The sequence below is a fragment of the Canis aureus genome, chromosome 10 (assembly GCF_053574225.1).
Source record: "Canis aureus isolate CA01 chromosome 10, VMU_Caureus_v.1.0, whole genome shotgun sequence".
NCBI classification, from domain to species: domain Eukaryota; kingdom Metazoa; phylum Chordata; class Mammalia; order Carnivora; family Canidae; genus Canis; species Canis aureus.
The window spans coordinates 6830004-6942451 of NC_135620.1; the positions used below are offsets into that span (position 1 = coordinate 6830004).

At 41.1% G+C, this 112448-nt stretch overlaps 1 protein-coding gene, 1 long non-coding RNA gene and 1 pseudogene across 2 annotated transcripts; all 3 read left to right on the forward strand.

Annotated features, from left to right (window-relative positions):
- Positions 1-8207: 8207 nt before the first annotated feature.
- On the forward strand, positions 8208-10272 carry LOC144321575 (uncharacterized). The gene is made up of 3 exons (XR_013387175.1): positions 8208-8452; positions 9412-9596; positions 9863-10272. It is a non-coding gene; the product is annotated as an uncharacterized LOC144321575 (long non-coding RNA).
- An 18381-nt stretch (positions 10273-28653) lies between these two features.
- Positions 28654-95482, forward strand: LVRN (laeverin). Its single transcript, XM_077911278.1, has 20 exons — positions 28654-29556; positions 47577-47719; positions 49608-49747; positions 53434-53560; positions 60387-60541; positions 62024-62137; positions 67652-67795; positions 68518-68583; positions 68692-68757; positions 69007-69179; positions 70931-71007; positions 71367-71506; positions 73797-73852; positions 76402-76555; positions 78034-78128; positions 79996-80103; positions 81052-81219; positions 81437-81574; positions 89387-89462; positions 93871-95482. The coding sequence occupies exons 1-20, from the start codon at positions 28859-28861 to the stop codon at positions 94009-94011; spliced, it is 2979 nt and encodes a 992-aa protein (XP_077767404.1). The 5' UTR covers positions 28654-28858; the 3' UTR covers positions 94012-95482.
- Positions 91404-91568, forward strand: LOC144322861 (U2 spliceosomal RNA; annotated as a pseudogene).
- Positions 95483-112448: the final 16966 nt, after the last annotated feature.

The window sequence follows — 112448 nt, forward strand, 5'->3', positions numbered from 1 at the left end:
AAAAACAATAAAAAACCTATGTACCATCTTGGGAGATGGTAAGTGCTTTTAGAAAAAGAAAAATGATAGAGCAGGTTAAGGGGGATTAGGAATATTATATAGTTGCTGTTTTAAAAAGGTGGTCAGGGTAGAAATTGGTTTTTAAACAAAAAAAAATCTTGGTGGAAATGATTATCTGGTCTATTTTTATCTATAATACTTCTGACACAAAACGTGTCCTCACACCAATCAGGTCTCCAATCCTCAGGACACCAACTGGGTGTTCTCCAATTCTGTTCAATTCTGACACTGACTGCCCAGAGTTAGCACAGACCCCACAGATTAAGGACTCAGCTCCAGCCTCAGTGAGACGGCCCTGTTTCAGGAAACACTAAGAGTCCTGGGCCTTCTGTACCTCTGACGGCCAGCTATCAATCAGAGTTTCCCATAATCCCCTCCTCAGGTTTGATTATTTGCTAGAATGGCTCGCAAAACTCAGGGAAAACAGGTTATTTGCTATTACCAGCTTATTATAAAGGATACAAATGAACAGCCAGGTACCTGTGGAAGGGGTCTGAGCAGAGGAGCTTCTGTCTTTGTGGAGTTGGGGTACACCACCCTCTTGGCATGTGGATGTATTCACCAACCCGGAAGCTCTCCCAACCCCATCATTTAGGGGTTATTATGGAGGTTCCACTAGGTAGGCATAATTGGTTAAATCATTGGCCATTAGTGATTAACTCAGTCTCTAGTCCCTCTCCCCTCCCCAGAGGTTGAGGGATGGTATTGAAAGTCCAACCCTCTAATCACATGGTTGGTTCCTCTGGCAACCAGCTTCCATGTCAATGCTATGGGAAGGTAGGGCCCAGCCGCTAGTCATTCATTAACATATGAAAGATACTCTTATCATTGCAGAGGGTTCAAGAGTTTTAGGAGCTTTATGCCAGGAACCAGGGACAAAGACCAGATATATATTTATCATAGGATATCAGGGGCAAGGATGGAATAAGTTAGTTGAAAGGAACAGGCAGTGCAAAGGCCCTGAGGTAGAAGCAAGTCTGTCACATTAGAGGAATGGCAAGGTTAGTACAGCAGCAAGAGAGTAATTGAGGAAGACACAGGAAAAGGAAAGGTTACAGGGCTGAGAGGAGGACTTTGTGGATGATGGGAAGCTTCTACTGAGTACAGAAGGGCATTGTTACAAAGTGTGAGCCAGAGTGATAGGACCCAACTTTGAATTTCAAAGAATCACTCTGGCACTTGAGGGAGTAGATTGTAGGGAGCAGCATCAAAGAGAGGAGATGAATTAGGAGGCTATTCCAGTAGAGAGAGACGGTAACTTGCACCAGGGTGGCAGAGATGGTAACTTGGACCAGGGTGGCAGCAATAAAGGTGGTGAAAAGTAATTGAATTCTGGATGTATTTTCAAAGTAGAGTCAGCAGGATTTCCTAATAAAATTGATGTCCGGTGGATGAAAGAGAGGTGTCAAAGTTTGTGGGCTGTGCAGGAAGGAAGAAAGTGCCATGTGTCAAGATGAGAGGTAAATCTGGAGTTCAGCTGTGTGTGTTGTCTTCCTCTTTTCCTTCCTGTGGCTTGCCCTTGCCCTCTGCTGGGTGCAGTTCAGTTCTTCCAAAGAACATCAGTTCGGCACCTGTATGTGTAGAGATGGAATGGGAGCAGTAACAAGTGAGCAAAAATATGTGTGCAGAGTTGAACTGTTCCGTATGTGTTCAATCAAGCACCCCCTGTTTTGATTCCCACATGTTGCTTCCTTCCATGAAAATAGATACCTCCAAGTCCTCAGCCTTCCTGCAGTTCTGTGGAAGTGGATTCCCTTGTTTCTCATTGCTATTCACCTCTGCAGACATCTGGGCTTTAACTGCTTCAGGTTTTTGGAGTGTTCCAAAAATTTTTGAAATTTCTTAGTCATCCTTGCTGGCTCTCATCTTTGAGTGTGTGTGGGGGAGGCCACGGGGCGCGGGGGTGGGGTGGGGAACGTGCATGTGCGCTCCTGCATGCACTTGCACGTGTGTTTAGAGAACAAGTGGGTATAATGCTTGTGATCAGTCTGTGATGTTGAACTGGAAATGTGCATTAGGGGGAAAAACCCACCCTTTTAAAAAAAGTCTACATGATTTCGTATCATCTCATTTTCTCCCTAATCTCACCTTGGTATTGTAATGATCTCCATTAGTAATGCGGTGATACATTACTTGCAAGAGATCTCACAACCCATTGAGACTCCACGGTTCAAAACTCTGGCTTTCGGCCATGGTAACGGACTGGAGAAACTATCACTTCCAGGACCTCTGGCATTCTTGGGCAAGGTCTCTCAGGGAGAGGCCAAGCTCTGGTTTGGAGTTTGAAAATAAAGCATGGCAAAGTTAAGAAAGGGGTAATCATATTAAGTTCTGAGACTGCATTATCCAGAACAGATAACGTAAAACAACATTTCCAGTATATTCCATTCCGGCAAAAGGAAACCACGCCATACTCCTGTGGTTTGGGTTATAAATAATGAATTATGAAAAACTGAAAATGTCTTCCTGTTTTTGGTTCCCACAACCCTTATTCTTCATGGATTAAATTGTTATAAGAGACCATCTGTATAGGTGCTCCTGGGTTTTCTGTTTATCTAATTAGAATCCAGTACTTGACATCTTGGATCAGTTGGTACAAACATCCCGCTCTGTTCCATCCACAAAACATTTATTCTGAGCACCTTTGAAGATGGCCTGTTCCACCCCAGTCTGCCAAAGGGAATAACATCCGTAGTTCTGCCAGAACTATTTAATCTTCCAAAGGGCACAGTCATAACTTCATCTGATAGTGAACTTCATTTTTTCAGGAAAAAGTTAACAAGTGTACTTTAATATTTTTTCGGTGGAAGAGAAGGTTAGAATATGACCTTATAGCCAAGTAAAAGCCATGAGTTGGTCCATATATGTGAGTGAGCAATGGTCTTATGGGTTGTTTAAATTCCATTTGCATTTCATAATCATTTGATAGTGACGCTTGCTTATTGAGAATATGTTTATACATCTGGTTTCAATACCAACAAGAAGAAAATTTGCTCTCTTTTTCATATTATGGTTTTTTTCCTCAAACATCTAGTGGTCCTTGGCCAGCTTGCTACCTGATGGTTTTCACTGTCAGGTGACATGGGGGCTGAGCTGTCCTTTTTGAGGATGGGGTCTCCCAAAATCCATCTCTGGAGATCTGTTTTCTGTGTCATTCAGTTTGTCTAGAGAAAAACCCTTCAGAGACGCCTGGGTGGCTCAGTGGTTGCGCGTCTGCCTTTGGCTCAGGTTGTGATCCTGGAGTGCCGGGATTGAGTCTCACATCAGGGTCCCCGCATGGAGCCTGCTTCTCCCTCTACCTGTGTCTCTGCCTCTCTCTCTGTGTCTCTCATGAATAAATAAAAATAAAAATCTAAAAAAGAAAAAGAAAAACCCTCAGTCTCCTTCCTGCCAGACATAAATGTGCCCAACTGATGGAGTAGCCTGAAAGGAAAAAAAAAAACTCAGTTCACTGCCTACTCTTTCCAGTAAATTTGCAGCCTAAGATTGACATGGGGAAGAGGGGGTGATGGGTAAGGCAAAGCAGGAAAGCAGGATGGAGGAGATGTCAGTTCCTCTTTGTGAGTTCCCTTAGAAGGACCTGTCAACCAATTTCACCAGGTTGAATCTTCAGCTTTTCTCCTACTACCTAATTCTTCCAGAGAGAATCAATTCATTTAGCATCTACACTCTTTAAATAGCTAGAGTTCGTATAAAGGAAGTATATAACTAATAATATTTGTTATTGGCCAGGCATCATTTTAACGCTTTTATACCCTGGAGGAAAGGCCATGTGAACATCTTGATCTTGGCCTTCCAGCCCCCAGACCTGTGAGAAATAAATTTCTGTTGTTTAAGCCACCAGATTGGTGGTATTTTGTTGTAGCAGCTTGAGATGATTTAGACCCAAGCCTGATGTCAACTGAGCTAGAAAACCATAGTCTGAGGATCAAAACTCCATCCATTCTAATTTCAACTCGTGCTGTCTTTACTGTGCAAGATGGCCTCTGTGATATATAAATGAAGCATTAGAGCTTCAATAAGTAAATGTACAAAGGATTTCAAAAAAGCTCAGTTCTAAAAGAATCCAATGAGTATAAGAAAAAAACAAACAACTTCAGCTTAGTAATGTTGAGCATGAAACATTAAAATAGTAGTGGCAGAGCAGGGCAGGGAGATAAATAAATAAATAAATAAATAAATAAATAAATAAATAAATAAAAAAGTAGCAGTGGAAAAAAAAAAAAGATGGACTTCTCTCCTTTTCCGTTAAAGATTTTTTTTTAAAAAGGAATGGTGATAATGCTTTAAAAGATGCAATTTGGTGGCCCTGTAAATAAGCCCAAGCAGGCTAATATTAGGTGTTTCCCAAGGCTCTTTTACAGGTTATTGTCTGCAGAGGTCTGCTCTGATTGGCTTATATCCATACCAGGTGTTAAATATTTTGAATTCCAACCCCAGCTGGAAAATGATTTAGTGATATTTACTTAGAAACATACAAATGATCACATTGTAGTCCTCTGTAATTCTACTATCATTCCCCAGGAAGTAAAATAATTTTGGAACTAGAGTTTTATCCCATGTAACACTCTTTAAGCTTTAATTGTAATAGCAAACATTTAGAAATAATGTAAATGTGCAATAGTAACATAATGATTAAGTGAACAAACAAATCTGTTATACTGATATTAAACATAAAATAATCCTTGTGAAAATAGGTAGCAAAATATGAGGAAATGCTCAGGATATGATTTGAATGAAAAAAAAGGGGCCCTATATCTTGTATATACTATGATTATGTTCATAGTTGGGTTTTTTTTTTAATGGATGGATAGGAACATAGTTGGAAGGAAATGTCACAAAATGTTTATAGTGATTTATATTTGTATGATAGACATTTTTTCCGGTTTTGTTTTCTAATTTTAATAACATAGAAAAAAGTTATAAAAGAAAAATAGGCTATCTTTAAATCAGTTCTTCCCATACCTCTTTACAGAATCCAAAATGACAAGTAAACAGCATTTCCAGCAAACTCTGCATGCGTAATTATTTTTTAAAAGGATTTTATTTATCTATTTGAGGGAGGCGGAGAGGAGAGAGGGTGCATGCACAAGTGGGGAGAGGAATGGAGGGGGAGAGAGAGAGGGACAAGCTGACTGTGCTGAGCATAGAGCCTGACCTGAGGCCAATTCTGGAATCCTGAGATCATGACCTGAGCTGAAACCAAGAGTCAGACACTCAACCGATTGAGCCCCCAGCTGGCACTCTGCATGCTTAATTATTGAAGGAAATAGTTCATTTTATTCTTCTTGAAATATATCGTGAAGATACAAAAATAGTTCTATTGCTCTCTACACATATGGGAGGAAGAACCCATTAGTGGTTTCTTCAAAATCTTAGTGTCTCAAAGCACAGTGAGTGGAATACAGCACCCCCTTGTGAGGCACAGAACAGGACATTGATTTTCTACCAGTTAGTTGGTTTGTGATTATCACATCAGCAAATAATTCCGTTGGTGGATTATTTCCTCACTTTGGAATACGTGATGTGAGGATATGTGTCTAATGACACTGAGTTGTGTGTAGGCAGGACATGGCCCCACAGCACCAGTTATAGGAATCCTGATTCTGAAGAGCAGTGACTCATTTTGACAGGACTATGGCCCTCAACATCTGCTCCAGTGAAAAATGGCTTTCTGCTTCTGGCTCTTCAGAAGCAGGGCTTCTTGGGCTGGAAGGACCCAGGGAAAAGTAGTAAAGCAGGGATTCCAGAAGAGACTAGACTCCTGGCTTGAAACAGCCAGGTTTTGTTAATTTTGTTTTAGGTTTTCTTTTTCCATTCTGCTTTTATTTTCTTCTCATATCAAGGACTTACCTGTTGTTTGTTTCAATATCTTAAGAACTTATTCCACAATATTAGAGGGATGGATATTCTATCAAAGCATCTGCCTGTGGATTCAGTTTGTGATTTAGTTTTCTCTCTCCAGAGAGAGAAGTGCCAGAACATTAACCTAGTCATGCGGGTAGCCCCTCTGGAAGGATAGGGTGACATTTGGGAATCAAGCAGGGTGGACTCCTATATATTTGAGGTATAGCTCCTTGGAGTCCCTGGCTGTGCTGGACCCAGTGCTCCTGGAGTCTGTGTGGTGCATTTGGAGGTGCCTTGTATGGGAACTAAAAGGCTGACCTCTAAAAATTGTCACTTGGGGTCCCCAGCATGGAGCCTGGTTGAGCTCCTCTACTCTCAAAGAACCAGAGTGACCCATGCAAGGATTTGGGTAAATTAGACGTTGCTGGAGAATGGAGAGCAATACATGAGGACCAATTTTTAGCAGCAACCCCATAGGACAACAAAAAACAACACCACTGGTAGAGTTGATTAGATTGTTGATTAGTTGATTAGATTCTGTTCTCTCTCCACTTTATTTATTCTGTTCTCTCTCCACTTTATTTTTTTAAATTTTAATTTATTTATTCATGAGAACACAGAGATAGGCAGAGACTGAAGCAGGCCCCACGCAGGGAGTCCGACTGGGACTCGATCCCAGGTCTCCAGAATCACGACCTGGGCCGAAGGCTGCGCTAAACCGCTACACCACCCGGGCTGCCCTCTCTCTGCACTTTAAAGTGTGTTTTCCTCACCTACCTTCCAGCATCGTGAGCTTTCAGAAGACACTGACTGGAGATATGGCCATTTGAAAGAGTTTTAAAAATAAAGTGCCCTTCGATTGGATAAATTCCAGAAGAGTTCCTGCATTCTTCAGCAGTGGGGGCCCATGTGAGAGCTCCAGGTAGAAGAGTGCTTGATTTCATGGAGCTGAGAGATTTCTTGCTGTTCAAACTGGGGGAAACCATGTCTATCTTGCCCCTGGAGGATTTGTGGTGGTTTATACAGGTCACTCACTCCCCTCCACCTACTCATGTCCCTTTGTGATCTCTGTCTTGCTTCTGCCTTGTTTGCCTTAATTTTTCTATGCGTATTCTTGATTGCTTATTCTTTACTGTTAAAATGTTTTTAAAATGTTCTCTTTGTATTCTTTTTTTTTTTTTTAAGATTTGTTTATTTATTCGTGAGAGACACACACAGAGAGAGAGGCAGAGCCACAGGCAGAGGGAGAAGCAGGATCCCTGCAGGAAGTCCGACGTGGGACTCCATCCTGGGACCCGGGATCACCCCCTGAGCCGAAGGCAAACACTCAATTGCTGAGCCACCCAGGCGTCCCTATTCTTGTATTCTTACATCTATTTTTACTTCCATCTTGTTAATGATCATTTTAAACGTTTATTTTGTGATTTTCATTCTTTACTTTGTAAACTCTTTTTACTTGTAAAACTTTCTGTTGTCAGGAACTTTATCATTTGTATATATATTCTAAGTTTCCATTATTCTTGACTTAAACGGACAGGATTCTTTTCTTTGATTATAACTCTATCTTATGTCCTTTTTCTTTTAAACTTATTTTTATTCTGAATTTTTGATCAATTCTTAAACGTTTTCCTCCTGTTAACTTTTAGATATTTTCTCTTGTTCTTTGTCCTTTATATGTTGTTTGACTTCATGAGTCGCTTTTCTGGAATGCGGATGGAAGCTTGACCACACAGAAACTGCATGGAGATCAGAGCCAACCCTGCAACCACCCTTCTGAGTTCCATTTACCCTTTTATCTCCTCTAAGGAGAGTTCTTCTGTAAACCTTACTCCTGATAACTCCAGCTGTATGGGTCTATAACATGTTTGTAAATGAGGGGGATTAACTCACTAGGAGTTGTGGAGGTAGTTATTAGAACATGATGTCTCTAGGAACAAAATATACCAGCAGCCAGTAAAGTTGCCTCGTAACATTTATTACAATGAAATAAAAAAATAAAAATAAAAAAAAAAACAAGAAACAAAAAGCAAGAATGGAAGAGCAGGAGGCTGAGGTTGGTCATCCCATTAAAAAGTCATAATCCAGGACGCCTGGGTGGCTCAGTGGTTGAGCATCTGTCTTTGGCTCACGGCGTGATCTTGGGGTCCTGGGATCGAGTCCCACATCGGGCTCCCTGCATGAAGCCTGCTTCCCCCCTGCCTGTGCCTCTGCCTCTCTCTGTGTGTCTCATGAATAAATAAATAAATAAATCTTAAAAAAAAAAAAAAAGTCATGATCCCTTTTTGTGTTTCCAGGTTCCAGCCAAGTTTTCAGATCTGGAACTCAAGCACTGAAGAAGTGAAAGGTCCCTAAGAGGAAATACTTCAACACCACAGGCTGAGATGCTATTGCTAGTGTTTCCACAAAGTAATCTGTAAGCATTTGCTTGGGTGATTTCAAACTGCAGAAAGGAGAGTGACCAAGTATGTTGAAGAGTGTTGGACACAGGATCTGAGCAGACATGATGCACAGAATGTCACCAAAATGTCATCATGGACCTTTCCTTGTAAGACTTGGGGCATTTGAGGCCAGGGGATAAGTAGAGTCCTGGCTAAAGTCTGGATCACAGTCCCTGATTGTACAATGGGAATCAATATGCTTGGTAGTTGGAGTAACCCCAGTACCAAGTTCCTTGCCTGTGAAGTAAAACATCATAGAAGGGAAAGCCAAATGGAAACCTCTGAATCCAGAATTTCTTTCCCTAGTTAGACAGTTAATCAAAAACAATACTGGACCCCAGGAGGATGCCAGAGATCAATGCCTACATTAAAAATCTAAAAGAGGCAGGGATGGTGGTTCCTATCCTATTTCCCTTTAATTCCAGTCTGGCTTCTGCAGAAACCAGAGAAATCCCAGAGAACGGCTTAGAGACTATTGAGGATTTGACCCATGTAGCCCCAGTTGCATTTGTGAATGACTGGTTATTTCGACTGGGCCGGCGGTCCATTCTTACGAGGATAGATGACCTATGTGAGATGTGGGTTTGCCTTTACTGCCCACAGAGCTTCAGCCAGCATCATTACATGGAGGCTTTTAAAATGCTTGATCCATAGACATGGGATCCCACACAGCATAGCATCAGACTTGGGGACCCACTTCACAGTGACAAAGTTGTAGCAGAAGACCTCTGATTATGGGGTTCACTGGTTGTAGCACATAGCACAACATCTGGAGGCAGCTGACCTTTAGAATGCTGGAAAGGCCTACTACAGGCATCTTAATTGCCAGGTTGAAGGAATAGTAAGAGAGGATGGGGTGTTGTCTTTTAGAAGACAGTGTGTTTATTAAATCAGATACCACTAATGTGCTACTCCCTCTCCATTTGCAAGGGTACCAGAGGTAGACATGAACGGCTCTGCCTACTATCCCTTCCAGTCACTCACAGGGAAATGTCTTTCTCCTCTCACCCACTTTGGGTTCAGTGTGGTTAGAAGTCCTGGTGCCCTAAGGATCTGCTCTCTCTAGGGGACACAGCAACGAGGCCACGGAATTATGAGTTATGGCTGCCATGGGGCACTTTGGACTTCTGTGCTCACGGACAAGCAGGCAAATAGAGGAGCAAGCATTTTGGTCTCACTCACTGATCCTGGTCAGCAGGAAGAGTAGGACTGCCCTTACACGATGGCGGTGATGATGGGATCCACCTTCAGGTACTTCCTTGCCCTGCTGTACCTGGGAGCAGACGAGTGCACCAATCCTAAACTGAGGAACGTGCGACTCTGAAGTGACCGGGTGGGCTCCTGTATGAGTGAAGGTGTGGGTCATACCCTCAGAGAAGCCACTAGGTCTGCTCAGGGGGAAGGGGATTTAGAACAGAGTGGAGGAGGGGGAGATGACCACCAGTTGTGCCCTGAGATGGATTAGCTGTTATTGGGGTCATAGTCCCTGCCACTAACCTCCCTTTTCTGAGTTTCAGGAAGAGGAGCCCATGTAAAACGACAGGGAAGCTGCTCCCCAAGCCTGTGTAGAGAAGGAGATCTGCACAGAAGGAGGCACCTCGCTGACCTTCAGGGCATATACGTGAAGGAAGGCCCAAGCTGCTGTACTTACCAGCCATCACTACATCCGGCCATGCCTTCTCTGGGCTGACCCTCGCTGAGCAAGGGAGGGAGACGAAGAGCTCTCTGGTGGCAGTCTCTGGACTCAAGGATTCCCCAGCAGCTTCATCAACCCTGCCAAAGACTTCAGGGCACTCTAGGAAGATCCCACCAAGCCTCTCTCTCTCTCTCCTTACTTGAGGTTAGGTCTACACTGACATCTGATGACGCTCCATTCTTCCCTGGCCTTCTGCGTATTTCCTTCCTCCTGGGCATTTCCCTTTATAAAGTCCTTGCATGTTTAGTCTCATCTTGGTGCTTGGCATCTGTTTCGGGGAACACCCAGACTTACAGTGGGCTGTGACTTTGTTCTGCCGGACAGTTAGCTCATCGTGAATCAGCTGGGTGCTTCTGAGGCATGTCTGGAGGCTTCGGGTAGGCCAGATCTAACACAGCTTCTCCCCAAGGCTTAATTCAGCCTGAAAGCTAAGGGGTTTCCCTTTGGAGTTTTTTGACACAATGCCCCAAAGTTCACCAAGGACTCTCCAGTTTGGCTGGTCGGAACACAGGTATCTCCCCACCTTTCATGAGCTCTGGAATTGTTCATCTTTGAGCCTCCTGATTGTTCTTTGCCTGGCTTTGTGGCATTTTATTCTATGAATGTACAGCTAAGAATGCAACAGTTGGCTCAAGGGACCCCTGTGCAAGTTTCTCTTGCAGAGCTCCCTCCTATCTGAGACTCTGGTCGTGCGAAGTACCTCAGTCTCCCTGAATTCTAGTCTAGAAAACGCTTATATATAGGAAGGCTGCATAATCACAGGCAATACTTCATTTGTGTCCCTTCTCTTGGGGAGGAATCACAATCTTGTACTGACTGGTTGCAGTTCAATATCTCGAAAGAGTTGCTTCATAATGCAGCCCAGTTTTCTAATTGATTATCGGCAGCAGCGGCGGGAGGGTGGGGGTGATGGGTGCTGGTTCCCGCCAGAGGGCAAGTCTGGTTCCGGTTGCTTCAGCATGGCTGGAAGTGGAGTCCCAGCACCAGCACCACCTTCCACCATAGCAGGTGGAGCTTCCATGCTGGCTTATGCTTCAGAAGATGCTGTGTTTCAGAATAATTTATTTGAAGTCTTCAAGTCCCCTCTGCCCCTGGTGCCAGAGACCAGTTGGGGCCACCTGCACCATCTGTTGGGGTGTCCTCCATCCAGGCTAGACCCTGGTTCCCATTTCTCTCCTTCTTGGTGCTCTCTAACCTGCACCCTGCACATGGGTTTGACCAGAAGTCCTGAGGAACTCCGACACAGAAGTGATGGCTTGATGAGTACATTGCTTCCTGTGCACCATGTGCTGCTCCTTTTGCAAGATGTTGTGACATGGGGCTGCAAGGAAGGGCTGACATGCTGAATTTGGATGGCTCTCCCTCATGTGGGGCACAGCGTCAGTTCCATTTTCTGGTCTATCACTGTCCTACCACCACTGACCCTTGGCCTTTATCCGTGTATGTGGGCCCATGCACCATCTCTCATGTTCATATTCCAACTGGTCCAAGACACCAAAAGGGGCATGTCCTGCATTCTTTGTGCCTCTGTCATTGGGCATCCAGGGCAATCTCCTCACCACCCCTCAACAGACTCTGGGCCATGTGTCAAGTAGTCTTCCAATGGTGGCCGGCACCTGTTTTCTCTGAGAACTTTTGAGACCATTGCTCTATAATGCCAGTGAACACTTTTATTAGTATGTTTAGGAGGTAGAAGTGTGGGTCACACATATCCATTGCATTATTTCTATAATCAAGAGCTTTTTGCTTCCTTCTACTGCAGCGGTGGTTCTCAGCATGGGGACCAATTGGGGACTTTAAAAAATACCAATGCTTGGGTCCCACCTCAGATTAGTTATGAAAATATTTCTGGACATTGGGGGCCTCAGCATCATTATTTTGAAAATTTTGAAAGGATTTTAATGTGCAGCCAGGGTTGAAACTGCTGCTCCAATTCTGGCACATCCGGCTCACTGGCCATAGGCTACTGCTGAGTTTAGGAGCCAATTAATTCCAATTCCAGATCTTTGAGCTAACATTAAATATAGAATCTTTAATGAGAGCACCAATATCAATAAATGTGACCTGATTCCATCTTACATTTGGTGTAACACCCTTAGAATCTATTCCTGTATATGCTCCCCAGGCTTCTACTGGTACAAAACAGAAAAATCCTAGGTAGGCTGTCTCCCTAGAGAAGGAATAGAGCAATAGAGCACTTCTTTGGGCCATTTTAGGATCTCATTTGAAACCTGGAGGCAATTCTCACTGGGTGGGTAAAGTCTGGAGAATAAATATCCCTCTAGAGGCAACTGCCCCAGAGAAGGCAGAGAAGTATTTCTGCAAGAAGAGTAAGAGAATGGAGGGCTGCTTCCACTGGTAAAGAAAGATCAGAGGGAACAGATGGTTTGAAATCCTCAGCATTGTCTTTCTCTGTCCAAATATCCCCATCCACAGTCTCAGCAATCCACTCCTTTCCAAACAGTGCCCATACCTTAGTTTTATAGACCCGTGGGACTGCACATTTAACTGATGTTGCTACTCTGGTCTTAATCCAAACTATGTTGGTCTTGCAGCTAGATGAGATAAGGGACTTCTTTAAGAGAACCAGAGAAGTTTTCTGATTGTCCACTTATACTGTGAAATAGGAATTTAAAGCCTTGGATTTATCTTTTGCTTTTCGGCTCTCTCCAGGGCTGTAGGAAGAAGCCATAATAATCCATAACCCTCGTAATCACCACTGGCACCTTAAGAGCTAAATCCTACAGCCACTCCATCTCTCAGTGCCTTACTTTCCATCTGTAATCCATCCTATGCTGCCGTTGGTGAAAATCTGAGTAAGCACTGTCCCAGAAAGGAGGATATTCATGTGCCCTTCAAATATGTGAGCTTCCCAATCTCATAGTCACATTTTGAGAGTCTATTTGCTGAGACATATATTCTGGATAAAATTATCGTATCCGGTCCCAACAGAAAACACGTTGTACAATCCATGATTTAACTAGAGAAAATTTAACAAAGTGGCTGTTTCTGGAAGTATGAACATGATTAAGAAAAGCAAAAAGGAATCATCACACACCCAGCACACCCAGGGACTAGTGACAGTGAGAAGTCATTACCACACTTGGACCCAAAGGGGCAAGAGGCAATGAATGGCTCCACCAGTCCCAGAGAGAGCTGGCCTATGCAAGAGAACCACTCCACAGGAGCTGTGGCCACAGACAAGCTCAGGCCCTATCAGAATTAATAGTGCTGAGATCTAGAAGGAGCCAAGGAGAGAAAGTGCCTCAACCCTTCTTTGCCTTTTGATCTCTTGATGATACCTCCCATTGGTCAAATTGACTTCTGGACTCAGAAGTCAATAGAGGATGGCTGATGCAATTCTCAGAGATCAGCCTCCTAGAGCAGATAACAAGCAAAGATTGATTTAGGTGATGGAGAATTGAGAATAATTTGCCCAAGATAACAATCTCTGTCCAAAAAGCTGCTACAGGAGCAAAACAGACCATTATGAAATCCCTGCTGATGTTAGCCTTTGCTACCTATGAATTTATCTTTGGCCACTGATGGGACGCTCCCAGGATCTGGGAATTTTTTTTAAATGTTTTCTTATACTCTATCTTGTTTTGATAATGTCAGTCCATGGGAAAGCTCCATAGTGAGGTAGTAATAGAACCAGGAAGGAAAATGAAATTATCCAATTCTTAGCTGACTCTTGAGTCCTCTGTCTTAATTCCAGAACATTCTATGTTTTGCTTTTGTATAGTGATCCTGATTTATAATGCTGAAGCTTCACTTGATGCTTGCCAAGAGTCTTCTGGCCTCTGAGCAGGCTAAGTGAGATGCCAATTATAGGGCCGTGTTCAGTAAAACTCCTGCCTTCTCAAGGCAGAAGAAATGGGGTGGGGTGCTAATTCTAGAGAGAACACTGGAGAATTAATTGAAGATGTGGTTGGCAAATCTGAGTCTCATTTTTGGTTGCACATCATTGCTTTCCTTTGGCTCATAAGCTGTGAGACAAATGATAACCACACTGAGAGTGATTTCCATGCATCCCTAGATAAAAATAATGTTTGGCACTACGCAACATTTTTTTTTTCCTGAAGTTTAGCTCTGTGGTAGCTTCCTCTTTGGAAGTTTTTTATGTAAATCCAGCTGCAAGAATGACTGTACTAAACTGTTTCCCCCCCCCCAAGTTTCACAAAGACTGCTAATTGTCTTCCTATATCTGTTCGTTCCTTCCTCCTTTTATAACAGAAATCCTTCTATAGAATTTTAGAGACAAATCTAGTTTTTTTTAGTGCTAGATAAACCATAGGATTTCCTCATTGTTGGAATGTGAACAAAAAAGACACATGCAACACATCTGTATGCTAGAAGAGAACATTTGCCCTCCACTTTCCGTCTCTTTGCTTCATGGGGCCAGGCTGCAGATGTGGTGCTGGCGAGCCAGTGCTGAGCACGCAAAGACCACCCGCTTGGGGAATGGATGACATCATGGAAGAGAGCCACCTGCCCATCTTGGATCCCACACTTACCTCTGGACTACCCTGTGAAAAAGTAAACTTCTATTTTGCTGGAGCCCATGCTTTTTTGGAGACTTCTGTTATAGCAACTTATAGCTAACCCTTAGCTAACACGCATGGCTCACTGGGAAGTAACACGTATGACAACTGGCCATTTTGTGCAAATGTGTTCAAGAAGTTCTCCTGTAATCTCTAACTTCATGTCTAAATAAACAGGGGCCCATGCACAATATTTTGTTGAAAAGCATGTTTACTTGATTTTATGTAATTAAATGGGTAGCTGGAAAAAAAGAAAGAAACGAGCCTAATTTTTGATATATGTTTTGTTCAGTTGATGGGTTTTCTTCTTCATGTGTTTTTCTTCCTCTCCATTTCTTTTTCTTACTGACGGTTTTCCATACTTATAATTCCCACGCCAGACTGTGTGCAAGACACTACAGAGAAAAACACATTCATGTCTTCACCCTTCTCTTCTTTACAGTTTGCTCTCAATTATTGTATGTGAACTGCCAAAGGCAGGCAGCATGTTTTCTAATTTAGAAAAGAGGGTTGATTTACACACAGTTGATCTTTATTTTAAACACATTAACTTAGTGAATGTAATGAAAATATATGCCATATGACGGAGTAGTAGAAATTAAATCCTTGGGAACTAATTGTTTGAATCCTATCATTCATTCACCAAATGTTTATTGAACACATTATGCCATGAGGGGGCCATGCTGAGTGTTTCATTAACACTCAGTCCAAGGTTTCTGTGACCAATGCCTTTCATGTAGGGAAGGGAAGAGAACTATTTGCACGGCTGTCTCCTATAATTTTTATTTATTTATTTATTTATTTATTTATTTATTTATTTATTTATTTATGATAGTCACAGAGAGAGAGAGAGAGAGACAGAGACACAGGCAGAGGGAGAAGCAGGCTCCATGCACCGGGAGCCCGACGTGGGATTCGATCCCGGGTCTCCGGGATCGCGCCCTGGGCCAAAGGCAGGCGCCAAACCGCTGCACCACCCAGGGATCCCGGCTGTCTCCTATAAAACTGTAAGTGTTGGGGTAGAGGCTTCTGTAAGACAGCATCTCAAGAGAGTGCCTGATGCACCGTCTCCCTGTTTGTCACTAAGATGCCCAATCAACTAAAACTCCATTGTCCTCTGCTTAGATCAGACGCAGTGATGCTGCTGGTAGTGGGGGCAGAGAGTAGAGCCTGTTTCAGGCTCATGGGATACAGCCCGGAATGAGAGTCATTCTCACCATCCACAAGTGTGTGAGACTTTTTTTTTTTTAATTTTTTTATTATTATTTATTTATGATAGGCACACAGTGAGAGAGAGAGGCAGAGACACAGGCAGAGAGAGAAGCAGGCTCCATGCACCGGGAGCCCGACGTGGGATTCGATCCCGGGTCTCCAGAATCGCGCCCTGGGCCAAAGGCAGGCGCTAAACCGCTGCGCCACCCAGGGATCCCGAGACTTTTTTTTAAGACTTTATTTATTCATTTGACAGAGAGAGAGAGAACACAAGCAGGGGTAGAGGGAGAGGGAGAAGCAGGCTCCTCGCTGAGCAGGAAGCCTGATGCAGGACTCAATCCCAGGACCCTGGGACCATGACCTGAGCCCAAGGCAGACACTCAACCACCAAGCCACCCAGGCACCCCAACAGGACTTTTTTCTATCCTGTGTTAGTGTGCATCTTCCAAGAAGCAACCTCCAAGATGGGATTTGATGTGGAAAGGATCTGCTGGGAGAAATCACTGAGAGGCAAAGGACAGTGAGCCAGGGGAGTTGGGTCAGGCTTCAGGCTTTCTACACTGGAGGAAAGGAAGAGGAGGGCAGGGCAAGAAGAGTCTCAGACTCTTCAGGGTTAAGACCTTCTTGCAGATCAAAGGTAAGTTTTTCTGCCAGAGGTGCCCAGACCTTCACAGGACCTTCATTAACATCCCTGCCATGCCCCATCATTCATTGGTCCAGAGGAACCCAGGTAGGCGTGGCCTCAGGGTGACACAGGTCGGGGGAGGGGAGGGGAGACCCACAGCAGCCACTGGAGCTGTCTCCATCTAGCAGGAGATCTGAATGATTCATTTTCAGGATCACCGCCCATAAATCAGGCAAAACCGTAAACCTGAGGACAACAGATAGTCGATATTGACTCACTTTAAAAGTTTGTAGACACATACAAGCGGGACTTACTAAGTGACAGCAAAAGTAGTCTAGAACTGATTCCCCAACCAGGCTCTATTAAGAAAATGCTACAAAAAAAAAAAAAAAAGAAAAAAGAAAAGAAAAGAAAAAGAAAAAGAAAGAAAAGAAAAGAAAATGCTACAATTGGGAATTCTCAAAGAAAATATTTGAAAGGAAATTTCTCTCTTCCTGGAAGGCCACTATTCTCTCTACAGCTATCTCTATCCTGCCTTAATATCAGGAAAGCTGTTCGTGACATATATATCTGACAAAGGACTCGTGTCTAAAAAATATCTGGTTAAGAAGAAAAAGATGGAGGACCAGCAGAAAAATGTGTAAACCTGTGTGAATAAGCACTTCATAAATGAGGAAATCCAAAGACCTAATGATTATGTGAAAAAGTCCCTAGCTTCATTGTAAATCAAAGAAGCGCAAATTAAAGCCACACACATACCAAAATAGCTACAATTTACAAGACTGATAATATTGAGAATTAGTCAAGTCATGGAACAGCAGGAACTCTTACACACAGCTGTTAAGAGAGTAAACTGGTACCACTAGTAGCTTTGCATCATACACTTTAGTCTAAGGTACACACATATTCTATGTTTAATAATTTCATTCCTAGATATATATTCAGCAAAAATGTATGCCAGAAGACATATATACAAGAGTGTTTATGGTATCATTTTTCATAACACTCACACATTAGAAATAACTCAAATACCTACCAATAATGGAATGGATAAATCATGGAATATGTATTTAATGGAATATTTATAAATCGGTAAGAATAAATCAAAAGTTAAATGCAGCATCATGTATAAATCTTAGAAACATAATGCTGAACTTAAAAAGCCAGACATTAAAGAATAAATATTAAGGTTCTTTTCTACATAAAGTCCAAAAATATTAAAAGCTAATATATAAAGATTAGGGATGTATGTATAGGTGGCAAGATAACAAAGAAGACAAAGGCAGTGAATGTCATAAAACTGGAGGACAGTGGTTTTGGAGGGAAGAGGAGTACTATCAAGAGGGAATTGTAGCAAGGTTTCAGGATGGGGAGGGCGGTACTGGGAATAATTTTTTCTTTTTTTCTTATTTCTTCTAGTCTTTTATTCCAACACAATATTTTTTTTTCCAAAAAGATCATATTTTTTTCCCTAGCAGATCAACTGTTAAATTTCCAAATTGGACTAAAATACCCAGAGAATGCTGATAACTTTTAACCTAATATTATCTGTATGTTCCTGGATTTTTTTTTTGAAAATTTATTATTTATTTGAGAGAGAGAGAGAGAGAGAGCAGAAGGAGAGGGAGAGAATCACAAGCTGATTCCTCACGGAGCACAGAGCCTGTGGTGGGGCTCCATTCCAGGTCTCTGAGATCACTATCTGAGCTGAAATCAAGAGTTGGACACTTAATTGACTGAGCCACCCAGGTATGCCTGCATATTCCTGGATTTTAATAAGTGATAGATCTTGATCACTACTAATAAGAAAATGTTACTATTATGCTGAGGCTTACGGTGTATTTTTTTTTTATTATGGTGAGATATATACATGTAAATACTCTATCATTTTAACCATTTCTAAGTATTTAAGTCAATGATGTTAAATACATTGGCACTGTTGTGTAATCATACCACTATCTATGCCTAAAGCTTTTTCAGCATTTCTAACAAAACCTTTTTTACCCATTTTCCCTTTCCCCCTCACCCCAGTCCCTGGTAATCTCTAACCTACCTCTGTCCCTCTCTGTCCCTGTGTGTTGGCCTCTTCTAGGTACTTCATAGAAGCTCATACTGTCACACAGTCCTTACCTTTCTAGGTCAGCTGATTTCACTAAGCATGTTTTCAAATTTCATCCATGTTGTAGCATATGCCAAAATTTCAATCCTTTTTGTGGCTGAATAATATTTCATTTTACAAATATACTACATTTGGTTTATATAGTCATCTGTTGATAGACATTTGGCTTGTTTCTACCTTTTGGCTGTTATGAGAAATGTTGCTGTGAACATTGGTATACAAATGTCGTTTTGATTCCCTGTTTCATTATGGATATATACGTAGGAGTGGGATTCACTAAGTTCTATGTTTAATCTTTTGAGAAACCGCCTGTTTTCCACAGAAGCTGCATCATTTCCACCAGCAATGCTGGTGAAGGTTCTGGTTTTTCCACATTCTTGCCAACACTTGTTTAAAAAATTATAGCCATCCTAGTAAGTATGAAATGGTATCTCATTGTGGTTTTAATTTGCATTCTCTAATGAGTAATGATATTAGGCATCTTTTTTGTGCTTATTTGACCATTTCTCTGTCTTCTTTGGAGAAATGTCTATTCAAGTCATTTCCCCAGTTTTGAATTGGGTTATTTGTTTTTTGTTGTAGGAGCTCTTTTCATAAATAAAATAACGTAAATACATATTAATCTTATATCATATCAATATTTCATTAATTATTAATAAGTATAATGTATTATTACTATCTTACATGTTAATATTATTATATAGAAACATGCTTTATTAATATTATTATAAATAATTATATTTTCATAACAAATTATCAAAATAATATAATTATTAATGTGTAAATATATATGAGGGATATTGATATATTATCAGATATATAACTTACAAGTATTTTTTTTAAAGACACATTTATTCAGTGTCATGATCAGATTATTACATTTAGCAATCAATAGCATGGGTGCAAAAAAAAAATCTACATTAAAACCCTTTGTTGGGAAAAAAAAACAAAAACAAAAAAACCCTTTGCTGGAATGCTTTCCACTTTCCACAGAACAGAAACTAAAATAACCTGTTATACAATTAGTCACAAATACAGTCCTTGAGTTTTTTGCCCATACACATGAGTATTGTCTAAAACTTGTCTTCTGTGTAGCAGCTAGGCCCTTGCCACCACTGTGCGTGGCTGAGCTCACAAATCTATTGTAACCTGTAGCTTCCCTGTCACTTCTCTGGCTCTCCTCTCCTGTTAAGCTTTGTTTCCTGGCAGTAATTAAAGCCTTCTGCCACTGCCATAGCTGCTGCTGCTGCTGGAACCGCCATAGCCACCCTTGGGTTTGTGGTTTGGCAAAGTATTGGCCTCCACCACCATAGGGTCCAGAGCTTCTGCCTCCAAAATTTCCTCCTTTCATGGGTCCAAAATTTGAGGATTGATTGTTGTAATAGCCAAAATCGTTACAGCTTCCGCCACCTCCAGAGTTGCTTCCATCATTACCAAATCCGTTACAGCCATCCGCACTGCCACTGTATCCACCACCGCCTCGACTGCCACCGAAGCCACCTTGACCACTGAAGTTCCCTCCGTGACCAAAGTTGACATTCCCACCAAAACCACCTCTACGACCACCACCAAAGTTTCCAGAACCACTTCGGCCTCTTTGGCTGGATGAAGCACTAGCCATCTTTTGCTTCGATAGGGCTTTCCTTACTTCACAGTTGTGGCCATTCACAGTATGGTATTTGTTTTGTTTTGTTTTAAAGATTTATTTATTTATTCATTCAGAGAGAGCGAAAGAGAGGCAGAGACACAGGCAGAGGGAGAAGCAGGATCCATGCAGGAAGCCCCACGTGGGACTTGATCCAGGGTCTCTAGGATCACACCCCGGGCTGCCGCTGCGCCACCGGGGCTGCCCCAGTATGGTATTTTTGAATGACAATCTTGTCATCAAATGTCACAAAAGCAAAACCTCTCTTTTTGCCACTGCCTCAGTCAGTCATGATCTCAATCACTTCAATTTTCCCATACGGTTCAAAATAATCTCTTAGATGATGTTCTTCAGCGTCTTTTTTAATGCCACCAACAAAAATCTTTTTCACAGTTAAGTGGGCACCAGGTCTTTGAGAATCTTCTCTTGAGACAGCTCTCTTAGGTTCCAGAACTCTTCCATCCACCTTGTGTGGCCTTGCGTTCATGGCTGCATCCACCTCCTCCACTGAGGCATACTGACAAACCCAAAGCCTCTGGAGAGCTTGGTATTTGGATCTCTCCTTGCCACACAGTCCATAAGCATTCCCCATTGCTCAAAATGGCTCCTCAGACTCTCATCAGTTGTTTCAAAGCTCAAACCTCCGATGAAGAGCTTCCGCAGCTGCTCAGGCTCTTTGGGAGACTCTGACTTAGACATGATGGTGGTGGGAGGGGAGACTTTAACGATGCTTACTTGGCGGCGTCCAGGGGCAGAAAGGCAAATATTCTCATTATATAAGTTGTCTTTTGCTTTCTTGATAGTATTCTTCTTTGGTGCAGAAAAGTACTTAATTTTGATAATGTCCAACTTATGTTTCTTTGGTCATCTGTGTTTTTTTAAAAAAAGATTTATTTATTTATGATAGAGAGAGAGAGAGAGAGAGAGAGGCAAAGACACAGGAGGAGGGAGAAGCAGTCTCCATGCCAGGAGCCCGACGTGGGATTCGATCCCTGGTCTCCAGGATCGCGCCCTGGGCCAAAGGCAGGCGCTAAACCGCTGCGCCACCCAGGGATCCCCGGTCATCTGTGTTTTTGATGTCACATCCGTGAAATAATCATGAAATCCCAGTCATAAATACTTTCTCCAGGGTTTTCTTCTACAAGTTTTATGTTTTTAGCTTTTACAATCCACTTAGAGTTTATGTTTGTATATGGTATAAAGTAAGGTTCTGATGTCATTCTTTTGTACATGGGTATCCAGTTTTCCCAGACCATTTGTTGAAAAGACTGTCCTTTCCCCATTGAATAGTCTTGGCACTCTTGTCAAAAATCAAGTGACTATATATGGGCTTTCTATTTCATTAATTGGTCTATATATTTATTCCTATGCCAGTACCACACTGTTTTAATTTAGCGTTGTAGTAAGTTTTGAAGTCTAGAAGTGTGTGCCCATCAACTTTCTCAAGGTTATGTTGACTATTTGGGGCCATTCACAAATTCATATGAATTTTAAAAGTGGCTTTTCTATTTCTGTGGAATAGGCTGTTGGTATTTTTGACAGGGATTGTGTCAAATCTTATGTCACTTTGAGTGACATTGACATCTTAACCATGTTAAGTCTTCCTAATCATGAACATAGAATGTCTTCCCATTTATTTAGCTTTTCTTTAATTCCTTTCAGCAATGTTTCATAGTTTTCATCATACAAGTCTTTCACTTCTTTGGTTAGATTTATTGCTAAGTATTCATTCTTCTAGATGCTATTGAAAATGGGACTGCTTTACTAATTTCCTTTTCAGATTGTTCATTGCTGGCATATAGAAACAGAAGTGATTTTTGCGTGTTGATCTCGTATCCTACAACTTTGCTGAGTTCATTTTTTAGCTCTAGTACCTTTCATGTGAATTCTTTGGGATTTTTTACATATAGGATCATGTCTTCTGCAAATAGAGATAATTTTATTTATTTTTTTTCCAATTTAGGTTATTTTTATTTCTTTTTCTTGTATAATAGCTCTGGCTAGAACTTGCAGTACAATGTTAAATAGCAGCAATAAAAGCAAACATCCTGATCTCAGGGGGGAAAGCAGTGAGTCTTTCATGGTTGAATACATAACTATTCTTTATCATATTGTAACTTTCCTTCTATTCCTAGTGTTCTGAGAGGTTTTATCAATAAAAGTTTTTATAAATAAAAGGTTGCATTCTGTCAAGTGCCTTTTTCTGTATAAATTGTATCAATTGAGATGATCATGTCATTTTTTCCCCTCTTGTTCCATTAATGAGATCATGACCTGAGCTGAAGCCAAGAGTTATCACTTAACCAACTATGCCACACAGACACCACCCACCCTTCCATTCTTGGGATAAATTCCACCTAGTTATGATGAATAATCCTTTTAATACTCTGTTGGATTTTATTTGCTTATATTTTCTTGAGGATTTTGCATATCTTTTTCATAAAGATATTGGTTTTTAATTTTCTTTTCTTATGATGTCTTTATCTGGCTTCTTAATCAGAGTAATGCTGTTATAAAGTGTTTATTCCTCTTCAAATTTTTTGAAGAGCTAAGTAAGATTAATTTTAACTCTTTAAATATTCGTAGAACTCTGGTGAAGCTGTATCATCCAGGACTTTTGCTTTGTGGGGAACTTTTAAATATATATTCAATTTCTTGTTACAGTCTGTTGAGATTTTCTATCTCTTCTTAGGTCAGTTTAAGTAATTTGTGTGTTTCAGAAAATTTGTCCATTTCTCTGGGTTAACTAATTTGTTGGAATATAATTGCTTACATTTTCTGTTATATTCCTTTTCAATTCTGTAAAGCTGATAATAATGTCCCCACTTTCATTTCTGATTTTATTTATTTGCACCTTCTTTCTTTTTTTCTTTGTCAGTGTGACTAATGATTTGTCAATTTTGTTGATCTCCAAGGACTGAATTTGCCTCCATTGATTTTCTGTACTATTTTTCTGTTCTCTGTTTTCTTAATCTGGCTGGCTATTGACAGTAGGATTATAATGTGTCTTGGTATGGATTTCTTTCAGTTTATCCTACTTGCAATTTGTTGAGCTTGTTAGATTTGTAGATTTGTATCTTGCAAAAACTTGGGAGAATTTTTGGCCATTATTTCTTCAAGTAATTTCTCCGCCCTCTTCTCTTGCTTCTCTTCTTCTGGAATTTCTACAATCTGTATATTGGTCTGCTTGATGGTGTCCAACAGTACTCTTAAGCCCTGTTCATTTTTCTTCATTCTGAGTAGACTGAATAATCTTATTTAGCCTACCTTTAATTTCATTAATTATTTCTCCTTCTTGATAAAAACTGGTGTCAAGTCCCTTTATTGATTTTTAAATTTCAGTTAATATACTTTCAACTTCAGAATTCCTATTTGATTATTTTTTAGAACTTAATCTTTTTATTAATATTTTGTATTTGATGAGATATTATTCCCATACCTTCCCTTAGCTCTTTAGACATGGTTTCCTTTGGTTCACTTAATATATTTAAAATAGCTGATTTAAGGTCTCTGTCTAGTAAGCCAATGTTTGAAAGTTCTCAGGGACATTTTCTACTGATGATTTTTCTCTGTGTATGGGTATATGTTTTTGTTTCTTTGCATGTCTCATAATTTTTGTTGCTGTTGTTGTTGTTGGAAACATGATATTTTAAATAATGTGACAAGTCTAAGATCTCTTGCCCCTTTGGGGTTTGTTGTTGCTGATTGTTGTCACTTGTTTGCTTAGAGATTTTTCTGAACTAATTCAGTAAAGTCTGTATTTTTTTTGGTGGCCACTTTTGTCTTTGCTCAGTTAACTTAGTGGCCACCTAATGGTGAGACATAGATTCCCCTGAACATCTGAATCTCCCAGTTTTTGCCAAGGGGCTCTGTGTGGGTGTTGAGATATCCCTTCAACACTCAAACAGGCAGTTGACAACCCAGTCTAGGCTTGATGCCAGCTTGAGCAGTGCCTCACGATAAGCTAGATATGCTTTAGGGCTTTCTTGGGTTTCTTCCACTTAGTACAGCCTTTAGTCTTGTGCATAGCCCATAGAATGCATATGGCCTTTTAGATTTTCAAGAATAGACTGGAGCTTTTCAAAGCCCCTTCTAGGTTATCTAACTCCTGAGCTTTTCCTTTTAAACTTTTTGATGAACTTAGTGTTTGCCTCAATTGTTTGCCCACCTCAGGAGGTTGTAATATTAAACAATCGTCTACGTTATTTTCAACCAGTGCCCCTTATGAAAGGCTGTTCACACAGGCTGAACTGTGAAGTTAAGTCAAATAAAGATGGTCCTGACACGGGAGTCTTCCAGGGAACCACCGAGTAGTTCAAATAATGACAATTCTCTGAGAATGAGGCTTTTAAGAGACTTTGTGTTGCTTCCAGTGGCTGCCAGGCTACTGATCTGCACCATAATAACAGGCGGTTGATTTTCAAGGCTTCTGCAAAGCTGAGACAAAGGAAATGAAAATAAAGCAAGTTAAAATGTTATACAGCTCAGGTTGTTATTTTTTTTTAACTGAGATTTGGTTGTTTATTTTATTTGAACAAACACTCCCTTGGATCACTCCAAGATTTTGGTTATTTTCTGGAGTTTGAAATGGCTAATTCTGGCAAATTTTTCAGTGTTCACATTGCTTTCGTGGAGGAGAGAATTTTCAATGCTCCTTATTCTGCCTTAGTTCTGGATATTTATTTTGACTCTTGATCAATTTATGATGTGCTGACTCAGGTCTGAAATTCTCACTGGAGACTCCTAGGGTTGATTTCTTTACTAATAGCTTGAAACTAGATTTATGGGTCTGACAAACCTGGCTTGATTATTTAAAGGGGTTCTCTAAGAGCTTCTCCTTTGAGTTCTCTATAAACAAGATTCCTCTCACAGGCATTGTTGGTTTGAGCTGGTGACACAGCATGACCCATATTTACACAAATAAGGGCCCTTAGGGAGCTGGCACAGGGGATGTCTCTCTGACCTCCCAATTCTTGCCTATATTCTCTTTCTCATGCTACACCATATTCTTTGCCTTTAAATAAAAGCCTATGTGAAGATACTCTGTGGAGTCTGGTGAATCCTTTAAAATAAGCAAACTAAGAAAATTTTTGCAATGGTATATCCATACAATGTAGCTATAGAAAAGAATGTGAAAGATATCTGTGGACTGATATGGAAAGATACACAGAAAATACTGTTAAATGAAAATACAAGGTGCTGAAGTGCCTTTTTTTTTAAGTGCTTTTTTTAAAAAAAAGATTTTATTTATTTGAGAGAGAGACAGACAGAGCATGGGTGAGGGGAGGGGCAGAGAGAGAGGGAGAAGAGACTTCCCGCTAAGCCCCATGACCCTGGGATCATGACCTGAGCCACAGGCAGACACTTAACAGACTGAGTCACTGAGCTACCACCAGAAGTTCATTTTAGTACACTATTTTTTTACATAAGAAAGGGGGAGAAATACAAGAGTATATAATTGTATTTGCTCACTTTACATCAGGAAACACAGAAAGGATACCAAAAGAAGCTATTAAAAATTATTAACTATGAAGGCAGTGGAAACCAGGTGTCTCAAGGTAAATTCCATACTGTCTTGATTATTGAGCCTTATGAATATATCACCCATTCAAAAAAATTAAATTTCCAAAGTAAATGAAGAGAAAAGGAAAAGAAAAATTAAGTCATATGACCCAAGAGGAATAATAAAGTATTACTGAGGTTCATGGTAAGTACCAAGATATAAAGATGGAAGAATAATAGACATGCCAAAACATAAGCATGAACAAAAAAGTAAGTAGGTACAAAGATACAAAGGCAAAGTTCCACTTGAGTATCATATAAAAGCCTTGGATTATTGTTTTGGTTCAGGATTTCCAATCTGCAGCAATGATGATATTCTGGGCAAGATATTTCTTTGTTGTAGGGGGCTGTCCTGTGTGCTGTAGGAAGTTCAGCAGTATCTCTAGCCTTTATTCACTAGATACCAGTAGCATCCCCCCTCACACACAAAATTGTGACAACCAAAAGACTTCATACATTGGCAAATGTCCAGGGGAGGCGAGTCACCAAAAGCACCTCCAGCTGAGAATCACTGCTTTCGCTAGTCTGAATCATAAGTGGGTTTTCTGAGTATCTCATTAAGAAATTTAAAAAAAAATTTTTTAGTGAATGTTTTCCTAGCAACTGATCTAGTTCCCAGAACTCATCTTTCAATGAAATGTCAAAAATTTCATATAATAGTATTTTCCAGTTCTTTTTAAATTAACATATGCCTGACTCAGCTAGTGTTTTATTTAGCAACTGTTGAGTGACATTAGTGCTTTATCAGAAATATTTTCCCTTTTTAAAATTTTTTTTTTTATTTATTTATGATAGTCACACACACAGAGAGAGAGAGAGAGAGAGAGAGGCAGAGACACAGGCAGAGGGAGAAGCAGGCTCCATGCACCGGGAGCCCAACATGGGATTTGATCCTGGGTCTCTAGGATCCCGCCCTGGACCAAAGGCAGGCGCTAAACCACTGTGCCACCCAGGGATCCCCAATATTTTCCCTTTAAATAAGATATTTAAATCACTGAATCATTTGGTGCTATTTTATTACTTTGAATCTTTTTGTGTGGTAGTCAATTGCTATTTGTCTAATGATATAGATAAATGGAATCAAACACTTGTGTCTGCTTACACACTTTTCAGTAGAGTTTCTTATATAAATGAAGGAAGGGAGACACCTCTAATGTGAATTTGTGTGTGTTTTTCTAATTATTCATTCATGAAAGACACAGAGAGAGGCAGAGACATAGGCAGAGGGAGAAGCAGCTCCATACAGGGAGCCTGATGTGGGACTCAATCCCAGGACTCCAGGATCACGCCCTGGGCCAAAGGCAGACAGACACTCAACCACTGAGCCACCCAGGCATCCCTCTAATGTGAATTTGAAGTGACTCTGTTACTGACTCCTTTTCTTTCTTTAACCTTTCCTGGGGAGTCTGGAATCCTTCAAGCAATTGACCAGTGGGCAGTAAGGACAAGAATTAATTAGCTTTGCATCTGTGATAACCCCCATCTCAAGATAACCTGAACTCAGAAACCCCCCCCTTCCCCGCTAGCTCACAGTTCTGGCAGCCTGACTTGCAGTAGGAGAAACAGAAGGAGCTTTTTCTCCCTCAGCTCTACCCAGGATCTTCTGGGAGTGATGCTGGTGGCCATAATTATTTTTAAACATGATCGTTCCATTCCTGAAGAAAAATCAAACCTGTAATCAGGACCGGCCCATAGATTACAGCATAACCATACGCCTGAGCTTGGTGTCAAGTCTCCTTCCTCCTTCCTGTCCTGCTCCGGAGGTTTATTCTTAATGTGATTCATTTTAGTTGGAGGAGCAGGGAAGGTCACACTTCCCAGGAGAATGAATCACCTTGGTTTACCCCCTCTCTGAACTCAGGTGGAAGGCTTTCCTCATTGGATGGGATCTACAGTTCCGGAGGAAAGCGAAGACCGTTTTCGGGCCCAGACGGAAACAGTTCTCTTCGTTCTGAAAATCTAAAGATGGGATACGCTCAAAGGAGTCTTGGGCCAGCTGCCGAATCTTGCAGTCCTCTCTCCTGTTGCCCAGCGCCTGCTAAGTGCTTGCAACGGCGCTCCCGGCGCGGGCGAGTGCGTGCGTGCGGAGTCGCAGCTCGGCTCCCGGGCGTGGCAGCTCTCCCTGGAGCACCCGCTAAATAACAAACAGATGCCCTAAATGCCAAAGACCTCACCGACGAGGGCACCACCTGGGAAACGAGTCCCGGCCTGGCAGCCTCTGTGAGCCAAGGCTAGCGCACGACTGTTGCACGAAAGGAGCGGGATTTGAAAGCCGATCGTCCCCTTTCCCCCTTTCCCGGGGACGTCCCCTAGGCCCCCAGAGCGAGCCTCAGGGGAAGTCTCCCCGCCTTCCCGCCGGCCACTCCTCCAGGCCTGCTTCCCAAGCGTGGGGAAAGGCTCGGAGGTTCCTGGCCTTGTTTCCACTTTGCACTCGCCGCCTGGGCTGCGAGAGTCCCCGGCTCATTCCGGAGGCGAATTTAGGGCCAGCGATTTGGCTCGGGGAGTTAGTTCTGAGTTGTGGCCGTCCCTCACAGGGTGATTTCAGAGTGCGTCTCCGACAGTCCAGGTGGTCAAGCCCCTCACCCCACCCCCAGCACTCGCAGCCCGGGCCAGTGGCCAGCAGGTGTGCTGGCCGCAGACCTCCTGCGTTCCGGGAGCGCAGTGCGCTCTGCACTTGTCTCTTTTCCGACCACACGTGAAACCGCGCCAGGGCGCATCCGGCAAGTCTCACGAACCCAAACATCCCCGTCGGAGGTGTCCAAGTTCGAGTCTGGCCCGACCGCCCCCTTCCCGTTCCCACTTGGAAGCCTCCTCTACGAGGGCTTTCCCTTTGGACCCAAAGGGGCGCGCGCTGCGGTGCGCGGGATCCGCCTCTTCCCCAGGCCCCGGCGGGGCGGGGATGGGTAGGCAGGGACCTGGATCTGATTAGCTGGGAGGGGAAGCCGTGGTCCCAAGCGCTCGCTCCTGTCTCCCGAGCTCCTCGAGGCAAGGAGGAGACAGGGAGGAGGGACGGCACAGAGGAAGAGCGGGGGTCCCATCACTCGCACCCCGGTCGAGGCTTGCCGCCGTCTGCCGGCGGCGCTCGGCTCGCGCTCGCCGGGGGCCCAGCCATGGGGCCCCCTTCCAGCTCCGGCTTCTACGTGAGCCGCGCGGTGGCCCTGCTGCTGGCGGGGCTGGCGGCCGCGCTCCTGCTGGCGCTGCTGGTGCTCGCCGCCCTGTACGGCCGCTGCGCGCGCCTCCCGCCGTCGGAGCTCCGCCACCGCGGGCGCCCGGACGCCGCGCCCTCCCCGACCCGCTCGCCGGGGCAGCCTCTGGCCACCGGGCAGACCCGCCCCAGTCGTGAGCCCGCGGGGACGGCCGCCCCGGGCACCTGGCGACCCCCGGGGCCCTGGGACCAGCTGCGCCTGCCGCCCTGGCTCGTGCCGCTGCACTACGAGCTGGAGCTGTGGCCCCGGCTGCGGCCAAACGAGTCCTGGGCTTCGACGTTGACCTTCACCGGCCGCGTGAACATCACGGTGCGCTGCACGGTGGCCACCGCGCGGCTGCTGCTGCACAGCCTCTTCCTGGACTGTGAGCGGGCGGAGGTGCGGGGTCCTCTCCCCTCCGGCGCGGAAGACCGCACGGTGGGCCGCGTGCCCGTGGACGACGTGTGGTTCGCCTCCGACATGCAGTACATGGTGCTGGAGCTCGGCGGGACCCTGCAGCCCGGCAGCCGCTATGAGCTGCAGCTCAGCTTCTCTAGCCTGGTGTACCAGGACCTCAGGGAGGGACTCTTCTTCAACGTCTACACGGACCAGGGCGAGCGCAGGTAAGGGCAGGCCGGCCGGGCCCCCGCTCTGGCTGAGAGTCCAGCCGCCTACCTGCGTCCAGGTGCGCGTCTCCTGCCCTTCCCCCAAAGCCCCCGTCACCCGCGACGCCCTCCTGTAGACGCAAAGGAGGGCGCCTCCTTCCTCCCTTCCCTTCAGAACCCCTGCTTGTGATCAAGGCGACAGACCGTCCGTGGTCCGTCCTCTGGCCACTTTTTAGCGCTGTCCCTGCCCATCCTCCAGTTTGTTGCTACCCTAGAAGTTCACCGCCGTCCCCAGAAAGCCCCCCTGCCCCGCCCCACCTTTGCCCTAATCCAAGGTTGCTTCACCAGCGGGAGCAATCCCTGGCTTGGTCCGCGGACCGGCAGGAGCGGTACGTCTGGGAATTCCTTGGAAATGCAAATTCCCCGCCCTGGACCAAAGGATCAGAACCTGAGTTTTAACAAGATCAGAGGGGGATTTCTGGGTGTTAAAGTTGGAAAGAAGCCCCGGGCTGTCGCACTCTTGCGCCCCCGCAGTTCCCTGCGTTCCCTCCGGAGCGTGCCCCAGCGCTCAGCTGGCTGCTCCGTCTCTTTCCTCGGCCCTAGCGCTCCGGAGCAGCTGTTCTTGCAACAAATAGACTCACGTCGGTGCTGTTCTCATATATATTTTTTTCTCCTTGCTGAAGTTCTCCAACACTTAAGGATCCCCTTTAACTCATCCCCTCCCATCCCCTGCCTGGAGTCTGGTTTTGGGGTGACCCGCAGCTTTCCCGACCCCTCCCCTCTGATACTAAGCAACTGCCCTGCCTAGTATCACCAGCCGGAGCTTTTGGGATTTCTTTCGCTGGGAAAAAAGTAAAAATTTAAAAAAACTAAATATAAATATAATAATAATAATAATAATAATAATAATAATAATAATAATAAATAGCGGTGAAAAGAAACCTCCCCCTCTGAGTTTGCAAGCTTACGTAGCATACATGTGTTCTCTTTACACTCATTTGGGATAATGTTTTCCACACGGAGTGTTTCCAGCTCAGGAACTGCCTTTTTCCACGCTCTGTGACCATGTTACTGACCCACCTCAGGCGAGCGCCAGGGAAATACTTTATGTGAAAGATACCAAAAAGGTCTTTCTTCAAACTGGCGCTCTTTTTTGCATACACTGGTGGAGCATTTGCGGTTTACACAATTGGGTGTACTTTGCCTTTTATTATTAGAGACAATGTTCTCAAATGCAAAGAAACCTACTAAATTACCCTCCCACCCACACACACACACACTAAATCATCTCTGGCATTATTTTCAAAACTTCAAGGCTTTTAAAATAAGTTTAATAAGCTGCCTTAGTGGATGTGTAATCTGTAACTTTTGTTTAAGGACTATATGCTCATTTTTTTTTCCTTTCAAAAATGCATCAATGCTTGAAAATATAGTTTTGAAAATTTTCTCATCAAGGTGATGTGTTACCAGACTGGAGGGCACTGGGAACGTTTTGCAATTACTGTGCGTGTGGTTTAGAGTGCAAGATTTTTCAGGAGGGGAAAAAAAAGGACACTGAATGCACATGGGGCGGTAGTTTCTGCTGTGGGTCAGTACATCTTCGACTGCTAACCCATCTCTTCCCTTTTAATGAGGCCGTAGCCTGGATAAACTGCCCTAGCAAATATGGGAAATGAAATTCCCTTTCCATTTTTCTGTTGTGTTGCCAACTCCAGTGGTAACTAGAAACCATATTTTGAGAACATTAAAATTCAAACAAGCAGAAATCCTAATAAAGTCCCACAGATGTTCAGAGGCCAATGTAGTGTTCCAGACTTAGGACGTCTTTGCAGGAGCTGTTGCTTTGAAAGTGCTCTTCTGGGTCTTTGCTTGGGAAACCACAAGAGAAAGAAACCTCCCATTGAGCCTGACGCCAAGGTCACCAAGAATGTGGACAAAATGACAAGTGTGGTGAAGCTGATTTTGAAAGCCCGACCAGGCCTGAGTTTGAGCTGTGTGACTTGAGTCAGGCCCTGCATGTCTCTGAGTTGATTCCTTCATTCAAGGCATAGACACAAGTGTCAACCTTTAGAGTGTTGTGAGAATTGATGAGAAATTAATGCACAAGCTGTGCAGTGGTCACTATCTCATTAGCTTGGTGTGTAATTGTCAGGAGCAGCCTCTTGCTATTGAAACACTGCACCTGCCACGTTCCTGGAAGATGTGAGCCTCAGGAGGAGATTCGCACCTGGGGAGAAGCTGCCTACAGATTTCACATTTTTCTTGCCCTGTCTCTGATGCCAGCGGCCAGCAGTTGGAACAGGTTTACCTCTCTTCTTTGGTGACCCCTTATCATGGTCTGGACAGGCTGAAGTTTTTAAATAATTTTACTCAACACTAAGGAAAAGAAGAAGAAGAAGAAGAAGAAGAAGAAGGAGGAGGAGGAGGAGGAGGAGGAGGAGGAGGAGGAGAAGGAGAAGAGGAAGAAGAAGAAGGAGGAGGAGGAGAAGAAACTCATTCTAGAAAATACAAAAAGCATCCCTATCTCACACTTTTAAGGCTTTACAATTTTCTAGCTTCAGAGGTTGCTGGGGATGCTTCCTGTCTGTTCTCTGCCTTTCTCCACTTGGCTGGTACCATCACACTTCTGCCCTTCTGCCATATAGGAGACATTTACTGGATGCTTTAGATTGTGCTGCTGTATGTCAGTGTCTGCTTCTCTCATTCCATGTGTAGAAAATTGAGGGCAAAATCCAAATGTTAATGTTCCTCAAAACAGTGTTTCGCAGACTTCATTCTCTGGCACATCAACCTGGAAGGTTTTGCCATATTCACATGCCTCTGGCTGTATTTTTTGCTAAAAAATATCGCTCAATTTAAACAAAAATATTAAGTAGGTTTGTTAAAAAGCGACTCTACATCATAAATGGGAAACCATTTGGAGCCCTGATGAGAGCTGAGAGTCATGGTGCTGTACGGTCCAATACAATGGAAAAACGATGTTCCTAAGTTCCCCTGTTAACGATGGTCTGCTGAAGGATCCGAAGGCTCTGAATCTAGGGCTACTGTCTCTTTGTTAAAAAGAGTAATTAGAATTAGATGTTGAAGATAAATAACACCAAACCAAGATTTGCTCTTGACTTTACCAGAATGATTAATAGAATTGGAAAAAAGACTATCTCATATGTGAGTCAGATCTACGTAATAGGGTGTCCAAGAGCTACCTCAAATCCCTCTCCCTCTATACTTGGGGAAATCCTGAATTAGAGTAGTGGTTCACAAATCTTTAATGTATATGAGAATCACCAGAGGAATTTATCAAAGTCTTGGGGGCACACCCTCAAAAATTGCAGATCAGTCCACTCGTGTTCATGGTAACATTAGTCATAATAGTCACAAGGTGGAAGCAATGCATGCTCACTGATGGATGAATGGATAAACAAAATGTGGTTTATACATACAAGGGAATATTATTCAGCCTTAAAAAGGAAGGATGTGTTCTGGGGCACCTCGGTGGCTCAGTCGGTTAAGTGGCCAGCTCTTAATCTCCACTCAGGTCTTGATCTCAGGGTTTTGAGTTTGAGCCCTACCTAGATTGGGCTCCCTGCTGGGCATTGAGCCTATCTAAAAAAAAAAAAATAAGAAGATTCTGACACATGCTACAACATAGATGAACTCTGAGGAGACTGTATTTAACTACCACATAGAGTAGTCAGATTCAAAAATAGAAAGTACAGTGTTGGTTGTTAGGAACTGGGGGAGTGGGAAGTCACTGATAAATGGGGACATTTTGTTGTTTCCAGTTTTCGTCTATTACAAATAAAGCTTCTGAGAGCAATTGTGTATGAGTGTTTGGTTGAACATGAGTTTTCACTTTTCTGGAATAAATGCCCAGGAGAGTAAGTGGTGGGTCATACAGTTGTTTCATGTTCTGTTTTTAAGAAACTGCTAACTTAAAAAAAAAAAAAAAAAAAAGACAAGAAAAGAAAATGCTAACTTGTTTCCCAAAGCATCTGTACTATTTTACATTCCCACCAACACTGTATCAATGATAGTTTCTCTGCATCTCAGGCACCATTTGCTTTTACCACTGTTTTCTTTTTTAGCTGTCATGATGAGCATATAGTGATATCTCTTTGTGCTCTTCCTTTGCATTTTTCTGATCTATAGTCAGACATGTTATCCATTGTGCCACTGGCCCTCACTTAATTTGCATTTTTCTATTGGCTAATGATGTTCAGCATCTTCTTATGCTTATTTGGCATCTGTATATCACCCTTGTTGAAATGTCTTCTCATGTCTTTTGCCCATTTTCCAATTGAATTGTTCTTTTTGCCATTGAGTCCTGAGAGTTCATGATATATTCCAGATTGGAGTTTATTGAGACATATGGTTTACAAATAGGTTCTCCTAGTTTGTAGCTTGTTTTTTCATGCTTTTAATAAGGTCTTTCAGGGAGCGAAAATTTTGAATTTTAATAAAGTCCAATTTATCAATTATTTATTTAATTTTATTTTTTCCAATTTATCACATTTTTAAAATATTTTATTTATTTATTTGAGAGAAAGAGAGCACAAGCAGAGGAAGGGGCAGAGGGAGAGGGAGAAGCAGACTCCCTGCTGAGCAAGGAGGTCAATGTGGGACTCAAACCCAGGACTCTGGGATTCTGACCTGAGCTGAAGGCAGATGCTTAACCGACTTAGCCACCCAGGCACCCCAATTTCAATTTTTTAAATAGGCCATGCTTTTGGTATCATGTCTTGGAATTCTTTCTTAAAAAGACTATTTTAGAGTAGTTTTATGTTTAAAACCAAATTAGAGGGTGGTACAGAGATTTTCCAAATAGCCCCTGCACCTGCACATGTATGGCATCACCCATTATGGACATTGCTCACCAGAATGATACATTTTTTAAAATAGATTTTATTTATCTATTCATGAGAGACACAGAGACAGGTAGAGACACAGGCAGAGGGAGGAGCAGGCTCCCTGTGGGGAGCCTGATGTAGGACTCGATCTCAAGACCCCAGGATCACACCATGAGCCAAAGGCAGATGCTCAACCACTGAGCCACCCAGCACCTTGATACATGTTTTTAACCAAAGATGAACCTATATTGACACATCATGATTCCTCAAAGCCCATAGTTTACCTTAGGGCTCGCTCTTGGTGTTGTACATTCTACGTGTTTGGACAAATGTATAATGAGATACATCTATCATTCTACTATCATACAGAGTATTTTAACTGACCTAAAAATCCTGTTATTTGCCTATTCATCCCTGCCCCAGTCATTGATCTTCTTGTCTCTATAGTTTTGCCTTTTCTAGAATATCTTATATTTGGAATCCTACTATAGGTACATAGCCTTTTCAGATCTGGCTTCTTTAACTTGGTAATATGCATTTAAGATTCCTTCATGTCTTCTTATGTCTTGATCATTTCTTTTCAGCACTAAGTAATATTTCTTTGTCTGGGTGTACCCTAGTTTACTTATCTATTTTATTTTATTTTATTTATTTATTTTTTACTTATCTATTTACCTACTGAAAAACATCTTAGTTGCTTCCAAGTTTTGGCAATTATGAAAAAAGGTCTTCTAAATTCTTTGTGCAGATTCTGCGTAGACATAAACTTGTGTAGACATAAACTTTTACTTCTTAGATAAAAGAAGAGCCTAATTGCTGAGTCATATGGTAAGAATATGCTTAGTTTTATAAGAAACCACGAAACTGTCTTTCAAAGTGGCTATACTATTTTGTATTCCCACCAACAATGTATGAGAGTGCCTGTTGCTCCACATCCTCACTAGCATTTGGTGTTGTCAGTGTTCTGGACTTTGGCCATTCTAATAGGTGTTCGGTGGTATCTTATTGTTGTTGTTGTTTTTTCCTTATTGTTGTTTTAATTTGCATTTCCCTGAAGACATATGATGTGGAGCACTTTTTAATATCTGTATAATTGAATATATAGTATAATATACATAATATGTATTATATGTTAATATAATATTTATTATATATTATATATCATATAATACAGTATATATTATACATGTAAATATAATACCTGTATAATTGCCATCTGTATAATTTCTTTGGTGAGTTGTCTGTTGAGGTTTTGGCCTATCTTTCAGTTGAATTGCTTGTTTTCTTATTGCTGAGTTTTAAAAGTTCTTTGTATATTTTGGATATCAGATATGTCTTTTGCAAATATTTTCTCCCGGTCTGTGGCTTGTCTTCTCATTGTCTTTATACTATTTTTTACAGAGCAGAAGTTTTCAGGGTTTTTTGTTTGTTGGTTTCTTTTTTACATTTCTTTAAATTTAAATTCGATTTGCCAACATATAGTATAACACCCAGTGCTCATCCCATCAAGTGCCCTCCTCAGTACCTGTCACCCAGTTACCCCATCCCTCCACCCACCTTCCCTTCTGCAACCTTTTATTTCCCAGAGTTAGGAGTTAGGAGTCTCTTCCGTTTTTTGTTTTTGTTTTTAAAGATTTTATTTATTTATTCATGAGAGACATGGAGAGAGAGGCAGAGACACAGGCAGAGGGAGAAGCAGGCTTCCCACAGGGAGCCTGATGCGGAACTCAATTCCAGGACCCTGAGATCACGTCCTGAGCCCAAGGCAGACACTCAACCACTGAGCCACCCAGGCATCCCAGAGGTTTTCAGTTTTAAAGAAGTCCACTTTATCAATTATTTCTGTCACGGATCATGCCTTTAGTGTAGTGTCTAAAAAGGTATCACCATACTCAAGGTCATTGAAGTTTTCTCCTATGTTTTCCTGTAGGAATTTTTTTTTAATTTTTATTTATTTATGATAGTCACACAGAGAGAGAGAGAGAGAGGCAGAGACACAGGCAGAGGGAGAAGCAGGCTCCATGCACCGGGAGCCTGACATGGGATTCGATCCCGGGTCTCCAGGATCGCGCCCTGGGCCAAAGGCAGGCGCCAAACCGCTCCGCCACCCAGGGATCCCTCCTGTAGGAATTTTATATTTTTGAGTTTTATATTTTAAAGTGACCTATTGTGAGTTTATTTGACCCATTATAAGTTACATTTTGTGAAGGGTATAAGGTTGGTGTCTAGGTTCAATTTTTTTTCATGTGGATGTCTAGTAGTTCCAGCAATGTTTGTTGAAGAGACTATCACTACTCCATTGCATTGCCTTTTCTCCTCTGTCAAAATTCAGTTGACTGTATTTATATGGGTCTCTTTCTGGAATCTCTGTTCTGTTCCATTGATCCATTTGTCTATTCTTCACCAATATCACACTCTTTTGATTACCATAGTTTTACAGGAAGTCTTGAAGGCAAGTAGTATCAATCTTCCAAGTTTGTTCTTCTCTTTCAATATTGTGTAGGGTATTCTGGGTCTAGTTGTCTCTCCATATATAAACTTTTGCTTCTCCATATAAACTGGTTTGTTGATATCCACAAACTTAACTTGCTGGGATTTTTATTGGGATTGCATTGAATTTACAGACCAAGTTGGAAAGAACTGACATCTTGATAACATGACTCTACCTGTCCACAAACATGGAATATATCTCCATTTATTTAGTTGTCTTTAAAATTTCATTCATCAAAGCTGTCTACTTTTCTTCATATATATCTTGTACACATTTTGTTAGATCTATACTTAAGTATTTCATTTTGGGGGATGCTAATATAAATGGTATTGTGTTTTTAATTTCAAATTTCACTTGTTAATTGTTGGCATGTAGGAAAACAATTGACTTTTCTATATTAGTCTTGTATAAATAAAACTTACTATAATTGTTTATTAGTTCCAGGAGTTTTTTGGTCAATTCTTTTGAATTTTCTACATAGACCATCATGTCATCTTGACTAAAGAGTGTTTTGTTTCTTTCTTCCCAATCTATACATCTTTTATTTCCTTCTCTTGACATACTACATTAGTAAGGACTTCCAGCATAATGTTAAAGAGGAATGGTGAGAGGGAACCTTCTTGCCTTGTATCTGACCTTAGTGGGAAAGTTTTCAGTTCTCATCATTAAGTATGAAGTTTAGCTGTAGATTTTTCATAATCTTTTTCAGGATAGAGAAGCTTCCCTCTATTCCTATTTTACTGAGAATTTTTATCATGAATGAATATTGGATTTTGGCAAATGCTTTTTCTGCATCTATTGATAAGATCATGTGATTTTTCTTATTTAGATGTGATGGATTACACTAATTAGTTTTCAGATGTTGAACCAGTCTTGTATATCTGAGATAAGCCCCACTTGCTTGTGGAGTACATTTCTTTTTATACATTGTTGAATTTGATGTGCTAATATTTTGTTGAGAATTTTTGCATCTGTGTTCATGAGGGATATTGGTCTATAGTTTTCTTGTTTTTGTAATGTCTTTGTCAGGTTTTGGTTTTGGGGTAATGCTGTCCTCACAGAATGTGTCAGGGATTATTTCCCCGCCTTTATCCTCTGAAAGAGATGGTAGAGAATTGGTATCTTTTGTTCCTTAAGTGTTTGGTAGAATTTACCAGTGAATCCACCTAGGTCTTGTGCTTTCCATTTTGGAAGGTTATTAACTATTGATTCAATTTTTAAAATAGAGGGTTATTCAGGTTGTGTCTTCTGGGTGTTCTGACAGATTATGTCTTTTAAGCAATTAGTGCATTTTATCTAGATTATCAAATTTGTGAACATAGACTAGTTCATAGTACTCCTTATTATCTTTTTAATGTTCATGGAATCTATACTGATGAATCCTCTTTCATTTCTGATCTTAGTTTTGATATGTTGAATTAATATTTATCATGTGCATTATTGTTTTCTATTTATTACCATTGTTCTTTGTTCCTATTTTTGTCTTCTCCTTTTATGCCTTTCTCACTATGTTCTGCCAATCTGTGAATATAGAACGTATGTACATTTATTTAGATCTTTGATTTGTTTCATCAGCATTTTGTTGTTTTTACCATACAAGTCCTATACTCTACCAATAGATAGAGTGCTTTGGATTTCCTGGTCCAAGGTCAAGTTGGGAAATTCAAACCAAATCTAACCCATTAGCATTTAATTTTATTTGAGCAATTGTAAATGGTTTTGTATTTTTAATTTTAATTTTCATGTATTTGTTGCTACTATCTAGAAATACTGAATTTTATATGTTTATCTTGTAACCCATGACTTGCTCATCTCACTTACTAGATCTAGGAATTTTTTTGTAGATTCCTTGGACTATTATAAACAAAGCTTCTATAAATATTCATGTATAAGTCTGTGTATTAATTCTTTGTATGAATTCATTTCTCTTAAGTAAACAACTAGAGGAGTGGGATGGTTAGAAAATCTAGAAAGTAAGTGTTTAATTTCCTAAGAAATTATAAAATTGTTTTCCAAATATTTTGAGGATTTGATATTTTCATCGATATTATTGGAGAATTCTAGTTGTTTATTCTCAGCAACATTTGGTATTACTGCTAGGCTTTTTCATTTTAACCATTCTAATAGACGATTCTCATTGCAGTTTTAATTCATATTTTCCTAATGACTAATATTGTGCATCATTTCCTATACTTACTTGCCATCCATGCATCTTAGTGAAGCATCTGTTAAAACTCTTTTGCCCATTTTTGTTGTTTGTTCATTTTCTTATTGTTGAATTTTCTACGTAAGTGATCATACTGTTTCAGATAAAGACAGTTTTACTTTGTTACTTTAGGTGCCTTTTCTTTCTTTTCTTTGCTTTACATCCATGTCTACACCCTCTATTACAGTGTTGGATAAAAGTGGTTAAGTACAGATATCCTTGTTTGTTCCTTAAAGTGAAAGCTTTCAGTCTTGCACTGTTAATTATGATTTTTTTCCTGTCGTTTTTCTTCTTCTTCTTCTTCTTCCTCTTCTTCCTCTTCCTCCCTCCTTTTTCTCTTCTTCCTCCCCAACTCCTCCTTTTCCTCCTTCTCCACCCTTTTGTAGATTGAGGAAGTTACCTTCTGATTTCTAATTTTCTGAGAATTTTTATCAGATTGGATGCCAGATTTTACCAAATGCTTTTTCTGCATCTATTGAGATGATCGTGTGGTTTTTCTTTTTTAGTCTATTACTATGGTCAATTACATTGATTGATTTTCTAATGATAAATTAACATTGTATTTGGAAGATAAATCCCACTTGATGTATTATCCTTTTTTGTGTTTGTTGCATTTGATATACTAAAATTTTGTTTTTAACTTTTGTATTCATGTTCATGGGTTTTCTTTTTCTTTGTCTTGTTTTGGTATCAGAGTAACACTGGCTTCAAATGATAAATTTAGAAGTTTTTATTTTTTTAAGTTTTTGGAAAAATGTATATGGAATTGGCATTAATTCTTCCTTAAATTCTTGGTTGACTTTCACTAATGAAGCGATGTGGGGCTGGAGGTTTTTTTTTTTTTTTTTTGTGAGATGTTTTTTAACTATAATTAAATTTCTTTAATGAATAAAGGGCTATTTTGGTTATCTATTTCTTCATGAGCAAGTTTTAGTAGTTTTGGTCTTTCAAGGAATTTGCCCATTTAATCCAAGTTGTCAGATTTAAGTATAATTAGTGTTTTTCAAAATATTTCTTTATTATTATTTTAATATCTATAGAAACTGTAGTGATATCACCTCTCTCATTCCTGACATTGATCATTTGTATCTTCTCTCTTTTGAGAGCTTAAGCCCTGGTTTTTATATCATCTCTGCCACTTACTATCTAGCCAGTTGCATATACTCTAGAGTCTTCAGGTTTTTTTAAGTTAAAAGGGTGAGGTTCTCCAAAATATCTTCCATTTTTGATAGACAATAAGTGTGATCAGTCTACCTTGAGATTTGCCTACATTATTAATCTTCTTGTAGAACCAATTTTTGGTTTCTGATCTTCTCTATTGTTTTTCACTTCAATGCTTTATGTATTATTCTTTATTATTTCCTTTCTTTTTTTTCTACTTTCTTTTTTGAAGATGTATTTATTTATTTTAGAGAGAGAGTACATGCAGGATGGGGAGGGGCAGAGAGAGAGGGAGAGAAAGAATGACAAGCAGATTTCATTGCTGAGTGCAGAGCACAGTGATCTCACAACCCTGAGATCATGACTTAAGCCAAAATCAAGAGTCAGATGCTAAACCAACAGCCACCCAGGTGCATCTTTTTCTTTTTCTATTTTCTCCAGGCAGGCACAAGGTGATTGATTTAAGATATTTTTTTCTTCTCTAACATAAGTGCTTAGTGGTATAAACTTTCAAATAATGTCATATTGTTTTTAAATTTTTCATTCAGTTCAACATACTTCACAATTTCCTTTTTGACTTCTTCTTTGACTTATAGGTTATTTAGAACTTCGCTATTTGATTTCCAAATATTTGGGCATTTCTCATTTTTTTATTGAATGCCTCATATTTCAAAGTTTATGTTGCTGAATGCTATATTTTGTTACATTGCTTTAATGAACGCTGGTCTTCTCTGGGTAGGTACATAAGCTATTTGGTGACCTTCTCGATTCTTGTTTGATCTCCCATGGCTTGTGTTTAAGTTCCTTGAGAGAGGATCAAAAGTTGCCTTTACTCTAGGGCTACATTAGCCCATTGCTCAGGCATTACCTTCCTGGTGTCTTTTAAAAATTCCATTTATTCTGGAGATTCCTTTTTCTTTCTTTCTTTCTTTTTTCTTTTTCTTTTTTTTTTTTTTTTTAAGATTTTATTTATTTATTCATGAGAGACACAGAGAGAGACAAAGAGAGGTAGAGACACAGGCAGAGGGAGAAGCAGGCTCTATGCAGGGAGCCTGACGCAGGCCTCAATCCTCCGTCTCTAGGATCACGCCCTGGGCAGAAGGCGGCACTAAACCACTGAGCCACCCAGGCTGCCCTCTTCTGGAGATTTCTATACTTTGGCTTGGGGGAATTTGAACAACTCCCAGCACTGTGTGAGCTCTAGGAATTGTTCAGCTCTCCTTTCCGTGGTAGCTGTTCTTTCCTTCCCCCACAGCATTTCTTTGCTTGACCTCCTAAAGTGCAGATTAATATTTGAACAAAGACTCAGCAGCAGGGGCAGGGTTGGGGAGGGGAGTGGATTCTATGCAGATTTCTGGATTTCTACCCTGCAGATTTTAGCTATCTAGATCTCCCTGGGCATCAGTCATAGTCTCCTCAACTCACTGAGACCACTGAACTCAGTTTCTGTTCCCTCCACCTGAGCTACAGTTGAGAAATTGCTTCCAGGTAAACAGGGTGCTTGTAGAGTTCACCTCATTTGTTCTCTTCTCTTGGGAATCACAGCCCTGTGCTTCCTGTTATCTAATGTCTGGAGACAGCTGTTCCATATATTTTATAAGGGTTTTTAGTTGTTTCCAACAGAAGGCTAATGCTAGCCTATGTTACTCCATCAGGGTAGAAAATAGAAGTCATCTCTAGATTTGGAAATGTTATTAATTATAAAGTTAATCCTCAGTCTTCTTCATGATATCTTAGTTGGCTTATGGTTTTTATTACATTATATTCCACAAAGCACATAAAAAGACCCCAGGAAAGGTAGCTGGAAAGGACCACAGGCTGGAGCGCTGAAGCCCTGGTTCTGGTACTACCTCGGTCACTTACCTGTTTTCTAACCAGTTGTATAAATTCCCAGGGCATTAGCTTTCACCTCTATAAATTAAGATGGTGGGACTCTCCATTTTTCTTCTACTTTTGAAAGTCAATGAAAGAATGTATAATCCCATTCTTGTTCACAGTGTCCTTTAGGAATATGTCCTGCTTTTCTGATCATGCCATGTCCTTTATAAAATATAAGACAGAAAAGGGAGGTCTTCAGAGAAATGAGAATAGGATAATCAAAGGATGAGGGTGGCTAGTGTGAAATGGCTGGAAAAAATTAGGATCTTTGTCTGAGACAAATTAAGGGGAGATCAGTATGCTCAAAATCAATCGCTGTGTGCAGGTGTAGTAAGAGTGAACAGAGAATTGCAAAGGACTTCCTTCCATTTGCTGTTTATGCTAGGAATTCTGGCACAATCCTCAGAGTATGACACACAAGAGAGAAATTTGAGCAATATTAGGAAAGAATTTAGAAATATCAAAACAAAGTCCGTGACCTCAAATGCCAAGTACATGATGTCATTGGTGTCACAGAGAAAACAGGCCATTTCATTATCCTATAGGGGTGTCAAACCCATATGTTTCATGTGGCTGAGCCATCTTCTCTAGGGGGTGGTCTTGCTCATCAAAGATTTCGATCCCGTATCTTTTGAAAACAAGTGTACTAGCCTATTGAAAAAGCACACCTCATAGTTGAGTAAAAGTGCAACTGCATTTCTTCCACTGTCCTTCCACAATTTAGTTTCTGAGATCATCTTTCCTGCTCCTGCATAAATACTCTAGCAGCCCATAATTTACTGCTCATTCTTAGGTGACAGATGATCTATGTCCACTAAGTCACAAACACTGTCCTGATGCAAAAATTAGAGAATCCAGTCCTGTGTCATGCTAAAAGCCTTGAACTTAATTGCTGTTAAATCTCCCTAGTTCTTCCTGCAAGCTCACTTCCCCAAGCTGGGTGAGCTTCAGGTTAGCAGCCTGCAGCAAGGGAAAGGACAGTGGTGCTTCCATTTGTCCACCTCATGGTTCTAGTCAACATCCCCCTTCCACCTTGAGAGCTGCTATCACACCCCCACCAGGTCCGGCGGGGCTAGGGGAGACAGGGAGAGGTGCCACGTAGGGCAGCTCTTGCCTAAGCCACTGCTCTTGCCATTTTTCCCTTGAGATGTCATTTTCTCACTGCTTCTCTTTCTCTTACAATTTCCTTGACCCTGCAAGCCTGCTTCCTCTATGTCTCTGTTCCAATGGTTGTTAGTGACTCCTTCTTCAGCCCCCGGACATGCAGTAGACCATCTGCAGCTTCCTGCAGGTGGCCCTCTTGGACAGAACCCAAATCAGTCCCCATATGGCTCACTATGTGCCTCGGGGCCCACAGCTCGTCCAAGGAACACTCGTACATCCCTGACCTAGGGCTGCTGTGGGTCCCAAGGCTGTAGCACTCTTCCTCTGATACTGCTCTGAAGCCATCAGCTCTCCTGCCTTTCAGATTCCTACCTGGTAGGAATTAGACTCCCACCAGTGTCAATTGCAGCTTCCTCAACAGGAAGCTGGGTACCAGCCTCTAAGTCTCTCAGTCTCAGGATAATACTTCTGCTCTCAGACGGATCTTCACCCCTCTGGCTCACCCTGGTCAGGGGTTGCCCTCCTTCCAGCACCCCTGAGATCAGGGAGCTTCGCTAAACTACACCACTCCCCTCTGAGATATCCCTCTTCTCATCTCCATTCCCTGACCTTCCTTCCATATATCATTTTTTTTAAAGATTTTATTTATTTGAGAGAAAGAGAGAGAGAGAGAGAAAGGGTGAGCACAAGCAGAGGGGGAAGGGAGAGAGGGAAAGGAAGAAGCAGACTCCCTGCTGATCAGGAAGCCAGACACTAAAGGGGGGAAAGGGGTGGATCCTAGTACCCTGGGATCATGACCTGAGCTGAAGGCAGACGCTTAACCAACTGAGCCACTCAGGCGCCCCTATTCATATATCTCTTGTTGGAGCTGAAAAGTCTGCAGGTTCTTGAGGCCATCTACTTCGAAAATCTTCATAACATGGTTTGGCACCTTTCTCTGAAATTGTACATCTATTGTGTTTTGTTGCTTGGTGGAAACTTCAGTTTTAAGATCCTATTACACAAGTAATAAACAAACATGATTCATAGACCAAGCCTTGAACCACAGACCAGTGGTGTAACATCCATTTTTACTAAACATTTTGATTTCTGAGTGTGTCATGTAAAAACAACTTGAGGGGACAACTTTCAGGTCTTACTTAACCCTTGGCCAGTTGTGTTATTCAGCACTTGTTAGCAAGAGCTGTAGGCATACGGAGTTCATACAGTAATTCGGGATGCAATAACTTAGTGAGGGGATATTTTTTATGTGGCAGGAGATGGATCCCCAAGGACATCACATGGCCTTGGCCCCTCAGGCCTCTTCTGGCACAAAAATGTGGCAAGTCTATGATCATCTGGCTGTACAAGAGGGCAGGAAAGTGGCTTTGCAATACTGAGCCACTACGAGACATATTCTCCCAAATTAACTCCCTCACCAGCTGACTGCTCTAAACCCAGACTTCACAGGCACCATAATAGTATGTTTCAGTGAGGTTTGAGGGGAGGAGAGGGTTCTATTTTCTGAGGTCAGAATAGCCTTACAGGGTTGCTTGAGTCCAAAGCCGAGAGAGAAGGGAAATAAGTACCAGCCTTCAGTTCCCAGATGTGGCATAACCAGATCGTGTGTGCTGCTGGCTGGCCCTGACCTTGGTAGTTAAGACTGTGAGCCAGGAAGGCTGTGTGTTATAGAGATTTTTCCCTTTTTGTTTGTTTGTATAAAACCAGGGAGGGAAATAGTTGAGTAAAATCCAAGAGTTTCTTTTATTTCACTTCTCTAGGGGCCTGAATCATGGCCTGGGAAGGCACTTGCTTGATATTTGGTTTGTTAAAGTGGTGACTCTGAGCTGGTGTCTCTGAGCCTTTTTGAAACTGTAGCCACCACCCCACTTCTTTTTAATTTAAAATCAATTAGTTAACACATAGCGTGTTCTTCATTTCAGAGGTAGAGTAGCCCCTTTTGATGAGCATAAAACTTTCCCACTTCCCTGAAAAGTCTGATTTTCTCTCCTTCTCACCTTGCAGTGTCCTTGAGATTCATATGCTTTGTGAAGTCGTGGCAGTGGAGATGTTCCCAACTTTACTTTCAATAGTTTCTATGACAGACACGATAGCGATGGGGTGGCTTTCCAAATATGTAAGCATGTTTTATAAGACTGGATGTGCTTTTTCACTCTGCGTTATACTCTTTCATGCTAATATATTACCATTTGTACAGCATGTCCTACAATTTCAGAGGTCTCACGGACCTCGTGGAGGCCAAGCATGAGCTTCCGAAGGGCTGTTTCTCCTAATCCTAGACAATTCAGTCTAGGTGGCCCCTTTTTCCATTCTGTTGGATGTCTTTATCCCTTTTAGAATTAGTTTTGGATGTTTAAGAGGACTTGGAAATCATCTGGTCCCATCCCTGTATTTTATAGGAATGGATATCCAGAGAGTTTCAGGAAACCTTCCCCAGTGACATCACTGTGTTAACACAGCAGATCCTGAGCAAAAACACAGGTCGTGAATTCCCTGCTCAGTATTCTTTCCAATGTATTGTCAATTATTTGACTCCTCTCTATTTTATCACCGTTCTTTTAAAGACAGAAACCAATACTATAAAACAAATGCCAGTGCAACAGATATTGTAAAAATACTTCGTATTCTCTTAAATATATTAAATCAAGCTGCCTTTATTTTATAGTACCTCCAAAGCTGAGAAAATACTTACTCAACTGCCACGAACCCATGTTTTTGCCAAATATTATAAATGGTATTGAAGAGAAAAGATGTAACCCCTAACTCCTGGTAGTTTGAACTTTATTAGGAAGACAAATGTGGTTTGTATGCAGCGTGTGGTCAACTGTGATCTCTGAGACATGTCTAAATGCATCCGTAATTGGTGATGTTCCAACCCTCAACCCCTACCCTGGAACTTACCCCTCCTTGAATTCTTCTACAGTTCATCCCTATGAAGAGCAATCTGCAGGAGTTAAAGGAATATAGGAAAATTCAAAGGTTGTTTATTGATAAATTTGGTTACTAATAATGGGAAAGTTCAAGTAGCAATAAAAGGTTGATTAAGTGCCATTACTCTCTGAGTGAGGAATCTGAGGCTCAGCAAGAACATGTGACCTGGTTAGGATTGCTCAGTTAGCAGGAGATGGAGCACAGTCTTGCAGCCAAGGTGGCTGAGGTCAGAGTTCATGAGCTGCCTTCCAGTCCGTGCATCTGAGAGCAAAGTTAAGTGGGAAGAAGCATATAGGGCAAAACCGGCCTGTTGAGAATGACAGTTTTGTCACAGCAAGGTTATGAACACATCAGGTTGGCTTTTGAGCATGCGGATGGCTGTGTGTGGATTTTCGTGAGAGTGGGGATCCTACCATGATGGAGGAGGAATCCCAGGGGTGGGATCCCAGAGGTGGGTGATGGTAATGGAGGGGCCATACTCCCTCATATCCTGTTCACTTCCCCGGCTATTTATCTAAGAGCTGGGCCTGAACCAAGAGTAAATGCATCAGGGATGCTAGGTCTCAGGACTTTAGGGGAACAAAAAGAATTAGCATCCACAATTGTCATCCTAAAACAGGGTCCCAGGTCTCCAACTCTTAATGAGACCACAGGTTTATTTTGAAAAGAAAGTTGTTAGCTAGGACTCACTTCCTGTCAGATTTAGGCTGTGTTTACAGAGGATAAACCTGATAATCTCCTTGTTTGCCCAGGGCACTCTTGTCTCTAAACTTTTCCCCATAAATCACCAGTGCACCATGGGATAATGTCACTTTTTGTATTTTTCCATGGAGATGGAGGGAGAAGCAATAGCGATTTGATAAATCTACCCATGTGTAAATAAAAGTTGTTCGGTTTATTTGGCATGAACCTAGATGGTTTACCACCACCCGCCAAGTGTGTAGAATAAAACTTTTTCTAAGTTTTCAACCAGGAAGAAGAGGGAACATGTGAGAAAAAGCCATTATTCAGCAGACATTGCTTGCAGTTCAGTGGAGGATGAAAGAAATAATCCATTCCCCAAAAAGTAATCCTAGTTCAAAAAATACTTGGTTCACAAAAGCCTGTTATTGCATATTTGCTATATTTGTTCCTCTTTTGTTTGCAGAAGGTTTTAAAGGCATATGATGTAATGAAGTAAATAGTATTTTGTGGTCAAAAATTAAATGGGTCTTTTGTATTTAAGGTCTTACAAGAATCCCAAGGTGTGGTGAGAATTGGAATGTGTGTGTTTTAACTGGAAGGGCAGTGAGAGAGATGAGGGGAAGTACTCTAGCTCCTTCCTGAATGTAATTATAAGCCATCATCTCAATATTTTTTTTTGTTTCCACCAATTTGAAATAAAAATAAATCGATTTTTTTCCCCAAAAATGTATTGCAGGGCCCTGTTAGCATCTCAGATGGAACCAACATTTGCCAGAAGTGTTTTTCCTTGTTTTGATGAGCCAGCTCTAAAGGCAACTTTTAATATTACAATTATTCATCATCCAAGCTATGTGGCCCTTTCTAATATGCCAAAACTAGGTAAGTAATATTTCCTGTCAACATATATATGTGTATATTAATTATACGCATGTGCGCATATGCGTATATATTTAGCTCTGTGATAGCTTTGATATTAATAGCTTTTCTAGGCAATGAGTTGGCAATATATTTTAATTAGAGAGAACAGTCACATGGGGTCTGTATCAGCACCAGCATCTCGGAGATGGCAAATCCTGATTCTTTTTGCATTGGAAGCCGGGGACATCACGTTGTTCTTATCCCTTGGCAGCCTGTCTGTCCACTAGTTTGGCCTTCACTATTGATCATTAGTGATAACAAACTAGCAGACCTAGTCTGGATCTGGTGGACAGATGTGTTTCATTTGGTTCACATGATTTTTTTTTCCCTTTTGATTGAGCTTACAAAAATCCAGAGATTTCTCATAAAAATCACGATTTTTATTTCCTTGTAAACTTAGAAGATCTAACAACACGGGGCATGCAGCTCCTTCGTGACTGCAGTAGTTACAGTCATTATAGGGTGCCCCCTGCAGACATCTCCCCACCCACCCACCCCACCACCTGGGTCTGCTGTGGTCCCCACCACTCCCTGTTAATATATGCCAGTCCAATTCACGTCAAATACCTAGCCTTCGGCTTTAAAGACCTAGCCTGCCTCCCCTGAAGACTTCACTAAAACCTGACAGTGGCTAAATTGCACTTCCTTGACCTACTATGGGCCTGGGAGGCTCTAGATGAGGTTGTGAGAGGTGGACTGGTCCAGGAAACAGTAGCAGGAGATGGAAAAGAGAAGATGTGGGTTGTGGGCCTCAGAGTGCCCATGGATTTGACCCTCCATCAGTTATTATTCAAGATACTGATTCCAAGCAAAGATGCTGTCCTTAGATCTTCCTAATGCTGTTTGTTTGTTTTTAACTGAAGTATAGCTGACATTCAAGATTATGTTAGTTTCAGATGTACGTCATAGTGATTCGACAATTATGTAACATCACATAGTGCTCACCGTGATAAGTGTGGTCACCATCTGTCACCATATGAAGTTAAGTTAAATCTTTTTTAAAAAAAGATTTTATTTATTATTTGAGAGAGAAAGAGCACAAATGGGGGGTTGAGTAGGGAAAGGGCAGAGGGAGAATGAGAAGCAGGCTCCCCACTGAGCAGGGAGCTGGCTGTGGGACTCAATCCCAGGACCCTGGGATCATGACCTGAGCTGAAGACAGATGCTTAACTGACTGAGCCACCCAGGCGCCCCCCAAATTAAGACTCTTAATGACAGTCTTCTCTATGCCATACATGCTATCCCCATGGCATTGATTTTTTTTTTTAAGATTATTTATTTAGAGAGAGAGAGCACGCTCGCAGAGAGAGGGACAGGGTGGGGGCAGAGAGAGAATCTCAAGCAGGCTCCCTGCTGAGCACAGAGCCCAAGGTGGGGCTGGATCCCACAACCCTGAGATCATGACCTGAGCTTCAACCAAGAGTCAGACACTCAATGGACTGAGGTACCTAGGCGCCCCTGCATGGCATTGATTTTATAACGAGAAGTTTGCAGCTGTTAATCTCTTTCACATCTCTTGCCCACCCTCCTGGCCCCCTCCCCACTGGCAACTACCATTTTATTCTCTGCATTTATGCATCTGTTTCCAGTTTCTTTCTTTATTTGTTTTGTTCATGTGTTTTGCCTTTTCGATTTCACCCATCAGTGAAATCATATGGTAGCCATCTTTCTCTGACTTATTTCATTTAATGTGGTTTTGATAAGTTGGAGATAGAGAAATCCAAACTGGGAAATTCTAGGGGCTGGCTGGGAGGAAGTAGCTGGGTGACAGTTGCCCTGACACGTCACTTTAAAGGTAGCTATTCCTGCTTTGGTTTACAGTGATTTGGACTAACACCAATTTCTGTAGGTCAGTCTACCAAGAGAGATGTGAATGGAAGCATGTGGACCATTACCACCTTTTCCACCACACCCCCCATGCCAACTTACTTAGTGGCGTTTGCCATATGCGACTATGATCATGTCGACAGAACCGAAAGGGGCAAGCAGGTGAGTGAGGAAGACTGTCCAGAGCCTCTGTATGAGCTGCAGATGCATCATCCATTCTTGCCACATCCAGGGCTTAGGCCTATGGATCCCATCGTCACCTCCTGGTGGCCCCTTTGACTTTTCCAAGCCCGTTGACCCTCTCAGTGTGGCTTTGCAGATGGGACACCACCATTCTACCCACAGCTCTGTGGAGGGGCTTCTGTGGCAAGGCTGCACCCAATGCGGACTTGGAGCACCTCTTCATGGGCTCTTGCCACCTTTCAGGTGATGAGGGAAGAGGAAAAGCTCCCACACTAGTGCCTCAGAGCTCAGGTGTGCCTGTTGTTTAGTCCACGATGTGAACACAGCCTTGAAGCGAGGGTGACAGTCGACGTGTCCAGTGCCCGGTACAGCCCACCAGCATGGACACCAGCTAGGAGCCACCACGGTGACAGAAGTCGTGCCTATGGGCCGTGCCTTGCCCCATCCAGAAGCAGTGCTGGTGGCCTCCTGAACTCTGAGGCACGCGGCACTCCTACCAGACTTGGCCGAAGTAGGCGCTCGGGCCTGCCCAGGCACCTCGTCTTCACCCAGTTATGCCCTCATTCTGAGGAAAATATCGGGGAGACTGTGGCAATCCTTTACATGCTGGTTCACTCCCTTGCCTGGAGTGTGGAGGGAGGGAAGGCCCCTCCTATAGGCCACATTCTTTTTCGCCACGTCGACTTCACAGGGCTGAGGAAGATCAGACCCCTACTGCCGGCCGAGACTCTCTCCTGGGCCCAACATCTTCCAGGCTTGTACCATTGACTTGTGGGGATTGGGGGGCTGTGGAGGAGCCAAGTCTGTCACCAGGGTGGGGGGATCACTCAGAGCCACTCTTCTGAAGGCTGAATTAATAGTACTGTGTTCCATGCAAACCACAGCTTATCTTCCTCAGCTGTTGGCTCCAGCCCGGAGAATCAGGGGCAGATCCTTGACATTGAGAGCTAGAACACAGGCCAAGAGAAACATTCACGGCATCTCCTGAGAAATCTCCTTGGGCATGATTCGGAAGCACATGCTTGGGGCCTGGCTTGAAAGAGTGGGCCCTGGAGCTAATGAGTGACTCGAGGTGGGGTGTCAGCACCCACAGCTCAACTGGCTTGCCGCTCTTAGCACTGCTGTACAGCAGACATGTCTTATAAAAAGGGTCACGTCTGTTTCTTTGTGAAAGATGGCCCTGAAAAGAAAACTACCTGCCATAGAAACAAAGAGGAAATGGAACATGCCTAAGAAAGTGACATTCTCAGCCAGCAAATTGAAATTTGGGATGAGCTTATCAGTGGAATGCTGCATTTGGCTCTGGCTTTGCTCTACAAAGGGAAGGAATCCACCATATATTTTATGGGGGAACCAGAATGTGCTCTTGGAAGAGCATCCAGGTTACACAAACAATTGCTTGTTAAGTAAGAGATAAAAATTTAGTGAAATTGAAAATGCAGTTAATCCTTGACTTGAGGATAAACATGGACACATGAAACTAAGGTTGGAAATAACATCTTTTGCCTAGAACTTTGCACACACAGGCATGTATAAAGATATTCTTCTCTTAGGTATTGAGGTCCACTGTGTGCCAGGAAGATCACAAGAACACACTGGTGGCCTAGTTGAATTTTTTAAAAAAGGAGCATGCTGGTGGGCTAGGTGTGGTTTTGGAGGAACTTAATGACTGCACCTCCAAAGTGTTCCCAGCTGCCCTGCTGGGGGCTCCCTGCTCCCTCCCACACAGCTTGAAATCTCCATCACTGGCCTCCACTTTGGCTTATAGAATGATAGTTTATAGGAGGAGCTTTTGAAACTCCAAGTTGAACATTCAAAGTTTCAGTTATTTTCCAAAATGTTACAGTGAAAATTCATCAGTCTTGAATACTAGAATAGTGTTCTTTCCCACTCAGTGGTGCTGGCTTCGAGTGTAGCAATCTTCGCATTGCCTTCTGGAGTCAGACCCAGATGTGGGGAGGGTTAGTGTAGTGCAGAGGCAGAGCTGAATCCCCCCAGCATGGGGGAGGCTGAAAAGAGTGAGGTCAGAGGCCTCAAGAACAGGTGGTTGCATTCTGTGAGAGGAGAGCATTCCAAAGACCTCGTGTAATTCCACATCCCCATAATTCAAGACAAAGTTTCCCCACAGAAATAAAAGCAAAGCAAGGTGAATGTGTTCTTGGAGGGCACCAATCTGCAACTACCATTGGTCTGCATTTCTAGCATTTTCTCTAATGTTTTATAGGGAACTCTTTCTCCAATCAACTTGATTCACATCAGAATAATTACCTTAATTGCCTCATTTCCTAACTTTTGTTCAGGGCTCTTGAGTTTCATGCATGTTCTTTGTCATTAACACTAGCAACCCCATTAAAAAGTGCTCTGATGGCATTGTTGTGGGATATAAAATGATTTCATATTAAAATAAGAACTAATGAAAACAAGAGCAAATTAGCTGCTAGAATCACAGAAATAAATTCCCAAGGCCTCAAGTAATAGCTTGGTTACATGAAACTAACAAACCGTGGCAGGGGTTTCTTTATACTTACTAAAGCGGAAGTGTCATAAACAGAGGATGTAATTCACTTGTTCAAAATCATAAGGCTATTGATGAACTTTTTTAAATTCAGGAATTAACCTTATTTCAAATTTTGAAAACAAGATCGCACTATTAATGAACTTAGCATCAATAAACATTGAGAAACCGTCTTCAATTTGCATAATTCGGACACAGGTACAATGTACCATACTGTGTAACATCTGCTAACGGCACAATTCTGTTTTGGAACATTGGAAATATGTCCTAAAAAGGGAAGCAAAGGTCTGCGATGCCCTTTTACTCTAAGACAGTCTATGTTTTCTTTGGGGGTAGATACTACTCCAAGGATTATTCCTTTTTTTTTTTTTTTTTTTTTTTTTTTAATTTTTATTTATTTATGATAGTCACAGAGAGAGAAAGAGAGGCAGAGACACAGGCAGAGAGAAGCAGGCTCCATGCACCGGGAGCCCGACGTGGGATTCGATCCCGGGTCTCCAGGATCGCGCCCTAGGCCAAAGGCAGGCGCCAAACCACTGCGCCACCCAGGGATCCCTCCAAGGATTATTCCTAAATTCCAAAAGTTACCTGCATTACTGTAAAACATTGAAATAACAACCCTCCCAGAGAATCACTGCTCATATCTTAGCAAATAGCCTCTGGACTTTCTCCAGGGCATGTACACATTTAGAATTGACCCTTGAACAATGCGGATTGGAACCAAGCGGGTCCACTTACACACGGATTTACACACGGAGTTTCGTAAATGTATTTTTCTCTTCCTACAATTTTCTTAATGACATCTTCTTTTCTCTAGCTTACTTTACTGTGAGAAACAGTATATAATACACACACAAAATATGTGTTAAGTAAAAGTTCACGTGATCAGTAAGGCTTCTGGCCAATAGCAGGCTCTTAGCAGTTAAGTTTTTGGGTAGCTGAAAGTTATCTGTGGGTTTTTGATTGCATGAGGTCAGCACCCCTAACCCCAATGTGTTCAGGGTCACCTGTCGACATTTTATCTGGTAGTAGCTTCTTCTGAAAAGCTGAGACTTTGACTCTAGAGTTTCAGGGAACTGGAGCAAGCAGGCTGCTTGTCCCCGAAGTCGCTACAGCTTTTCCTAATCACCACTTATTTGTTTTGATTTAGATACGCATCTGGGCCCGGAAAGACGCCATCACAAATGGAAATGCAGATTTCGCTTTGAACATCACAGGTCCCATCTTCTCTTTTCTGGAAGATTTATTTAATATCAGTTACCCTCTTCCTAAAACAGGTAAACCGTCTTCCCTTCCAATGCAATTGGTTTCCTATTCTGCAGGCCCTGGGTTAAGGTCAAAGGCTACATAGCCGAGCCTCCAGGGACCCACTGTCACCATGTAGCTGCTATTTGGAGGCGGGGGTGGGCTGCCAGCCTTATGTCCTATACCTTCCTGAACACAGAAGAGGCCTGTCTGCTATTTCTCTGTACAATGCTGTGTGCCCAGCAGGTGTTCTCAGGATTTAGGTTCCTCCTGGGTGTTTGTTGCCAGCCTCACATCCTCCAGACTCTGCTTCCTCTCTTATGTTCTGTTCTTTCCCCTCCCATGTGTCTGATGCAATATTCTGGATCCTTTCAGTGGGCCTATGTGAGTGAGTTACTCCAGTTCCCGTGAATGAGGGTTTTTTTATGGTGGTGGTCTTTTGTGAGGTGGGGTTTGTTGGGGTTTTGTTTGGTTGGTGTTTTTGGACATGGGGTCCTATCTGTCAACTTTTGTTGTATAAAATAGGAATCACATGTGAACACCACGTGATCCTTGAGGAAATAGGTAAACGTTTTATTGATTATAGATCTGTATAGTACATCCTTGAAATTGTGTGAGCCACTTAGCTCAGGAAGTTGTCCATTGTTCTATGTTGAGAGTATCATGTAAACATTTTTTGTTCCTCTGACATGTCATGTGACATCTTGGATAAAGTAAAATAGGCTCTGTCTATACTGGCAGATGGTAAAGAAGGGAGGAAGTATGTCTGGGAACTCAGCCCAGTGAGCCAGGGGTGGGGTGGGGAGTGGGTGGGAGGCTCTGCAGCTCAAGCCCAGGGGCTCGAGGAATGGAGAGTGAACTGGTGTTGGCCCATTCAGGGATCCTGGAAGTGATACCTGTCATTTTGGGAGTTGAAGGCATCTGGGGCTGGAAGCTTCTGGGCTGGAGGATCTCAAGATGACACTTGTCTCAGCAAGAAAAGTTCTATTTGTCTTTATTTAGATAAGGAACAGTCCAGAGTCACCCTCCACTCCATGGTCTGTAAAGCACCTCCTCCATCCAATTAGTTTCCTCCTTACCATCTCCATCCCCTCCCCCCGCCCCAGCCCCCCAAGTTTACACCACCACTACTTCCACCTCAGCAGCCCTTATTCGGTTATGCTCCCTTCCCTCTTGACCCCCTCAGTTCCATCTTCTGACTGAGATTGCGGAGGATCTTTTCATAGTGAAATTCAAGGACCCTATTACTGTCCTCTTTACAGCCTCTCGATGGGTTCCCATCGCCCTGAGGATAAAGTCCAAACTCTGCACCCTGTCTTTATCACAGTGCATGTCTGGCCAAACTCTCCGGGCTTTTGTCAGTTCTTCTGAGCTAGAAGGATGCTCTGGCACCCCTTCTGTCCCCTCTTCCACCTTCCTCTTCTCCCCAGGCTCTTGCACATGCACTTTGCACATCCTGCAATGACATCTATCCAACTGATTAATTCATGTATTTCTCAACTCAGGGCCCCCTCCTCTAGGAAGCTTTCCCTGACTCTCTTTTTCTCATGTTCCCATGGCATCCTATGTACCCTTCCATTTGAGCTCTTGACCTAACCAGATCTTGAGTGTCCCCCCCGCCCATTAAATCAGGAGTAACTTGGATTCAGGATCTGGCTTCTCTTTTTCTTTGTACCTTCAGAGCCTATTGATAGTGCTTTTTTCAGAATGGTAAATGGTAAAGTTGTTTTTTGGGTTTTTTGTTTTGTTTTTAGTGAAGGGAATTAAAGACCTAGTCCAGTAATTCCATATAAATTCTGACTAGGTTGTCAGCTTCTGGAAATCAGGGTTATATTTGGCACATTCTCATATCGTTCATAGCATCTCAACCAAGGTGACACGCAGGTGGCACTCAATCAAAATTGTATTTTGACAGATGACTAAAATAAGGAGATTTTCTGTTACTGGATCTATAAGAGAAAGATGAATACATGTTTCCTTGTTATTTTAACTCTTGGTTGAGCCTTAAAAAATACAAAACAAAGTGAGACACAGATCCCTTCCCTACCGGCCTTTCCCGCCTAAGCCATCCTCTTCTTCTCAGGGAGTCAAGTGAAAAGCCATTTTGCTTATTTCTTTCATGTGTTATTCTTTCAGGTTTGTTTGTTTGTTTGTTTGGTCGTCACTTGCTCAATGAGTTCTAAGCCCAAGAATCTAAACCATGTTCATGTAAGAGCATTTTTTTTTCTGGGGTTGCTATCCTTTTAATTGACTGTTTAAAGTCAAAAGTGCCCTCTGCCTCTACCTGCCCCTCATACTCTCTCTCTCAAATAAATAAATAAAATCTTTTAAAAAAAAAATGAAGTGGGCCTTTAAGACTTGCAGACTTTTATTTTTATTTTTTTTTAAGATTTATTTATTTGAGAGAGAGAGCATGCATACCTGAAAGACAGGGGGAGGGGCAGAGGGAGAGGGAGAGAATCTCAAGCAGGCTCCCCACAAAGCAGATAGGTTGATTCAGGGCTCCATCTCACCACTCTGAGATAATGACCTGAGCTGAAATCAAGAGTTGATGCTTGACTGACTGAGCCACCCAGGTGCCCCTGCAGACTTTTAAAAATGGCAACTTCTCTTTTTAAGTTTTAATTTTACTCTTAACTTTAAAACAATAGTATCCTAACTATATATATTATACATCCCACCACCACCACCCCCTCTGCATGATTTGAATTTTTGTAGCAATGAAAGGCAAATACAATATAAACCATAAAGCAGTACTGGTTACTTATTACTTTTCCTGATGCCTTTTTTTTTTTTTTTTTTGAGAGAGAGAGAGAGTGTGTGTGAGCAGAGGGAAGGGACAGAGGGAGAGAATCTCAAACAGACTACATGCTGAGCGTGGAGCTGAACACGGGGCTCAATCTCAGAACCCTGAGATCATGACCTGAGCCAAAATCAAGAGTCTGGTGCTTAACCAACTAACTGAGGCACCCAGGTGCCCCTCATGGTGCCTTTTGAATGCAAGAGAAGTAGGTGGCTGGGGCTCTGTTCAAGTAGCTGAGCTGGGGTGGTAGCTTCAGTATGTATAAACAAAAGCAACTAATCACCAAACAAGAGATAATGGACTGGCTAAGTAAAAGTCTTAAGAGAAAGATGATTAAGAAGTGGTAATGGGAGTAGCCTAAATATATAAAGAATACCTACAGGGATCCCTGGGTGGCGCAGCGGTTTGGCGCCTGCCTTTGGCCCAGGGCGCGATCCTGGAGACCCGGGATCGAATCCCACGTCGGGCTCCCGGTGCATGGAGCCTGCTTCTCTCTCTGCCTGTGTCTCTGCCTCTCTCTCTCTCTCTCTGTGTGTGACTATCATAAATAAAATAAAAAAAAAAATTTAAAAAGAATACCTACAAATAAATAAGAACAGTACAGAAGAAAAAACAAGGAAAAGAAGATACATGAATAGATGTTTTACAGAAAAAGGAACTCATGTGGCTAATAAACTTATGCAGAGATACTTAACCTCATTAGTAATCTAAGTAATGAATGTCCAAGGCCATGGTGAGGCCCCATTTTATACCTATTCACTCGTTAAAAAGTAGGCATCTAACAAATGCCAAATGTTAAAAAGTGGCCATTTTGAAGGGAGTTATCAATTGTCACAACAGCTTTGAAACATATTTATTATCTTGCAATGTTGATCATTAGAATACCTTAAAACCTAGTGATTCCATTTCTAAATATATCTCCCAGAGGAATCTGAGCACATATGTATGTACCAGAAGACGTGTGCAAGAATCTTCATAGCTACACTTTTTATAGTATAGCCACATACTGAAAGAAAGCAAAATGGTCACTCTTAGGAGAATGGAATAGGTAAATTATAGATCATTCACACAATGAAAAAACTCAATAGCAATGAAAATGAAACATTTTCTCTTAAAGTTTAAAAATAAAACCCCCTAAACTTGAGGATAGTGATTTAGCTGCTGGAAGAAGACATGAAAGTATGAGTTGAGAAGGATCCCAAAGAGAGATTAAGTCAGCTGTTAAACTTCAGCATGTGTTGGAATCATCCTGAAGGCTTATTAAAACGCAGACACTGTTTCAGTAGGTCTGTGGTTGGTCCCAGAATTCTCGTGTCTAGTAAGTTCCCAGGTGATGCCGGTGCTGCTGGTCTGGAAATCACAGTTTGAGTTAGTTATTAGCAATATTCTCCATATTCTCAATATTTTCAATATTGGCATACAATCAAATGTGGGCCGCTGCCTTTTTCTGTATGGCCCTCGAGCGAAGAGTGGTTTTTACACTTTTAAATGGTTGAAAAAACAAGAGTATTTTATGAAACATGGAAATCAGATGAAATTCATGTCTAAAGGTCCATAAATAAAGTTTTACTGGAACACAGCCTGCTCATTTGCCCCCATAACAGTGTCTAGGGATGCTTTTGCTTTGTGATGCCAGAGTCAAATCTGCGATGGAAAACATACAGCCCACGAAACTGAAAATATTTACTGTCTGGCTCTTCAAAGAGAGGGTTTTCCAACCCTTGTTCTAAAAAGAGAGAGGCAGATTCATGGGTGTTTATATCATTATTTTAAAATAATGAGTTAATCATTAAAATAAAATAAAACAGAGTCCTGTGTGAACAAGTGATGAAAGTTTATCAAGAAACAAGAATTTGCTTACTTTCAATTCTGTGCATCTGGAGGTAAAAAAAAATTTTTTTTCAATTGTTTAAATTGTCTTTAAAACAATTGTTTTAAAATTGTTATCAGGAGTTAGTAAAGTATGGCTTCTTCGACTTGGTAAGATTGGACCACAAGGATCCGTGGACATTTGGACATTGAATAGAGGATTTCTGGGGCACCAAACAGCTGGAGCCAAGAACAGCTTAGCAGTAGTAGAGGACAAAGGGGATTGGTTTGAGTGGAGCAGATCAGTCTGTCTAAGGAAAGTGGGTGGGTGGGAGGGCGGGAAAGGTGCAGGTGGAGGAAAAGGTTGTAGTGCAAGTCAACATAACATACGGAGCACAGCACACTCATTAGGCAAACGTAGCATACATTATAAAAATGGCATTTCTTCTATTAGCAAAAGAAAGTAAACATTTTTTCTTGTTCTTCTAGGTTTATTTGGGGGCGGGGGTAGAGGGGCAGGGATAGGGAGAAGGAGAGAGAATCCCAAGCTGACTCCCCACTGAACACAGAGCAGGGCTGTTAAACGCAGGGCTGACGCAGGGCTCTGTCTCAGTACCCCAAGATCACTACCTGAGCCAAGGCCGATAGTCCAGACGCTATAAAAAAAACATTAATTGTTTGTGATATATGCTGCAGATATTTTTCCCAGCTTGTGATTTCCCTTTCAAATTTGTTTGTGATGAACTAAATTTGTCTTTTGGCGAACTAATGTATTTCCTTTTAACTAGACTATTTTTTTTAAGATTTTATTTATTTATTCATGAGAGACACAAAGAGAGAGGCAGAAACATAGGCAGAGGGAGAAGCAGGCTCCCTGCGGGGAGCCCAAAGTGTCACTCGATCCCAGGACTCTGGGATCACATCCTGAGCTGAAGGCAGACACTCAACCACTGAGCCACCAGGCGTCCCTAAACTATATTTTCAGAGGACTTGTAGGCTTAAGAAAAATTACATGGAAAGTATAGGGAGTTCCCATTTATCTCCTCTCCCTTCCCTTTCCCCCCATACAGTTTCTCCTCCTGTATCTTGCATTCGAGTGGCACATTTGTTACAATGGATGAACCAATATCAATACAATATTGTTTAATAAAGCCCTTAGTTTACATTAGGTTTCTCTCTTGGTACTATACATTCTCTGAGTTTTGACAAATGTATAATGATATGTGTCTAAAATTGCAGTGTCCTACAGAGTAATCTCCTGTGCTCCAACTATTTATTCCTCACTTTCTCCCTAGAGTCCTGATAACCACCAAGCTTTTTGCTGTCTCTCTGGTTTTACCTTTTCCAGATAAATGTTTCATAGTTGGAATTATACCGTGTGCTGTTTTTCCCCATTGGTTTCTTTTCACTTAGCAATCTGCATTTAAACTTCTTTCTTGTCCTCTCATAGTGGGAGAGCTCATTTCTTTTTATTGCTGAATGATACTCTCTTGTATGGATTTATTCACACTACAGTTTGTTTATCCATTCCCCCATTGAAAGACGCCTTGCTTGCTCCCCATTTTTCACACTTACAAAGTCTCACACTTAAAGGTTTATAGCTATAAACCTCCTTATACCAGTTTTTGTGTGGACTTAAAGTTTTCAACTCATTTGGGTGAATAACCTCAATTGCTCAGTTGCTAAACTGTACGATCAGCCTTTATAAGAAACGGCCAAGCTGTCTTCCAGTGTGGTGGTACCATTTTGCATTCCCACCAGCAACGAATGAGAGTTCCTGATGCTCCATATCTTCTCTAGCATTTGGTAGTGTGCTTTGGATTTAAACCATCCTAATAGGTATATAGTGGTATCTCACTCTTTTAATTTGCAATTTTCTAATGACATCTTATGTAGAGCATCTTTTCCTTATGCGTATTTTCCATTTGCTTATCTTACGCAGTGAAGTGTCTCTTTAGATTGATTGTTTGCCAGTTTTGTAAAGTTTAGTTTTCTAATGTCAAGTTTTAAGATTTCTCTGTACAGATCCTTTATCAAAAGTATTTGATTTTCAGATAAGATAATCAGAACAATTTATTTTCTGGCTTCTGTCTTTGCTATTAATCTTCTCTCCCTTCAAATTATAAATATTCACTTGTATTTTCTTTTAGTAATTTTATGATTTCATTTTGCAATACTTATATCTGGAAATCTCAAACTTTTTGGAAGAGATGATTTCATTTTTCCCTCCATTTAAATCCACTTAGATATAATTGCCTTGCCTACTTTTGACAACAGTGCCATGGAAAATTGGGGACTATTGATATTTGATGAGTCATTATTGTTGATGCAACCAAATGATCAAGTAACAGACAAAAAGGCTGTGATCTCCTTCATTCTCTCCCACGAGATTGGACATCAGGCATGTGGTAAAATGTTCTTTCTTATTTTACGTGAAGACATTCTCTAGCTGCTCTACCAAGGATAGCAAAAAACAGCAAAACAAAACCAGAAGAAAAACAAACAAAAAAAAAACCCAAAACAAAAACCAACCCTCTAATGGTATACCACATTTAAAAAAAATTATTCAAAAAGTAGGACAGTGAAGGAAGGATCTATATAATCAGAGCTTGTGGGGATTTGAACTATTGGTGATGGATCATAGCGATGAGAACTTACAGGCCATTCAGAGGTCAGGTATTTACATACAAAAGTAAACTTTGCTCCATAGAGTCCTTTTCAGGGAAAGTAAGCCAACCAGAGCTATGATTATTCATTTTCATTCCATCTTAAAATAAAGGATATTCAAAAAGGCACTGAAAGATATCCACATTTCATCAGTAGATTGTTATAAACTTTGTTTTTGCTTTGTTTGAAGAGAGGTTAAAGGAATATTGGCAAGTGGTTAATATGTCAGTGAGATGAGCAGTGATCTCAAGCTGCATACCCAAAAGCAGTGTGAACAAGGATTTATTTCATTAGATCTATGTTTTCACAATGTGATTTGTAGAAGCTTAGTTATGTGTTTGATGGAGGTTCCCACATCTGCTTTTTTGACATTGACTCCATTCATACAAATTTGTCAAGAAAGAAATGATCTAAACTATGAAATTGTTATCTTCTTGTTATGTGGATCCACAAGAGGTAATGGGCCAGAGTTTTTTACTGGGACAGAATTAACACCTCGTTGCACAGTCAACGCAAACTTTGACAAGTTTTGATCAGTCACTCAAAATACCATTTATTATGATCACCCAAGCAACACATTGTTTTGGAAGACCGGCTGCTAGCTATTAGTACATGACAGCTGTTGTAATAATTTGATTAAATACTAGGGTACAGATTTGTTGGTTTTAGAAATAATTGTGTTTTTCCTTCCTGATTCCATTCATTCTCCATGTGACACTTTGTTTCTGTTAAGCTCGAAAAGAATTCTAGCAGAACATGAGTGACTTGTACTTAGCACAGATCAAAACATGTTCTTGAAACATAACAACTGCTTACAGCAAAATTCTGATGTAGTCTATTTAGAGTATAAGATGCTGTAATTAGTAGGTGGTAAGTGAGCATTCTGGACCTCTGCTTTATTTAAATTAACTGTTGGGAAAGTGGGTAGTTTGAGAAATGCTACTCTAGATCACTTTGCCTTTGAAAATGACAATTTTAAAACAAAAGTTGATTTCAGTCATTGGATGTGACATAATTATTTCAAAGAAATACAGGACTGCTGTCTCTTCATGTTAAAGCACCAACCTGCTTTTTGAAGTCCTATTTTCAAGTTTTGTTTTTGAGGGCAAAAATAGTTTAGTTATGTCTCCGACCTTACGTTTATTTAACATGCAATTACAATAAATGTTCCTTAAATTAAATTTAAGTGAGCTCTATTTTCTCCCATCTCCAAAAGTGGTTTGGAAATTTGGTTACCATGAATTGGTGGAACGATATCTGGCTCAAAGAGGGCTTTGCATCTTATTTTGAATTTGGAGTAATTAACTACTTCAATCCTGAATTCCCAAGAGTAAGTATGTCTGTGAAATTTACTTGTAATGTTTTGCTCCTACTTGTAAAAGTAATGTAGGTCATTGTTTCCTATGTGTAAAATACAGAAAATATAAGGAATATTAAATAATCTGTAATACCAGAGATGATTAGTGTTACCTGTTTTATGTGTTTTCTTTTTCCAGGCTTTTACTCATTATAAATATTCATAAAAATGGGAATTACTTTTTTATACAGAAACGTGTAATACCTTCCGTACTTCATATTTTATCAAGAGCATTTCTGCAAATCCTTAAATCACTTTTGAAAAGATTTTTCAGGGTTTACCTAATATTTTATTATATCATCTTATAAGGTATATGCATACTATCTTTCCCTAGATTTTAGGTCATTTTCACTTATTCCTACCTAGACTAAATTTTAAAGGCACTGTAATTAGTAGTCTATGACTTCAATTATAAGGAATATGCTATATTATATATTATAAAATGTTATATATATCAGATGTGTAACTAATATATATATTATAGCTGATAACTATTTTGCTATTTTGAATAAATAGTAATATGAAAATATGAATTCGTAAATATGCAAATCTGATTATTTCAACTATAAGTTCTATTTCTGGTCATTTATGTAGATTAATTTAGGTAGTTCTTTCAGGATGGCATGATAAAATGGAATTGATTTTGACTTAGATGTTTAAACGTTGAGATGTAATATTCTCTGACGCGTACCTCACTTCCTTTATAGCAAGCCCAAAGTCCTTGCTTCTTCTCTGTCCCTGACTCCCTGCACCTTTCTGATGCTCAGAGTTGCTCATCCTGCTGCTCTTGGCTAGTCTGTCTCTCATCCCACCTCCCACTGTTTCCAAGCTTGGTTCTTCACTTCTTTCCCTAGCCTCATTCAGTAAATATTTGTAACAATTTTTTTTTTTTTAATTCATGAGAGAAAAAGAGAGAGAGGCAGAGACACAGGCAGAGGGAGAAGCAGGCTTCCTGCGGGGAGCCTGATGTGGGACTTGATCCCAGAACTCCAGGGTCATGACCTGAGCCAAAAACAGGCTCAACCGCTGAGCCACCCAGGTGTCCCAGTAAATCTATATTTGAAACACTGATTGTTCTCTACTGGCCAGGTCTTTATTACAGGCTAAATGTACTCACTTTAAAGTATATTATAAGATGATATTTTTCCTATTATATTGGCAATAAATTTTCCCTTTATAATAAAAGGATGGAGATGGTAGATAGATGATACTTGGTTTTTGTTGACTATTTGGCAGAATTCAGAGTTGGCAAACTTAACTTGGCCCCACAGACACTTTATTTAAAAATCCCTTTATTTTTTACTCCTTTTTTTTTTTTCTAACATGTTCGTGAAATCAGTTTGTGGGAAGCACTGATGTAGCAGCCTCCTAATACACCGTTCCATGCCACTCACCCTGTGCTTTGCAGAATTCCTAGAAATCACCCACCATCCCACAGTCCAGCCACTCTGTGGTGCCTCTGCTCCCCCTCCCCTGGGTTGGGCATCATTACATAGATAAGGAGACTGAAGTACTGGATGATTAGGTGACTTGCCAAAGTCATTTGCATGATGGCGACAGAACTGTGATTACCTAGTTGTTCCAGATCTAGTCTGATGACGAAGGTAATGATGATAATAACAGCAATAATACTGCACTTCCTATTCATGGAGCACTTAGGACGCAAGTAGCAGGTATTGTGTTTTGTACACACATCATCTAACTCAATTCTCAAAACAATCATATGAGTGTAGTTGTCACTCTATTTTCTAGTTGAGGAAACAGACATAGGAGCATTAAGAAAGTTGTTCAAGTTCTCACAGCTACTATATGTCAGAGATGAGATTCAGTTCAAGGTGTCTCTAACTCCACACCCATGCCTTCACCCAACTGAGCTCTGTGAAAGCACATAGGAGTGTTCCTCTCCCCTGAGATCTAATGCGGGTGTGTGTGTGAGTTCATTATATGACTCTTTTCATTTTTATAAAATTTATATAGAGAGAGTAAACCTTAATTTTCTTCAAAAGTCCTTTCCATATACTCTATAGCTATAAAATTGTTTAAATCTCTCTTTTATAAGATAGAACCTATGCATGGTTCATGTCATCTATAAATGCTTATGAAAGCTTTTGGTTGTATCCCAGATTAACTCTGCTTGGATTCAATAAGAAAAGAAGTTCCATTTCCCATGAAACAATTAGATTCATCCTTATTTTCTTAATCAAATGGAATAGATCATTAACATCAATCAGTTACCTCATGCAACTGAAATCGGCTAAGGTATTATATCTGGGAAAATTTGATGAAGATATATTACTAGTGTTTGTGAAGCAAAGATGATACGATTAACCTCTTTTGGTACCATTTAGCTATTTCTTTTTTCTTTTTTCTTTTTTTTAGCTATTTCTTTTAATCATTGGTTTCTTAATCACTCCTTTCTGAATCTACATTTCTTAGTGTCTGTGATGCTGAGTGAATATAACCCTTGGCAAAAGAGCATCAGATCCTGGTGTTGAGGAAATTGCCATTAGCTTTGTCTTTTAAAAGCCTGAAGCCAGCCTTACTTCAGTGATCTCTGAGAGATCAAGAACTTTGGCTTCCTTTTAATCTGGTCATTAAATTGGCACTGGGGAAGAGAATCACAGAACCATATGCAGGAACAGATTTTCATTTTTTTTTCTTTCTTGCTCTAATTTCAGCTGAAAGTCATTAAAACATGTTATGAATGGGTCATGGTCACAGATTCAGAAAACGTCAGTGACCAGTGGTTTCTTTGTCTCTGAAGCCCAGGTCTGACACAGCCTGGCCTAAAGAAGCATCAGATTTGGTGGAGAGAAAGGCACATAGGAGCCATGCAGCCAGTCTGATCTCACTCTGTTTTTATACTCATTGTCAGTGGAACACCTCTGAGCTTTAGTTTCTCATTTGTAAAGTAAGTTTCTTGTAGACATTCAACAAATTCTTATCCTTTAGGTAACATCATGACAACTACTACTTACCAAGCGCTCGTGTGCTTATGGAGTATTGTATACATTATCTGATTCAGTACTTAACTCTAAAGAAATAATAATGCTGTTGATGATGATAAGTAATTTCAAATGGCTAACTCTCATTGAACATGTGCTTTTTTGCCAGGCACTGTGCTAAGCACTTTCTGTAAATTCATTTAGTCCTGAAAATAATCCAATAAGGACAATGTTGTTTTCCTCCATTTCTAGATGGAGAAACCAAATTTCAGAGAGATAAAGTTGATTGCCTTTTATAGCCACACAAGTCCAAAGAGGTTAAGGTAGGATTCACACCCAGGCAGCTCAGACTCCAAGCCTGGGCTTTTAACCACATGTAAATTTATTATAATAAATACTGCTATATTTCTTAGGGTAACAATAAATTTAATAGGAATAGGTCTTTTTCTCTAGAATCTTGCAGTTTGCAGAAAGAGAGTGATGATAGGTATACAGCCTCACCTTCTCCTATCACTGTACGCAGTGCCTAGATAACGATTTTTTTTAAAGGCAAACCTTACTTTTTGTGTAAATGTTTCCCTCCAGCAGGACTGGAACAGACTGGGACAAAACTCACTGTATGGGAGGCCCAGAGGAGAAGGACCTTGGGGATGTTGAGGAAGAGGTGTCTACCCCTTTCATCACAGTTAACTTGTGTGATTATAGTGATACCAAGAAGATAATATAACATCTTACACCAATCAGAAAAAGACAGACAATCCATTCTGAGGAGTAGAGGGGAATTTACAAAATATGGAGAAGGCTATATATAAAGGTGCTCATTAAAATATTGTTTAAAACAGTAAAAATCTGGAAGCAATTCAAATGCCAAACTAATAGGGAAATGATGAAGTCATTTATGGTTCATTGACTCAGTGGCCCATTCTGCAACTATGCATTTATTTATTTTAATGTTTTGCTTTTGCAGAAGTGTTATCTGTTATACTTTGAAAAGAAGGAAGTCATATGTGATCTGACCACACTGTGATCATCACTATTAAGTTTTGGCTTATTTCCTTCCAGTTTGTGTAGTATAGAATTCAGCAGCCATTGTTAGAGATATTTATGAAGATGAGATAACAGAATTTTTAAATGAATGTCATAATAAGTAAGTAAGCAAGATAAAAGTTTTTACATCTATGTGAGTAAATAAACACATAGGGAAAGAGATTGTAAAAAACAGTACTAATTCTAATGGTGACTATCTTGGAGTGTAGGATTATGGGTACTTTTTATTTCCTCTGTTTTCCATGTTGCTTTTTTGGGACACATGGGTCAACTGTGAGACGCTCTCAAGAATACTCAAGTGTTAAACTAATAAAACCTATAGTTAATGAATAAGATCAGACTTAAACAAATGTCCCCTCCATTCCTAGCTACTCAAAGTGGGATTATCATGCTAGTGACATGAGCATCACCATGTAATTGATTAGAAATACAGACCCCAACCCAGACCAGCTGAATTCACATATGAATTGATCAAATCCCCAGGGGATCCTTATTCACATTAAAGTTTGAGAAATACTGCTCTAAATGACAGGCTGTCTCATTTCTGAAGGAGCAGAGTTTGAGAGTAGCCTCATCAATGGTGTTAATAAATTGAAAAATAATATGCTAATAGGAGATGGGTGGTTGGAACACTGGCCAATGGAAGAGGGGAGAATTTGAAAGAGTCAACTTGGGGACCCCAGAGATAGCTGCTAGGGAGTTGAGGCTCCTTGTGGATTATAAAGGGGGTTCACTCAGCTCTACAGGGCAGAAGCCAACTCTCTCTGCTGCTTCTTTACCACTGCCCTTTTTTTGGCTTTGCCGTGCTACCCACCCCTCTGGCTGTACATTGGCTTTCCTTCTATCTTTCCTCCAAAAAAGAAATGACTCTTGTCATGTGTCTGAAAGAGGTCTAATTTTTTGGAGAGTTCTGTACTTATTAGAATAGAATACTTTGCCTGCTCATAATGCATGATCTATAAACTGTAGTATCCAGCCTGTGGATTTATTTCAATAAATATTTACAAATATTTACATATTTAAATTAATATTTACAAATTACGACATCATCATCAAATTTGTAAATCTGGCACGTTGCGGTTTGTAAACGTTTGTTTAAGAGAGACCGATCCATTTTAGACGGTTACTGATAAAATTTCCAATAAATTTCTAGAGGATGCAAACCACCTAGGGATGCTATTTCCTAGAGGATCCTGTCTGTGATCAGGGATCTCCTTTGGGGAAGTGTAGATAGCTCTCTTGGAAACATTCTGACTTTTGTAATGGGTTTTTTTAAAAATTGAAATAAGAAGGGTATTAAATGGGAAGAAAAATATATTAGAGTTTTGTTTTTCAAGAATCCTGACTTATTTGGCATATGTCAGCTCATAGAGCGCATCTGAATGATTTTTTCCCCTCGTTAGTGTCAGTTTTTGAAAGGTGTTTTTGACAGTATTTGAATTTTGTGTTTCTGTGACACCTAAGAAGTTAATGTTGCTCAATCTTTTCCTTTTAGAATGAGATCTTTTTTTCTAACATTTTACATAATGTCCTCAGTGAAGATCACGCCCTGGTGTCTAGAGCTGTGTCCTTGAAGGTGGAAAATTTCACAGAAACCAGTGAAATAAATGAGCTCTTTGACTTATTTACTTACAACAAGGTAAAATCAGTCACATATTTCCTTTTGTTTTGCACTCTTGCAGTAAGGTACATAAAATAGATTATAAGAATGATAGGCTAATATGATGATACTGTGCAACTTTTGATACAAATAACCATAATTTTATTCAGCAGATGGATTTCAGAACATGTGGTTAAATCAATTCTCATCTAACCAATATTAGGTGCTCAGTACCATCCATCATTATAAAAACACTGAAAAAACTTGCTACTTTTAAGGTGAACCCTTCTGTTTGGTGGAAATTTATTCTTACCCTGTAAATATCTCAGCTTAAAATATATTGTGTATCTTGAATTTTTTTTTAAAGATTTTATTAATTTATTCATGAGATCCACAGAAAGAGAGAGAGGCAGAGACACAGGCAGAGGGAGAAGCAGGCTCCATGCAGGGAGCCCGATGTGGGACTCGATCCCGACTCGATCCTGAGACTCCAGGATCACACCCTGGGCCAAAGGCAGCACTAAACCACTGAGCCACCCGGGCTGCCCTTGAATTCTTTATATGTAGTACATTTGTTCATCTTTTACCTATTTGTTAGTGACGGTCTACCATTTTATCGGCATATTTGGGGATAACCCAAGCATTCAACTGAAGTATGCAATACAATTGGGAGAAAAGCCTAGAATATTGCTTATCAAAATGGGATGTGTCAATATTTATATATTGAATTTGTTCAGACAATGGACTGTTTCTTGTCCTAGGGAGCATCTTTGGCCCGAATGCTTTCCAGCTTCCTGAATGAGAATTTATTTATCAGTGCACTCAAGGTAAGTTTATAAAATTGTCACCTGGGAGGCAGAAAACATAAATTGATTGGAAATGTTATTTATTTTGACCTTAACTTCTCCACTCTTTTTAATGTCTCTATTTTTTAGTCATATTTGAAGACATTTTCTTACTCAAATGCTGAGCAAGATGATCTATGGAGACATTTTCAAATGGTAATAGTCCTACTTCCTGACATGCATGTTCAATGAATGAATGAGTGAGTAAATGAATGAATGAACTAAGGACTCATTCACATAGAGAGTTAAGCAGAATTCTGAATTTGGCCCAGAATATCACCCACTGAGGATTACTGTATAAATGAAGAATAGAATAGCTAGCAATGTAGTTTCCTTTGGGAGATTGCTACCTGAAGAGATTTTGATGGTAAATATCTGCTCTTGTGATGATTTTTTTTTAAACAGGTCATAGATGATCAGAATAAAATTCTTTTGCCAGCAACAGTAAAAAGCATAATGGACAGCTGGACACACCAGAGTGGTTTTCCAGTCATTACCTTAAATGTGTCCACTGGCGTCATCAAACAGGAGCCATTTTATCTTGGGAAAGTTAAAAACGAGACTCTCCTAACCCACAAGTAGGTACATTTGCTCCTCTGTCTTCACCTTCCTTGGGGTTAAGTTCCCATCAGATGGAAAGCAGCCTGCTGGTGAGGAAGCATAACACACAGCTGGGTACACGCTCTTCTGCAGAGGGGCTCTGGCACAGGCAACTTCATATCTGTGCAGGGTGTTCCTGGGGTGCTGGGTTGAGACAGAGCCCCTGATGTCTTGAGCGAGGCCAGAGACTTGCATTGAGGGATCCAAGGCAGTACCCCTGCCCTTGGCATTTAGGATGACACCAGCAACCAAAGACTTAGGGGTCATACACTCTCTGTCCTTCAGACAGAATTAATGAATTACTCAGGATTCTGGGTGAGAGGCAGCAAAACAGAACCATACAAGGCCTCATGTTAGGTAAGAGACAAAGAGACTTGACTGCTGCCAAGTCGTCTTTATTTCCCTAGAAATGGAACTTAGTGGTCTCTGTGTCCTTGACGAATAGTTTTGCCCATGTCCACATGTGCACGTAGGTGTGTATTTATAGCCGTGCTTATGAGAATTCTGGCCTTCACCTGGGTTTGAATATCAACCGCACTGGGGCACCTGGGTGGCTCAGTGGTTGAGCATCTGCCTTTGGCTCAGGGGGTGATCCCAGCTCCCCACAGGGAGTCTGCTTTTCCCTCTGCCTATGCCGCTGCCTCTCTCTGTGTCTCTCATGAGTGAATGAATGAATGAATGAATGAAACAAACCAGGAGAATGGAAGGTCCCTTCTCTCACTCTGCTATTCCATGATTTTTTTTAAGTTTTTATTTTAATTCCAGTTAGTTAACGCCCAGTGCTATATTAGTTTCAAGTGTACAGTGTTGTGATTCAACACGCCCATACATCCTCTGGTGCTCATCAAGATTCCATGACTTTTGAGAAGATGTGTGCCTTAACTATTGGATAAACATGACCCTCATTCATAGTCTTTGAGAAACCAGATTTGTGAGCCAATTTGAGCCATATTCCAAGTCCTGTCCAAACTCCAAGGCCTGTGACTCTTGAGATGACTAATGTCCTCTTGCAGTCATCTGCTTCCTCCAGGTCACGTCCACCAATGTGGGAAGAATGTCAGCATTCAGTAAATATGAATAATCTGGCTGATGTGTGCTGAACACTTTTCAGATGAGGAGAAAGCTTGAGGCAGAAAAGCATTTTGAAATGTTTGTCAAGCTTTTTCTTCTGAAATTACTCTTTGACTCTCTTGGCGCAGATGGAGTTGGGTCTGTCTGCAGCATTTGAACAACGCCTGAGTGAGGCCAAGAGGCTATAATTTAATACAAACAGGCCTTGAGAGTTTCAGATACAAAAAAAGAAAGAAAGAAAGAAAGAAAGAAAGAAAGAAAGAAAGAAAGAAAGAAAGAAAGAAAAATTCATATACAAGATTGTCTTACTAACTGCCTTAAGTTAATAAGAAAATGTAAAGAAGACAAACTAAAAAGAAAGTGAACAAAAGGCTAAAGTAAAACTGACTTATAACACTAAAGTGAGCCTGCTCAGTGGGGAGTCTACTCCATCTGACCCTGCCCCCCTCGTGCTCACACTCTCTCTCTCACTCACTCTTTCTCTCAAATAAATAAGTTATTTAAAAACAACAACAAAATGAATAATCCTAGGAGCAAACCCTTATCTATTGACCAAAGAATTTGAGTCCTCTCTTTGTATCATCTCAGTTAACATTGGCTCAGAATTTATAGATTGTGTCTGCAAATTAACTGAATGTTTGTTTTTTTTCCTGATAAGTGACACATGGATTATACCTATTCTCTGGATAAAAAATGGAACTGCACAGTCTCTGGTCTGGCTAGATAAAAGCAGCAGTAAGTAACAAGTTTTAGAAATATCTTCACATGTATGCACAAGTATATATTACACACATATAGAAAGGCAGAGAATAAGATGTGAAAGCATATAGCTTTTGAAAAGCTGTCTCGCATCAAACTAAAATCTTACATCATTCTTATCTAACATAGAACTTTAGAGAAAAGTTTCAAATCAAAAGCTATTATATGTGAAAAAATACAATTATATGGTTAGGTCAGTATATATTTTAGAATTCCTTTACTTTTTGTTGTATTTATTGAGTTTTCTTGTTTAGAATTAAGAGGATATAGTATAAACATGTACTGGAATGTTTTTTAGATGTACCAGTTCACACTTTTCCCATGTACCTTTGTAGAAATATTCCCTGAAATGAAAGTTTCAGCTTCGGATCATGACTGGGTGATTCTAAATTTAAATGTGACTGGATATTACAGGGTTAACTATGATCAATTAGGTTGGAAGAAGCTAAATCAACAGCTTGAAAAAGATCCTAAGGTAAGGTTACTTTTTTTAATCTACTATTAAATACAATTAATAGCGCAGTCTTGAGTCAAGCTTTCATAAACCCCTCTGGTGAGAAGAGACTCTGTTCTCACTGCCACCTCTCAAATCAAGCCATATTGTATTTTTTCCCCTCATTCTTAGAAAGGGGAGATTTAGGTTCAATGTACTGTGCTTTGAACATTAATAACATTTTTCTTCAACACTTTTACCTCTCTAGGTAAAAATCAGAATACACTTTCCTCTTAACCATTAATCTTGTGATCTCAGACAAGTTGCTTAAATGTTCCATTTCCATCTCTTCACCTTAAATGGGAATAATAGAGCTTTTTTACTTATGAGGATGATAGACAATGTGGGTAAACATGTGTTTAAAATTCCTAAGCCCTTAATGGATACACAGTCTATGCCAGAAAAGTGTTAATTTTTTAAAACTTATATTCTTACTCTCCCTCAGAGACTTTAGTTCACAAAGTAGCAATAGAATCTATTATCACTTTATCACTGAAGATAAGTCATTATGCCATATATGAATCTTAAAATGTTGGCTAGCTCTAGTCAGTCAGATTTTGATTGGTTGAATTAAACTCAGTCTCCATTGGTGGAGATGGATGCTGGCATAGGAGTCTATAGAGTTGGCTCTGCTGCGAAACCGTGGTCAGTTAGTTCACTGGGACACCATTCTTCAAGCTAGAGAACTGAGCTAAAAGATATCTTTAGTGTCTATGTCTTCGAAAGTTCTCTGAAATACACAGTGGCCTCTCTAGCAGAAGACGATATTCAGTGTTACCGGTCCAGAGGGGGGCTTCTGTGTCCAATCGACTTGTGTTCATCATTTACCAGATGTGTAACTTTGGGCTTCTTATCTGGCCAATCATTCCTCAGTTTTCCCATCTGTATAATGGTGTTTTAATAGACCAATGTTACATAAAGGATTGTGGAGATTGGGTAAGGTGGTATATGGATCATATTTAACAGAGGCCGGACACAATTCAGGCCTTCAGAACATAGTCAGTAATTTAAAAAAAATTATCATTAGGCTTTTGAATAAGGCTACAAAATGCACACATAATAAGATTTTATTTTCAAATCTTTTTCAGAGTAGCTAGACTCTTTTTTTAAAAAAAGATTTTATTTATTTATTCATGAAAGACACAGAAAGAGAGGCAGACACAGGCAAATGAAGAGGCAGGCTACCTGTGAGGAGTCCAATGTGGGCCTCGATCCAAGACCCCGGGTTCATGCCCTGAGTTAAAGGGAGACAGACGCTCAACCACTGAGCCACCCAGGGGCCCCCAGAGTAGCACCACTCTTCTTGCTTTCTAAGGGTGCTGTAAGCTGTGGAGCAAGGTCATACCCTTCTAGCAATGATTTTTTGAAACTATTGTAGACTGACTTATTGAAAAACTGTGGTCAGTTACTTCTACTTTATAATTGGGGAGCAAATAAAACACCATGTCTATTATTAATATTAATTTATAAAATAGTGTTATTACTGTCAGAAGGGAAATGAGGCCGAGTAAAGATCGAAGTGTGGCTTGCTGAGAAGTTCAAGGTGATGTGAAGAGCAATTTTCTGGGACCAAACCAATGAAAATGCGTGAGGATAGGAGGCTTTGGGCCCCCTGTGGACACTCCAGCTGGGACAGTCCAGTGACCTGGCAGTGGCAAGTGGTCAAGACGAAGCCTAAACAGTTAACCCCTGCCTTTCTGGGATTCTGGAATCCAGGATGCTCTGTTGGTGGCATTGTGTCAAATTAGTAAGATCTTGAGATGACAGACACCACTCAGGATACTTCAGTATTACCAAAATAGTGCTAAGTAATATGTACACAAGGCTTTGTACGTAAGGCTGCCTATGCCAGAAGTTCTCCTGACAACAATTTGGACAGCATAAGACAATTTAACATACACTTTCTGTTTTGGATAGCCTTTTAAACGTGGCTTCCCTTTCTTTTTTCTTTTCTTTTTCTTTTTTTTTTTCTTTCTTTTTTTTTTTTTTTTTTTGCCATGCCGTTTTTCAGGGAGTATTTTGGCAAAACTCTCTGCCAGATGAAAGCCTTATGATTGATGTCCAGAGGGATCACTTATCAAAAACAGATGTCTAATAAATAAATCATGGGGACTATCCTTAGTGATTACTGTTTCTCTGCACAAGAGACAATTCACATGAAAGTGCTTCGTAAGCAACACTGATCTTGAAATGCTGTTATTATTTTGAAAATTATCCTATTGCTAAGAAATGTTCTCATCTTTTCCTGCACAAATTTGGATCTAATTTGCAGGGCATTCCTGTTATCCACAGGCTGCAGCTGATTGATGATGCCTTTTCCTTGTCTAAGTGAGTATATTTTCTTCACTGCTGGCTTTAGAGTGTACCTTGAGAACTTAGTAAAATATTACAGCCTTAATCACTATGAAATGAAATTGCTCCTTCAGTATATTTAGGGCCCAACTTACTAGGATTAGCATTGAGTTCTGAGGGTACCAAGGAATTTTGTAATGTGAAAGTTGCTGGGATGTGTATCAGCGTGAATGTGCTTTGAGGGCATTGGGCTAAGTGAAGTAAGCCAGTCACAAAAAGACAAAATACTATGTGATTCCTCTTATATGAGTTCCTCAGAATAGTCCGAATCCTAGAGATGGAAAAGGAAAGGGTGATGGCTGGGGAGTGGGGGGCGGGGGCGAGGCAGGGGATGAGAAGTTAGTGCTCCATGGGGAGAGAGTTTCAGTTTTATAATATGAAAATGTGATTCAACATTTTAAAAGGAATTCCTTAAAGGGGGAGTTTTTAAAGGATGCAGTACAGAAGATGTACATGGTAAAAGGTCATAGTGTTTAAATATTCTTGGGATTATCACAAAGGTATTAGAATTGTTACTTTTGAAATTTCTATCAAGTTATTAAACAGGTAAAAATACAAGTTATTTGGGCTTGTGTATGTAAAGGCTGTTAAATATTAAAATGGATAAATTTAGGAAGATTATAGATGCATTTGTATTTTTCTATGATATTGTAAGTTAAGGAAATAGCTGGCATATAAAAAAAATAGAATTACTAGAAATAGACTATCAGTTGAGATTTTGAAGTGGTTTTTGTTACCTGAGGGTAAGGGCTATAGGTATAATTTTAATGAGATATGGCCTATATTTTAGTATACTACAGAATTCTAGATTTTATTTCTATTACATTTATTCAATATAAGCTGTGCTAAGTATTTATCCAGGTAAATTAATATGTGTTCAGAATTTAAATTTTCAGACAATAAAAGTAAGGAGTATACATAATAAATTATCCAGCATGTTCTGTCTTTCTTTGGCCTGTCCCTATTTCTTGAATGAATGTGTTTATTTTTTTCTTCATTTCTTTACCACTTTCCCTCTGTGACCTACAGCATGTTTCCTTGCTCTCTGACCTGCTGCAACCCTCTCTAGGACCACCATGACTTTGGGACTGTTGAACCACATCCTCCGAGAAACCTCTCTTGGCTTCTAGAGGGTCCCGAGACACAAAACTGGTTTTCCTCTTGTGTCTGACTTTTCTGCCTGCTGCTACAAGCATCCTTCAGACCTACCATTGTTATGTTATTTTTTTCTCTATTTCCTTTGGATGCCTTATGCATTCTGATGGTTTCAGGGATCATTTTATTATGTGCACGTACAGGGCCCAGCAGATATAAGCTAATCAATAAAGCTTTGTGAAAGGATATGTTCATGACTTTTCTAAATATACATCTCCATCTGTTCCCTCCTGCCTTCTGATTATCCTGTGGCCATTTAAACTCAAGACCTGACACAGTGGACTTTATTTCTGTCTCTGAGTTGCCCCCGCTATCAATTTCTCTCTGTCAGAGTGCCATGATGCTTCCCATCACCCACACTTGAAACATCAGAGGTATCCTTGACTCCTCTCTCTCTCTCTTTCCATCTGTCATTTAGTCAACCTGTCTTACCTCTTCCTTCTTGAAGATGTCTTTTGGATTCTCACCTTATTTACCACCTTCTCTGCTTGCATGTTAAGCCAGGCCCATTATCTGTTACTTAGCCTGTTGTCTGAGCATCCAGCCTTCTGTTCCTTTAAATTCCATCTTGTCTTCTTCAGCAGTTGTGATAACATTTTTCAGCATCAGCTTCACGATGTCACCCCAGTTGTTTAAATACCTTCCCACTATGTGTAAACTTTTCATCCTGACATTCAGAGCTCTCTACAGTTTTGATCCACCTTATCTACCAGCCTCCACCTCTCAGCCACACACTAAAGGACTCCTGTGCCTTGGTTGCTTGGTCTGTTCATCACACCAGTTCCCTCTTTATCCTCTTTGTCATAAGTGGGCTTCCTCTTTCTCCCTATCCATTTCCATCTTACCCAGCCTTCATTGCCCTTCTCAAGCTCCTCCTCTAGGAGGCCTTCCCTAACTTTTCCATCACACGCATGTGTTTTCCTTGATACTTTCACTGTCTTCATTGCCTTTTCTTGGACTCATTAGCAGCTCATAAGGCCCAGCTCTTGAGCCTCAAAGAATAAGCTCCCCAATGGTAGGCAAGAGTTGTGTCCTATAAACTAGTTTGTAATATTCTATTTTGTAGAAGTTACTAGAAATTCTATTTTGTAGAATTTGTAATATTCAATTTTGTAATATTGGATGAGCAGTCCAACATTTGGCCTGGATTTTCCTATAGTCTCCAAAAATCTGGGTGCTTGAAGGTATATCAAACTGTAGTGTCAGCATTGCTTGGCTCCCATCTTATCAAGGAAATGGGACCTGTAGCTTCCTTATTAAACATATCTTATTGAAGTGAGGCATCAAAGCATGGAACAAATATGGAAAGTGTCCAAATTATTTAGCAAGTGGAGGTATTTTGAGTCTGTATTTTTTTTTGAACCAAACAGAAACAATTATATTGAGATTGAAACAGCACTTGATTTAACCAAGTACCTTGCTGAAGAAGATGAAATCATAGTGTGGTATGCAGTCTTGGTGAACCTGGTAACCAAGGATCTTGTTTTTGATGTGAACAGCTATGATATGTACCCATTATTAAAGGTAATTTCCTTCTTTGTTATGTGGTTTTAAAAAGTCCTCTCTTCCTCATTCCATATCTTTCCAGCATCTGTGAAACACATCTTTCCCCAAGTAATAGTCTACTAGCCATATATATATATATATATATATATATATATATATATATATGGATATATATTCATTTTCTTAGAAATTGCTGGTTATTCTTAGAAGAAAATACTTTAGTCATAGACCTGGTCTAGGAGGTAAGTATGAGAGAAGTTTAGAAAGGTCTTTATTCTTGATGAAGTGACAATGTGCCCTAAGAACCCAGAAGTGGATGGAAATGGTATACTTTTTCTCTTATAGCAATTACTCTTCTAAAAGATTGGTAGTCAAACAGAAAGACTTTTAACAACCCTATATTCATCAATGAAATACTCTGATCTACAGGACCAATGCTTAACCAGAGAGGGATACTCCAGAAAAAGTCAAAGTTTTGAAGCTGCTTTTGATGCTGGCAAGTGAGAGGGGGAACCTGGAATTCATAGGGCAGTGACATACCATCATAACTGAAACAACACAAAAGGAGAAAACTTCCATTATGAGATCTTAAGCAGCGATCAGAAGAAAGATGGCCCAGGGAAAACCAAAGTAGCAGTTAGGGAGTAACCCTTTGGAGAGTTAGGGACCAGAAACAAACCAGAAAGTGTGCCAGATGATAATTCCAAGTGAGCTTCTGGGGCAGTTTGAGGACGAGATCACAAATACCTTAAGGGTCTAGACTGTCCTCTGATGTCCAGAGTGCTGGCGGAAATGTCCTTGAGCATGGAGATGGTGACCCATAAAATACGGCACTTAACTGTGGATGGAGGTGGCTTATTGATAATCTCTGACACCTGATTCTGGGTAAAAGAAGTAAAAACTCAGATTTGTTTTTAAAGAATGTCAAGGAATAACATCTACTTTGTGCTTAGGGGTGTATTGCAAATGGATAACTTTTATAACCTTATTACTCACCAGCTGAGTGCTCAATTGAAGAAAATTTATTTAGATCCACGGCTTACAATTGTCCAAAGCATAAATCAGCTGTCCTTATTTTCTTGGAGGTGTAGATATGAAGCATAGAACTGTTAAGGTAGAAAGTTTAATAGTGTTAAAATTTTACATTTCTTTCTCTATTTTGAAGACACCTGAAAATGTGCCAAGTGATGTTAAATAGTAGTAAGTGCTAAGATTTATCAAGTTCCTATGTGCCAGGGAGCACATTCATATACCTAATATTGTTTCGTCCTCACAAAACTGCACTGGTATTCTTGGCAACTCCATTTTATCAATGAAGAAACTAAACGTAGAGAGGCTACAGAATAAACCAGTTGCATGGTTAGTAACAGATAAAGACAACTTCTCGGGAAGTATCTGTCACTCTTCTATTCATGTCGTTTCAGAGAAAGGAAAAGACAATGCAAATTCAGTGTTGTGAGCCAAAACTAACAGTAGGTATCCCTTGTTGTTTATAGAAGTATCTATTAAAGAGACTTATTTCAATATGGAATATGTATTCAACTGTGATTCGTGAAAACATGGCAACATTACAAGATGACTATTTAGCCCTGTAAGTATTTTTTAATTTTTCTATACTGAATATATATATTCAACTTATACTCAATTCAATTTACAATTGAATAAAATGATTCAATGGTTGATAGATGGAGCTCCAGACTCATATTAATAAGATCTTGATACCTATGATTTAATGGGAGATTTTGTATGTTACTTGAGAACAGTAGCCTTAGGATTGGTGAAATTACATGTATCCTAGTAGAAAATACTAGTTTGGGATCTTAATTTACCTGCAAAATACATGCATGTACCCACAGGAATTTATAGCTCTATACTCAGAAATCTTAGGCCACTGGTTGAGATTGTGTGTATACTGAGCAAAACTAGCCTGTACCAATGAATTGAAGGCAGAGGAAGGCCACAAGAGAAAAAAGTCCTTTCTGTATGTTATTGATGACAGCAATTCTACCATTCATTCTACAAATATGATGCGAGAAATTGCCTGAAATATTTTAGTCATTTGTGCATGAGCATGAGTAAGTATTGCAAATGACAGGGAGCTTCTAGATTTACAGAGGGAATTTGTTATCTACAGTGGTACAGAGATTGTGTTTATAGCTCTAGTCAACATGAAGCTGAAATCAATGAGACCAAGAAGAAACACAAAATATATAAAATGTAATTATTGTCTCTCAAGAGTATCCTTCTAGGAGGGGAGACATTTCTATGCCAGAGCATGTGACTAGAAGGATATAGGGTTGACTAGACCAGTAGACGGAAGACAATGAGGACTAGCTGGGATAGTAAGTGGGCAAATGAGTTGGGTGCATGAACAGAAAGGCAAAATTGTGCTCACTGAGGCAGCACAGGTGTTAGCCAGCCATATCCTTGGCTCTCCTAAATTGGACTGAAATGATCTGCTCTATATAGCATCCCAAGGCCAGTTGTCTTCAGAGTAACCTTGGGGAGTTAGCAGTACTTACATAGAACTCCATCTTGCTGCATCCAATTTGCGATGAGTAGGGAGAGGGAAGGAGTGTGTAAATGAATACTCAGAACTATCTTTCAGAGGTCCTCCACCCTTGGACATTCTACTTCACTTTATTGGAAGGTCAGGCCTGGCTGGGTTGCAGTTGGAGGGTAGAGCAACTGCAATATGGCTTTTGCATTTCCTGGAAACTCATGGCCAGTTTGATTCCTTTACCTCTGAATCCAAGTCTGAGAGAGTAGGGAGCATAGAGAAACATGCCTCCCAGCATTGCTTCTCTGGATTTATTATTGTTCTCTGTATTCTTTTGAACTTGTAGTGAATGATAATTGGGTATCCCTGCTCAGCTATCAAAACAAAACAAAACAAAAATCTCTGTTCTTTTTCTGGACATGGACATAATAACCAAGCAGAGTAGAGGAAGAAACAGAAGTTCAAGCAAGGGAAACACGTCATGGAAAGAGAGAAATAAACAATCCCCTCTCCTTTCCATGTACAGAGAAAGAACTTCATTTTTAAATGTAGTAGATCAAATACTCTCAAGTCTTTTTTCTTTCTATCCATAAGGCAATTATTGTAAAAGGGAGGAAAAATAAATTGATAACAGATGTGGAGTGTGTGTACTCCCGTGTGTGTTTGAGGGAGATGAGGGATGGCAGGAATTTATTTCTGACTTTCAAAAAATACCAGGCTTAAACGAGTTTATTTGGTGTCTGAGAGCATCTCAGCAAATATTTCCCTGAGCCTTAAATAAGTTTGCCATCCACAAAAGCTATTTAAAAAAAAAAAAAAAACCTGATGTTATTGGAAGGATATTTTAAAATACCCATCTTGTCATGAAACACATAGGCTCAGAGGCAGGAAGAAAATAAATGTAGCAAACATAGCAAAAAAAAAAAAAAAAATGTTTTTCTTTGCGCTTTCCTTTAAGAGTAGCCCTGGAAAAACTTTTTGAAACTGCGTGCTGGTTGGGCCTTGAAGACTGTCTTCAGTTGTCAAGAGAGCTCTTCAAAAACTGGGCAAACCATCCAGAGAATGAGTAAGACTCGTATTGGATTGCCCTTATTTCTGTCCTCTTTCAACACCAATAATTTCTCTACCTTTTTGATGTTCTCATTCAGGGATGGATTGTTTTGTTTTCACTTGGGTAGTCTGTCTCTCCTATTTTTTTTTTCAAGTAAACTTTTATTCTCTTTCTTTCTTTCTTTCTTTCTTTCTTTCTTTCTTTCTTTCTTTCTTCTTTCTTTCTTTCTTTCTTTCTTTCTTTCTTTCTTTCTTTCTTTCTTTCTGTTTTTGCTTTGTCTACTGTAGGTCTGTGAATGACAATAGATTCAATTTATGTAGTGAGTTGTCACCCAGGACTGCTAATTGCCCCTAACAAGCACTTCTGCATACCTTGGGTCTTATTTCAGTTGTTCTTTGATGGTTCGTTATTGTGATTTATATGTAAGTGTGTCCAACAAGCTCATTCTCTGTGAGTTTGCATTCCCACTGAGCGCTGAGACCAAGACTGTCTTTCTGGTTTTATTGTGTTACCTCTAATGCATCGCCTCAGATGGACTCTTAAGAAATGTGATCATAAGACATGAAATGAAGGTTACCTGGCTGGCTTAGTGGATAGAGCATCTGACCCATGATCTCTCAGAGTCATGAGTTTGAGCCTCATGTTGGGTGTGGAGATTACTTCAAAAAAATGATATGAGCTCAAGCTGAATTATTAGCATACATTGATTGAACTATTATAATTTCCTTATTTCTTAAAATTCTTTAGTTTCTAAACTAATCTGATGTTCTTTTCTCGTGACATTAATAATATCACGAAATAGTGACAGTTTCCACAAGTGACTTTCTCCATCCCCACTTCTGATCTTTATATCTGAGACCTCAGCATTTTTTTCTGGGTAGCATCCTTCTAAAAATATAATGACCTAAATAAACATGTAACTTAACTACTATGAGAAATATCATTGCATGTTCTACCTTACAGAATACCTTCTCCGATTAAAAGTGTGATTTTATGTTATGGCATTGCCTTGGGAAGTGATGAAGAATGGGACTTTTTGTTAAATATGTACGCTAATAAAACAAAGGAAGAAGAAAGGATTCAACTTGCTTATGCAATGAGTTGCAGTAAAAACCCATGGATACTTAACAGGTGATTATGGTCAACCTATTTTCAAAATCCTGGCAGAGGAATACAATTAATAAACCAAAGGGAGAAAAATAGAACATGTGCTGATATAGCAACTAAAATAATATCCATTTATGCACTATTGATTTAGCACCACGTGGGATTTTAAGTCTACTTGTTGAAATTCACTTTCTACTGGATGATGTTTGTGTATTTATTTTCTGCAAATGCATTTTTGCAGATACATGGAGTACGCCATTACTGCATCTCCTTTCACTTTTAATGAAACAAATATAATTGAAGTTGTGGCAGCATCTGAAGTTGGCCGGTACATTGCAAAGGACTTTTTAGTCAACAATTGGCAAGCTGTGAGTAAAAGGTAAGAAGGAAATATGAGACCTTTCTTTCAGACAGGTCATTGGTTTGGTGCTAGAAGCTCAACCTTAGTCTCATTGGGGTCACAAAAGTCCTTTGCATTGACCAGAAAAGTGTTTCTTTTTCTTGCATTTAGTCTCATTTGTGGAAGAGAAAGTGAGCCATAGCCTCACTTTTGGCTTCCTGTACGAAAATGAATTTGCCTGGGATACTCACCTACCTCAGTTTCTCCAGTAAAGTCTTTTGCCTGAGATACAGAATAGAGCAAGTCATGTTTTTCTGGTATGAGTGTATACCAGCCATTCATTTATTTTGTGAAGTAGATCACTCTATTTCAAAAGACAGCAGTGTTCATCACTATATCCGCCTGGGTGTTGTTCATGTGTTATTTGTCAGATCCTCTTCACATATACGAGTTCTATATTCTTGAACTTTTCTTATTTCTCACCTTTCTTTTTTAAATATTTTATTTATTTATTCATGAGAGACACACAGAGAGAGGCAGAGACACAGGCAGAGGGAGAATCGGGCTCCTTGTAGGAAGGCCGATGCAGAACTCCATCCCAGACCTGGGATCACGCGTGAGCCAAAGGCAGACAGACGCTCAACCACTGAGCCACCCAGGTGTCCCTCATATTTCTCACCTTTTAAGATTAAATCTGTTTGCTTGAGAGCCCCCTGTTGGGTAAAATATACATTCACATGAAAAAATCAGACAGTATGTCCTTGATGGCTGGTCTTTCCAGAGCATTACTTAATCATATATTCCTGAAAGCCTAGAATAATATGTCCTACAAGTACTCACAAATGCTAGAGTTAGCAGATAGATACACAGTATCTGCTATGAGGTCTCACCACTTGTAAAGTTGGAAGATACCTTTTGTAAATAAGTTATCCTTTTGGAACAGCAAGTACATTTAGAATATAAATGTTAAAGAATGTGAATATGTGGGGTGCCTGGGTGGCTCAGTCCATTAAGCATCCTGCTCTTGGCTTCAGGTCATGGTTTCAGGGTCATGAGATGGAGCCCCATTGGGTTCTGCACTGAACGTGGAGCCTGCTTAAGATTCTCTCTCCCTCTCCTTCTCTCTCTATGCACCAACACCCTCACCCCAGTCTCAAAAACAAAACAAATATGGCTCTCTCTCTCTCTCTCTCTTTTTTTAGATTTTATTTATTTATTTGACAGAGAGAAGAGCACAAGCAGGTAGAATGGCAGAAGGTGAGGCAGAGGGAGAAGCAGGCTCCTCACTAAGTAGGGAGCCTGATACGGAGCCTGATCCCAGGACCTTGGGATCATGACCTCAGCCGAAGGCAGATGCTTAACCAACTGAGCCACCTAGGTGCTCCTGAATATGGCTCTTTCTGGGAACAAAATCTTAGAATGTTTTTCTTTTGTTAACATTTATTAAACTCTTTTATATAACCAAAAAATTGTGCTTTTAAATAATAAATTTACAACATGTAGATAAAAGCTCATCTGTACAGTACTATGTTTCTGGTTCATCAGTGGAACACACTTAGCCTAGTCACGAATTGAGAAAATTCACCTTATGTCCAGTGTTAAATTATCTGTCATTCTAAATTCATTGCTTCGGTGGCCTTATGAATTGCTTAAATTTCCTCAGATTCCTCAGGCCTTGGGAGTAAATGGTGTCTTCCATTTTTGCTTAAGTCATTAAATATACTACCCTCCTTCCTCAGTCCTCCTAGGAATTTGGGAGTTAGGATAGGAATGAGAATTATTTACATTGATCCTCTTGTTCCCTGAAATTTTAGAGATTCCAGCCTCATAGAGTTGTCTCTGTTTCTGTTCTGTCTCCCTGGAGTTTGTAACAGAAGCGCCTTCTAGGTCTGAGTGCCTGGCTCTGCCTGGCTGAGGAGGCCACCTGTCCTCCTGCTGCTGTGGTCCTAATGCCCAGGGCCATTCAGTTCAGCAACCGTCCTGGACTGTTCTCTTCCTGCGCTTCCTACCGAACAATCTAGGAGCGGTTCTGGAATTAAAATGTTGAGAGAGTAGCTCCTTTAAGAAATGTGTTATGTGGGCACCTGGGTAGCTCAGTTGGTTGAGCGTCTTCTTGTGACCCAGGGCATGATCCTGTGGTCCTGGGATCGAGTCCTGCATCAGGCTCCCCAGAGGGTTAGCTTCTCCGTCTGCCTGTGTCTCTGCCTCTCTCTGTGTGTCTCTCATGAATACATAAAAATATTTTTTAAAAAAAGAAATGTGTTATAATTTGCCTGAGGACCCAACTTGTCATTGCTGTAAGCTGTGATATCCTCTAGTCCTTCCTTTGCACCTCTGGGCTCTGAGGAAGACAGAGGTTCACGATTCTGAGTCAGGCTGAGTATCTAGTGGTGCCTGGCACCTAGAATGTCCTAATTCTAGAGTGTACTTATTGCCACCATGGCTCAAAGTGACGTGGTACCTCTCCCCCAGGCAAGGTGAATCCAGGCAGAACAGTAGAAGTCACTTAGAGTGTCTCAGTAACCTAAAGACTCTCAAGCCCACCTACCCCTTTTAAAATCAGAATCCGCCAAAATAAGGCAGAAAATCTGCACTTTTTGCTAACTCCCCAGGTAAGCCTGATACGGTTTAACATGAAAGCAGTTGACACCTGATTTGAAAAGTATCTAAGGCCGCATTGCTCAATACAATAACTTGTGGATATTGATTTAAATTGGAATTGATTAAAATTAAATAGAATTTAGAATTCAGCTCCACTGTTGCACTAGTCCTGTTCTAAGAGCATGATGTGGCCACGCTGGACAGCTCAGGTGTAGAACATGGTCGTCACTGCGGAGAGTTCAGCTGGCCGGCTCTGCTCCCACAGGTGGACCAGCCCCTTTGACCACACACAGCACCCGGGCCGACCAAGCCCCCAAAATGGCTTTGGGCAGCTCATGGGAAAGACTGCTCCCAAGTTAAGTGATTTTTAGTGTGCTCTAACTTTTATTCCTCAGAAAAACTTTTCTTTTTCTGTGTTTAGAGAACAGGAACATGTTGGCAACAGTGTCTGGAAGGTCCATTGTGTAATAGTTTATACCTGATTTTAGCCAAAGGGCGGAGAAGTGATGTGCAGTGATTTATTTTAATGATGTATGTAACTGTATTAAATGGATTAAATTCTCCATTTTTTTGACTCGAAATGGGTCTTTTGAACCTCAAGAAGCTCCTAGAATTATAGATGTATGAATTTTTAAAAAGATTTTATTTATTCATGAGAGACACAGAGAGGGCCCGATGTGAGGCTCAATCCCAGGACTCCGGGATCATGCCTTGAGCCAAAGGCAGATACTCAACCACTGAGCCACCCAGGTATCCCGATGTATGAACTTTTAGTCATGGCTTGAATATTTTAATCCCTCATCAACAAGATGCTGTGCTCATAAAATAGATGCCTATTTATAGCAAATTCATCTCAGTTCACTCCTCTCATACATTCTGCCACAAAAAGTCTTTCAGACTCAAATAGGTTTGCTTTCTACATCTAATACATTTATTTTCATTTACTTTCTGTTCATTTATTTAATAGCAATTGTAATATTGATCAGTCTTGCTGAAGTTTGCAAATGATTGAATGAACAGTGATAATACATATGGATTGTTAGAAGGAAATAAAAGCTCAGGTTAATAATTAAAATGTTATATATACTAAAGATGGCACAAGAATGTTGACTTAATTTGTTGTACATCAGAACATTTGAATCATCACTTATGTAAACAGTTATATTTGACATGAAAGCTAGCATGTTACCAGTCTTCACATAATAAAGACAAGGGCAGCCCAGGTGGCTCAGAGGTTTAGCGACGCCTTCAGCCCAGAGTGTGATCCTGAAGACCTGGGCTCGAGTCCCATATCGGGCTCCCTGCATGAAGCCTGCTTCTCCCTCTGCCTGTCTCTCTCTCTCTCTCTCTCTCTCTCTCTCTCTGCCTCTCATGAATAAATAAATAAATAAAATATCTTTTTAAAAAAGACAAAATGAAAGGATGAATACACGAATGCCTCTGACAAATTAACTTTTATGTTAATTACTTGAAAAGGACTTTTCTGAACTTCCTGAAATGTGACTGATTACTAGCCAGTTAGCTATGAATTCAGTGTTTTCCCAGTATGTTCCACTGAGCATTATTCATGGAACATGCTGAGAAGCCTTCTGTGAACAAGAAAGACAGCAACCCCATCAGTTGGGAACTGTGTTAACCTTCACTTTTTGCAAACTCATAATATATGCTAGCCTCAAAGAGACCCCAAGGAGCCCTGCAGAAGAAAATCTAGAGTTTTCCGTGCCCCTTTTCCTATATCTTATAGCCATAATCCTGCTACTTACCGTATATGTAATGTAAACAGGGTGTCACTTTGCCAGGAGATCACTTGTTCTGGGAGAGAAACATATGAGAAACTGAATTCTCCAACACTCTCATCTGGAATGTTACTAGAACAACTGTTTATTATTGGCCTCTTAGTTAACATTTTGGCTTTGGTTTGTTTTTGTATAAAATGAAATGTATTATATTTGATCAATTCCAAGGTTCTTTCTTATAATAAAATGTTCTAGTTTTCCCGGGCCAAGGTCTGGTTAGTTTAAACTCTTGTCAGGGATATAAGGTGATGAGGATGTGGGATCTGATAAATGCTGTCGGGAAGAGCTGGAGAAGGTTTGAGGAGCCAAAGAGGAGAATGGGATTTGAGTGGGATCTGAACAAGCAGTTGAAAAAAATTATCTTTCGCATGGAGGAGAGGACACCAAGAAATGCCTAGGGGCAGGACCCAGCATCTGCCTTGGGACCGGTCACAGGACATGGCTGGAACTCGGCTCTGGACTGGACAAGAGAGGGCTGGTCAAGTGTTAAGGTGAGGGCGCTGCCCACAGCAGATCAGGAACATCTGCTCCCCTCACCCAGGCCCCCAATTCTTCCAAGGAAGTCTAATCTGAAGCTATATTTGAGAATATTTGTATTTAAAACAACTTTGGTTTGGTTCTGCCCCTCACTCCCATGTTCAGAGCACTGTGCTGGTTGCTGTGGGGGTGTTTAAGCTAATCATTGGGCCAAAGATGATCTTTTGAGCCCTGATCTCAGTGAGTGAACCTCCAGTGACCAATAAAGACCTCTTGCAGGTTAGAGAAAATGCATCTGGACATGCATCTGTGGCTAGGTCTCATGGAAGAATGTGTGGGTGGAGATGAAGAATAGAATTTGTATGAGTTGTTACTTACTGTATGTAGGCAGGAGAAACAGTGTTTGTGCCCTATCATTCTCATCAAGTGTTTTTGGCTTTCTTAAAAGTAATGTAGGCCTCACAGCCTCCAGGAAAACCCTAGTTTTATTAGAATATAGAATATAAGGGTATGATCAGGTTCAAACTCAACTGACCCAAAAGGAATTTTACTGCCTTTTTCACCAAACACTTGATTTCTTCTTCAAATACTGTTACATTGGCTAAAGTCCTTAGTATGAAAGCTTACACCATTCCCACTTCCATTCTCTTGTGTTTCATGATGGGGAATACAGAACCAAATGGAGAAACAGGTGCATAAGCAAATGGAGAGAAGTCAGGTGTTATGGAGAGGTGCACCCAAGCTCTGAACAGCCCATGCCCACCACCTGTCACTGGATCTGCCTGGATACTTTGGTGTTCCCATGCCTGCCTGCTGGCCATGTTTGCCACAGGAAATCAAATGTGGCAGGGGAAGAAATAGGAAGGGAGGAGAAATTCGAGAAAGGAGAGAGACAGAAGGTGAGCCAGATGAGAGTGGCCCAAATTCCTGTGCCCACACTAGCATGGAATGTTACCAATTTTTTAAAACAGTAACTCTACTGATGCAGGTTGGCTCTGGTCTTTGTATTAATTAGCCTGTATCTGACCACTGGCAGGATAAACTGTTTGGAATGTATCTATTTTTGTTCAGTAATATTTCGGTGATTGCTGTCTCAACCAGAGGGGCAGATCTTCTCTGTCTCAAAAATACCTCCTCAAGAGGAGGTGCTTGGGTGGCTTAGTTGGTTAAGAGTCTGACTCTTGATTTTGGCTGAGATCATGATCTTACGGTCCTGGGATCGAGCCTCACATGGGGCTTTGTGTTCAGCTTGGAGCTGCTTGGGATTCTCTCTCTCCCTCTGCCTATCCCCTCACCCCCCTACACATGCGCTCATGCTCTCTCTCTCTTATTAATAAATATGTCTAAAAAAAAAAAAAAAAAAAAAAAAAACCTCCTCTTGAAACTTGAGAGAACAGGAAGGGACAAAGTGTGCCAGAAACTCTGGTAGGTGTTTCAACACACAGCATCTCCTTTCCTCTCCAGAACAATGCTTCTCACTGTATGTTAGTCTTGTCTTTCCAAGTTACGAGTTGTCCAAGGTCACTTCAAACCCAGATCTGCCTTTCAGGGTAGTGTTCCTCTTCTGCCAGGTAGAAAATCACACATTTGGGCCTTAGGTATTTTCTACTTTTTTTTTCCTTTCAAATTTTGCCAGATTTCTTGAGTTGTTTCACACTTTTAATACCTGGCCAATAAAAATAGGGAGCTAAGGAGTAGCTCTTTCCCTATAGAAAGGAGTCCTCTTGGGGATCCCTGGGTGGCGCAGCAGTTTGGCGCCTGCCTTTGGCCCAGGGTGCGATCCTGGAGACCCGGGATCGCATCCCACGTTGGGCTCCCGGTGCATGGAGCCTGCTTCTCCCTCTGCCTGTGTCTCTGCCTCTCTCTCTCTCTCTCTCTCTGTGTGACTATCATAAATCAATAAAAAAAAAAATTAAAAAAAAAAGAAAGGAGTCCTCTTTCCCTATAGAAACAAATGTGTTTATATGGAGACTCTCTCTTGTCCTTTGCTTTGCTCAACTAGAAACAGCTCACATTAGAGCTCAGAACGTAAAAAAGAATAAAAGCACTGTTTTCTCTCACCTTTGTTTGGATATTATGCCAGCATTGACTCCTGTGATTTTTTAACTTCAAGGATACATTTTGCAAGTAAGTCAATTGTGTGTAAAAAAAATAGTGTGTATTAACTATCAATAATCAATAGAACAGAGTGGCAGTGCAATCCTTTCTTGTTCCGTCCAGAACATTAACGCTGTTTTAATTTTCTTTCTTCTTTAATGCATCCAAAAGTCTTTATTTACCTTTTTAACCACAGCAACGCTTTGGGCAGGTATGTATCTGGTGTTTTTCCTTAACAGTGTTTCATGGTTTTTTTCTGGATGATCCTTGTTGGATATTAAGGACGCTAAGCTGGAGGGGACGTTTCAGTCCCTATGCCTCTTTGAGGGAGGAGAAGTAGAGCTAGAACACTTAGCACTTCAGTGATCACCAACATTTTGAGAATATTCAAAGACATGGATCCTCTCTCCAAAAAGCATATACAAATACAAAATTTAAGCTTTCAGAGTAGGTTAGCCAGAGTTTCTGAAACTGATCCCATATTAATTAGTTTTTTAAGGGGCATAATTTGCGTATGTACTTAACCAATATAAGTGGTCTTAGTTTGAGGTACATGACATCTATTTTAACCACCTCATTTAAAAAGATAAAAACAGTTGTTTTTAAGAAGAGCTTTTTATATTTGAATAAAGCTTTCAGAACTATGTGTACACAAATTGATATTAAACTGTATAAATATTTCCTTATGACTGATAAAATTTTCTAGATAATAGATTTCCTGTTAAATTGTGAAGCTAAACTAGTTCGTACATGATTCTGCTTACATTTGTGAGATAGCAGTCAATGGGGGCTGTGCACTTAGCATTTACCTGCTATATAAAGTATAGCTTTATCTTGCAAAACGTTTTCTGCTCCTGATTAGCATCTTGTTGCTTTGCAGGTATGGAACACAATCACTGGTTACTCTAATGTATATAATAGGGAGAACCATAAGTACAGATTTACAGATCACAGAGGTAAGTACTGAGGATATTGTGAATTATAATGATAATTTAGAAGCCATTTTTTAATGTAATTTGGAGTTGCTGAAATTAGAAACAACAGGCTTATTTGAATTATTATATTCCGTGCTCCTGGTGGTGTTCTTTTCACTGTGAGCAGGAAATGGTTTTTCATTCTATTCCCAGCCCTCATCTTGCTGCCAGTCCTTGCCCTGCTGTCAAAGCTTCAGTAACTCATCTGAATTTTTAGAAGACATTTTAAATCTTTTCATTATAACCTGGCCCCTGTCTGCTTCTCTGGCTTCATCTTTTGCCTGCCTCACCACTGAGTGTAGGAGGACATGAGAGACACTCCCAAATACTTTTCCTCTTATAGATTTTCCTAAATTGTGGTGTTGTTTCACATTTTCCAGGTTTTGGAAACACTCTACCTTCTGATTTGGGTGACTTCACCATGCCTATCCTTGGATGTCCAAGTTATCCTTTAAGACCCTGCTTCCAACCACCTGTTCTAGGAATCTTTCAATTAACTGATTTACACCCTCTCCTCCTGCATGCTCCCCAATCTCCTGTGAATACCTATATCATGGGTGTGTAATGTGTCTACTGCCTGAGGCTATCCTGAGCAACCTGAGGAGGGAAACCATGTTTTAGTCATACCTATATTCTAGAAACTAACAAGGGGCTTGCTATTTCTTTTACTTTTTTTAAGATTTTATTTTTAAAGTCATTTCTACACCCAGTGTGGGGCTCCAAATCACAAACCGTGAGATTGAGAGTCGCGCAGCCAACTGGGCCAACCAGGCACCCCCAGAGCTTGCCATTTCTAGGCTCTGCTTTCTCCTGGGCTGAATTTCTTCTTAGGCTGGCTTTTTCCACAGGAGGCAAACGTGGCTCCAGGCTTATGTCATCCTCAGTGCCCTCAGTTGCAGAAGGAAGAGTCCTTGCTCACCCAAGTTCAAGTCCCAGCCCTGTGGAATGACTCTGGTTGTGGTCCTACTTGGGTCACTTGTATCACTGTGGTGGGAGTGGATCATGTGCCACTCTGGAGCCAGCCCCACCCAAACCACAAGCCCTGGGATAGGGGAGGAGTAGTTTTGGAAAGAAAAAGGGGATCCTATAACCAGAAAGCAAGTTAAAGGGCCAAAAAAAATATCTATTAAAGACAACCTCTCTACACTTAGTAGCATGGATAAAATGAGACAGATTTACACCAACAAACATTGGCAAACACTTGCGCAACCAGAACTCTCTTTTTCTGCCTCTGGGTGAGAAGGTACATGGTACATGGTACAACTACTATGGAAAATAGTGTTTTAAAATGTTATTTAGACACATATGACCTAACCATTCTATTTTTAGGTTTTTACTCAAGAGGAATTAAAACTATATCCATGCAAAGACTTGTACATGAAGGCTCACAGCAGCTTTATTCACATTAGCCAAAATCTGGAAACCATCCAAACATCCATCAATAGGTGAATAGATAAGGAAAATGTTATAATATATCCACACCAGGGAATACTATCCCACAATTTAAAAAAAAAAAAAAGAATTTGTGTAATAACATGGATATATCTCAAGATGATTATGCTGAGATAAAAAAAAAAAAACAGATACATTCTAGGAAATGCCAGATATCATCTCTAGTGACAAAAGGCAGCTTGGTGATTGCCTGGGATAGAGGGAGAGCTGGATTGCGAAGGAATCTGTGGGTGGTGGAAGTGTACTTTACTGTATCTTGACCGTGGCTATGTGTTTCATGGGTGTATACAGTGATCACAATTCGCTCACTTGTACACTTCAAGAGAATTCAGTTTATTGTCCATCAATTTCATCTCAGTTGATTTCAGTAAATGTTTTTGAAAAAAATGCATGAGTGCAAATTAAACGTGTGGCCCAGAACTATATTAATACAAACCAGAAAGGGCCTCTGTAAATAAGACAGGAAAATCAATTGCTTCTTGGCCTTTTGGCTGAGATCAGGTGTGGTATCTGTTCTTAACAGCTTAATATCTAATACATTCTCCATCCAATAATATATTACATGGCTTTTTGGAGCAGGGAGATGGAATAGGAGCTTGCTCCATCCACTTCACAAATCAACCTGGTTTAAAAAAAAAGAAAAGGAAAGGAAAATCAACTCCTCTGCTCCAGCAAATAAAACAAAAAACATGTAGGTCACAGAGTCCTGAAGTTTGATCCTGAGCCAAAATAAAAAAGAGAGAAGCAGTCAGCTATGTAGTTATTATTATGAGAGAGGAAGAATCAGTAATTCCTAAAGGAATTATCTCTGTGTGGGTTTTGGCCTGCTTGAGATTGAGCTGCAGGGACCTGATTTATCAGGGATTCCGTGGACAGGAGAGTGAAGGGCATACCCAAACATGCCCGAAGGAAGGAAAGCTCCAGAATGGAGGCTGAGTTTGTGTTGGCATCTTCTGAAGAGCATCAGGTCATCTCTGTGTTTACAGAACCTGGTGAGGTGTTTTTGTTGTTTAATGAATGAACGAGGTGCATAAAAATTTAGCAGTCCCCAAAGTTCCAAAAAACTCTATAATCACTGATAGTTTCTTTTTTAAAAATAATGTAAAAATATGTTTAGCAGTGGTGGCATTTTTGCCATTTTGAAAACAAGTAAATTAGCTATTATGAATATCCTTGTCAAAAACTTCTTAATCACCAAGAATCCTGCCATGATCTCTATGTTCACGTGATCATATCGAAAATAATTATTAAAAAGAAAATGAGAAGTTTCATTAGTCCTTTCTGCCTCTAGAGCAGCACGGAGACTATACACTCTCTGCAGCTCTTGCTTGGGTCCCCATACTCACCGGGCTGGAGCCTGGCCTCATGCTCTCCAGCACACACAAAGCCCCACGGACCATCCCACAAACCCCAAATCCCCTCCCACACACCTGCACTGTAGAGGGCTGTGGGTGGGAGGTTCCCACTGCAGGCAGATGTGGGCAGGTGTGGGAGAGGGCTGGAGACTGGTTTCTGGTTCCTTAGCCTACTCTGTCCTGGAAACTTACTTTTCTTTTACATGGTAATTAAGTTAGATGGCCCTATTACTTCTCAATTTCAAGTACATTAGGGTTTAAGTGGCATTTTGTGAGCTGGTATAGGTACACTGTCATCTAATGTTCTAAATTCTAATCCAGGAAAATTGTGGTTTCTTCAAAAAGTTAAAAAATAAAACTACCTTATGGTCCAGCCATTGCACTACCAGACATTTACCCAAGGGATAAAAAAAATACAGATCCGAAGGGTACATGCACCCCAATGTTTATAACAGCATTATTAACAATAGCCAAACTGTGGGAAGAGCCCAAATGTCCACTGACTGATGAATGGATAAAAGAGGTGGTGTGTGTGTGTGTGTGTGTGTGTGTGTGTGTGTGTGTGATGGAATATTACTCAGCCATCAAAAAGAATGAAATCTTGCCATTTGCAACCGCATGAATGGAGCCAGAGTGTATTATGCTAAGCGAAATAAGTTAGAGAACAACACATATGGTATGATTTCACTCATGTGGACTTTAAGAAAGAAAACAGATGAACATATGGTAAGAAAAAAAAAGAGGAAAGTAAATCGTGAGAGACTCTTAACAATAGAGAACAAACTGAGGGTTGATGGTGGGAGGTGTATGGGGGATGGGCTAAATGGGGGATGGGCATTAAGGAAGGCACCTGTTACGATGAACACCAGGTGTTAAATCTACAAGATGAATCACTCAATTCTACTCCTGAAACCAATATTACGGTATATGTTAACTAACTAGAATTTAAATAAAAAGTTGAAAGAAAAAAATAAGTTCTAATCCAATGACATAGAAATAGATTTTTTAGATTATGACTTATTAGTTCATTGGGGTCTGGCTTATACATAATATTGTGCCAGATGTTCCCATAACTAAATGCTTGAGGTGAATCAGTGAAGGAATCTAGCCGGTGGGCAAACCCACTATCTAAATGTTCTTAAATAAAGGATCACACTTGTAAAAGCACAGATGTTATGTGCCACTTTTGAGCTTTGGCAGTTGCAAAGCTTCTTGCCAGGTAAGAGGCCGTCTCACTGCGTCTCTGTCCACAAATCTAGCGTAATACCCAGAACGCATTCCCTAGGTCATTACTGAGCACCCACTCTGTGCCTGGGGTCAGAGCAGGGAATAAAACAGGTGCAGTTCGCACTCCCTGGGGCTTCTGGTGTGCATCTGATTCTTCAGGCGAGGTGTGGTCGCCGGCACATGTTCTCAGCCACGGTCTCCTCGGGGCACTCAGCCCGGGAGGGCGCCTTCCTCCGGCTGCGGCTGCGGCTGCCGCGGGCCTGGGCAGAGCCTGTTGCTACTCAGCCTGACCTTGCCTCACTTCGCCTCAATGAGACGTGAGCGTGCACTGACCCTCCGTCCCTTGGTGCTTTCAGCTGCAGCAGTTTTTCAGCAACATGTTGGAGGAGCACCAGAGGCTCACAGTCCATGCCAAATTACAGACAATAAAGAACAAAAATCTGGAGAACAGAATGCGAAATGCCAGGATGACGGCATGGCTTCGGAAAAACACATAACCCAGTGGCCACTTCCGGCGCCCCCCTGCCTGCTCTAACGGGTTTTGCTCACACTTTTGTCTCTCAATACTTAGTGAGTCTGGAAAACCGCATGTTTTGTTATTTGTGTGTCAATCGCTTTTGCTCCGGGGAATATTTCCTGTTCTTCCCCTGCTGTCACATTTGGCCCCGAGACTCTGCAGTCGCCCAGGATTTACCAAGCCTGCTGTATTTCTGGGGGAAATTTCACTTCTTGTTGGGCTAGGAAACCAGAGTTGACTTGAAGTGCCTCATAAAAACAAATTCACCTTAGAAAGTCTTGCTTATTCTGTTGTGAAAGGCAGTGGAATATTAAATCATTGGCTAACTGAGCACAGTCTATGCTGAGGGAAATTCAGATTTGCAACACCCTGGGGTTTATTTAGGGCAATATTTGAAAGCATAATGAGCAAACAACACCACAGTGTAAAGAAACAGAAGCCAGAAAAACAATACGCACTAGAACATAGAAAAGCCAGGGAAACCCACTTTTACAAAGAAGGAACAGATGATTTTATGAGCCCTGTGAAGTGCCTTCAGGGCCAGAAATGCGTCGTCTGCCCATGTCTGTCTCCTCGCAGTGCCTGTCACACTGCACCCCGCTTTCCAGGCTCCTGAACCTGAGGGTGTCACACAAAGAGCCAGAATGGCAGGACCCACGAAGCGCCCTTCGGATGGGATGACAGGAGGGCTCTGCCCAGAAGCTCAGGCTGCGTCCCCACCTGTGGCCCAGGTACTCATTAGGGCGCAAGTTGATGCCCCAAAATAATGATGTCAAGAGACAGCAGCAATTAGGCACTGATCTTCAGTGCAAAAGGAAGTAGCCAAATAAAGAGAACTAAAAGGCTCACCAAAGCAGAATCTTTACGGCTTTGCACTCAGGGGACAGCGGGAAATGTGGTTTCAATTGACCAAATGGAACTGGCTTGCAGGTGGGACAACTCCAGACACGGTCCCCAGTTTACAGTTCGTGGAATTGACTTCGTTCTGTTACACCGGATTAAATCAGGATGGCTAAGGCCAATCACCCTACTCTCAACTTTGTGTGTGTTTGATTTAATTCTGTGTTTTGCTTTGGCTTTTGTTTTTGTAGAGGAGGCGGTAAAGCTTCAGATCTTCGATCTACCTCAGAGTGATGTAAAGATTTAAGAGCTGTGTTAGCTGAAAGGCTTTAAATACATTGCATAAACTCAAGGCAATGTGATCTAAAGTGTTTCCCTCTCTCTCGTGTCAGTTGATGCAGCCACAAATGAAAACGCAAGATGAGAGTTTGCTTTTGTAATCACTTCAGGAGAAGCTGCTCTCTGAATGAGCAGGAGGCCACTGAGTTGTGGCCCTGAAAACCAACCAAAGCCCCACCTCCTCCAACTCAACCATGGGTCATAGGTCAGAGAGCATTTTCTTTTGATTTAGAAATGTAAAAACCTAAACAATAAAAATATCACCATGTGTATTGTTATGTGTGAGGTATGTTCTGGCGCTTTCTAGAACATTCGTTCTGTTTCCTAAACGTCCTTCTATTGCAGTCTCAAGTTACCATAACCATGCCACGCATCTTTTCTCTTGCTTTGCTCTTTCTCCTCCTCCACTCCCTTCTTGTCTCCCTTGGGCTCTCTTCTCCCTTTCCATGGGGTAACCTTTGCCTGCCTTCTGTCTGAAGTCTTGTCACCCTGCTGTGCTGTCGATCCAAGTGCACTCAGAGGCTCTGACACTGGTCACCGGGTGTGGGTGATGCCACTACTGCCTGAGCCCACCAGAGGAGCACCTAGGCTTGGTGCTCCAGGCCATCTGTTGGAAATAAAAATCTGGTTACATCTTAGCTTCTGTAGTAACTAAGCCATACTGAAAGTGTTTATCAAATGCCAAAATATTTGATTAATAGTTTTTCCTCTAAATATGAAAAAGAATATTAAATAATGTACTTTTTCTCTTAGACGAATGAAGCTGGTTATTCCAGACAGGCATTACATTTTATTAAATTGTGCTTGGACTTAGTATAAAATGAAGTAATTATTGATTGATTACTGTGATAACAATAAGTCAGGGAGCGTAACTGATACAGATTTGTGTAAATGGTATAAATGTAGTCTGACTATAAAACAATTTCTCTGACCCATCCAGTGTACCCAGTTTGCTTTACACTGTTTGCTCTAGAAAAAAGTTAACAAGATGCATAGGGCCATCTGGGTGGCTCAGCGGTTGAGCATCTGTCTGCCTTTGGCTCAAGGTGTGACCCCGGGGTCCTGGGATTGAGTCCTGCATTGGGCTCCCCACAGGGAGCCTGCTTCTCCCTCCACCTGTGTCTCTGCCTCTCTGTGTGTGTCTCACGAATAAATAAATAAAATCTTTTTTTAAAAAAAAGAAAAAAGGGATCCCTGGGTGGCACAGCGGTTTAGCGCCTGCCTTTGGCCCAGGGCATGATCCTGGAGTCCCGGGATCGAATCCCACGTCCGGCTTCCGGTGCATGGAGCCTGCTTCTCCCTCTGCCTGTGTCTCTGCCTCTCTCTCTCTCTCTGTGTGTGTGTGTGTGTGACTATCATAAAAAAAAAAAAAAAGGAAGAGCTGGGGTGAGCCAAGGAGGAGTCTATGCAGTGGGGAGCAGCTTGGTGCAGGATGGCAGAGCCAAAGAAAGTGTTTGGATAACCAAACAAGGATGTTTCCTATCTAAGTGTAACATACCTGTCACCGTTGGAAAATTAATACACGACAAGGGGTGAATAGGGCATCAAGGGAGAACTTCCTCTTAAGGATTTGGGAAAAAGGGGATCCCTGGGTGGCTCAGCGGTTTGGCGCCTGCCTTTGGCCCAGGGCGGGATCCTGGAGTCCCAGGATCCAGTCCCACATCAGGCTCCTGGCATGGAGCCTGCTTCTCCTTCCTCCTGTGTCTCTGCCTCTCTCTCTCTCTCTCTCTCTCTCTCTCTCGGTCTATCATAAATAAATAAATCTTAAAAAAAAGGATTTGGGAAAAAATACATTTTTCTTGTAATTTCAACTTTTCTACCAATGTGTGATTAAATAAACTAAATTTAAAAATAAACACAAGAATCTTTCTTTTAAATCAAAACTGCAACATATTTTTCTTTCAAACCATTTTTTCATTCAAATTTGGTAATAGCCAGTCAGAGTCCTACAGCTTATCCGTTAAGCATTTCAACAAGCACAAACTGAAAACATAAGTTGGCCCAAAGCTTAGTGTCTTGTTTCAGCCAATATTTTCCATCTTAAAACCAGAGGGAGTGGGGCTCCTGGGTGGCTCAGTCGGTGAAGCATCTGCCTACAGCTCAGGTCATGATCCTGAGTTTTGGGATCGAGCCCCACGTGGGGCCTGCTCAGTGGGGAGCCTGCTTCTCCCTCTCCCTCTGCACCTTCCCCCTCTTCCCTTCCCTTCCTCCCTCCTCCCGGCTTGGCTCTTGTGCTCTGTCTCTCTCTCAAATGAATTTTTTTTAAAAATGTATTTTAGGAATTTAAAATACAAAGAAAATTATTACTCAAAATTAAAACTATATAAATGTAAAATAAATGTAAATACTAAATTTTCAAATACAGTTTATTTGAAACTTGTATGTTGTCAGGTTGGATCCGGTTGGTAGTGAAATGAAAGAGAGAGGCCGGCAAAGGTGGGTGGAGGCAGGCTTTTGCTGGACGGGCTCTCGGGCTCTCGGGCTCTCGGGGCTCCGCGGCCGCAGGGGAGGGGGACGGGGTCGGGGACGGGGAAGTCGCGCCCTAAGGGGGTGCAGGCGAGCTCTTTGCGGGGAGGGGCAGGGGTTGCGTCCGCTCGGGGGGATAGGTATTAGGCACAGTACTGGTGGAATCCGTGTGGGGCGGTAACTGCCCATGCCCTAATATGGGGTCTGGGCGGGGTGCGGTCCCGGTTTCCCGCGCAGGTCCTCTCTCCCCCTGATGACGTGGCCTCGGCGGTCCGCTGGTGGCCGGAAAGTCCCGAGGCCAGGGTGACAAGGTGGAGGGTCCGATCCACCTTGGTTGGATCCTCCCGATCCCCCTTCATCCTGCGGGCCCAACATTCCGATCCTCTTGGTATAGGGCGTCCGTTCAGATCTGGCTACTTCCTGCTGAGTAGGGGCGCCCTGGGGTCCCTCGGAAGTGGGCAAGCGGGAGTAGGGGCGTAGGAGGAGTTGGTTGGCAGATCCCCGACACTCCGCGACCTGGTTCCTGGACGAATCGGAGAGCACAAGGGGCCACCATTAATTGCATGCGGATGGTTAGGCGCGGGCTAGGAGGGGGAGCCGTGTGGCTAGCGGGGGCTGCCCCCATCGGGGTGTAGTCGGCCTCAACTGCACCTGTTTCACTGATGTGGTGACAGCATCTTCCGTGAGGCACATGCAGGCCCCGCCCTGGTCTGCTCGTTCTGGAGGGCCACCTGGGCCACCTGGGCCACCTGGGCCACCGAGGCCATCTGGCGCTGGACGGAGGCCCGAGACTGCCGAGGCCTCGGCGGCCACTTGAAGCCTCTGAGGTCCTGGTGGAACCTGAGTGGATTAAGGCCCCGTCCCCAATCCCGTGGCCACCAGGGTTGAGGCCAGGTTGACCCCGACAACTAGTGGGAGAAGCATCACTCGTTTCTGCTTTTCCGGGGGGCTGGCGAGGAGGGCTGCTTCTGCCTGACTCTAGACGGTTGACCGCGAACCCGGGAGACAGGCAGACAGGAGGGAGGCCGAGGCATGGAGAGGTTTAGAAAGGGGCCACTGCCCAAGAAGCCGCCCCTAGGGGCGTGAGGAGAGGTGACATTAGACGGGGTGGCGCTGCAGAGGGAAGAGTTAGGGGTGGAATGACAGAAAGGGAATTGGCGGTTGAGAGGGTCAGTGAACAAGGGAATGTCACGGAGGGAGGGAGAAGGTCCCGGGGTGTGGGTGTGGGGTTGGTGCAGTTAAATGCATTAGGGAGGGGAACGGCCACCAGGCGGCTTTGCCCAAGGCGCACAGACGGCCCGAGCCGGCAAGGCTGGCCAGGGAAGTGCCTCGTGGGAGAAGTTTTATCCAGGAGAAGGGCCCTGGTCCTGAGCTGGGTTAGCCTGTAGGTGGGTCTGGAGACGTTGCTCCTGCGTGCGAATGGTGTGTTTGGTTACTTAGGGCGGATAGGATTTGTGGAAGTGACACCGCACATGTGCTCTCTAGATGCGGAGAGCGGCGTAGGTAGGAGGCAAAGGGCCAGGGGTGTAATTTTGCGCTTACCCCGGTCGCCCAGCGGGAATCCCAACGTAGGTAAGTGTGTAGCATTTATGCTTCCGAAGTTATTAAAACTTAAAACTGAACCGAGTCTTTCGGAAAAGCTTTGTATACGTGAATGAATGCAACTTTGAAGCCACTATGGCAACAACTTGACTTAATCTATGCTATAGCAATACCTGAACTATATATTGCCATTTCACACAACTACTGATAAGTGGTACATAAGTCTAGAGGCTGTAGAGCATACAATACCTGCTATAGAGCCGCGTATGCTTAAGTATGACTCTCTTGATTTAATAAAAACTCTCTGCGAAGTCCATATACCAGGTTCTTCTGTTAACTTCCTTCATTGGAGAAAATCAAACTAGATGAATAAAAACTAGTTTGACCTGTGTGCTGTAACACAGCTTCAGAATTCCAAATGGGATTGAGAGGCATGGAATGAAAAATAGAGACTCCTGCTCTATTTTAAACATTAATATTTTTGAATCAAGGTGTTCAAAATAATAAATTATGGGGTTTTTTTAAATAGAAACTTTAACTGGAGCACCTGGGTTCCTCAGTCAGTTAAATGTCTGACTCCTGATCTCAGCTCAGGCCTTGATCTCAGGGTCTTGAGTTCAAGCCCCACGTTGGGCTCCATGCTGGGTGTGGAACCTGCTTAAAAAAAAAAAAAGAAAAGAAAGAAAAATTTCCTATCCAAACTGTATCTTTAAAAAAAAAAAAAAAGATTGTGTTTATTTGAGAAAGAGAGCAGGAATGGTGGGGAGAGGCAAAGGGAGAAGCAGGTTCCCCACTGAGCAGGGAGCCAGACTCAGGGCTCCATCCCAGGACCCAAAGATCATGATGTGAGCAGATGCTTAACTGACTAAGCCACCCAAGTACCTTCTAAAATGTATCCTTAAAAGTCTATTATAACTTACTTTCTTTGCTAAAAATGTATTTTGTAAAAAGAGGCTGTTTGTGTAGGTGTGTATGTAGAATGCAGCATAGGTAGGGGCGTGTGCATAACTAATATGTGTGTGAACATACTGTCTTAGAATGAACCACACATTAATTTTCTTTCTTTCTTTCTTTCTTTCTTTCTTTCTTTCTTTCTTTCTTTCTTTCTTTCTTTCTTCTTTCTTTCTTTCTTTCTTTCTTTCTTTCTATCTTCCTTCCTTCCTTCCTTCTTTCTTTCTTTCTTTCTTTCTTTCTTTCTTTCTTTCTTTCTTTCTTTCTCTTTCTTTCTTTCTTTCCTTTTTCTTTTTTCTTTTTTTGCCATGAAAAGGCAATAGCAACAGAGATAAGGCAGAGGCAACCTTTCTCTCGACGGTCTCCTACAAATAATGCCAAACTGCTGCAAGTGTTCTATTTTGATGACTTGCTGCGTCCTGAACCCTAGTAGTACATAGATACAGACCAGAGAAGTGAAGGGGGGCTAAGCTTGATGTTTGCATGAGTTTCTTTTTTCTGCCCTCAGTGCAATGATCACCCTATGACTTAGAATGGCCCCTCAATGTTAGCATCTCTTACTTGAGATCAACATAGTCTGAGAGATTCATCAGTTCCTGTGAACTGGAACAATCCTTAGTCATGCCAAGGGTCTGAGGCCCCCTTCAGGAAGTTATCCTAAGAATGCCCCATAACAGAGGACAGGTATGGTTTCCTTCAGAAGATGTCTCTTGGATTTCAACAGCGAGCAGCCTTCCTAATGGGGCTTCCGTATTTATGAGCTTCTGCAAAAGCTGGGCAGGCCGAGAGTACTTATTTCTTGGGGAAGGTTGATGTTGTCCCTCATCTCTCCCTGCCTCTGCTCCAACACATCCCCAGATTTTAGAGAAAATACACTCCCTATATCAATAAATAGAGAGACAAGTTTGACCCACCCACCAGAAGTCATGTGATACAGGAGAAAAAGTTGTGATCAGCAGGAAGACACCTGTCGAGGACCCCCTGCGAGCCATTTACTGAGCTATATGCTCTACATGTTTCGTCTTATCCTCAAAATACCCTGAGACAGTGTGTCCAGTAGGATCCAGCCAGAAAAACAGAAACCAGACCAGTTTCTTTGTTCTACCAAGATGATTTCTAATGTTAGGGATGAAGACGAGTGAAGAAGCAAAGGAGGCCCAAGTTAGAACTCTGAAAGCAGCTCTCCCTCTAGGGCTGGGGGTAAAGGACAAAGGTTGCAGTTACTGGAATGTAGAATTTGGGGGCAGGAGTAGGATATTCTGTTTCATTAGAGTCCACCCAGGTGTCCTCATCCCAAATCTCAGGGTCTCATTCTTCCTCAGTCAATAGCCTGACTCTCTCCGTCTGGGCCTGGAAGCCTGTGAATTCAACTAGGAAATGCTGCTTCTTGTAGAGCAGCTACAAGAATTAAGAGCTTCTTCTTGAAGTGTCTTTGAGGTTCTCTGGTTCTCTGACTACTACCTGGGCTGGTCATTTTTCTCCCCCTAAGCATCCAGTGTACTCAGAAGGAGCCATGCCACCCCACCTCCTTGCAATGACAGTGGCTAACCCCAGCAGCCACCGAGTCCCTGAAGGTACTTTTTCATTCGCTAGGTTGCTTATTGTAATCAACCCAGTTAACAGCTGGTGTCAGCGCTGTGTCCAAGGCCACCTGCGTGATCAGCATCCCACCTTGAGAGTCTATTTTGTGGGAGACTGCTGCCAGCCGCCAGGGTTCAATCAGGAAAGCGGGAACTGCGTCTGCTCTTTTTGGATTGAGAGAATTTATCAGGGATCCCTGGGTGGCTCAGTGGTCAAGCGTGTGCCTTCAGCCCCGGGCTGATCCTGGAATCTGGGATCGAGTCCCACATCGGGCTCCCTGCTTCTCCCTCTGCCTGTGTCTCTGCCTCTGTGTGTGTGTGTCTCTCATGAAAAAATAAATAAAATCTTTTTTAAAAAAAGAGAGAATTTATCATTTCAAAAAAATAGCATATAAGGAACTGAAAAGGTAAAAGAGTAACAAGGAGAAGACACCAAAGGTGGGGGGGGGAACCCTGCAAGAAATAGCTAGCCCTCCTGGGCAGGGCGAGGCCAGGTCGAGGAGGGGGCCCTGGCCAGCGGGGCTGGTATTCTGAGGGGACACACCAGGCTGGGTCGGGGAGACCAGGGGGGCCTGTGCCCAGAACTGGAATCCAGCGGCCCCCTCAGGAGCGGGCCTCCCGCCGGCCTTCCCGCGACGCGCAGCGCCCCCTGCTGGCAGAGCGGCCAAAGCCAGGCTGCGGCGCGCGGAGTCCCGTCCTAACCCCGCCGCCGCCGAAAACTAGGAGCTGGACTCGGAGCTGCCGGCGGGCGCTTAGGACCCGGCCCAGGCCTGTGTCATCGTTCAGATCCCCGGGCTCACGGCCCCGCACCAGCAGAGGCAGGAGCCAGAACGTAAAACCCACCCTGCTTACTGCCAAACCTCATTTACTTTGGGATTTTCTTTACCTTTTAATTTAGGACACGGGTTAAAATACTGTTATATGCTGATAAACCTCATCCGAAAGCTTTTTTTTAAAATTTTTATTTATTTATGATAGAGAGAGAGGCAGAGACACAGGCAGAGGGAGAAGCAGGCTCCATGCACTGGGAGCCCGACGTGGGATTCGATCCCGGGTCTCCAGGATCGCGCCCTGGGCCAAAGGCAGGCGCCGAACCGCTGCGCCACCCAGGGATCCCTCATCCGAGAGCTTTTAATCCGCACACACCTCCTGCGGGCCGTACTACAGGGTGTCAGCAGCTCTTGGAAACACGGGCAAGGCTCCCTGCAGACAGGGCCATTCAAAACAAAAGAAACCTTTTCAGAATGATTTGTATAAAAAAAGTAAAATTTGGACTTGTACTGAAAAGAAACTCAAGGTAAGTGCATTTAAATAAGTTGTTGTCCACTCCGCAAACAGTATTTACATAGATTTTTAGGGAATGGTTGAGGTTCTAAAATAACTAGCTTCATGCTGTCAAACCATCATTTGCTATGGCTTACGATTGCATTAAAAAGGTATAGATTACAGAGGTGGCTGGCCGGCTCAATCAGAAGAACGGGTGACTCTTGATCTTGGGGTTGTGGGTTCGGGCCCCATGTTGGGTGTAGAGATTACTTAAAGAAAACCGTGAAGAAGTTATAAAATATACAGGAAATACAGCCTAAGGACACTTTATTGATAGAAATAGCGTTACTGATGTAAATATGAATACGCTTATATTACTCATGAAAGCCAGCTTTAGCTGAAATGCTCTGTTCCTGTAGTTTTCATAAGCCATGTGCAGCCATAGAAAGGATTTAAATGAATTCAAAGTTTACAATATCAGACATTTAATGTAATACAAATTCTAACTGCAAATGCCAAATTTGTGCAAAATATTAGTGCTGAGAGTGTTGATGCATTTTGAGTGTCTATTGATTTTTTTTCCTTTGGAAGCAATTAATGATTTTTTTCTTTTTATATATTTTTCTCATTTATTTTTTTCTAAGTAGGCTCCACACTCAGCTTGGAGCCCAACATGGTGCTTGAACTCACAACCCTGAGATCAAGAGTCAGACATTTAACCAGCTGAGCCACAGGCACCCCTATTTTTCCTGTTTTTAATTGGGAAGACTCCTCTGAGCCTTCCTTTTTCTCACTGGTAACTTGAAAATACTGCACTGCATTAGTGGTTTTCTCTAGAGCTTCTTGGGAGTATTTTATGGATTCTATAGCTATTGATGAAGAATAGCCAATTCTTGATTGTGTTGGCCACCAATGGGAGAGGAGGGGTGGGGGGAAGGAAGACTCGGGCAAAGGAAGACCCAGCATGGCTCTTGACCCCAAACTCCATTTCATTAAGATAGCTCCAGTTCTATTGGTCTCACACATTGAGGTTGATTTAGAGAACAATCTAAAAACTATGTTTGAAAACTGATGGACTACCTTGTTTCCAAAGCCCTTTCCAGGGGAGACATCACACTGACATCTAGCTTGTTCATTCCTGACAGATCTATGCAAATCGTCTTGCTCTACAGCCTCTGCAGATCCTACACATGCCCTTCTCAGAGCCCCTCATTTACCTCTGAAATGATTCATCTATGGCTGTAGAAGAGATCAAACAAATTATACTTAAGACATGTGAAAATTCTGGAGCCAGTGTCCATTTGAACTGGTCCTTGGTCACTAGGAAACATGCCTCCCACGTGGCATTCTTGAAGTGGAAAGGATATTTTAATTCTGGCTTAAGGTTTTGCGCCATCTGCTGGATATATTTATTTTGCACAGACTCTAAGAACTGCGTTTGTTCTGAGACCTTTTAAAATATTTATTACTACTTTAAAAAATTGTAAAATATATGTTTATCCTAGGAAATGTGTAAGTATTGTTGGGAAACAATAAAGGGTAAGATGAAACTCCAGAGATACCTATTGTTCTTAATGACATTTCCTTGTACACACACACAGAAGAATATGTTGTCTTTTGATTTTGGCTTGTGTTTTTTTTTTTTTTTTTTAACACAAATTTGAGATCAACACTATATTGGTTGAGGTGGTGGCAGTAGTAAAAGAAAAGGACATATTGTGGAGCTAAGATTCACGGGAAGGGACTGTTGGGTGATTCACTCTTCCTATGTAACGCAGGAACTGAACCTTAGGTTCCAGTTTAACCAGGCAAGGTGGAATAGAGCTTAGGGAAGTGGATGAGACCGTGGAAAGTGCCTTGTATTGCTCAGATTCAGAGGAAACAGATGCCCAAAATACCATTTCCAGTGGTCAATGTGGAATTGTGCTTTTCTGTTAGTATATATACTTTGACCCCCCTTGTGCTGGTTGCTGAGACCCAAGCTGTAGAACAAAGAGGCCCTATGGATCCAGTAGGGGACAGAAGTGTGTGTAGAACTAACTAGAAATCCAAGTTGGAAGCATAGAAGCAGGGGTGCTTATACTACTTGAATAATGTGTCTGCAGAAAAACCCAAGTGGGTTCTGGTGGTGGGAACAATCCTGGCATTTAGGAATGGCTAATGGAAGTCAGGTTGATGGAAGGGGGCAGTGACAATGAGCTGGGAAAGTAGACTCAGATCACATCATGGAAAGACTAACGTGCTGAGGATCACAAAGCATCGCTAAGGTGTTAGAAGATGAAAGCGACACAATGGGACCCCATTTTGGGAGGATGTCATTATGATCATGATGTGAAGGACCAAAAGGAGAGAAACCAGGTTCGAATGTGAAGCTTGCCAGGAAGATGTGGGGGATATTAAGCAGAGATAATTCATTAATCTGGGGGCACCTGGGTGGCTAAGTCAGTTAAGTGCCTGCTTTGGGCTCAGGTCCTGATCCCAGGGTCCTGGGATGAAGTCCAGTATCAGGCTCCCTGCTCAGTGGGGAGTCTGCTTCTCCCTCTGTCCCTCCCCCCTGCTCATGATCTCTCTCTCTGTCAAATAAATAAATAATCTTTTTAAAGAAATTTTAAAATCATTATTCTGTGCACCTAGGAAACAGTGCAATCAGATAAACACAATCCATGAATAATTACTGCTAAATAAAGGAAATTTGGACCCAATTGTGAAAGATATTGGACAGCAAATGTATAGTTCTGCAGATCTTTAACAATACCCAGTCTTCCAGATGGCATAGAGCTGGAAACTCTGGAAAGCATGAGAACTGCAAGCTTCCAACAGGTCTTCAGAGCATCCTTGGGGCCTGAGAGACAGCATGGAGTGACAGAGAAAATGGAACAGAATGGGGACTTGAACAAATAAGCTACCTTGCTCCTGGAATGGCAGGTAGGCCCTGTGCATACTTGTGTTGATCAGTGACAGGACCAGGGGCATTCCAAGCTGACTTGTAAACCAGGAGCTCATATAGAGTCTTACGCTCAGAGCAGGGGCTTGGTGGGAAGATTTCCAAGTCAGCATACCTCTACTTGCTCCCCCTAGCTCATCACCCGTCTCTCAGTCCCTCTTCCATAATCCTTTATCAGCTAGCCATCTCAGAAAGAATGGCCACCAGGCAAAGACTCCAGATAATCAGAAAAGATCAATATGGAACCTCCACAGAGGCATTGGGAGAAAAATAACAAATAACTGATAAAGAACACATGGGAGAACAAATATACCATAAAGCAGAAGAAAATATGAACAAACTTATCCATGGAATAAAAAAATTCAGAAAACATTTCTTCTTTGAAACAAGAGGTCAAGTCACACATAGGACTCAAAAGAAATATGGGTAAAGGAGAAGAGAAGAAATAAATCGAGCTGCCAGAGGCAGACCTAATGAGATTTAGGTCCACAAATGCTTATATTAGAAAAAAAAAGAAAAGGAATGAAAGTTAATAAGCTAAGCATACATCTTAAGGCAATAATAAAATAACACTAAACATACCCAAAATAAAAGGTGTGAAAAAATATAAAAATGAAATCAATGAATGGAAAGAAGGAAGGAAGGAAGGGACAGGGAGGATTTAGAAAGAAGGAAAGGAAGAGAGAAAGAAAGAGAAAGAAAGAAAGAAAGAACGAACAAGCTTTTCCTTGATAGGATGAGAAATGTCTAAGAGAGAAGGCACAGAATAGCATTAGGAATAAAAAGAGAGACATAACTACAGATACTTCTTTTTTAATTTTTTAATTTTTATTTTTTTAAAGATTTTGTTTATTTATTTATTTGAGAAACAGACAGAGAGAGGCAGAGACACAGGCAGAGGGAGAAGCAGGCTCCATGCTGGGAACCTGACGTGGGATTCAATTCCAGGTCCCCAGGACCACGTCCTAGGCTGAAAGCGGCGCTAAACCGCTGAGCCATCCGGAGGGCCCACTACAGATACTTCTGAAATAAAAGAAAACATCATGATGTTTCTTTTTTTTTTTAATTATATTTATTTATTCATGAGAAATACAGAGAGAGAGAGAGAAGCAGAGACACAGGCAGAGCGAGAAGCAGGCTCCATGCAGGGAGCCCGACGTGGGACTCTACCCCAGGACTCCAGGATCAGGCCCCGGGCCCAAGGCAGGTGCTAAACCGCTGAGCCACCCAGGGATCCCCCATCATGGTGTTTCAAACAAATTTATGTCAATAACTTTGAAAACTTGAAAGAAATGGTGAAGCTCCTAGGAAAATGTGATTTACCAAAACTGGTAAATTCTCATTTTGAAATGCGCTTTCTCAGTAATCACGAGTGTATCTTTCTTCCTGTCAATGAATATATTTCCACTACATCATTTTAAAGGCTACATCGTATCACATAATTTTGTTTGATAACAGAATTGTTAATTTTTTTTAAAGATTTCATTTGTTGATTTTAGAAAGAGAGAGAGAGCCAGTGCAAACAGGATAAGGGGCAGGGGGAGAGGGGTGTGGAGAGAATCTCAAGCAGACTCCACATTGAGGGTAGAGCCTGACACAGAGCTCCATCTCACAACCCTGAGATCAGAGCCTGCGCCAAAACCAAGAGTCAGTTGTTTAACCAACTGAGCCACCCATGAAATCCCAAAGTTTTTAAATGTTTACTCACCCAACCTAGCCACTCTATAATCCAGCGATTAATTCTAGATGCTAAATTTTTACAAAGAGCTTTATCTTTCCTTAGAAGAAATTCCCCAGAGTAATTATGGGTCACAGATGCTATTTTAAAGCTTTTTTACATTCCACATGCCTATAAATTTTTTTAAGATACAGCAGGAAGGCATTTCTAGAAGAGAAAAAAACAGAAACCATTTGAGGTACAGCAATACAAATGTGTCTGGAGAATGGGAAGTCGTCCATGAGGTAACAAATGTACTATGACATTAGTAAGTGAAATTAACACAGTGTTATTTACATAATAGTTATCCTAATAGCAATAGTAAATATACAGTCATAATATAATAGTAATAATGGTAAAACAAGTCAATCTTTAAAAAAAAACCTGTTTACTTGTTCACTTGCACATCATATAAACTTATACTGATCTCTTTTCAGGTTAGAAATTGTATAAAATCATTTTTACTAGTTTTCCAGAACAGAGCTGCTGGAGCTCCTGAAACTACACGCCTCTGCATACTCTCTTCTCCCTTGCCTTATGTCCTTTGCTGGCCAGCCACTCCATTTTTGTCATTGGGAAAGATGATTATTAGAGTCTGCAGAGATAGGCAAATGCTACTGTAGTGGACTTGTGGTTCAGCCTTATCATGGCCTGGACCACCCGCTCCACCTCCCGCTAGACCCTTCCAAAAGGTGTAAACTTCTCCCACATTCAGCTCTTGCTTAGAGCAGCTGCATTCGCCTAGCATGCCCTTCCCACTTCCTCTCCACCGATGTCCCCTGTTCATTTTTCTAGATTAACTCAATTGCCACCTCTTCTCGGGAGCCCTCCTGGATACCTCCCTTCTCAGGGAAAGCCACCAGTCTCTCCACTCCCTCCCCTGGCCCCGGCAGTGTCCCAAGCGGTTGCGATGCACACGTTTTCTTTATTTGACTACATATCTCCTTCTAAACTTATGAACTCTTTAGAGAGGAACTATGTCTTAATTGTATTGTTATCTTTCACACAGTTCCTGGCCAATAACAGGTATTTAATCAATGCCTGCTGAGTGAGTGATTGGAAGAGTAGCAGTAATAGATACCCCCCAGCACTTTGGAGATGGAGCCCCTGCTCCTGGCTCAGGTTATCAGCTCCATGTACTACTGGGCCACCTCGGTGCTTCCCGCTAGGAAGTCTCCCTTTTCATAAGCAAAGCTCATTACAGTTGCACAGTGTAACAGGACCTTAACCAAACACTAGCCACCGTGAACCTGCAGCAGTAGTACCCAGACAGTAAGGATTACTCTCAATTGGATTTTTTTCATTAATCAGTTAATAAGCCCAGTGAGAGCTTGTTTAGTAGCTGCTAAGGATGCTAACACATTCAGCAAGATAAAACTGAAGACTTTTCCTACTGCAGACCCTCTCTAGATGCTCACAACTCTCAGAGCAATGACTTTTTAATTATTTCATAAGCCACACCCTACATAATATTGAATTTATTGAAATTATTTAGCTACAAGTAACAAATTGTCTCATATCCTTACATACTGTACTAGTATAGTATAGGTAGTATGACTTGCTTACACGGGTAAATACTCTATTGTATTCTGTTATTTTAATTAAATCATATAGTCCATAAATCACTCTATATCACCTCATAGAGATCTTCCTTACTCTCTTCTCACAGGTGTATTGTATTGCATGCTTATGGCACACATGGAAGTGCCATAGTTGATTCAACCACTTGCCTATATGTGGGCATTCCAATATAAATGATACTACAATAAATAAGCTTATGAGCTGTGTTACTTATAAAGTATGGTGTTTATTACAAATTAATATACAGCTAGCTATAAACTGATAAAATGAGTTGATACAACTTACAAATATAAAGATTTTTACTCTCTAGGAATCAGTAAGAGAACTGAAGAGTGTTTTAGTATGTGAATCCTTCATTTGAAAAAGCAACCAATTTGAAATTACGTTCAATTTATTCTCCAGAAAACCTGAGGACATCTAAAGAGAGAGAAAAATATTTTCTTAGCAAAAGTCATGTTAAAACTGCAACAGAGGGGTGCCTGGCTAGCTCTGTCTGTGGAGGTACAAATCTTAATCTCGAGGTCGTGAGTTTAAGCCCCATATGAGGTATGGAACCTACTTTAAAAAAATTGCAAAAAACTCAGGAGTAGCAAATTTAGTGAGGTATTATTAACTTTATTTTTTTATTATTATTAACTTTAAAAAATATCCCATCTAGGGATCCCTGGATGGCTCAGCAGTTTAGCACCTGCCTTCAGCCCAGGGCGTGATCCTGGAGTCTCAAGATCAAGTTCCACGGTGGGCTCCCTGCATGGAGCCTGCCTGTGTCTTTGCTTCTCTCTCTCTCTCTCTCTCTCTCTCTCTCTCAGTCTGTGTCTCTCATGAATAAATAAATAAAATCTTTAAAAAAAATTCCATCTTTTAAGTTTACATTTTTATCTTTTTGAAAACATGAAGTAAAGTTCTTCTGAAGATTTGCCAGTTAAACCATTACTGAATAGCTAATAGATTTTGCGTGAGAAGCTTGGAAATAATACAGGATAATTATATTATATGATTTATTTTCCTTTTTAAATGGAAGAATAAGAGGAAGCAATAATTTTCAATCCTCTGATTCATGTTCTTTCATGGCACTTTAATTTTTTTCTTTTAAAGTTTTCAGTTGGGACTTTCGGTTGGCGAAAATCCTTATTCTTTATAAGACTTTCCTCCATCTGGTTTTTAGAGGATTCCTATCCTTGCATTTGGCCCTTGCTGTGTTTGTTCTTTCTGTTCATCTTGTGTGGTATAAAATCAGGGAGGAGTACCTTTTCCTGTCGAGTGCATGAGAACAAAGCCAAATGTTGGCCAAAGAATATATATTTGTAAGGTGTGCTGTGGAAAAGCCTGGTAGGATGCTAAGATGCTTTGAGGTTTTTCAGTCCTTAATTAGCAAAATGGGATTAGCAATCCTTAAATGGCAAGATGGCAAAATTTTTATATGCAAAATTTCCTGTGCTATCTCAAAAATGTGGCAGTTGCTTAAGGGATATGAAGTTCAGATGAAATACACTTAATTCTGGCACCACTGGAGGGATTGTATCATTGCCAGATGGGTTGCAAGCTCTTCTAGCTGAAGATTTTGTTTCTTTTCCTTGTTCTTTGTAGCAGAAGTAATTAGGAATGAGATGGTGGTTTTTACCCTCTAATTCACAAATGAACAGGGTGGGTATGAACCTGCCAGTGAAGTGGTTTTAATGACTCACAGCACAATATCTGAGTTCTTGCAGCAGAGGCCAACAGTTAGGGAGCTGTAATTTAGAGATTAAAATATATCCTAGGCACAATTTATAAACGTGGTTTAGTTTTCTCTTGGGACAACAGTTTTTTTCAAAATGGTTTTTAGTTTAAATGCATATTTTTAAAAATTATGATATGCAAAGTTTACTGTGTAACTTCAAAAATATATCAGTTGCTTAATGGACATAAAATTTAAATCAAATATACTTAATCCTGGCACAACCTTAAGGTTTTGTAGCATTACCAGATGGGTTGCAGGCTCTTATAAGTGAAGCTTATAAATAATATGTATATTATTTATATTATACATAGTTTTTATGTAATATACCATATATTATCTATACATAAAAATTACGTGTAATATAAATAATATACCATGTATTATATATGTATTATATATAATTATATATTATGTAAGTTATATAGCATTATATATAATTCTTATATAATTTTTCATATATGCCACATATAATAATATATTGTTATATAACATTATATATTATATATTATATTACATAAAATATGTAGTAATGTAAATAATATAAATGATAAACATAATGTATAATTGTGATAAAATATTAATATAATTATAAATTATATAAAATATGATAATATATAATAATACAATAATATGCTCTCATATTATGTACTAATATAGTAATAATATAAACTATACTCTCTATATACTATATATGTGTGTGTGTATGTCTATGTGGGTGTGTGTGTGCTATTTACACTGAAATATAAATACAGCCAGGGGCAATTGGTGTTAATATTAGTGTTAATATTAGTTGAACATTTGAAGTCACATATGATACTCAAAAGTAGAGTCAAAACTAGAGCTCGAGATTCATTGCTTATTGCAGACGGAAGATGGGAGCAGATGAACTTTCTTTCCCTGATGTATGATTTTAGAATAGGCTCTTGGTGGAAGAGAGAGTTGGCATTGCTAACCACCCCCCACCTCTCTGGCTTCCCACCTCTCCTCCTCTCAGCCATTATTTAAAAAGCCCGTTCAATTATAGGAGCACCTTGGAGACCATGTGTCTTTCTCCCCAGAGGGCTTTACGGTTTCACAGCAAAACAAAGGAAACAAGGAAGTACAGTTTCTCTTGTTTCCAGTTTGTCTTCCTTCTTATTCATCCAATGGAAAGGTACGTGCAATTTCTCTTTGCCACCAGCCATGGGGTTTGATGAGGCTATTGTCCTTAAGAAAGAGTGAAAAGAGGTAGGAGGTCAGTCCTTACAAAGACGGTCCTTTTCAAAGGCTGCATTTACACTTGAGGCTGGTAGAGAAAGACAAGGCTTAAGCCATCCACCAGATGTTGACTCTGAATAAATATTGCCATATTCATGTGTTGTAGTTAAGTGTGGAAAAGAATTGCGGTCCTTTTGTTGCAAAGTGGACTGAAGTAAATATGGAAGCAAAGAAATGAGTGTAAAAGTACCTTAGGAGTCTGGAGAAAGGAACC

Excerpts from the sequence above, each read along its gene's own strand:
- LVRN (XM_077911278.1), top strand. The coding sequence starts at position 28,859 with ATGGGGCCCCCTTCCAGCTCCGGCTTCTACGTGAGCCGCGCGGTGGCC. Across the intron at positions 67,796-68,517 it reads ACTTATTTACTTACAACAAG|GGAGCATCTTTGGCCCGAAT; the intron begins GTAAAATCAGTC and ends TTCTTGTCCTAG. Across the intron at positions 80,104-81,051 it reads GCAAACCATCCAGAGAATGA|AATACCTTCTCCGATTAAAA; the intron begins GTAAGACTCGTA and ends TCTACCTTACAG.